Genomic DNA, 144,179 nt, shown 5'->3' with positions numbered 1-144,179 from the left:
ATGCAACGCCAGTGTATATTTGGCCTTGTGTTTTAGGTTACTGTCCTGCTGAAAGGTGAAATTATCGCCCAGTGTCTGGTGGAAAGCAGGCTGAACCAGGTTTTCCTTTAGGATTTTATCCTGTGCTTAGCTCCATTCAGTTGATTTATTTTTTATCCTGAAAAACTCCCAAGTTCTTGCCAATGACAAGCATACCCATAACATGATGCAGCCACTACCGTGCTTGAAAATATGAAGCGTGGTACTCACTGATGTGTTGTGTTGGATTTGCCCCAAACATAACACTTTGCAATCAAGACATAAAGTTAATTTCTTTGCAACATATTTAGGAGTTTTTCTTTAGTGCCTTGTTGCAAACAGGAAGCATGTTTTGGAATATTTCATTCTGTACAGGCTTCCTTCTTTTCACTCTGTCATTAAGGTTAGTATTGTGGAGTAACTACAATGTTGTTGATCCATCCTCAGTTTTCTCCACAGCCATTAAACTCTGGAACTGTTTTAAAGTCACCATTTGCTTCAGCTCTGTATCTCACACATACAATTATCATACAATTATCTGTAGGTTCCCTCAGTCTAGCAGTGAATTTCCATCACAGATTCAACCACAAAGACCAGGGAGGTTTTCCAATGCCTCGTAAAGAAGGGCACCTATTGGTAGCAAAAAAACGAATTTTAAAAAGCAAACACCTTTGAACATGGTGAAGTTATTAACTACTCTTTGGTTGGTGTATCAATACACCCAGTCACTACAAAGATACAGACGTCCTTCCTAACTGCCAGAGAGGAAGGAAACCGCTCAGGGAGTCCAATGGTGATTTTAAAACAGTTACAGAGTGTAATGGCTGTGATAGGAGGAAACTGATAATGTATGAACAACATTGTAGTTCCTCGACCACAATACTAACCTAATTGATAGAGTGAAAAGAAGAAAGCCTGTACAAAATAATATTCCAAAACATGCATCTTGTCTCTGTAATTCTTATCAAATTCGAATAAAAACAAAACAATTTTTTTTTTAAATAGGCTATGTCTAAATACAGTTACAGGTACCATCATTAATCCCTGTGGGCGTATAATACAGACAAGCCAACTTAGACTATGGATGGTTTTACGTACAGCTTAAGTCGGAAGTTTACATACACCTTAGCCAAATACATTTAAACTCAGTTTTTCACAATTCCTGACATTGAATCCCATTAAAATGTCCCTGTTTTAGGTCAGTTAGGATCACCACTTTATTTTCAGAATGTGAAGTGTCAAAATAATAGTAGAGAGAATGATTTATTTCAGCTTTTACTTTTATCACATTCCCAGTGGGTCAGAAGTTTACATACACTCAATTAGTATTTGGTAGCATTGCCTTTAAATTGTTTAACTTGGGTCAAACGTTTCGAGTAGCCTTCCACAAGCTTCCCAAAATAAGTTCGGTGAATTTTGGCCCATTCCTCCTGACAGAGCAGGTGTAACTGAGTCAGGTTTGTATGCCTCCTTGCTTGCACACGCTTTTTCAGTTCTGCCCACAAATTTTCTATATGATTGAGGTCAGGGCTTTGTGATGGCCACTCCAATACCTTGACTTTGTTGTCCTTAATTCATTTTGCCACAACTTTGGAAGGATACTTGGGGTCATTGTCCATTTGGAAGACCAATTTACGACCAAGCTTTAACTTCCTGACTGACGTCTTGAGATGTTGCTTCAATATATCCACATAATTTCCCTTCCTCAAGATGCCATCTGTTTTGTGAAGTGCACCAGCCCCTCCTGCAGCAAAGCACCCCCACAACATGATGCTGCCACCCCAATGCTTCACAGTTGGGATGGTGTTCTTCGACTTGCAAGCCTCCCCTTTTTCCTCCAAACATAACGATGGTCATTATGACCAAACAGTTCTATTTTTGTTTCATCAGACCAGAGGACGTTTCTCTAAAAAGTATGATCTTTGTCCCCATGTGCAGTTGCAAACCGTATTCTGGCTTTTTATGGCGGTTTTGGAGCAGTGGCCTTTCAGATTATGTGAAATAATCTGTCTGTAAACAATTGTTGGAAAAATTACTTGTGTCATGCACGAAAGTAGATGTCCTAACCGACTTGCCAAATCTATAGTTGTGGATAGGGTTGAAAAACTAGCTTTAATGACTCCAACCTAAGTGTATGTAAACTTCCAACTTCAACTCTACATCCAAACCTTTCACAGAAGCTGGATAAAGATCCAATATAAAGAGAAAGGGGGAATGTCTACTCACCGTTATACTGCTGGGAAATGTCATGTTTTTTAACCTTGATGGTACCATCTTACTGATCATATTTGCACTTCTCCAGAAATAACAGACGAAATTGCATTGAATTCAAGCTATGTTCGTTTTCAAAGGTTAACCCATGGACGATGAATCTCTAAGTTTGTTTTTTATCAAATTAAACAAAAAGGCGGGAAATCAATATATGAAAAAATATATATAATAATTATAGGAAACTCACTGGTACAAAAGGCATATCTCTCCTTCCATGAGCACTGTGCGTCATGGCTGGATAGCCTGCCCTTCCGATCTCAAAATCCATATCATTATCAACTGTGTAACTGTTAAGACCTGGTGTTTGTGAAGGACACACCTTAAATATTTCCACCATTCCCACCCACCTCAGTGCAAACGAGCTGATGATAGACAAGTAAATTGCCAAACCTGGCGTTAGGGCTGGGAAATGCCAGTGCACCAGATTTACATGACTAAATTGCACACTAACATGCGTTTGATACTTGCGTGACATAAGCACTAGCTGAAAATAGAGGCCATTATGTTATGTAAGTACTCTTAACACCAAACAATTCAAATAAAACAAGGCATCGGGAGTGAGAGATAAAAAAAACTTGGAATGTGGGACCATGGCAGAGATATAAATGACAAAGGCAAAGAGGAGCTAATCAAATCAAAATCAAATCAAGTTTATTTTATATAGCCCTTCGTACATCAGCTAATATCTCGAAGTGCTGTACAGAAACCCAGCCTAAAACCCCAAACAGCAAGCAATGCAGGTGTAGAAGCACGGTCAATAAAAACAAAAAGAGAGGGAGACAGAGACAGACAGACGTAAAGAGATTGAGAGAGAGAAAATGAGAAAACACCTACAGCGAGGTACATCAATCAATGGTGAATAGTAGACACGGGGACAGTCTGTGCACTTTCAATTTCCTGGGGATTTATAGAATGAGAGCGTTTTTTTTACTAATATCTTACAGAAGTGTGAAAGTAAAAGGTTATACCAGCAGAGCAGAGGGAAAAAATACACTTGCAGTGTTCTGTAACAAAAAAAAAGATTTACAGGAAAGAGAGCATTCAGCAACCTGTTTCATTCCTACAATTTAGCAGAGGAACAGAAATAAACAAATTGAGCGACAGAGAGGGAGAAAACGAGAGAGAGTCCCTCCATAACTATTTCAAATTTGAGAGAGAGAGAGAGAGAGAGAGAGAGAGAGAGAGAGAGAGAGAGAGAGAGAGAGAGAGAGAGAGAGAGAGAGAGAGAGAGAGAGAGAGAGAGAGAGAGAGAGAGAGAGAGAGAGAGAGAGAGAGAGAGAGAGAGAGAGAGAGAGAGAGAGAGAGAGAGAGAGAGAGAGAGAGAGAGAGAGAGAGAGAGAGAGAGAGAGAGAGAGAGAGAGAGAGAGAGAGAGAGAGAGAGAGAGAGAGAGAGAGAGAGAGAGATCCTAAGCAGGCAGAATGATAACAACTTCTTTGCGAATCAAGTAATCTGTAATTGAATCTCAACCAGAGTGAATCTGACACAGTTCTGTGATGGTGGAAATAATCATTTAATTTCTAATTTATTTTATATACAGCGTAACACATTGGCTGTGCTAACTTCGCCTCAGGCCCGGGAAGAGAAGACAAGCATTACCATCAAGCCCTATTACAGTGCAGTAGAAGTTGGAGTATCTGGCTTTAGAATAGGGAAGTGCTAGACTTCACAACTGGGCTAATGAAGATAACAAAGCCCCAAACAATCTATTTTTACCAGCGGGCAATTCAACACCTTTCCAAAATTATGTTGGTGAAATATTCATGCTGTCATGCAACACATGGTGACAATAGATTTGGGAAAATATTTGGCCTTTGTGGACAGACTACCAATCACTGAAATGTACAGAACCAGTCAAAAGTTTAGGCAGACCTACTAATTCCAGGGTTTTTCTTTATTTTTACTATTTTATACATTGTAGAATAATAGTGAAGACATCAAAACTATGAGATAACACACATGGAATCATGTAGTAACCAAAAAAGTGTTAAACAAATCAAAGTAAATGTAATATTTGAGATTCTTCAAAGTAGCCACCCTTTGCCTTGATGACAGCTTTGCACTCTCTTGGCATTCTCTCAACCAGCTTCACCTGGAATGATCTTCCAACAGTCTTGAAGAAGTTCCCACATATGCTGAGCACTTGTTAGCTGCTTTTCCTTCACTCTGCAGTCCAGCTCATCCCAAAGCATCTCAATTGGGTTGAGGTCGGGTGATTGTGGAGGCCAGGTCATCTGATGCAGCACTCCATCACTCTCCTTCTTGGTTGAATAGCCCTTACACAGCCTGGAGATGTGTTGGGTCATTGTCCTGTTGAAAAACAAATGATAGTCCTACTAAGCGCAAACCCGATGGGATGGCGGATCGCTGCAGAATGCTGTGGTAGCCATGCTGGTTAAGCGTGCCTTGAATTCTAAATAAATCACAGACAGTGTCACCAGCAAAGCACCCCCACACCATCACACCTCCTCCATGCTTCACAGTGGGAACCACACATGCAGAGATCATCCATTCACCTACTCACAAAGACACAGCGGTTGGAACCAAAAATCTCAAATCTGGACTAATCAGACCAAAGGACAGATTTCCACCTTGTCTAATGTCCATTGCTCATGTTTCTTGACCCAAGCAAGTATCTTCTTATTATTGGTGTCCTTTAGTAGTGATTTCTTTGCAGCAATTCAACCATGAAGGCCTGATTCACACAGTCTTCTGTGTGAATGATGTTGAGATGTGTCTGTTACTTGAACTCTATGAAGGATTTATTTGGACTGCAATTTCTGAGGCTGGTAACTCTAATGAACTTATCCTCTGCAGCAGAGGTAACTCTGGGTCTTCCTTCCCTGTGGGGAAGGAGAGACAATTTCATCATAGCGCTTGATGGTTTTTGCGAACGCGCTTGATGACACTTTCAAAGTTCTTGAAATATTCCGCATTGACTGACCTTCATGTCTTAAAGTAATGCTGGACTGTCGTTTCTCTTTGCTTATTTGAGCTGTTCTTGCCATAATATGGACTTGGTCTTTTACCAAATAGGGCTATCTTCTGTATACCACCCATACCTTGTCACAACACAAATGATTGCCTCAAACGCATTAAGAAGGAAAGAAATTCCACAAAATAACTTTAACAAGGCACACATGTTAAATGAAATGCCTTCCAGGTTACTACCTCATGAATCTGCCAAGAGTGTGCAAAGCTGTCATCAAGGGAAAGGGTGGCTACTTTGAAGAATCTGAAATATAACATGTTTTTATTTGTTTAACACTTTTTTTGGTTACTACATGATTCCATATGTGTTATTTCATAGTTTTGATGTCTTCACTATTATTCTACAATGTAGAAAATAGTAAAAAATAAAGAAAAACCTTGGAACGAGTAGGTGTGTCCAAACTTTTGACTGGTACTGTATGTCCTGTTCAGCACAGCATGTGTATGTTCAGGTTTTTGTACTGTATATCTGGACTTAGAGCATATATTATCTTAATCTTCTTCTACTTAATAGACACACTTGTCAATCTATATGTTCCCCCCACTGGATAGATGTCTAACTCTGTGGTTACTGGTAACAAAGCTTACATAACCTTCCCCAGTGTCTGTCCCTGTAAGGGATATAGGTTGGCCTGCCCAGAGGGGCAGGGGCTTCCTGAGAGAACCCTTCCTCTCCAGACAGGAAACAGTCTGATTTTAAAGTACCCAGGAGGCCTTGCTGACAGCCTGTACCAGAGACCAGGCAAGGAGTTATCAACAACATCTCAAACACCAGAGAGAGAGGGGTGGATAGGGAAGGAAAGAGAGAGGGAGATGGAGAAGGACAGGGAGGGGGAGGGAGACAGAGAGTCTGTTAAATCAGACACATGGCCATTCTGCCGGCCTAGGCAAGACAAACAAATTGCAGCCCCTACAAGAATAGCCCCAGTAAGCAAAATGATGTTGAAAATAATCTATAACACATATTTTTTCCAGACGTTGAAGTTAGGTTCAATTTAGGATCTGAATGAAAGGTGAAAATACGTATTTTCCGGATGCTGAAATCAGGTTAATTTTCCATTCTGAATGAAAGATGAAAATTGGTATTTTACAGATATTGAGAACACGTATTTTCCGGGCGTTCATTTTTGGTTCTGAATGAAAGTTGCAAATATGTCATTTATAGACGTCTATGTTTGGGCCAAATAAAGGCTATTCCAGACTGGACAACATCTGAAACAAACATAGACGTCTTTGATTAGTTCAGATTTGGTCCGGACCGGACAAAAAAACATTGTCCATGGACGTGGAAATCAATGCTGGTCCGGACTGCACCAAAAAAAGAATTCCAGTCTGGACAGGACCAAAACAATACGTCCAAAATGTGTTAGCGTCAAGTCCGTGCTTACTGAGGTATAGCCTACAAAAGGGATGGGCAATTCCAGTCCTTGGGGGCCGGAGTGGTGTCACACTTATTCCCCATCCCTAGTCAACACAACTGATGAAACGAATTGCATTCTAAACAGAAGATCATGATTAGATGATTATTGGTGTCAGATGTGTTAGCTGGGGCTGGGGCAAAAGTGTGACACCAATCAGGCCACAGAGGACTGGAGTTGCCCATTCCTGGCCTACAGTGTCACCTGAAATGTAATTTTAGTAATGCCCATCTATGTGGTAGGCCTACCGTTTGTTTTAAAAAAAACACAACCAAAAAAAGACGTCCAAAAGACGTCGGCCTTAGTCTGTGCTTAGTGGGGCGTAGCCTACCATGTCACCCGCGATTGAATATTATGAATGCCCATCCATGTGGTAGGTCGTTGCATGGGTTTTATCAGTGCTGATTCCTGTCTCTAATCAATGTGGCTATTTAAGCTCTGAATATCAGCTACCCAACTTTATAAAGAGGAGTTATCCTGAGCCCATTTGCAATGTGTTTGCACAGTGGGAAATGCAGAAGCATTTTCTTTTTCGCTATTATCAGCTCATGGAACAAGTACAGATACAAACTTGAAACCACTGATCATGACAATTTAGTCCACGGGATGAAACTCCTGGACAGCAGTTGTGAGTAGCGTGATTGTCCATTTCATAGTGTCCATTTTACTTTGACCTGTCCTGTTTTTTGTTAACATGTCAGCTAATCTTTTATTTGATTGGGCGCCATTTAGTTTAGGCTATTTGATCGGAGAAACCGGCATGATGTAAAATGTTTGTCTCATTACATTATCTCCAGCCTGTAGGCTACAGAAAATACCACATACTCTTTCTACCATATTTTATATCTGCTACATGATTTATGTTAGATAATTTTTGGGTCGGGGTGTTGGTGGAGCGCCACAGTAATGCGTCTCTCCAACAGCACCATGGAGAGTCACGCTGGGAATGGTAAATATTTTGTCTCCCTGCCAATGCTTATCACAGTTCCGCAGCAGCACTCACCTAAAAAAAACATATGCCACCGGTTGAGAGAAATCGTTTTTTGGGGGTGCAGAATTATGTGAGGTTTTATGTGTGGTGGGATGTCAATTTTGCTCAGAAAATGCCGCCTTCGTCAATCTGCCGCCATGGGCTGCCGCATATTCCTGCCCAATGAGCGGGCCAGCCCTGTTACTAAGTTAATACCCATTTCACTGACATCCTAAACTAATAGTTCAGAAACCGAACATCTTATATGGTTCCTTAATTAAACTGAACAACAAGCCACATAATATACGGTTTCAGTGCCAGACAGCTTATACAGCAGGTGTCGACTTCAACTGGTAAAACGGCAGGCATGCACCTATGGCCAATACTGTTTAAGCAGGGTTACTGTGTAAACAGTTATTGGCCTTTCTTCTACAAACAAGTAGGCTACTCATTGTCATAAAGAGTTATCACAACACTTCTTTCAATTACTAGTTCAGCATTGTGATGTCATAATTGTTAACAACAAACAATAGTCACTGTGATGTCATAATAGAGTTATTAACCAATAATTTGACTTTGTGATGTCATAAAAGTTTATCGCTGCAACCAGCGGCAAATTCAAAATTGGCTATATCATAAAAATCTGGCAAAAGGTTAGCAGTATGGTTAAGATTAAGGTTAACGTCTGCATGCACACACACAGGCTGTCTCAAAAATCAGAATTTGCTCTCCATGGTGCTGAAACGAGCAAACAATTAAAACAGAAAACACACACACAATTCCCTCCACACGAACGCGTAGCAGTCTAGCCTTCATCTTCATCTGCATTGTTCATTCGTTTAATTGTTGCATTGGGATTACCAATCTGTTTCCAATCAGACCTGCCTGGCCAGGGGAGTTGGCCCTAATGGACCACCGACCAAGGGACAGCTTCCTTATGAGAGTCTCATTCCTTTCCGTGATGAAAATCAATGGTTTTTGATACTGTAAGACCCAGCTCAGCTGATCGCATTGCAAGGGAGTCTAGCCACAGGGGAGAAAGATGAGAGCTGTAGACGGTTAAAAAAACGATGTCCTATCTAAAATTACTCAATAAATCATTATTTATTTATGGGCATTATGTATTCCAATGCGTAAAAGCGCTCCGCGCCTCCACAATCCGTGTCTCTCTCCATCACCTCCTGGGATTGCGGAGGCAGACAGGGGTTTCCCTAACTTTTCAGCGCAACCACAGGAGACGCGTCACCACATTGAGGGTTTACCTATCCACAGGCTCATACACCAAATCACATTGATCACATCGCAAACTCCTAGGCACTGCGCAATCAGTATGACTATTCCTATTGGGTAATAGAGAGAGAAAACATCCCGGACGAAGCATCTGTAGTGATAATAAAGTATTTGAGTTTGTTACCTCGAAATGTGACTTTGGCGATTCTGTCCCCCTTTCCACGAAGGTCCCGGATCGTCTTTAGGTGGACTAGAAGAGCCATGTCAACTTCGGTACAATACAGCACTTCAGGAAAAAAAATGAACTACAGTACTTTCCGTCACAGAGCAAAAAACTCGTATATTCTGTTGATAAGTCTATCAACCAAATGTTCAATGATCTCTGAACCTAGACCCTCTCATTGCGTCTTTGGTGAAACAAAATCCCCTTCCATTCCGCATGAAGCATCTGCTTTATCTCCTTTGACAGAAAGAAAGGAAGGATGGCCAATTACTCATAAGCTTTCGTTTAATCCCGCGCTATATGCTTCGTGACTGCTGCTCCAGGTGCCTGACTGGCGCGTGTGGTGAAGACAGGGGTCTGCGCTTCGACTCAACGTCATACCGAGGGAAGGGGCGGGAGAAAGGGTCTTGGACAGGGAGGGTTGCATTCTCAGAGAAAAAAATGTTTACCATTGTTGAGAAGAAATTCACTATACAGAATATTTTGTGTGTATGTATCGATATGTAGGATATGTGTGCCGTTTTTACATGTATGTAGTTCTGTCCTTGAGCTGTTCTTGTCTATTAATGTTCTGTATTATGTCATGTTTCATGTTCTGTGTGGACCCCAAGAAGAGTAGCTGAGGCTTTCGCAACATATCCTAATAAAATACCAAAATACAGGATGGGGTATCAATATTAAATGTCAGTTTGGGAATTCAATTTTATTTCATTTTGTTAATACCAAAAGAGCCACTAACAGTTTTGACATGCATCAATAGGCTAGGCCTACATGCCAATTGATTTGTGTGATTTGTGCTTATCTAATGCTATATGAAAATGATGTTGTGACTTCGCTACATTTATCTTGTAGGGTACATAGGCTAGGCATACCTTGTAAGAATGTGTATCTGTCAGTGGCAACCAGTCATTCAGGGCATGTCGATCCCCACCAGTTTTGAGCCCAATATTTTCTGGAAAAATAACTGTGCCCCACCTGCCCAACATGTGTGCATGTTGCTGTTTTAAATGTTTACTGTTGGCTATCTTTATCTTATCCAACTTGCCACAACTGAAGATCCTTTTAGAAAAATAAAGTAATTCTATTGCTGTAAAAATAGGCTGTCCTGCTCCTCTCCTCTCTACCTAACTAACCCGCACAGTCCATTCAGTTTCCATTAAGTCCCGTTAGTTTGGCTGCTCAGCCTACCTAAATTATCCCTCACCCATCATAGCCCTGCCATTCCCAACCAATCAGAGAGCTTGGAAATGCGCATCTGGACACTACACCGCCCGCTTAGGTCAGAGCATTATCGTAGTCCAAAGGGAGAAGACGCACATTTCAAAGGACTTTTTTATTGTCGACAGTAACACGAATGTCTGAATGTTGTGCTTGCATCGAAATAACCACAGCATTAACATTCCAAGTCATTCGAATTACCAAAATCATATTAACATCCTCAAATAGAAACAGCTGTACCTGGGTGTATGTGCATGTGGTGGTGATCAAGAGTACAGTCAATGGGCCTCAACATCATCTACTAACCGGACAGCACTATAGAGGCCAGAACCAAACCAATCAGTTATAAGTATATATCGGGTGAGGCCATTCACAGCCAACCACTCAGACGGGTGAGGGCATACCAGCCAACCGTTTTAACGTGGTTCTTCTAGACATATTTAGTGACCGTCATTTCTCCAGATTTAGCGACCAATAGTTTTTACATGGTCCTTCAGATCGCCGGATTCTGATCTGGTATAGTTGAGATGTTGAAGTACCCAGAAGAGGAGTTATTTCCGCGCCCCAGAATGCAGACGAGTTATCCTCCATCCCTAAGATGTATGGGGCTGCTGTCATCACCCTCCCCATGCGAAGCCATCAGTGGTAGTGGTCAGTGACCATACCCTCACCACTTGGGAACTGATGAGGGAATACGAGTACCTGCGTCACGAGCAGCAAGAGATCAGGAGGGTGTACTCTAGACCCTACCGGCCTGAGTCATAGCCACGGAGGAACAGGTACCGCTGCTACTCTTCTGACCACCACCGCTCTAGGCCTTCCCGGCAAGAGACATCGTCACTGCCACAGGAGCGCCACCACTGCCGGTACTCCCTGAGTTGGCCTGGCTACTCTCCTGAGAGACACTACACCAGGCCCTCCCGGCCTGAGTGTTCACCATCTGCACTGTACCATTGGGACCCCCACTACGTCCCGAGGTGTCCCAGCTACTCAACAGATCTTCGTGGCTCCAGGCCCCCCTGGCTGGTGTAGTGGACCACCTCCACCCAAGGTGGTCCAGCCCCTCTCCCGACCAACGACCCTCTAGGCCCCCCTGACCAGAGGCACGGGAGTGTCGGGTACACGCAAGAGAGGCCTAGCGTCCCAGCAGATGACAACTCCAGATTGTGCAGTCCAAGACATCAAGGTCTGCACCCTCCTCAGCCAGCTCTTCGACTAGCCACAGTTAAGGAGACACCCGCTCCAGCTGTGGAGCCACAGCCAGCCGCTGCAATGGGGCCTGTTCTAGTTGCTGTTGCCGAGTCGTCCTTTCCTCCCAGTGGGGATCCCCTGCTAGTCGAGACAGATGCTAGGGTGCCCGAGGTTCGACTGTCTGCTACCCTGGAACCTTCAGCATCAAAGACTCCATCTGCTCTCCCTCAGGAGCCCCTCATTAATCCTGGCCCAAAGCCCAAGCTCGCGCTGAAGTCATTGCCCGCTCCTTGGATGGAGCCACAGCCTGCAGCTACTGCAGAGGTCAAGTACATGCCAGACATTGGGGCCTCTCCAGTCACAGCCTGGCGGGACCTGCCGGTCCCAGGCCTGGAGTCCCTGCTGGCCCCATCTGATAGCACCATGCTAGTTCCCGGCCCAGAGGGTCCTGCTACCTCCAGACCTTGCCTCAGGGTTCCTGTCAGACATCAACCCGGGGGACCCACCAGATGTCACCCCTGATGTCTCCCCTGACCTAGTTGTCCAGTACCCTTCCCGGTATGGTCAGAGCTCCCTTCCCAGCCGGTAGGGTTAGAGTTACAGTTACATGTGTAAAGTGTCAATGCTTTGAGTGCCCTGCCCCTCAAGTAGGTCCAGTCTATCCTGCCTCCATGGTAAGGTCAGAGTTCTCTGCCTTTCCATTAGATCAAGTATGTTCTGACCCTCAAGTAGGTCTAGTGTATCCTGTCCTGCATGGGTATGCAGCATCCTAGCCTGCCAGGCTTAGAGCCCCCTGCCATGCTAGGCCATAATTTAGCTGCCTCATCTGCAGGTCTGCAGTCTCCTGACCTGCTCAGATCGCATCCCACTGCCTTATTTGTTAGGCTGTTGCCTATCCCACCAGGTTGAGAGCCTCCTGTCTTACAAGGCCCCAAGTTCATTGTACTAGGCTCGCAGTCTCCAGACATAGTCAGCACACAGCTCCTTAGCCCGCCTAGCTTAGAGCCTTCTGCCCTGCTAAGCCACAAGTTACCTGGGCTTGGTTCTCAGTCCTCAGCCCTCGTCTGCCATCGGTCTCTAGCTTTAGGTCATTGGTCTCCAGCTGCACTAGTTCTGTTGTCTCCAGCATTTGTCGTCCCTCAGTCCCTTGCCCAGGAAGGTCATCAGTCTCCTGCCCCGCTAGGCTGAAAGGTACCAGTTTCTCTAGTAGGCCCAGTACTCAACTCTTCTCCAAGTCCAGCATCAGTGTCCCTGGCAGGTCCAGCATCGTTCTCATTGTCAGGTTCAGAGTCATTTTCCCTGTCAGGTTCAGAGTCGTTTTCCCTGTCAGGTTCAGAGTCAGTTTTCCCTGTCTCCTCGTAGCACTCACCTCTGTCATCATGAAGTACTTTGAGAGACTAGTCATGGATAATATCACCTCTACCTTACCTGCCACCCTAGAACCACTTCAATTTGCTTACCGCCCCAATAGATCCACAGACGACGCAATCGACATCACTCTACGCACTGCCCTATCCCATATGGACAAGAGGAATACTATTATGTAAGAATGCTGTTTATTGACTATAGCTCAGCATTCAACACTATAGTACCCTCCAAGCTCATCATTAAGCTCGAGGCCCTTGGTCTGAACCCCGCCCTGTGCTACTGGGTCCTAGATTACCTGACGGGCCGCCCCCAGGTGGTGAAGGTAAGAAACATCACCTCCACTCCGCTGATCCTCAACACTTGGTCCCCACAAGGATGCGTGCTCAGCCCCCTCCTGTACTCCATGTTCACACATGACTGGGTGGCCAAGCATGTCTCCAACCCAATCATCAAGTTTGCAGATGACACAACAGTAGTAGGCTTGATAACCAACATTGACGAGACAGCCTACAGGGAGGAGGTGAGGGCTCTGGGAGTGTGGTGCCTGGAAAACAATCTCTCACTCAACTTCAAGAAAACAAAGGAGATGATCGTGGACTTCAGGAAACAGCAGAGGGAGCACCCCCCATCTACATCGACGGGACCGCAGTGGAGAAGGTGGAAAGCTTCAAGTTCCTTGGCGTAAACATTACTGACAAACTGAAATGGACCGCCCACACAGTGTGGTGAAGAAGGAGAAACAGAGCTTCTTCAACCTCAGGAGGCTGAAGAAATATGGCTTGTCACCTAAAACCCTCACAAACTTTTACAGATGTACAGTTGAAAGCATCCTGTCGGGCTGTATCACCGCCTGGTACGGCAACTGCACCGCCCACAACCGCAAGGCTCTACAGAGGGTGGTACGGTCTGCCCAACGCATTACGGGGTCAAACTACCGATCCTCCAGAACACCTACAGCACCCGATGTCACAGGATGGCCAAAAAGATCATCAAAGACATCAACCACCCGAGCCACTGCCTGTTCACGCCGCTATCATCCGGAAGGCGAGGTTAGTACAGGTGCATCAAAGCATGGACTGAGAGATTGTAAAACAATTCAAACCCCATCAGACTGTTAAACAGACATCACTAGCACATTAGAGGCATTTAGGAATAGACTAGGAATCACTGGCCACTTTAAGGAATGGAACACTAGTCACTTTAAAAGGATCGACCCCTTTTTTTCAATTTTCGCCTAAAATGACATACCCAAATCTAACTGACTGTAGCTCAGGCCCTGAAGCAAGGATATGCATATTCCTGGTACCATTTGAAAGGAAACACTTTGAAGGCTGTGGAGGTGTGAAAGGAATGTAGTAGAATATAACACATTAGATCTGGTAAAAGACAATACAAAGAAAAAAACAATCGTTTCTTTGTATTTTTTTTGTACCATCATCTTTGAAATGGAAGAGAAAGGCCATAATGTATTATTCCATCCAAGTGACATTACATTTTGGCCACTAGATGGCAGCAGTGTATGTGCAACGTTTTAGACTGATCCAATGAACCATTGCATTTCTATTCAAAATGTTGTATCAAGACTGCCCAAATGTGCCTAATCTGTTTGTTAATAACTTTTCTGTCTCTGCCTGGCCGGTTCCCCTCTCTCCACTGGGATTCTCTGCCTCTAACCCTATTACAGGGGCTGAGTCACTGGCTTACTGGTGCTCTTTCATGCCGTCCCTAGGAGGGGTGCGTCACTTGAGTGGGTTGAGTTACTGACGTGATCTTCCTTTCTGGGTTGGCGCCCCCCCTTGGTTTGTGCTGTGGTGGAGATCTTTGTGGGCTATACTCGTCTCAGGATGGTAAGTTGGTGGTTGAAGATATCCCTCTAGTGGTGTGGGGGCTGTGCTTTGGCAAAGTGGGTGGGGTTATATCCTTCCCGTTTGGCCCTGTCCGGGGGTATCATCGGATGGGGCCACAGTGTCTCCTGACCCCTCCTGTCTCAGCCTCCAGTATTTATGCTGCAATAGTTTATGTGTCGGGGGACTAGGGTCAGTTGGTTATATCTAGAGTACTTCTCCTGTCTTGTCCAGTGTCCTGTGTGAATTTAAGTATGCTCTCTCTAATTCTCTCCTTCTCTCTTTCTTTCTCTCTCTCGGAGGACCTGAGCCCTAGGACCATGCGTCAGGACTACCGGGCATGATGACTCCTTGCTGTCCCCAGTCCACCTGACCTTGCTGCTGTTCCAGTTTCAACTGTTCTGCCTGCGGCTATGGAACCCTGACCTGTCCACCGGACGTGCTACATGTCCCAGACCTGCTGTTTTCAACTCTCTAGAGACCGCAGGAGCGGTAGAGATACTCTTAATGATCGGCTATGAAAAGCCAACTGACATTTACTCCTGATTATTATTTGACCATGCTGGTCATTTATGAACATTTGAACATCTTGGCCATGTTCTGTTATAATCTCCACCCGTTACAGCCAGAAGAGGACTGGCCACCCCTCATAGCCTCGTTCCTCTCTAGGTTTCTTCCTAGGTTTTGGCCTTTCTAGGCAGTTTTTCCTAGCCGCCGTGCTTCTACACCTGCATTGCTTGCTGTTTGGGGTTTTAGGCTGGGTTTCTGTACAGCACTTCGAGATATTAGCTGATGTACGAAGGGCTATATAAAATAAACTTGATTTGATTTGATTGTCATGTTAAAAACGGTGCACTCTCCTCAAACAATAGCATGGCATTCTTTCACTGTAATAGCTACTGTAAATTGGACAGTGCAGTTAGGTTAACAAGAATTTAAGCTTCCTGCCAATATCATATATGTCTCTGTCCTGGGAAATGTTCTTGTTACTTACAACCTCATGCTAATCGCATTAGCGCACGTTAGCTCAACCGTACCGCAGGGGACCCACCAATCCTGAAGAAGTTTTTAACAATGTTTACATATCTGGCATTACTCATCTCATATGTATATACTGTATTCTATACTATTCTACAGTATCTTAATGTTTACATCTGGCATTACTCATTCATGTATATATACTGTTTTCTATACTATTCTACGGGATCTCATTCACTTAAAAAATGCTTAAATATCTTGTATTACTCATATGTAAATACTGTTTTTTTATAGTCTTCTACTGTATCTTAGTCCGTTCCGCTCTGACATCGTTCGTCCATAAGTGTATATAGTCTTAATTCATTCCTACTTAGATTTGTGTGTAATGGGTATATGTGTGTAATTTGCTAGATATTACTTGTTAGATATTACTGCACTGTCGGAGCTAGAAGCACAAGCATTTCGCTACACCCGCAATAACATCTGCTAATCACGTGTATGTGACCAATAAAATTTGATTTGATTTGATGCAATAACATCTGCTAATCATGTGTATGTGACCATTAAAATTTGATTTGATTTGATATGTCCAGAGTTGTTCTCCATGTCAGGTTCAGAGTCAGTTTCCCTGCCAGGTCCAGAGTCATTCTCCCTGTCAGGTCCAAAGTCGGTTTTCCTGTCAGGTCCAGATTCGGTTTCCCTATCAGGTCCAGAGACATTCTCCTTGTCAAAGTTAAAAGTTACCAGCACTAAGCTCCCAGCCTTCAGCCGTTCTCAACCTGTTGTCTCTAGTTCTGGGCAGCTGCCTGCCTCCTGCCGTGATGACCCTCAGCCCTTCCCACGTGGGAGACCATCTGACCTTGCTTCTACGGCCCAGCCGGCCCCTGCCTCCAGATCCCTGATGCCCATGGGAGTCATCGCTTTCAGCAGTGGTGACAGAGTCACCAGCCTCAGCTGCAGCAAGTGAGCAGCCAAGGACAGTTGTGACCAGAATGCCACATTCCTCCACCGAAGTAGGCGAGCCACCTGCTTCAGCCGTGGCTGGCATTGCACTCAGCATCTAAGGATGGGGCCCTGGTGCCCTACACCAACTGAGTTAGAGGGCCCTCCCCCTACCCGCGTGGCCCTGCCTATCCTGCCGGGTAGTTTTAAGCATGTTAGGAATAAGAATACCCTTGAGGCCTGTGGCTGTTCAGAGACTTTGTCCCTTTAAATAATGTGGCCCCCATTAGAGACTGTGCCACGTAGGTTCGAGGCCTTTTCATTGATGTTAATATCTCCATAAGAAATATTGGGGTGGCTGTAAAAAAGGCTTTCCTGCTCCTCTCCACTCTACCTAACTTCCCCTCACAGTCTATTCAGTTTCCCTTAACCTGTTGAGGCTGGGGGCGCTGTTGTCACTATTTATGCTAATCGTGTAATTTTTGAAACGGCTTCCCACAAAATTCTTGATCGTACAATATGCATATTATTATTATTATTGGATAGAAAACAGTCTATAGTTTCTATAGGAGTTGAAATTGTGTCTCTAAGTGGAACAGAACCCATTCTACAGCAATTTCCCTGACATGGAGTCAGATTTCAGAAATGTTGGCCCCTGATCTGGAGTCAGTTAAAAGGCCACAGTTATTGCTATGAGTATACGGACACTGCTTACGTCTTCCCCTGGATGCCTTTACGTGATGACGATTTGAATGGGGTCGATTGCGCGTTCACAGGCACTACAAATTAAAAAACCCTGTAGCTAGGAACTCTTTTCTTGCTGCGTTATGCGCCTGGAGGACATCGACCCGCACTTGTTCCAAGCATTAGTGGAGGGAGTAATATTACTCTGGTCATGTTTCTACTCGTTATAGGAGTTAAAAACATCATAAGGTAGTTAATTTAAAGTGTTTTATAGCAATTTATATCCGTTTAGTGCGATTTTGGGACATTTATTTCTGAAACGCTGTGAATTGCTGGGCACGCTTCCAGTTCATCCCGAACGCAGTTGGCATTTCCACATGGCAAGAGGACAGCTTTCCACCAAAAGACGATTAGACCCAAGAAAGGATCCTTTGCCCAAGATACTGATGGAAGAACAGCTCAAAGTAGGACATTTTTATTATGATAAATCGTGTTTCTGTCAAAAAATGTTAGTGGCTTAGGACGCCATGTTTTTTGACGTAGCTTCGCTTGGCGCAAACTGTATTGAAAAGTAAGGATAATTTAAAAAATGTAATTCCGCGATTGTATTAAGAATTAAATTGTCTATCAATCCCTGTCCACCCTATATTTTTTAGTCACGTTTATGAGTATTTATGTATAAGAGTAGATCACTGTCTAATATGGCGCACGGACATTTTCTCACCAGCTGGGCTACATTTCACATTGTCTAACCATGATTTTGGTGGCTAAATATAAACATTTTCGATCAAACTCTATATGGATTGTGTAATATGATGTTACAGGAGTGTCATCTGAAGAATTCTGAGAAGGTTAGTGAAAAAATTCATATATTTTGGCGATGTTGACGTTATCGCTCACTTTGGCTAGAATCAATGCTGGGCTGCTATGTGCTATGTGCTATGCTAATATAACGATTTATTGTGTTTTCGCTGTAAGACACTTAGAAAATCTGAAATATTGTCTGTATTCACAGGATCTGTGTCTTTCGATTAGTGTATGCTGTGTATTTTTACGAAATGTTTGATGATTAGTAAGTAGGTAAACACGTTGCTCTATGTAGTTATTCTAGTCCATTTGTGACGGTGGGTGCAAGTGTAACCTATGCCATCTACCTGAAATATGCACATTTTTCTAACAAAACCTATCCCATACCATAAATATGTTATCAGACTGTCATCTGATGAGTTTTTTTCTTGGTTAGGGGCTATAAATATCTTAGTTTAGCCGAATTGGTGATAGCTACTGGTGTTGGTGGACAAATAAAAGATGGTGGATTATGCTAATGTGTTTTTAGGTAATAGATTTACATCTTTACATATTGTGTCTTCCCTGTAAAACATTTTAAAAATCGGACATGTTGGCTGGATTCACAAGATCTGTGTCTTTCATTAGCTGTATTGGACTTTAATGTGTGAAAGTTAAATATTTAAAAAAAAAAAAAAAAAATGAATTTCGCGGCTCTGCCTTTTCAGTGGGGGTGGGGGGGGAGTGCCGCTAGCGGCACCCTCAGCCTAGACAGGTTAAGTCCCGTTAGTTTGGCTGCTCAGCCTACCTCAGTTACCCCTCACCCATCATAGCCCACTCAAGTCAGAGTGCTATCGTCGTCCGAACAGAGAAGACACACATTTCTGAGGACTTTTTATTGACCAAAGTAACACGAATGTCTGAATGTTGTGTGATTCCAAGTCATTCGGATTACCAACACATATAAACATCCTCAAATGGAAACAGCTGTGCCTGCGTGTGTGTGAGCGTGGTGGTGATCAAGAGTACAGTGATGGGCATCAACATCATGTTTTAACCGGACAGCACTATAGCGGGCAGAACCAAACCAATCAGTTAGTTATAAGTATATAGCGGGTGAGGGCATTCACAGTGTCGTGTCTTTAGTATCATTAAAGGTGAAGACTGTTATTTTATCAAATCAATTCTCTGTAATTATTATTACGTGATTAAACTAATCATGTAAATATAATTAACTAGGAAGTCGGGGCACCACGGAAAATGTTCAGATTACAAAAGTATAATTGTCATAAAATAACTCTTCAGATATTTTAATATCTGATAAATGAGTCTTCTATTAGTGAATTATTATTATTATCTTCATCAGTCTCATCTGAATGTCATAAATTGTTGGTTATTTGCACGAACCCAGCCTCTACTATGAATCATCCATACACCAATTGGCTCAATTATTTATTTACTAACTAAATAATCACAGAAATACATAAAACAAACTGTAGATGTTGGTTACTAACAATGATAGAAAAGTCCCTAGTGGGCTAAGCCGATATAACGGCTTGGTAGACAAAGGGAAGGGGGTGGGACTGAGAAAGAGGGGGAAAGACAAAATGGATTCAATACACACAGTCTATAATTATATACATTGAAATGCTAATCCTTCGCATTGAACGTCCGCTCATTCGAAAATAATTGCAAGTATATACTTAAGCCCGTATGTCATTGTTATCTTCTCTGTTGAAATCCGGTCCATCTGCTGGAGAGTTCATCAGAGTCTCTCTGGTGGCGTTTCCTCGAAGATCAAAGTATTTCATGGTTAGAATGGCTACTTCAGAGTACACTTCAGAGTACCATTCAGAAATGTTCTCATAGAATAGATGTTTCAGCGGTTGTCTGTATTCTCATCCTTGGTTTACGTAATTTCTTGCTGCAGACTAATTTGTGTCTAAGATTTGCTCTTATTCTGTAGGGATCGATAGTCTTAGAGTTTAAACATTTCCAGCTGTGTAGCCAATGCTCCACGTGGAATAATCTTGTCCTTTGGTGGAGTTGTAGTTTCAAGCACTTCACACACCAGCATCACCCAGCATGTTTTGGTCTCAGAAATTCAATCATTTGCAGCCTCAGCTCACGCTGGGGTTTGCTTAGTCTTAACTATTTGCCACCACAGCTCACACTGGGGTTTGCTTGGTCTTAACTACTCGCCACCACAGCTCACGCTGGACTTTGCTTTGTCTGAATTTAATTTCATCAGGAGTGGGTTCTATGCATTTCATTAAAAAAGGGACGGTTCCATGACGCCGACGTAATGTCTATGCTCACGTGGGCGTGGCCACTGACTAGTTAATCTTTATATGAAAAATCCGTACTCTCATTTAGAAGCTTAACATCACATTATATATTTTCACAAATAGTTTCATGTTTAATCACATACGTTTCACAATATTTAGATGCAAACCTGACAGTTGGGAAATGTACACTTTAAGAGAAACCGTTATGTGTGTTTCCTGTCTTTCATGAGATCACCAAATGAAACACACTTAACCTGACGCTTCGAACACACCGACTGCGTCATTGCGTTTCGATACACCAGAAATACATTCATTTCCAATGGAACGCTGCATTTGCCTTGCAGCATTGCGTTGCAGAGGCAGTTGCAGTGCGTTCTGTGTGGTGCATACGTTCGATCAAATTGTATGAGTGGACTTGACATGCTTCTACACCTGCATTCTAGCTGTTTGGGGTTTTAGGCTGGGTCTCTGTACAGCACTTCGAGATATTAGCTGATGTACGAAGGGCTATATAAAATAAACTTGATTGATTGATTGATTGACAGAAAGTAGCAAAATATGAATGTAGATTTTTTTTTTTGCACACATTCAGTAAAAATGTGGGATTACATAAAAACAGTTTGATTGCATAATTTCTTTACATTTTTTATTTATTTATTTGCCAAGTATATTATTTATTCGATGACATCCTCAAATTAATTGTGAGAGCCTATAATATAATTTCCCTCCAAAATGCAGTTTTGGAGCGAAATGCAATAATAAATAGTCAAGATAGGCAGAGTAGGCTCTTTCAACAATGAGACCAACGTTGAGGAAGGTGGTCTTGATCGCGCTGTTGGGCCGGGACCAGCCCCGCCGAAAGCGCAGGTCTGTGTGGGTTCAGAGATGGTTAAAGTCCCGAAAGCAGGCAGGGGAGTTCCACCGTCTAATTCAAGAGCTTCGACTGTTTGGAGAGGAATTCCGATGTTACTTTTGTCTGGACCGAAGCCAGTTCGATCACCTACTCCAGATGGTTGGAGCCAGGATCGCCCGGATGGATACCAACTACCGGGAGTCCATCAGCCCAGTTGAACGCCTGGGGATTTGTCTAGGTTAGCTAGCTAGCTAACGCTAACTATCCACATCTAGCACAAGCTCACTACTAAACTGACCTGGCAATCCTACTATCGTGGACACTTGTCTCCAAGCAGCATTTTTTGTGTTTATGTCCCTGTAGCTGTCAGCAGTTGTGTCAAAAAGACACGGTTTTGAGGATACTGCGAAAATGATTCTCTCCTCCATGTGTCCAACCGCATGCGACCATTTGCAAAAGGTACCTGCATCAGTATAATTGCCTAGCTGCGCAAAATGTTATGCAGCAGTGATGCAATGACTCAGTCGGTGTGTTCGAAGCGTAACTCTCCCTTAAGTGTTCATGGACCATTCCCACACTCTCAAAAGTAGACATATTGTTTAATTCTCCCATTTTGGGGATTTAGGAGTTTGCCCAAGTGAAGTCCTTTGTTCTCTCTCTGTGCTCTCTCTGCATGACTGGGGGAGAGAGTCTCCGCCAGGAATTTACAAACTGAGACAAAAAAAACTGAGTTTAGGAGAGAAATTGAGAGAGAGGGGGAAGCCACAATCTACACCCAGAAAAGGCACGTCATGACAACAGCCAACCGCTCAGTTTTTTACATGGTCCGTCATTTCTCTGGATTTAGCGACCAATAGTTTTTAGAATTCCACTTAGGCTACCATAATTCCATATATTTCCAGAGCATTTGCGATTTCTATATAGCTTAGATTTCAAGAGGATCAACATTTTTTTAAATAGTATTTTCCTAAATCTTAATTCAATAGTAATTTCAGTCTTATTAATAGTCTTAATAAGACTGTGTGATATCCTATTTTAGGCCACCCTAGAAAATGTCAGTGCAGGTATGTCAGTTTTATCCCATTCTATTTCTACAATTTTGTTATTATTTTGTGACCAGAAGGATCACTTTGTATAAAAGGGTAGTTGCTAGGCAACTCTTTGTTGCCCTTTGGTCGCCTGGTGTTAGTGCAGAAGTGTGGGTCAGGTAAGTCTCTGTCCGTGTTTGGGTCCGGTGCTGGGCAGCTGCTTGTCGTGCTCCTTGAGTGGTCCAAGGGATAATAACAGTAACATGACGCTCAGAGGGAATGGAATGCTTATCACGCACAACAACGGGCACCTGCTAAATGGCCCATATTGAATGGTTTGTCTAGACAAGCAGGCTAGGATAAAACATGATTCACAAAATGTTGTTTACTTTCTTTCACATTTTTTAAAGTACCCATTTTTACCGTGTTCTAAGCACTATGTACTCATACGGGGACATGTTTGGGAATGCCCAACCATGTCTCAGAGATTTTGTACTATTCTGTATATAAATCAGAGACACGCCATTTAGTAGGATATGTTACCTTCCTATGGTATGTATTCATTCGTGGATATCCATCACCCATTTCTTTTGATATGTTATGAATTTACAAAACGTACAATATGTTACAAATTTGCTAAATGTATGATATGTTACCAATTCTAGTTTGGTGGCTCAGTGGCTAACGTTAGCTAGCTGGTTAATGTTAGCTAGAAAAGGGGTTAGGGTTAAGGCTAGGTTTAAGTTTAAGTTTAAGAGTTAGGTTAAAGGGTTAAGGTTAGGGTTAGCTGACATGCTAAATAGTTGCAAGGTAGCTAAAAAGTAGTATGTAGTTAAAAAGTTGCTAATTAGCTCAAATTGAAAGTTGTCCGCGATGAGATTCAAACTTGCAACCTCTGGATATAAGCCCACCCATTCACCCCGACCACCCTACTTTTGTTTTTGCCTTAAGTAACCGTCGGTTTTATGTAGCCATACTAAACATAACATATCATACTAATTTTAGAGGCCTGGATTTATTTTTACTATTTTTACTATGTTATGTCTAGTCTATGAGACAAGGCTCGAATGCCACCATCAAATACTTTCAGGACTTCAGCAGCGGGGCATAGGCTATTTGAGAAGGTCCGGTCACACAAATTTCCTATGTGGCAAAGGTCAGGATGGATAATGTAATTTATCAGCGTAGTAACAAACCCCTACCTCGCAACCCATGTGACCTCAAACTGTTCACACCCCTCTTTTGCTGGAGAAAAAAAATTGTAGTTTGAAAGCTAATTTCCCGTAATTCTACACATTTTGAGTGGGGCAGATTTTTTTGTTGTTGCTCTTTTAAAGCTAATTTCCTGCAATTCTATGCATTCACCCATGTCTTATGTATGTTTATAGGATACCAGGGGTCAACATGTGGACCTGCGGTCCTTTCTGAGTAGTCCCCAGTAAGCCAGTTGAGTATGTAGGTACTACAGCCACGGTGGGATGTTCCCATCCATCTTCTCCAACAGCGGGCTCCTAGTGTCAGCCCAGCTGACTCGGAGCCACAACCGGACCATCAACGCCCTACTGGGCTCGCTTCAATGTGGACTTCGACCACCAGAAGATGCTCAAGAGCTTCAGACAGGTGAGACAGGGACAGGAGTTTTCTCTGAGGTGTATTCAACAGACCGATTTGATGGCTAATTTTACATAGACCTAATCATTTACACAACTGGTTCACAGCTCTCTCAGAAACATGGTGAGAACTGCAAGAACAAGACAGGAACACGACAGCCTGTTAAATACTTTGTCATCCCAGTGAAAGAGAGCGACAAATACTCATTCGAGCAGATGCAAGATCTAAATCTGGATAGTTAAGAAATAAATGAACAAACCTCCCTGTACTGGATGAATACATATATATATATACATACACACATAAAGATTATAAAGCACACATTATTATTACCCATCTCCTCTTATCTTTTTCTGAAATGCATTATAAGCCTGTCTCCATCTGAACCTGATACACAATTCCAACAACCACACATCTCAAATGACAAGCTCTTAGTTTCACACCTGTTTAAAGACAGACATTAAACATTCAGTACCATGATACAGCATAAAGCTAGACCTGACATAAATACTTTTAGGGCCTTACATCTAACAGGACAGGGAACCTTCTAGATCACCAGTTGTGAAACTCTATCTGAAGCGCAGGTGTGTGTGTGTGTGTGTGTGTGTGTGTGTGTGTGTGTGTGTGTGTGTGTGTGTGTGTGTGTGTGTGTGTGTGTGTGTGTGTGTGTGTGTGTGTGTGTGTGTGTGTGTGTGTGTGTGTGTGTGTGTGTGTGTGTGTGTGTGTGTGTGTGTGTGTGTGTGTGTGAGAGAGAGAGAGAGACCTCAGATCAGAAGTATTGAAAGAGAGATATAATTGATGCCAATACTTTCATAGCTACTTAGGTGGCATATTAAAAAAATGTTGAGGCCGGTGTTATAAAGCTTTTTATGCTGACTCCGGATTTAAAAGGTTGCTTTGTGTGTGTGTGTGTGTGTGTGTGTGTGTGTGTGTGTGTGTGTGTGTGTGTGTGTGTGTGTGTGTGTGTGTGTGTGTGTGTGTGTGTGTGTGTGTGTGTGTGTGTGTGTGTGTGTGTGTGTGTGTGTGTGAGGGGCAGAGTAATAGGCCCTAGGTAAAGAGTGAGATTGTTGAGACAGCACAGGGGATGAGTTTATATAGCACTAAAGCTATAAAAATGTGATTTTTGAAAATTAAGATATAAAACTCAACTGCAATTCAATAACAACCTAGGCCCTGGGGGACAGACTAGAGAGAGAATAATACTTCTCCCCATATTGATTTTGTGAAAACTTTGATGTCAAGGTAAGTTCTTTAAGTTGTTGGTTCACACTAGAAAAATTGCTGTATTGACTAGTCATCACTGACTTTGTTTAAAGGTCCAATGCAGCCGTTTTTATCTCAATATCAAATCATTTCTGGGTAACAATTATTTGGTCAGATTGTTTTCAATTAAAATGGTCCAAAAGTTTTCAAAGAAATTGCTTCATTGCAAATAACAATTTCTCAAGCAAGAATGTTGCTTAGGACGGCCTGAGAGTGGTTTAAGTGGGAAGGGGAAAACATAAAATTAGCTGTTATTGGCAGAGAGGTTAGGAACTCTCTTTCTTTTTGGTTTATTAACTAATTTACCGCATGGTCGTGTCACTATGGAAGGCCAGAACTCCCTCCTACCAAAACAGGCTGACATTTCCGGCAGTCTTAGAAAAAAATACTTGGAAGATGGAAACCCGTACAAAAAATTTAAAAAATGCTAAAGGAGTAAATGCAAAAAGAAAAAATATTTATTTGGTCATCATGATGCCAAATGAGTGCACAGTACAAAAAGGTGAAATACAAAATACAAACGTTTCGGCTGAAATCACGCCATCATCAGTGTAATAGGAAGGCACACACACCTGGCTTATATTTGAAGGATAATTACATACGTCACATGATCAAGAAAGAAAATGTCAAGAGTGTGCAAAGCTGTCATCAAGGCAGAGGGTGGCTACTGAAGAATCAAATATGTTTTGATTTGTTTAACACTTTTTTGGTTACTACATGATTCCATATGTGTTATTTCATAGTTTTGATGTCTTCACTAATATTCTACAATGTATAAAATGTATTACAAAAAACTTGAATGAGTAGATGCGTCAAAACTTTTGACTTGTACTGTACATATTATATACATCAGCGGACAGAGAAACATCATCAATTATTTTGTTACATATTTAATCAGAATAAAGAACACACGAAAGTAGTGGGTCAACAAGACCAGAATCCAGAAGTAGGAGCTATGGCGCTAGAAACGATAGGCATTGAGGGATAGCATCTAAAGAAGCAATACGCAATTTACAGAAAACAATTCAATACCAATTCTTCGTTTATACCTGATGGGTGGAGAGTTAAGATAATAGATCCGGGGGCCTCTCAAGGGATGCAGCCATCTAAGGCACTGCATCGCAGTGCTAGAGGCGTCACTACAGACCCGGGTTTGATACCGGAATGGATCACAACCGTGATCGGGAGTCCCATAGGGTGGCGCACAATTGGCCTAGTGTCGTTAGGGGAGGGTTTGGCCGGGGAGGCTTTACTTGGCTCATTGCGCACTAGCAACTCCTTGTGGCGGGCTGGGGCGCCTGCAGGCTGACCTTGGTTGTCAGTTTAACGGTATTTCCTCCGACACATTGGTGCGCTTCCGGGTTAAATCAAATTGTATTAGTCACATGCGCCGAACACAACAGGTGTAGACCTTACAGTGAAATGCTTACTTCACAAGCCCCTAACCAACAATGCGGTTGAAAAAAAATACAGATAGAATAGGAAATGAAAGTAACAAGTAATTAAAGAGCAGCAGTAAGATAACAATAGAGAGACTATATACAGGGGGGTACCGGTACAGAGTAAATGTGCGGGGGCGGTTAGTTGAGGTAATATGTACATGTAGGTAGAGTTATTAAAGTGGCTATGCATAGATGATAACAACAGAGAGTAGCAGTGGTGTAAAAGAGGGGGGGGGGGGGGTCAATGCAAATAGTCTGGGTAGCCATTTGATTAGGTGTTCAGGAGTCTTATGACTTGGGGGTAGAAGCTGTTTAGAAGCCTCTTGGACCTAGACTTGGCGCTCCGATACCGCTTGCCGTGCAGTAGCAGAAAGAACAGTCCATGACTAGGGTGGCTGGAGTCTTTGACAATTTTTAGGGCCTTCCTCTGACACCGCCTGATACAGAGGTCCTGGATGGCAAAAAGCTTGGCCCCAGTGATGTACTGGGCAGTTCACACTACCCTCTGTAGTGCCTTGCGGTCGGAGGCCAAGCAGCTGCCATACCAGGCAGTGATGCAACCAGTCAGGATGCTTTCGATGGTGCAGCTGTAGAACCTTTTGAGGATCTGAGGACCCATTTTAGTTTGTTGGTGATGTGCACACCAAGGTCTCTGACCTCCTCCCTATAGGCTGTCTCGTCATTGTTGGTGATCAGACTGTTGTGTCATCGGCAAACTTAATGATGGTGTTGGAGTCGTGCCTGGCCGTGCAGTCTTGAGTGAACAGGGAGTACAGGAGGGGACTCTGTGTTGGGGATCAGTGTGGTGGATGTGTTGTTACCTACTCTTACCACCTGGGGATGGACCGTCAGGAAGTCCAGGATCCAGTTGCAGAGGGAGGTGTTTAGTCCCAAGGTCCTTAGCTTATCGATGAGCTTTGAGGCCACTATGGTGTTGAACGCTGAGCCGTAGCCAATGAATAGCATTCTCACATAGGTGTTCCTTTTGTACAGGTTGGAAAGGGCAGTGTGGAGTGCAATAGAGATTGCATCATCTGTGGATTTGTTGGGGTGGTATGCAAATTGAAGTGGTGGTGTTGATGTGAGCCATGACCAGCCTTTCGAAACACTTCATGGCTACAGACGTGAGTGCTACGGGTCGGTAGTCATTTAGGCAGGTTACCTTAGTGTTCTTGGGCACAGGCACTATGGTGGTCTGTTTAAAACATGTTGGTATTACAGACTCAGATAGGGAGAGGTTGAAAATGTCAGTGAAGACACTTGCCAGTTGGTCAGCACATGCTCGCAGTACACGTCCTGGTAATCCATCTGGCCCTGCGGCATTGTGAATGTTGACCTGTTTAAAGGCTGCAGAGTGCGTAATTACACAGTCTTCCAGAACAGCTGGTGCTCTCATGCATGTTTCAGTGTTATTGCCTCGAAGCGAGCATAGAAGTAGTTTAGCTCGTCTGGTAGGCTCGTGTCACTGGGCAGCTCTCGGCTGTGCTTCCCTTTGTAGTCTGTAATGGTTTGCAAGCCGGGTTAACCGGGCGGGGGTTAAGAAGCGAGGTTAGGTGGGTCATGTTTTGGAGGACGCATGACTCGACCTTCGCCTCCAAAGCCCATTGGAGAGTTGCAGCAATGAGACAAGATCAAAATTGGGGAGAAAAATTTAAATACAGATTATAGATCTACCTACATTCTGTCTAGAGATAACTAAGGTAAAGATTGCCACCAATACGTCCACATTTAATCGTCCAGTCATCCATGATTCCTTTTCGGGGGAATATAAGTGTCAGCCCTAGCGATAAAGTCCCTTACACTGCTGGCGCTGTAGTGTGAGAAGAGAGGAGGGTCAGAGAAAATATATCATCAAACAGGATCAGCCATGAGGATATTCCTATGTTTCTTAATAGGTCCCTTAATGTCAACACTTAGAGGAGAATATATAGTATTACAGACACAAGAGTGAGATTTTTTACTCTCTATCCCTTCTGGTTGACCAGACCTTATTAAGAGACATAGTGTGGAAATATACATAAAACACAGGAACATCACATTTTTGACTGCACTGGGCCTTTAAGGCCTTACTTCTTACTTCTTCTCTGCCACAAATGGCACCCTATTCCCTACATAGTGGATTTCTTTTGGCCAGCCCTGTGGGTCATGTTCAAAAATAGTGCACCAAATAGGGAACCATTTGGAATGCAGCCTTATTTAATTATAACTGAACTGATTAAGAAAGCCTCCACTAAACATTTGCAAAATGTATGCACATACTGTAGCCTAGCAGTTAAGAGCGTTGGGCCAGTAACCGTAAAGGTCACTGGTTCGAATCCCCAATCCGACTAGGTGAAACATCTGCCAATGTACCCTTGAGCAAGGCACTTAACCCTATTTGTTCCTGTAAGTTGCTCTGGATAAGAGTGTCTGCTAAATGACTAAAATGTCAAATGTACAAGCTGAATAAGTATTGCTAGCATAGTTGCTGAACATTTCACCAACCCCCACCCCTAACAGAGAACTGCCCCCCATGAAGACTACCTTAGAATGAGTCCGCTGGTACCAGACCTTCCCATCAGGCAATCCGAACATCTCTGGACTAATGTGGGATGTGTTTTTCAAGTGCAGGTAGAGCCTGTGACCACCAGAGGGAGGTGTTGGCTAGGCTCAGAGATAGACTGACACTAGTGTGGGAGTCTGTGTCCAGGGCTGTTGTTGGTGCTACTGTTGGTTTGTTTACATAGCAGGTTAGAATAATTAATATAGCAGGTTAGGATAATTAACGTGGCAGGTTAGGAGAATGAGGTTAAGGTTAGGAAAGGGGTAAGATACTAAAATACTACTGTTTTGAACAACTGTTGTCCTTGACGTGACAACTAGACGGCGCTTTAGGCCTACTCCATCAAGCCACAACCATACACAACCATACCGTACTTTGGCAGATTGCATGACATTTTGTTATAAAATGTTATCTCCAACCCATGGCAAAATAAGTAGAATTGCATGAAATTAATTATATAATTGCAATAGTAAACAAACCATCAGTTAGTAAACAAACCATCAGTATTGTAACTCTCAGTCTGGTTCTCAACTTACTGTGGAGAGTTGGAATAGTAGAATACACAAGATGCAATTTCGAAATCTGGTTGTGCATAAGCTGTTTTTTTATTCTGTTATGTCAGTCACTGACATGATCACTCAATTAGCCCATGTCAGCTAGCATTTTTTAGTTTGGTAAGTTAGTCTAGCCAGTGATCTAAACCTGCAGTAATCATGGTCGAATTACCGAATGGGCACGCAGGGCACGTGCCCAGGGGCCCTGATTTCCAGGAGACCCCCATTGCTTTTGTTAGTCACTCTCAATCAGATATCATATTAACATGGCATGGCAAAATGTGTAGAATTGAAGGAAATGAGCTTTAAAACTAATAAAATGTCTCTCCACCCCATGTCAAAATGTGTATATTTTCAGGGAATGTTCTGTAAAACTGCTAAATGTTCCAAAATTTGTAGAATTGCATGACATTTTGTTATAAAATGTTATCTCCAACCCATGGCAAAATGAGTAGAATTGCATGAAATTAATTATATAATTGCAATATTTTCTCTCCACCCCATGGCAAAATGCGTAGAATTGCAGAGAACTTGCTTTAAAATAGCAACATTTTCTCTACGCCTCATGGCAAAATATATACAATTGCAGGAATTTAACTTTAAATGTGCACTAACATGTGCTAGGGCTGGCCCTGTATGGTATATATTTATATTTATTTAACTAGGCAAGTCAGTAAAGAACAAATTCTTATTTTCAGTGACGGCGTATGAACAGTGTGTTAACTGCCTTTTTCAGGGGCAGAACAACAGAATTTTACCTTGTCCGCCTGGGGATTCGATCTTGCAACCTTTCAGTTACTAGTCGCTCTAACCACTAGGCTATCTGCGCCCCATATAGCTCAGATACTGATATACTGAACAAAATATAAACGCAACATGCAAGATTTTACTAACGTCACGCTCGTCGTAATGAGTAGACCAAGGCGCAGCGTGCGTAGAGTTCCACATAATTTTAATATACCGAAACTCACTGAACAAAACAACCGACCGACCGACCGACCAACCAACCACCCAACCGAAACGTGCCGCTACTGTTGTGCACTCAGGCAACTAAATGTAGACAAGATCCCACAAATACCAATGGGGAAATGGCTACCTAAATATGATCCCCAATCAGAGATCGATAAACAGCTGCCTCTGATTGGGAACCATATCAGGCCACCATAGAAATACAAAAACACCTAGATGACCCACCCAAGTCACTATCACCCCCCAACCAACACAGAGAAAAAACAGCTTACTATGGTCAGGGCGTGACAACTGAGTACCAGTTCATATAAGGAAATCAGTCAAATGAAGTGAATTCATTAGGCCCTAATCTATGGATTTTACATGACTGGGCATGTGTGGGCCACGGAGAGCATAAGCCCACCAACTTGGGAGCCAGTCCCAGCCAATCAGAATGAGTTCAGAATGAGTTTTTCCCCTCAAAAAGGCTTTATTACAGACATAAATACTCTTTAGTTTCATTAGCTGTCTGGGTTGCTGGTTTCTGACGATCCCACCGGTGACAAAGCCAGATGTGGAGGTCCTGGGCTGGCATGGTTACACGTGGTCTGTGGTTGTGGTTGTGAGGCCGGTTGTACATACTGTCAAATTCTCTAAAATTATTCTCTAACGCGCAACAAAGGGAGATAGATCTGAAAGTACTTTGAAACCAGTCAGGCCATCCTATACCCTCAACAGGGTTTGATCTTGGTCGAAACAGCCAATGTATATATGTTGGATCTTGGTCTAGGAGGTGGATGTATATTTTTATCTGTTTAAGCGGATTGCCACTTTCCCAAAATGTCTGCAAGATATTTGGTCATGGCTCCTTCAAAGTGTTCTTGTGGGAAAAGCTCAGAAAGTGTACTTCGCTTTATTACTTGACCAGAGTTCAGATTATGACACTGTTAAAGCTGCTATCCTTCAGGCTTATGAGTTGATCCCAGAGGCATACAGACAACAGTTCCGTAAATGACAAAATACAGAATCACAAAGCCATGTTGAGTTCGTAAGGGAACAAGCATGTCTTTTTGATCAGTGGTGTGGTTCTTAAAAGGTCAAGAACCTTGAGGATTTAAAGAGACTCACACTTCTCGAGCAGTTCAAGAATTGCCTTAATGAAATGGTTGCCACCTGCATTTACGAGCACAAAGATCTCACTCTTGAGAAAGCAGCAGTTCTTGCAGATGAGCTTGTGTTGTTCCATAAAACTACCGTCACAAACAAAGCACCCAGTAGTTATCCCTACGCAAAAAGCAATCCAGAGATGTCACCCTCTACCGTGCCTGTGAGGTTTCAGCCAATTAAGTCTCTGGTTGGGACTGGTGTATCTCATAAACAAGATTTTGGATCAGATGTGTACGAACCCTTTGTTTCAGACAGATTTGTGTCTCTGCAGAGTGGTAATGCTGTTAAGGAGCCGGTGAAGATACTGTGAGATACTGGGGCAGCCCATCCTTGATTTTGGAGGGTGTTTGGACTTTTTCTGACACTTCAGCAAATGGTTAGGGTGGAGATGGGCTGCATGGAATTTCCTTTGTATAATTGGAACTCAAGTCTGATCTTATTTCTGGTTCCGTTGTTGTTGGAGTGAGGCCTAGCCTACCGGCGAAGGGGGTCTAATTCATTTGGGGAAACAATTTGGCTAGAGGGAAGGTTGTGCCAAATCCTGTCGTTTGTAAGGAACCCAGAGTAGAGGAACCTGCGTGTTCCCAGCGTGTGCCAATATATGTTCTACAGTGGCAAGAAAAAGTATGCGAACCCTTTGGAATTACCTGGATTTCTGCATAGTCACAACAATAGACAAACTCAGTGTGCATAAACTAATAACACACAAATTATTGTATTTTTCTTGTCTATATTGAATACATCATTTAAAGATTCTCAGTGTAGGTTGGAAATAGTATGTGAACCCCTTGGCTAATGACTTCTCCAAAAGCTACTTGAAGTCAAGAGTCACCTAACCCGGAGTCGAATCAATGAGACAAGATTGGAGATTTTGGTTAGAGCTGCCCTGCCCTATAAAAAACACTGACAAAATGTGAGTTTTTTATTCACAAGAAGCATTGCCTGATGTGAACCATGCCTCAAACAAAAGAGATCACAGAAGACCTAAGATTAAGAATTGTTGCCTTGCATGAAGCTGGAAAAGGTTACAAAAGTATCTCCAAAGGAAAGTCCATGGTAAGACAAATTGTCTATACATTTCAGTGAGGAATTTATGCAGAAATCCAGGTAATTCTAAAGGGTTTCGCTTACTTTTTCTTCCCACTGTATGTCTAAGAAAGTCGCCGGGAGCAAGTCTAGTGCTGAGGAGGATGTCAGCAATCCCACCATGGCTGATCTGTCTGAGACGTTTATGGGTGATCCTGGTTTCAGTAAACCTCCTGAATTGACCCCTATTTGAAAACCCCAAAGGTGAGCTACTTTGTAGGACCTCTGAAGGAAGAAAAGGTTCCTATAGTTGACATTTCGATGTCTAGGACGTAGCTGATTGCTGAACAGAGTAAAAATGTTTCCCTCTCCCCTCTTTTTGCTGGGATACACGAATCCCCAAGCTGACAAGGTAAAAATCTGTCGTTCTGCCCCTGAACAAGGCAGTTAACCAACTGTTCCTAGGCCGTCATTGTAAATAAGAAGTTGTTCGTAACTGACTTGCCTAGTTAAATAAAGTAAAATAATACTTTAAAAAAAAATGGTGTTCATGGGAGGACACCACAGAAGAAGCCACTGCTGCCCAAAAGTATGCGGACAACCCATCAAATTTGTGTATTTGGCTATTTCAGCCACATCTGTTACTGACAGGTGTATAAAATCGAGACCACGGCCATGCAATCTCCATAGACAAACATTGGCAGTAGAATGGCCTTACTGAAGAGCTCATAGACTTTCAACGTGGCACCGTCATATGATGCCACCTTTCCAACAAGTCAGTTCATCAAATTTCTGCCTTGCTAGAGCTGCCCCGGTCAACTGTAAGTGCTATTATTGTGAGGTAGAAACATTTAGGAGCAACAACGGCTCAGCCAAGAAGTGGTAGGCCAACCAAGCTCACAGAACGGCACCACAGAGTGCTGAAGCGCCTTGGTTTCAACACTCACTTCCGAGTTTCAAATTGCCTCTGGAAGCAACGTCAGCACAAGAACTGTTCATCGGGAGCTTCATGAAATGGGATTCCATGGCCGAACAGCCGCACACATGCCTAAGATCACCATGTGCAATGCCAAGCGTCGGCTCGAGTCGTGTAAAGCTCACCGCCATTAGACTCTGGAGCAGCGGAAACGCGTTCTCTGGAGTGATGAATCAGGCTTCACCATCTGGAAGTCCGATGGACGAATCTGGGTTTGATGGATGCCAGGAGAACGCTACTTGCCCCAATGCATAATGATCTGGGGCTGTTTTTCGTGCTTTGGGTTAGGCCTCTTACTTCCAGTGAAGGGAAACACTACAGCATACAACAACATTCTAGACTATTTTGTGCTTCCAACTTTGTGGCAGCAGTTTAGGGAAGGCCCTTTCCTGTTTCAACATGACAATGCCCCCGTGCACAAGGCAAGGTCCATACAGAAATGGTTAGTCGAGATCCATGTGGAAGAACTTGATGGGCCTGCACAGAGCCCTGACCTCACTACGGCGACTGTGAGCCAGGCCTAATCGCCTAACATCAGTGCCCGACTTCACTAATTCTGTTGTGGCTGAATGGAATTAAGTCTGTGCAGTAATGTTCCGACATCTAGTGGAACGCCTTCCCAGAAGAGTGGAGGCTGTTATAGAAGCAAAAAGGGGACCGACACCATATCAATGCCCATGATTTTGGAAAGAGATGTTTGATGAGCAGGTGACTGCATACTTTTGGTCATGTAGTGTACGTCCATATGAGGAGTTTGATGAAGATCTGGTGGGTGACTTTGACAGAGATGGTGTTCTAATGAGGAAATGTTGTTCTCGCTTCACTCCTGAGCAAGACGATTGGCCCAGATGGTAGTATGGCAGGCCATCTTGAGGTCAACAAGACATATGACTGTGTCTTGCATAACTTCTTCTGGCCTTCTGGAGAACGTAACATGTCCTTCACCGAGGGAACAATAAAACCATTTCAACTGAGAACCAAAAACCCAAGCATAGCCATGTGGGCCCAGAAGTCAAACGGCAGATGTTACGAGATAGGCCAGTCTATACTACTTTGAAGAGATTTATTTATTACCTCTACGCTGTTTCGGAGGGCAAGCATTCTCATCTCCACCCTCACAGGACACGGGGAACTAATGTGAATGTTTGTAAAATCGCCAATGACTTTTCCTTTTACCAAGGCTTAGATTCTCCTTGCAGTAACCACCATTTTGCAACCTCATTTTTTTTTAAATATCCAGCACAATAGCAGTGTCTACAGATGAGAAAAAAAGATATGGATGTATATAAAGTTAAAAAGTTCAACCCGAAGACATCATCAAAAGTTGATTTAAAAATAAAAATGTAAACAGTGATTTTTAAACACTATGAGATGCGCGGTGATGTGGGGAGTAAGAAAATACCCTCCCTCTGGCTAGGCAGGTTTTGAAAATCCAAATTGTTCTTACTTTTAATCCTACCCTGTGATATCACAGAGAAGCAGTTTTTAAAAACCTTTTGTCATACATTTTGAACAGCAGATCATAGAAACACGCTGTTTTAACATATGTAGACACAGGTTTGGTGATGGAGATAATGACTGTGAGGTTGAAAAGTAGCGGAATTGCCCTTTCAGGCTGTGGTTATTGGAGGCAAGGCGCAAACCTTCCGGACAAAGCAGTCATCTGAACGATAGCAACCCACCGGGCAAAAACTGGTTGAATCAATGTTTCCACATTATTTCAACCAAAAAAGTCAATGTGATGACATTGAATCAATGTGGGAAACTGATTGGATTTGAAAAAGTAATCAACGTAAGAGAATTTTATAATTTTTTTCACCTAAATCCAATGACATGGTGAATTTTTTGTTGTTGATTTCACGTTGAACTCACGTTAGTTGACAACTCAACCAAATGTAAATCATAAGGGGGTGCAAGTATAGCCCTATATATAATGTTTGATTTTATACATTCTACATGTTCCCCAATAATAATTGTCTCGTGGAAAAAACTATAAAAAAAACGTTGGTTCCTACTCTATTACATGCACATATTTTATTACTTCAAAAAGACAGGTTGACTGAGAATTTAGACATAGAATCACACAGCTTTTGACAATTTTATGTCTGCCAAATGGTAGGATACAGTTTTGAAAACTGATTTAGGCCTAATTTCCCTTGCTATAGACTCTAGCTCTGGAATAATTTGGGGTTAGTCCCATTCCTCCATCGCGGTGCGAAAGTGGAAGACAGACGTACAGTAGGGGGAACAGAGCGCCAATGATCTGTCTGTCCCACCGCTCTCATTTAACCTAACGTATCAGGCGTAAAAGAAACATCTGAGGGGCATTTCCTTCTTTAACTGTCGGGGGGAGGTTATTTTCTGCACTGTTCAACCAATCCAGTAAATGTGGAGAAGGAGTTAAGACGATGTATCGCCTCGTTAACTCAGAAATACCAGAGACACTTTTGAGGAGATGGGAAACTCCATTGGAATCATATTAATGCCCACTGCGTGCATTGCCTGTACGTTGTCAATGGGCCACGTGGTGCATTCTGGATACACTCCGACAAGGAGATCTCTCATTCAAGGAGTCAATGGCAGTCATTTGTGCACTAGCAGAAAAACCCAACATGAGCATGATTTACGTGAACAAGAAGCGTGCGAAATTAAGTACTTTTGAGGAAAATAGGCAGGTTTCTCGACTCTTATCCTGACTTTTGGAAGGGATTGTTTGATGATTAGCTTAGCAACGGCGTGACGCAGCCTAACAATGTGAATGCGATTGGTCGACAGGCTGCTGGGTGGGGCGTTATACGTTTCCCCATTCATTGGCCACTGAGATTCTTATCTCCTCTGAAGTATCTCTGGGAATACTGGTTAATATCCAAAAGCGGAAGTCATGTCACAGGCTCACTTCCATTTCCTCTATAGAGAATGATAGCGGCATCTAGTGGCCAAAAGGCTGTATTAACATTGGCAGCGCCATTAGAGACTTCCGCCATTTTAATGTAGTACTTCCAACTGCATTTGGTGACCCTGTTGGAGTCATGTCCAACGGGTTCATCAGGAGGGATCAACCAATCGTGAAGAAGAAAATGTGCTATTTCAAAATGAAGATTGCCTCAACGGCACTGCCCATACTGTCACAGACGCTATAATGGCACAGATACAAAGATGAGTACTCTATCTTACTCTATGGTTTCCCCTGAAAACCAGATGCATCCGGTTATTTCCTTCCCCGCTGAAGGTGCTCCCAGTCCAGCCAGACTTCTCTCTCCCTCCCCTTTCCCTCTGTTGCGCAGCACTGCGAGACTGGCGCACTATACTCACTATGGCATCCACCGCAGCACGGACTCTCTTAGTGCTTTTCGTCACCTTCTGTGCATCAAGTATTGGATTAACAGGTAAAATCAGCCTTTTAATTTATATTTTCAGAGCAGATGCATGGTTTCCGTTTTTCACTAGTGGGGTAGCACTTTATTGATTGATTTATGTCTGGGATATGTGGAACTGGGCTAATAGCCTAATCGATAATCAATGAATTATTTACCCCATAAATATAATATATCCAGTTCCCAATCCGCAATTGTTTTTCTTTGTTTGTTTTATATCATGTCAAGAGACCAATAGCTTCTAATTGAGCTGCTGCTGGGACATATATCATAATTACCACGTTGCATTGCAGGAAAAAGTGTTTGCGAGAGAGATTCATTTTAGCAGATCTTCTGGTTTGTGTGGCAAAAACAAACTATGCAAAATATGAGGGAAAGTATATTATTTTGGCGACAAATTATGAAAAGAAAAATGCTTAACAGTTTGCAGATGGGGAATGAACATACCAGTCAAAGTGAGCAATAATAATGAATTTGGGCCGTGCAACTAGGTCTTTCATCGTTTCTGGTCTGGAAGGAAAATGTGATGTAGCCTTTTGAGCGCAGGAGTCATGGAATATGCGCTTACCTCATTGGCGCACACTGAAGTAGCTTTGCTCTACAATTAAAATAAGATGACGAATATGAGATCATAAGCCATATGATTAGTATCAATCACCACACCAAAAAATATAAAGAAAAAACTGCTTTAATTGATAATGGGACGTCACAGTGCCAAAAGGGTATTCTAATTGGCGCCAGTAGCAACTTCATGATGGCCCGGCTTTCAACTCCAACCTCGCAGGGAGAAGGGGCAAGGAGGAAATGGTTCACTTTCTCATAAAGTTTCTGTCAATCTCGCTGCATATGCGTCCAGGTGTCACTATAGCTTCCACGTATTAGCAGTTTAACTTTTATTGGGATGATTCTTGTCCTGGAGGCAGAGGTGAAGGATTTCCTCTCGAAAGTCAAAATTGGCTATAGTTCCTTCAGAAAGTATTCAAACCCCTTGACTTATTCCACATTTTGTTATGTTACAGCCTGAAATCAAAATGGATTAAATATTTTTTTTGTCACACATCTACACACAATACCCATAATGACAAATTGAAAACATGATTTTTGAAATTGTGTCAAATTGATTGAATATTTAAAAATAGAAATATCTCATTTATATAAGTATTCACAGTCAATACCTGGTAGAAGCACTTTTGGCATTGATTACAGCTGTGACTTTTTCTGAGTTAATCTCTAAGAGCTTTCCACACCGTTTGCCCATTATTCTTTCCCAAATTCATCAAGCTCTGTCAAATTGGTTGTTGATCATTGCTGGACAACCATTTTCAGGTCTTGCCATATATTTTCAAATAGATTTACAGTACCAGTCAAAAGTTTGACTCATCTACTCATTCAAGGCATTTTCTGAAATGTTTGTACAATTTTCTACATTGTAGAATAATAGTGAAGACATCAAAACTATGAAATAACACATATGGAATCATGTAGTAACCAAAAAATGTGTCATATTTTATATTTGAGATTCTTCAAAGTAGTCACCCTTTGCCTTGATGACAGCTTTGCACACTCTTGACATTCTCTCAACCATGCATGAAGTAGTCACCTGGAATGCATTTCAATTAACAGGTGTGCCTTGTTAAAAATTAATTTGTGGAATTTCTTTCCTTCTTAATGTGTTTAAGCCAATCAGTTGTGTTGTGACAAGGTAGGGGTGGTATACAGACGATAGCTCTATTTGGTAAAAAGCAAATCCATATTATGGCAAGAACAGCTCAAATAAGCAAAGAGAAATGACAGTCCATCATTACTTTAAGACATGAAGGTAGGTCAATCTGGACAATTTCAAGATCTTTGAAAGTGTCATCAAGTGCAGTCGCAAAAACAATCAAGTGCTATGATGAAACTGGCTCTCATGAGGACCGCCACAGGAAAGGAAAACCCAGAGTTACCTCTGTTGCAAAGCAAAAGTTCATTAGAGTTACCAGCCTCAGACATTGCAGTCCAAATATATGCTTCACAGAGTTCAAGTAACAGAAACATCTCAACATCAACTGTTCAGAGAAGACTGCATGAATCAGGCCTTCATGGTCGAATTTCTGCAAACAAACCACTACTAAAGGACACAAATAAAAAGAAGGGACTTGCTTGGGCCAAGAAATGAGCAATGGACATTAGAATGGTGGAAATATGTCCTGTCCTTTGGTTTGTGAGACACAGAGTAGGTGAACGGATGCTCTCCGCATGTGTGGCCCCCACGTTGAAGCATGTTGACACTGTCTGTGATTTATTTAGAATTTAAGGCACACTTAACCAGCATGGTTACCACAGCATTCAGCAGCGATATGCCATCCCATCTGGTTTGCACTTAGTGGGACTATCATTTGTTTTTCAACAGGACAATGACCCAACACACCTCCAGGCTGTGTAAGGGCTATTTGTCCAAGAAGGAGAGTAATGTGGAGTGCTGCATCAGATGACCTGGCTTCCACAATCACCCAACTTCAACTAATTTTAGATGCTTTGGGATGTGTTGCACTGCGGAGTGAAGGAAAAGCCACCAACAAGTGCTCAGCATATATGGGAAATCCTTCAAGACTGTTTGAAAAGCATTCCAGGTGAAGCTGGTTGAGAGAATGCCAAGAGTTTGCAAAGCTGTCATCAAGGCATAGGGTGGCTACTTTGAAGAATCTAAAATATCAAATATATTTTGATTTGTTTAACACTTCTTTGGTTATTTCATTGTTTGGATGTCTTCACTATTGTTCTACAATGTAGAACATTTTTAAAAAATGAAGAAAAACCATTGAATAAGCAGGTGTGTTCAAACTTTTAACTGGTTCGTTAAGTCAAAACTGTAACTCAGCCACTCAGGAACATTCACTGTCTTCAGCACCGCCGACTTAGCTCCAATACGTTACATTTTTATCCTGAAACACTCCCCAGTCCTTAACGATTACAAGCATACCGATAACATGATGCAGCCACCACTTGGTACTCAGTAATGTGTTGTATTGGATTTGCCCCAAATGTAACACTTTGTATTCAGGACAAAAAGTGAATTGCTTTGCCATATATTTTGCAGTATTACTTGTTGCAAACAGGATGCATGTTTTTTTATATTTTTTATCTATACAGGGTTCTTTCATTTCACTCTATCAATTGGGTTAGTGTTGTGGGGTAACTGCAATGTTGTTGATCCATCCTCAGTTTTCTCCAATCACAGCCATTAAACTCTGTAACTGTTTCAAAGTCACCAAAGTCACCAATCCCTCTCCGGCAACTGAGTTATGAAAGACATTTGTATCTTTGTAGTGACTATTGTTATTTTTTACCCATCTACCTGCTCTTTGTGGTTGAATCTGTGTTTGACCTTCACTGCTCTACTGAGGGACCTAACAATTTTCTGTATTGGTGGTGTAGAGAGATGAGGTAGTCATTCAAAAATCATGTTAGTAAGAGTCTAATGACTCCCCCGTGCAACAATCTAAGTAACATAATAAAAAAATCCTCATCAAAATCTGTCAATTTAAGCTAGAGATATGACCACCGTCTCAATCCAACGCATGTCAGCCTTCAGCATCTGCGGTGGAAGGTCGGTGAGCTACAGCCGTGTTTGTCAGACTATGAGACATCCCAAAAATTGGTCTTCTCACAAAAACGTTTGTAGCGTGTCAATCACTCTATGGAAAGATGAGACTCTCACGAACAGGATGGTGTTTTCCGTTTTGCGCACGACCCCCCACAAACCCCATGGGACTCGGTACCGCTGATGTGCCAACTTCTATCGGTAGTGTCCGAACCGTTTGGGCTACAAACTAATATGACCCCGCTATGGAAAGGGGAGATTCTCCGTTTCGCTCTACTACCTCCACAAGTGTCACGGGACTCATCTGAAGGTAACCGGTACCGGTTTAAAAAATGAATGGAAGTATGGAGGTAGTTTTGTTCCCCCCTAAACAAGGGGGCTAAATATGTGTCCAAAAAACTAAAATATTTCCTAAACTTTCTAATATCTACTAGATATTATTTTTTGACTGTCTGTTTTGACATTTATGAACGTATGACAATATGTTTCTATGGGCTATAGTAGTAATGGCCGAATTCAACATTTAATCCAATATGTTTTTTGATACCTACAAGGGTCCTAATATTCAAAATCAGGTAGCTAATTTATCCATGGTATGACCACCTAAAAACAATTCCATATGATTACGTGACTTTTTAAGCAACATTTTACTCTTTAACTTATTTAGGCTTGACATAACAAAGGGGTTGAATACTTTTTATTTTTAATTCATTTATAAAAAATATAAAAAATAAAATAAAAATAACATAATTCTACTTTGACATTATGGGGTATTGTGTGTAGGCCAGTGAAAAAAAGTCAAGGAGTGTGAATACTTTCTGAAAGCACTGTAAAAATCCATGAAAACAAAAATGTGATTTTTGATCTTAATTTAAGGTTCATTTAAGGTTAGGGTCAGGCATAAGGTTAGCTGTGTGGTTAATGTTAAGATTAGTGTTAGGTTTAAAATCCGATACCTGCCACTTATTATCGTGTCCACGGGTCTTGTTGTGCGTGCTGTGAAGACTAGCTCCTCTGTATCAGAGCGCGCTCCCCTCCAAAATATCCTCACCACCGGTGTAAGAGGTGAGGGCCTTCTATGTCTTCAGATAATCCCTAAGGAGTTGATCAAATCATTGTTTTAGTATTAAAATATACATTTCATTTCTATTTCCTCTTTTCAAAAATATTTCAATGGTATTTGACTTTTTTTTTTACCCTTTTTTTCGTGATATCCAATTGGTAGTTACAGTCTTGTCCCATTGCTGCAACTCCCGTACGGACTCGGGAGAGGAAAAAGTTGAGAGCCGTGCGTCCTCCGAAACACAACCCTGCCTAGCCGCACTGCTTCTTGACACACTTCTTGCTTAATCAGGAAGCCAGTCGCACCAATGTGTCGGAGGAAACGCCGTACAACTGACAACCGAGGAAGGCGTGCATGCGCCCGGCCCGCCACAGGGAGTCGCTAGAGCGCGATGGGACATCCCGGCCGGCCAAACCCTCCCCTAACCCAGAAGACGCTGGGCCAATTGAGCGCCACCTCATTGGTCTCCCGGTCGCGGCCGGCTGCCTGGGATCGAACCCGGGTCTGTAGTGACACCTCAAGCACTGTAATGGAGTGCTGCGCCACTCATGAGGCCCCTTATATGATTATTTTCAACAAAATTCTGATTTAATCTCTTCCGTTTGTGATGGAAAGGGATAAGACAACACATAAATCCAATCAGGATTTATTTTTGGTTGTCTCGGGGGAGACAAATCTAGCTACCTAATTCAGCCATTGGCTAGGCCCTCAGAAGCTAAATAGAAGGCATCTGCCATTCACCTGTATTAGCGCCAGGGTTGGGGTCAATTCCATTTACATTACAGTCAAATTCCAATTCTCTTTCCCTTTCCAATTAGGAAAATGTGGAATTGGAATTAGAATTTGGGTTACTTTATACAATTACTTGAATTAAAATTAATTGAACCCAACCCTGATTATGGCAGAATTTTGGAGTGACAGTGGAATCAACCAATCACATTTAGACTTGTAATGGGTGGGACAATTTTTACAAAAACGTATGGAAACTTCTGCCTTCTCTAAGGCCGACAAGTCATTGCGCAATAGTGAGCAGTAGTTTTCCCACGGTCTAAATAACTACTTTGTTGTAGGTTAGTTAAAAGCATGTAGCGGCTGCAGCAGGTGTTATCGAAGAGGATGTTGTTGCTAATTTGTTAGTTTTGCCCTTTTCAAGATGAACTTTCAACAAGAACTTAAGTTTCAAATGATCATTATAAAACAGGTTGTTTGGATCCTGGATGCTTATTGGTTGATACAGTGGGGCAAAAAAAGTATTTAGTCAGCCACCAATTGTGCATGTTCTCCCACTTAAAAAGATGAGAGAGGCCTGTAATTTTCATTATAGGTACACTTCACCTATGACAGACAAAATGAGAAGAAAAAAATTCTGAAAATCACATTGTAGGATTTTTAATGAATTTATTTGCAAATTATGGTGGAAAATAAGTATTTGGTCACCTACAAACAAGCAAGATTTCTGGCTCTCACAGACCTGTAACTTCTTCTTTAAGAGGCTCCTCTGTCCTCCACTCGTTACCTGTATTAATGGCACCTGTTTGAACTTGTTATCAGTATAAAAGACACCTGTCCACAACCTCAAACAGTCACATTCCAAACTCCACTATGGCCAAGACCAAAGAGCTGTCCGTATTACGGACACTGTCCTTTCAGCATCACACGCCTGTTACACTCACATCCTTTGATGTGTCACTGTTGTCGCTTTTGGTGATAGTGGGATAGTGATGGCGTTAGGCTGTGTCAGCAGTTGCTGTTGCTATGTCTGTGTGAGTGGCAGCATGAAGCGTGGCTTAGCCTCAGGTCTGTTAGATTCAGTCGGGCACATTAAGTGATGCTATGTTATTTTTCTGTTTTGAGTTTGGTACGACGTGTTGGAAGATTTTTTTTACCCACTGAAGGCCTAGGTCCAATAGCCATGGTTCGCCACTGGAAACAGGTGTCTCTCAGTTTCCTCTGTTACCATAGGGATAGGAGAATAGGTAAACACATGCTTCTAACTAATTGGAATGATGAACATCGGGGTGGACAGAGGCATGGAATATCCATCTCAAAAGACCTCCCTGAGCACATCACCTAACCATCATTCTTGTCAGTAGAAGCCCATTGGGCACACACAGGTTGAATCAACGCTGTTCCCACGCCGTGTCAAATTAAATCGCGTTGAATCAACGTAGGATAGACGTTGAATTGACGTCTGTGCCCAGTGGGAGGGTTATTCAGTGTGACAGGGAGGTGTAAAATATGCTAAAACGATGACGACAACAACAAGACACGTTGAAGCCAAACCACTTGGCAGACTGACCAATGATCCAGCACTTTGATCGGTCAGATAGGAAGTTCTCCCTGAGCAGGTTGAGGGGCAGAGGCAGGTGACCTTGTGTCTCACTGGGGTCTCATTTATCACTCTCCATTCCATGTTAGCAGGTGAAGTGTAAAATGGAGATAGCACAGGCAGACAGAGATTTCCGATCCACAGAGAGTACAGATGTTTTAGAAGTGCCTAGAGCGCACGGTTTGTGAAATAAATTTGGGAGCCACGCTCACACTTGCTGTGAGAGTACCTGTTGCACACCAGAGGGAAAAAAAGGCCTGAGTGAAAAAATTCAAAAGGCTGGAGTTTTGGAGAAGATTAGCCAGCTAATCCCTGTTGATCTGATTTAGCTGCCACGTTACAATAGCCCTCTCTTCTCCCTTACCCTTTCTCCCCTATCGCCTCTCTCTATCTCTCTCCGTTTCCCATTAAATCTTTCTGAACCCTCTTTGTCTGACTTCCTTATTTCTAATTCCTGTCTTTACTCACTTTCTCTATTCCCTCTCTCTCCGGCTCTCTCACTCTCACTCTTTCTCCCAGACATGCATGCTCAGTGAGTGAGGTCATCCAATTAAACGTAGATGCTGTTTGTTGTGGTTTTGTCCTTTTCTTGTCCACTGCTCCCCCTTCATCTTTTACTCCTCCAGACTTCCACACAGTACTGAGGGCTATTCATTTCTTACAATAAGCACTTAGTAAAAGCAGAAAAGGCCTAAAATCCCCAAAAGCCTCGCCAAGTATGACACTACAGTAGCATTGTGATGAACAAAATAAGAGGAGTTCTGGGGAGGGACCAGGCTATTGAACAGAGTCGACAGGAGGTCACTGGTTGGGTGACAGAGAGACAGAGAGAGATTCAAGTTAGAGAAAGGCAGAAGGGGAAAAGAGGGATTCGTGTCCTCACAAGCCACAAGAATTTCTCCATTCCACCTCACCAAGAGGAATTCTACAGGAGCACTTCTACAGGATTGGCAGATCTCCGATTTAAGCTTTGGGTTTGTACTGTAACACAGGGGGAAAGTCCGGGTAGAGAGAAACATCGATTGAGACAGACTGACAGACAGGGAGCGAAAACATGTAGCTAATACCTTCCAGCGTGTCGACTGCAAGCGCGTTTGATCACCTGACGTGGGGCCGACCCAGGCTCTCTCACCTGTCACTCAGGTGTCCATCAACCCTGCCGCTGATGGGTCTCACCTCAGGATGTCATCTCTGGGCGCGGTTATGTTTGGTTAAACAGGTAGCACCTGGGCTAGTGAACATCCGTCACAGAGAGAATAGAGAGAGAGAGAGTGTGTGTGTAGAGAGTGTGTGTGTTGGACAGAATGCGTGTGTAAAAAGAGAAAGTGTGAACTCCTAATTCACAGGATTCGCATTCCTCTTGGTGAGTAGGTAGCATTGCAGTGTAGTCTACTCATACCCTGTGCTGGTTACAGAGAACCATGATGTCATGATGGTTTGGGGTTGGTGTGTTGATTATGTGAAGGAATGAGTATATTGGGCCATGGTTTCACTGGTTTGCTGAATTTGTGGAGAGTTGTATGAGGGTTAGTGTGTGAATGTGTGTGTGTCTCTTGTGGGGAAAAAGGCGTTGGTAGGCAGTAGAAATCAGATCTGCAGAGAAGCGCAGGTGCATGACCCAGAGGGTTTCTAAGACAATTTTTGGACGTTGCTACGACTTCACCTTAGGGCTTAATGCTGCACATGCTGCTTGCTCTGTTGCATACAAACACACACACACACACTTTCCAAAAAACCAGGGACACACACACACACACTTTCACACATGTCCCCTTACACAACACTAAAACTATCCTCTGTAACAGTCCTGACCTGTTTTATGTTGTTTTTTATGTGTTTATGGTCAGGGCATGTGTTTTGGGTGGGCAGTCTATGTTATCTGTTTCTATGTTGGTTTCGGTGTGCCTGGTATGGCTCTTGATTAGAGGCAGGTGGTTTGCATTTTCCTCTAATCAAGAGTCATATTTAGGTAGGGCATTATCACTGTGTGTTTGTGGGTGATTGTCTCCTGTGATGTCTTCGTGTCGTTATCGATGTATATTCACAAACGGGACTGTTTGGCTGTTCGTTTTGTTTCGATGTCGTCTGTTGCCTGTTCGTGAGTTTACGTTTCAGTTATGTAAGTTTATGTTCAGGTTTTCGTTCTACGTCGTTTTGTTATTTTGTAGTTTGAAAGTGTTTTGTTTAGTTTTCGTGTTGCCATCTGCATCATTGTAATTTATAATAAAGATGGCATATTTCCCAGACTCCGCATTTTGGTCAGAAGATCCTTCTCTCCTCACCTCATCTGAGGATGAGGAGAGCGACAGCTCTTACAGAATCACCCACCAAAATACAGAGACCAAGCGGTATGGGAATGCTCGACGGAGCAATAAGGATTTCTGGACTTGGGAGGAGATATTGGACGGTAGAGGACCTTGGGCTCAACCAGGGGAATATCGCCGTCCTAAGGAGGAGAAGAGGGCAGCCACAGCCCAGGAGCGCTGGTATGAGGAGGCAGCGCGACGACGCGGTTGGGAGCCCGTGAGTAAGACCCAAAAATTTCTTGGGGGGGGGGCACACGAGGAGTGTGGCAAAGCCGGGTAGGATACCCGAGCCAACTCCCCGTGCTTACCGTGGAGGTAGAAGGCGTCGTACTGGTAAGACACCGTGTTATGCGGTAAAGCGCACGGTGTCCCCAGTACGCGTGCTTAGCCCAGTGCGGGCTATTCCACCTTGCCGCACTGGGAGGGCTAGGTTGGGCATCGAGCCGGGTGCCATGAAGCCGGCCCAACGTAGCTGGTCTCCAGTACGTCTCCTCGGGCCGGTGTACATGGCACCAGCCTTACAGGTGGTGTCCCCGGTTCGCCTGCATAGCCCAGTGCGGGCTATTCCACCTCGCCGCACTGGCAGGGCTACGGGGTTCATTCAACCTGGTAGGGTTGGGGAGGCTCGGTGCTCAAGAGCACGTGTCCTCCTTCACGGTCCGGTATATCCGGTGCCACCTCCATGTACCAGTCCTCCGGTGGCAGCCCCCCGTACCAGGCTGTCTCTCCGGGTTCTCTCTCCTGCTGTTTCCTCCTCTCCAGCGCAGCCGGTGCCTAGACCACGCACCAGGCTGTCTCTCCTTCTCCTCCCTACAGAGCTATCTGTCTCCCCAGCGCCATCTGAGCCATCCGTCTCCCCAGCGCCATCTGAGCCATCCGTCTCCCCAGCGCCATCTGAGCCATCCGTCTCCCCAGCGCCATCTGAGCCATCCGTCTCTCCAGCGCCATCTGAGCCATCCGTCTCCCCAGCGCCGTCTGAGCCATCCGTCTGCCATGAGCCTGCAAAGCCGCCCGTCTGCCATGAGCCTGCAAAGCCGCCCGTCTGCCATGAGCCTACAGAGCCATCCGCCAGACAGGAGCCGCTAGAGCCGTCAGCCAGACAGGAGCCGCTAGAGCCGTCAGCCAGACAGGATCTGCCAGAGCCGCCAACCAGACAGGATCTGCCAGAGCCGCCAACCAGACAGGATCTGCCAGAGCCGCCAACCAGACAGGATCTGCCAGAGCCGCCAACCAGACAGGATCTGCCAGAGCCGCCAACCAGACAGGATCTGCCAGAGCCGCCAGCGAGCCATGAGCAGCCAGAGCCGTCAGAGAGCCATGAGCAGCCAGAGCCGTCAAAGAGCCATGAGCAGCCAGAGCCGTCAAAGAGCCATGAGCAGCCAGAGCCGTCAGTGAGCCATGAGCAGCCAGAGCCGTCAGAGAGCCATGAGCAGCCAGAGCCGTCAGAGCGCCATGAGCGTCGAGAGCCGTCAGCCTGCCATGAGCGTCGAGAGCCGTCAGCCTGCCATGAGCGTCGAGAGCCGTCAGCCTGCCATGAGCGTCGAGAGCCGTCAGCCTGCCATGAGCGTCGAGAGCCGTCAGCCTGCCATGAGCGTCAAGAGCCGTCAGCCTGCCATGAGCGTAGAGAGCCGTCAGCCAGCATGGACCTGCCAGAGCCGTCCAAACAGGACCTGCCAGAGTCCTTCAGCCGGGATCTGCCCCTTGTCCCGGTGTTGCCCCTTGTCCCGGTGCTGCCCCTTGTCCCGGTGCTGCCCCTTGTCCCGGTGCTGCCCCTTGTCCCGGTGCTGCCCCTTGTCCCGGTGCTGCCCCTTGTCCCGGTGCTGCCCCTTGTCCCGGTGCTGCCCCTTGTCCCAGTGATGGTCCTTATCCTGGTGCTGCCCCTTGTTCTGGTGCTGCCCCTTGTCCCGGTGCTACCCCTTGTCCCGGTGCTGCCCCTTGTCCTGGTGCTAGCTGTTTATTTAGGGGAAGGTAGTGTTAGGGTGGGCATTAGAAGGGGTAGAAAGAAGAGGGGAGTGACTATGGTGGTATGGGGACAGCGTCCTGAGCCGGAACCACCACCGTGGTCAACTGCCCACCCGGACCCTCCCCTGGACTTTGTGCTTGTGCGCCCGGCGTGCGCATCTTGAGGGGGGGGTACTGTAACAGTCCTGACCTGTTTTATGTTGTTTTTTATGTGTTTATGGTCAGGGCATGTGTTTTGGGTGGGCAGTCTATGTTATCTGTTTCTATGTTGGTTTCGGTGTGCCTGGTATGGCTCTTGATTAGAGGCAGGTGGTTTGCATTTTCCTCTAATCAAGAGTCATATTTAGGTAGGGCATTATCACTGTGTGTTTGTGGGTGATTGTCTCCTGTGATGTCTTCGTGTCGTTATCGATGTATATTCACAAACGGGACTGTTTGGCTGTTCGTTTTGTTTCGATGTCGTCTGTTGCCTGTTCGTGAGTTTACGTTTCAGTTATGTAAGTTTATGTTCAGGTTTTCGTTCTACGTCGTTTTGTTATTTTGTAGTTTGAAAGTGTTTTGTTTAGTTTTCGTGTTGCCATCTGCATCATTGTAATTTATAATAAAGATGGCATATTTCCCAGACTCCGCATTTTGGTCAGAAGATCCTTCTCTCCTCACCTCATCTGAGGATGAGGAGAGCGACAGCTCTTACATCCTCATTCCTTACATAGTCAAACTATCGCAACTATCACACCCAACACACATGCACAGTATCTTAGGGTTTTCTTGGGGGGAAAAACAACAAAAGCCAAATTAGTATGACACTATTAAACAACGTAAATATAATATAAATATACCACAGTTACACTGCAACCTCTTTGACTTCAGCCAGACTGTCTAAATGATGATATTAGCCTCAAAGTCAACTTTCTTCCTTCATAAATGGTTTATTATTAGACACACACACACACACACACACACACACACACACACACACACACACACACACACACACACACACACACACACACACACACACACACACTAACAGTATCTCCAGTTATTGTGTTTGGCTGTGTTCCTGGGCTAGGCGCCAGAGTGGTTGCGTCATACAGTAAGCAGACATAGTGATGAGAAGCGCTATATAGAGGAAGGCAGAGAAAACAGATCAGTCCAATAAAGAGTTGGGAGAGCCTGCTTACTGCAGTATGATTGACAGGAGTTACTAGTGGCTTCCACAAACTGTTTCGGGATGATTTCCATTTGGAAATGATGAGCGAGGAGGATTCTGACTGGATTGACACCTGGAAACTACTGCCGGAGACTTCTACAGACAGTTAGTGAGCGTGATAGAGGAAGGCACCCTGTAGACTGTTGGAGAGGTTGCACACTGATCATGGGCATCAGACGGGGATTTTCTTCACACAGTTCAGGACTTCATCAATTTTTCATATTCACCTAGCAGATACTTAAATAGTGTAACCACGACTCCTGTGCATCCCTTTGACTATGTGTAATAATTGTCTTTTGGCATTACAGAAGATAAGAATCAGCTGAAGTTGTGTTATCCGAGCAAACGATAGACTCCTTACAGGCGTTGTTTGTGATTGTCATGAATTCAGTTATGTGGTCTTCTGTGTGGGCGTCACAGCTGGAGTGTTGTCAATGCCGAATCATTATCGACTGCTGGAGATTTATCAACTGCACGCTCGCACGCGCCGTTCACACGAGTTAGATTGGGAGTTTTATATTCATGTGTTAATACTCCACTAAATGCTTTATTGCATTTGCTCGGTCTGATGTTGGATTCTGCTGTCGTCTCAATAACACGTGCATTTTCAATGGCATCAAAGGAAAGGGTACATGAAGAGATCTCAAATGTTATCTTTCCGCATGTATTTTGTTAAAAAAAAAATGTGTTATACTGGTATTTGCTTTGCTTTGTTTGCAATAAATGCAGACAAAAAGAAGACAGACAAATAGCCCTCACTCTCACCATTCCTCATCTGGTTTTAATTTCATTGATCAGCCCCTCCCCCTCATTCTTTGGAATATTTACCAACATTTAGTATTCTATAATGCTTTCATTTACTGAAGATTTTATGTTTTTGTGATGTTTGTGTGTGTGTGTGTGTGTGTGTGTGTGGTGTGTGTTAGCCGACAAGCCCCTGCGGCCGCGGAACGTGCAGCTGACGTTGGTGGACAAGGGCCTGAGGGTAAGCTGGGAACCTCCCAACGAGCTGGACGGTCGGCCGGTGGACCGCTACACCATTGGCTATGGCAAGTCCATGAGGACACTCCGCTTCATCAAGGTGGACAAGGACAGACGGTCCGAGGTACTGGAGGATGTAGGTAAGAGATGACAGAGAGAGTGGGAAGGGAGAGAGTGAGGAAGTGGGAGTGGGAAAGATGTAGAAAGAGAAAGTGGGAAAGAAGGAGAGAGTGGGAGAGATAAAGAAAGAGAGGAATAAGAAAGTTAAGGTGTGAGGGAGAGAGAGAGGGAGAGGGAGAGGGAGAGAGAGAAAGGACAATCAAAATCCATTGGACTCCCCAATTACTGACCAGGAGCTCTATAAGAAACTTCAGGCTCTCAAATTTAAAAAAGCATGCGGACCTGATGGCATCCTAAATGAGATTCTCAAACTCACTAGTGCAAAATGTCAATTGGCTATATTAAAACAGTTTAATTTGATCCTGAGTGTAGGTTATTTCCCTGACATCTGGAATCAAGGACTCATAACCCCAATCTTTAAAAACAGACAAATTGTAACGTTCGTCTTTCGGGGAGAGAGTGGACCAAGACGCAGCGGGTGATAAATACATGATGATTTAATTAGACAAGACAAACACTGACACGAAAGACACTTGAACAATTTTCAAAACAACAAATGACGTTAAACAGACCTGAACATGAGAACTACAATATCACGAAGAACGCACGAACCGGAAAAACGAATGAACGAACGAGACAGTACCGTGTGGTGCAACAAAACACAGACACAGCAACAATCACCCACAAACAAACAGTGAGAACAGCCTACCTTAATATGGTTCTCAATCAGAGGAAACGTGAAACACCTGCCTCTAATTGAGAACCATATCAGGCAACACATTTGACCCAAGATAGAAACACATAACATAGAATGCCCACCCCAACTCACGCCCTGACCAACTAAACACATACAAAAACAACAGAAAACAGGTCAGGAACGTGACACAAATTTGACCCTAACAATTACAGAGGCATTTGTGTGAACAGTAACCCGGGGAAGGTTTTCTGTAGTATTATAAATGTAAAAGTTCTAAACTTCCTTAATAAGCACAATGTCTTGAGTAAAAGCCAAATTGGATTTATACCAAAACATCGCACAACTGATCATATTTACACCCTACACACCCTGATAGATAAACATGTCCACCAAAATAATACCAAAATATACGCTTGCTTTATCGACTTCCAAAAAGCATTTGATTCTATTTGGCATACAGGACTGTTCTACAAAGTTATTGAAAGTGGTCTAGGGGGTAAAACATATGACATAATTAAACCAATGTATACTGGCAATACGTGCAGCATTAAAATTGGCAAGAAAATAACATAATTCTTTAACCAGGGGCGGGGCCTTCGTCAGGGTTGTAATCTGAGCCCTCCACTCTTCAGTATTTAAATCAAGGAATTGGCCGCTATTCTAGAAAAATCCTCAGCCCCTAAATGCCTACTCTTCGCAGATGACCTATGCCTGCTGTCACCCACAGCACATGGCCTACAGCAGAGCCTGGATCTGCTAGAGCAGTACTGCCAGACCGGGGCCTTGGAGTAAACCCCAAAAATACTAAAATAATGATTTTCCAGAGAAGATCCAGATCTCAGGGAATTAGACCAAAGTTCTCAATTGGTACAAAATATATAGAGTACTGCACACACTACAATTACTTAGGTTTAAAAATAAGCTCAACTGGACACCTTAATGAGGCATTGAATGAACTGAGAGAGAAAGCACGCAGGGCATTCTACGCCATTAAAAAGCAAATTCAAATGGGAATACCTATTAAAATTTGGCTAAAACTAATTGAATATGTCATTGAACCAATTGCACTTTAAGGCAGCGAGGTGTTGGGTCCACTTGCAAAACAAGATTTCATCAAATGGGACAAACACCCTATCGAAAACCCTGCATGCAGAGTTCTGTAAGATTATCCTACATGTCCAGAGGAAAACTACAAACAATGCATGCAGGGCAGAATTAGGCCAATATCCACTAATAATAAAAACTCAAAAAAGAGAAATTAAGTTTTGGAAACATCTAAAATACAGTGACCCCCTCTCATATCACTACCAAGCCCTGCAATGTCATGAGCTGAGCAAAGAAAATAGTTCACAAACCTGTTCTACTAACACACTGAAGCCTCAGGACCAGAACATCATCAGGATAAACCAAATTACAACACATTCAAAACAAAACTATATTGCTTAGTGGGAAACACAAGCACAAACACAAAGCAAAATGCAGTGCTATCTGGCCCTAAATCGACAGTACACTGTGGCTAAATATTTGACCATGGTTACTGATCAAAACCTTAGAAAAACCTTGACAAAGTACAGCCTCAGTGAGCACAGCCTTGCCATTGAGAAGGGTAGACACAGGAAAACCTGGCTCCCTGGCTCCTGTAGAGGAAAGGCTGTGCAACCACTGCACAACAGCAGAACCTGAGACGGAGCTGCATTTCCTGACAAAATGTCAAAAATATAAAACAATTAGAGAGTGTCATTTCCCCAAATTTGAAACCCTTATTCAAGGTGTCCTGTTGGGGGAGGACGCAGAGAGCTGTGGGTTGGCAGCGCACTACATTGCTGCCTGGCATAAGTTGAGGGATAGTGTCTGACAAACCAATCAACCTGCACATGTACTCTACTGTATGCTTATTGTTATTGTTGAATGTATGGTTATTTTGACACTTGGTAATTGTTGAGAGAGAGAGAGAGAGAGAGAGAGAGAGAGAGAGAGAGAGAGAGAGAGAGAGAGAGAGAGAGAGAGAGAGAGAGAGAGAGAGAGAGAGAGAGAGAGAGAGAGAGAGAGAGAGAGAGAGAGAGAGAGAGAGAGAGAGAGAGAGAGAGAGAGAGAGAGAGAGAGAGAGAGAGAGAGAGAGAGAGAGGAGAGAGAGAGAGAGAGAGAGAGAGAGAGAGAGAGAGAGAGAGAGAGAGAGAGAGAGAGAGAGAGAGAGAGAGAGAGAGAGAGAGAGAGAGAGAGAGAGAGAGAGCATGTGACTAAACTACGGAGTGTGTTTCAGAGCCCGGAGTTCTGCACTTTCTCAAGATGAGTGCCGAGAACAAGGAGGGGATAAGCAAACCTGTGTACAGAGCAGAGACGCCAGGAGGTGAGGTGTGTGTGCGTGCGTGCGCGTGTGCGTGCGAGCAGTATGTGTTCCACTGTAAACCAGAAGATGGGAGATGCATTTCAACGCATGTAGTTAAACGTGTACTTTGGGCTAACAGTGCATTTACAGTCACAACAAACCCCAACTGAAACATAAGCACTGAGAGGCAACATCAGCATAGTTATTTTAGATTTTTACTGGGCATTATTTTTAGGGCTTTACGGGTTTCTCTGGTTATTCTTAATATCACCTTATAAAACCCAATTCAAGACATTAAGTTTTTATACACACAGGCAGCAGCAGTTGCTGCAGTATAAAACCTACCAAGCCTGCTTTTGTCATTATTTCATTTTCCTCTGAGCTCGGCGCTTGGCATCACAGGGCTATACTTCATCAGCAGCCAACCCTAGTTTTCCACTTCCAAACTCAGCCTCGGTCCAATAACCCAAACCCCTGTGTTGTGGTCAATCTCTGTCTGTCTGTCTGTCTGTCTGTCTGTCTGTCTGTCTGTCTGTCTGTCTGTCTGTCTGTCTGTCTGTCTGTCTGTCTGTCTGTCTGTCTGTCTGTCTGTCTCTGTCTGTCTCTGTCTGTCTGTCTGTCTCTGTCTGTCTGTCTGTCCATTAAAAGAACATCAAATTGATCAAAAATAAAGTGTAGACATTGTTCATGTTGTAAATGAGCTACAGTTACAGCTGAAAACTGTTGTGCTGATTAAAGATGCAATTAAACTGGCCTTCTTTAGACTAGTTGAGTATCAGAATAGAAAGAGGAGATGCAAAGAAAACGCAATATCTCAAAAAGGGCAAATAAAAACTGGCCAATAAAAAAAAAATATTAAGATGGGCAAAAGAACACAGACACTGGACGGGGGAACTCTGCCCAGAAGGCCAGCATCCCGGAGTTGCCTCTTCACTGGTACTATTTAATGAAGCTGCCAGTTGAGGACTTGTGAGGTGTCTATTTCTCAAACTAGACACTCTAATGTACTTGTCCTCTTGCTCAGTTGTGTACCGGGGCCTCCCACTCCTCTTAATATTCTGGTCAGAGCCAGTTTGCTCTGTTCCGTGAAGGGAGTAGTACACAGCGTTGTACGAGATCTTCAGTTTCTTGGCAATTTCTCGCATGGAATAGCCTTCATTTCTCAGAACAAGAATAGACTGACGAGTTTCAGAAGAAAGTACTCTGTTTCTGGCCATTTTGAGCCTGTAATCGAACCCACAAATGCTGATGCTCCAGATACTCAACTAGTCTAAAGAAGGCCAGTTTTTTTGCTTCTTTAATCAGAAAAACAATTTTCAGCTGTGCTAAGATAATTGCAAAAGGATTTTCTAATGATCAATTATCCTTTTAAAATGATAAACTTGTATTAGCTAAAACAACGTGCCATTGGAACACAGGAGTGATGTTTGCTGATAATGGGCCTCAATACGCCTATGTAGATATTCCATAAAAAATCAGCCGTTTCCAGCGACAATAGCCATTTACAACATTAGCAATGTCTACACTGTATTTCTGATCAATTTTATGTTATTTTAATGGACAAAAAATTTGCTTTTCTTTCAAAAACAAGGACATTTCTAAGTGACCCCAAACTTTTGAACGGTAGTGTATGTCTGGATGTGTGTGTGTGTGTGTGTGTGTGTGTCGTGTTGTGGTCCCAGCGGTCTATCCAACACCATTCACCATAAATCAGTGCAAACACTTGTGTGTGTGCGCACGTGCACACGCGCGCGTGTGTGAGACGATGTGCTCCTTGCAAATCGATCTGTTCCCACAGCATGCCAGCAGCATTAATCATCGTAAATAACACCACATTGCTTCTGCATCATTAATGTGTCTGGCCAGACTTAGCGCTCTATTATAGCAACATGTCCATAATATCACTTACGGATGGAGAGGAAGAGAGACAGAGAGAGAGGGAGAGTTAGAGAGCGAGACAGGAGTGAGATGGAGATGGGGAGAAACAGAGAGAGAGCGAGACAGTGTGACAACTTGACTGAAATGTCTGTAACAATAGCATCATACTTTCCAGCACTAATAGAAAGCATATTTTATCACATCTTTGCACTCCCTGATGAAGGCCATGTAGCCGAAACGCATCAGAGTTTTTCAACTTTGCTTCCATTGAACATGCCATACAAGTAAAGGCATTTCAATTCATTATATGAAGGACCTTCTTTCCTTTAGCTCACCTGTATTTGTTCGACCTGTGTGAAGTCTACAGTACTTGTATGGATGTTTACTTGTTCAATGTTGACCCTGTGGTTTACCTGTGTTTGATTACCTGTTCCCCAGGTGGTGAATGGGTCAAACTGGACGGCTTTGCAGTGGTGGGCGGAGCACCTGTCAACGCATCCTCTCCAGGTAACACCAAAATGGATGTTGTTCCTTCGCATTTTAGTCTTAGAAGTTAAACAATCCTAAGCAGTTCCATTACAAAGGCAAGTGTAAAATTGCAGCTGGCATCGCAGAGTTAAAAATATATCCCTTCTCTGTGATGATCAATCCTAATGTTATGACTCTGGTAGACAAAGAAACAGCCCAGTGGGTCTATCTAACCGAACCAATGGTATGTCTGTCCTGGCCTGGCCCGTAGCACATTGAATCCCCAGGCTTCAGGAAACACAGAGGCTGATATCTGGCGATCGGACGATTGTTGAGTCGATGCTCCAGACATCTGCAGGCTGTAGCCCAAGCCAAATTATGCGCAGGACCACTTTCGAGAGAGATAGAGAGAGCGAAAGAGAGACAGACGGACAGATAAAAGGAACGAAAAATCAGCTGGTTGAAACCAAATTGGGACATCTCTTAGTCTGCTCTCTGCAGGAGCGCTTTCTCTCTATGTACAGACAGACAGAGTGGTGCAGAGAGAGATATAGAAGTAGACAAGATAGGATTACTCGTTTCAATGCTCCAACAGTGAAGAGGCGACTCCGGGATGCTGACCTTCTAGGCGTAGTTGCAAAGAAAAGGGTGGCTAATTTGAAGAATCTCACATTTTTTATACTTTTTTGGTTACTGCATGATTCCATATGTGTTGTTTCATAGTTTTGATGTCTTCACTATTATTCTACAATGTAGACAATAGTAAAAATAAAGACAAACCCTTGAATGAGTAGGTGTGTCGAAACTTTTGACTGGTACTGTACAGAAATAACTATCAATAGAAAACAGGTCAAATTAAACGAAGTGCAGCTAGTTTGCTGTCTTTCCAGGTTTAGTGATTATGTACAAAGTGATTATGTTAGCTGTGTTGTTGGCTAGCTACTCTGAACAAGAGAGCACAATTTTCCACGCCAGGCGAAATTGCGTATCATTAGCTTATTGTTATGGATGTGTCCAAATAAATGTCACTAAAAAACAAACGCAAATGCAGCTACTGTTGCTGTTATTCTGGCTGCACTGTTTGACCTGACTGTAAGTTAGCTGTAGTTGGCTAGCTAGCAGGCAAGGGATAAGAACGTTGCCAGCCAGTAGGACAATGGAACATTTAGAATGAACGACTGGTTCGCGTCCATAGATACAGAACATAAAGACTGAATGCCCGGGTCGCATCTCTTGCAACCGAAACGATCAGGCGGCTGGGTAGCAACCTTACGTGACTATATCTTGTGGATGGATGAAATAGTATGAAGAAATGAATCAAAATAAGTTAACGGAAATATGTTAATCATTTTTTGAATATGTTGGTAACCCTTTGTATAAAAGTGATAATGTCCTCGAAGCCGGTGTTTGAAGGATATATTGGTACGGATTCCGGCCTTCGACTTCTTTTCGGGCCTAACAACAATGTGCCAACATGTCCTCCAAACACCAACTTCGAGGGCATTATCACATTATCACTTAAAATGTCTCTTGTAGAATTTACTTACTTGCTGGAACTTGATGTGCACCAGATTAGCCTAGAACACACTGAAAGAGTTTGATGTTAGTGGAGGAGTGATGGAGGGAGTTTTGTGTGTTTTCTGCCCAAGGCAGAAACACAGCCCACTCCCCTGGCCGATCCTGACAGTATCTACAAAGGTACCTACCCAGTTCCTGATTTACTCTTTCCACTTGCCAATTTGATTGGGGACGGTACCCAGAAGTGAGGCTGACCGTGACCCCCAGTCGTTCCATGAAGGCCTTTCAGACACAGGAGGTGAACTGAGGACCACGGTCAGACACAATGTCCGCCGGGATCCCGTAGTGCTGGAAGACGTGAGAGAAGAGAGCCTCCATTGTCTGCATGGCCGGAGGGAGACCTAGCAGAGGAATCAAATCAAATGAAATGTATTTATATAGCCCTTCTTACATCAGCTGATATCTCAAAGTGCTGTACAGAAATCCAGCCTAAAACCCCAAACAGCAAGCAATGCAGCTGTAGAAGCACGGTGGCTAGGAAAAACTCCCTAGAAAGGCCCAAACCTAGAAAGAAACCTAGAGAGGAACCAGATTATGAGGGGTGGCCAGTCCTCTTCTGGCTGTGCCGGGTGGAGATTATAGCAGAACATGGCCAAGATGTTCAAATGTTCATAAATGACCAGCATGGTCAAATAATAATAATCACAGTGGTTGTCGAGTGAAAGTTAACCTGTCTAGGATCAGCGTGGCGCTAGCGGCACACCCCCCCCCCCCCCACTGAAAAACCAGTGCCGCGAAATTCAAAAAAAATATTTTTTTAAAATATTTAACTTTCACACATTAAAGTCCAATACAGCTAATGAAAGACACAGATCTTATGAATCCAGTCAACATTTCCGATTTTTAAAATGTTTTACAGGGAAGACACAATATGTAAAGATGTACATCTATTACCTAAAAACACATTAGCATAATCCACCATCTTTTATTTGTCCACCAACACCAGTAGCCATCACCAATTCGGCTAAACTAAGATATTTATAGCCCCTAACCAACAAAAAAACTCATTAGATGACAGTCTGATAACATATTTATGGTATGGGATAGGTTTTGTTAGAAAAAAGTGCATATTTCAGGTATATGGCATAGTTTACAATTGCACCCACCATCACAAATGGACTAGAATAATTACAATGAGCAACGTGTTTACCTAACTACTAATCATCAAACATTTCGTAAAAATACACAGCATACACGAATCGAAAGACACAGATCCTGTGAATACAGACAATATTTCAGATTTTCTAAGTGTCTTACAGCGAAAACACAATAAATCGTTATATTAGCTTAGCACATAGCAATTAGCAGCCCAGCATTGATTCTAGCCAAAGTGAGCGATAAAAGTCAACATCGCCAAAAGATATTAATTTTTTCACTAACCTTCTCAGAATTCTTCCGATGACACTCCTGTAACATCACATTACAACATGCATATACAGTTTGATCGAAAATGTTTATATTTAGCCACCAAAATCATGGTTAGACAATGTGAAATGTAGACAAGCTGGTAAAGAAAACGTCCTTGCGCCACTTAGACAGTGATCTACTCTTATACATAAATACTCATAAACGTGACTAAAAAATATAGGGTGGACAGGGATTGATAGACAATTTAATTCTTAATACAATTGCGTTATTACATTTTTTAATTTATCCTTACTTTTCAATACAGTTTGCGCCAAGCGAAGCTACGTCAAAAAACATGGCGTCCTAAGCCACTAAAATGTTTCGACAGAAACACGATTTATCATAATAAAAATGTCCTACCTTGAGCTGTTCTTCCATCAGTATCTTGGGCAAAGGATCCTTTCTTGGGAGAAATCGTCTTTTGGTGGAAAGCTGTCCTCTTGCCATGTGGAAATGTCAACTACGTTCGGGATGAACTGAAAAGCGTGCCCAACTTTTCACATCGTTGCAAAAATAAATGTCCCAAAATCGCACTAAACGGATATAAATTGCTATAAAACGCTTTAAATTAACTACTTTGTGATGTTTGTAACTCCTATAACGAGTGAAAAGATGACCGGAGAAATATAACAGGCTAAACTAACGCTTGGAACAGGAGAGGGTCGGTGTCTTCCACGCGCGTTACGCAGCAAGAAAAGACTTGCTAGCTAAAGGTTTTTTTCATTTGTAGGGCCTGTGAACGAGCAATCGAGCCCGTTGGAATCGTCATCACGTAAAGGCATCCAGGGGAAGACGTAAGAAGTGTCCGTATAGTCATAGCAACGACAGTGCCCTTTTAAATGACTTCAGAAAAGTGGCCAACGTTTCTCAAATCTGACTCCATGTCAGGGAAATTGCTGTAGAATGGGCTCTGTTCCACTTAGAGACAAAATTTCAACTCCTATAGAAACTATAGACTGTTTTCTATCCAATAATAATAATAATATGCATATTGTACGATCAAGGATTTTGTGGGAAGCCGTTTAAAAAATTAGCCACATTAGCATAAATAGTCTAAACAGCGCCCCCATCCCCAACAGGTTAACATTATGTTTTCGAATGACATCCCCAAGAGGTAAAATATATAGTGAAAACAATAGTGGTCTCAAAACGGAACCTTGAGGAACACCGAAATTTACAGTTGATTTGTCAGAGGACAAACCATTCAAGGAGACAAACTGATATCTGTCCGACAGATAAGATCTAAACCAGGCCAGAACTTGTCCGTGTAGACCAATTTGGGTTTCCAATCTCTCCAAAAGAATGTGGTGATCGATGGTATCAAAAGCAGCACTAAGGTCTAGGAGCACGAGGACAGATGCAGAGCCTCGATCTGACGCCATTAAAATGTAATTTACCACCTTCACAAGTGCAGTCTCAGTGCTATGATGGAGTCTAAAACCAGACTGAAGCATTTCGTATACATTGTTTATCTTCAGGAAAGCAGTGAGTTGCTGCGCAACAACTTTTTCAAACGTTTTTGAGAGGAATGGGAGATTCGATATAGGCCGATAGTTTTATATATTTTCTGGGTCAAGGTTTGGCTTTTTCAAGAGAGGCTTTATTACTGCCACTTTTAGTGAGTTTGGTACACACCTGGTGGATAGAGAGCCGTTTATTATGTTCAACATAGGAGGGCCAAGCACAGGAAGCAGCTCTTTCAGTAGTTTAGTTGGAATAGGGTCCAGTATGCAGCTTGAAGGTTTAGATGCCATGATTATTTTCATCATTAATATAGTACTCAAACACTTGAGTGTCTCCCTTGATCCTAGGTCCTGGCAGAGTTGTGCAGACTCAGGACAACTGAACTTTGTAGGAATACGCAGGTTTAAAGAGGAGTCCATAATTTCCTTTCTAATGATCATGATCATTTCCTCAAAGCTGTTCATGAATTTATTACTGCTGAAGTGAAAGCCATCCTCTCTTGGGGAATGCTGCTTTTTAGTTAGCTTTGCGACAGTATCAAAAATACATTTCGGATTGTTCTTATTTTCCAGCAGTGAGGGCTTTTCGATACTGCACGGTACTGTCTTTCCAAGCTAGTCGGAAGACTTCCAGTTTGATGTGGCGCCATTTCCGTTCCAATTTTCTGGAAGCTTGCTTCAGAGCTCGAGTATTTTCTGTATACCAGGGAACCTAGTTTCTTCTGAAAATGTTTTTAGTTTTTAGGGGTGCAACTGCATCTAGGGTATTGCACAAGTTTAAATTTAGTTCCTCAAGTGATTAACAGATTTTTGTCCTCTGACGTCCTTGGGTAGGCAGAGGGAGTCTGTAAGGAATCAAACGACAGGCTTTGGAGAACCGGTCCAAAACGACAAGGATTGTGGTGTGTCCCTCAGAGGGGGGAAGGTCTGTGACAATGTCCAGATGGGACCAGGGTCGTTGTGGAACCGGCAGCATGTGGAGTTTGCCATAGGTGGAGGTGTCTCGGTGTCTTGCTTTGTGTGTAGGTGGAGCAGGTAGATACGCAAACCCGGATGTTCTGGGCCAAGGTGGGCCACCAGACAGTCGATAGTACGGGCTATACCTGGGTGCCCCGACACAGGTACTGTGTGTGCCCAGGCGAGGAGACGGTCCCGCATATTACAGGGCATGTAGGTACGCCATTCAGGACAGTGGGCAGGTGAGCCACAATGCGGGACAGAGGAATAATAGGTGTCACTTTCTCCCTCCGATCCTCTGTGTCATGCACCCGGGACAACGCATCTGCCTTGATGTTCTTAGATTCTGGCCGGTAGGAGAGGGTAAAGTCAAACCTGGCGAAGAATAGGGCCCACCTGGCCTGATACGGGTTCAGCCGCTGCTCGAATATACTCGAGGTTCCGGTGGTCCGTCCAAACAAGGAATGGGTGTTGAGCACCCTCCAGACAGTGCCGCCATGTATTCAGCGTCTTCTTGACGGCCAGCAACTCACGATCCCCCACGATCCCCCATATCCTGGGGTTATGCAACTGTAACCAGGGGAAACCTAAAACTACGGTGTGTGCAGGAGAGTCTAAGATGAGGAAAGTGATGCGTTCATGGTGGTTGTGAGCAACTGTTATGGAAATGGGAATCGTGGTCTGGCACACCAGTCTTGTTCCTAGGGGACGGTTGTTTAGGGCATGGACTGGGATAGGGGGTTGAGGAGGGACAAGAAGACAAGAGGAATGCATAAGAATGAGGCCACAGACCGGTCTAGGAAATTTCCTGCAGAACCCAGAGTCCACTAGGGCAAGACTCAGTGGAGGGCCAGGTTAGTCCGGGAAAGTGTCAGGAAGGAGGACGGGCTGGGGAGACAGAGAGGAGCTAGCCACATCCACGCCTACTTGGGAAGGTGTAGGAGCGTTCCTCGGCCTGTCGCTTCCTCGTCTGGTTCTTTTTCTAGGACAGGTGTTCCAGGGGTGGTCCGACTCCCCACAGTAGGAGCAGAGACCCTGTTGACGGTGGCGTTGACGTTCCTCTGGGGGAAGGTGCGTTGTGCCCACCTCCATTGGCTCGCTGGAGGTTCCTGGGAGAGACCCGAATCCCCGGGATGGGCGCTGACGGGCACGCAGAAGATTATCCAGGCAGATGGCAATGGCGATGAGCTGATCCAGCATGAGGTCCTCATCGCGACGAGCCAGCTCGGTCTGGATGTCTGCCTGTAGCCCGCTGTGAAAAACCGTCAACAGGGCCTGGTCGTTCCAGCCAGTGGACGCAGCCACCGTCCGGAAATCCAGAGTGTACTCAGACGCTGTCCTGGACCCCTGGCGTAGAAGGAGGAGATGCTCACCTCCCTCTCGGCCCTCTGTAGGGTGGTCAAAAACATCACGGAAGAGTTGAGTGAAGCGCTCATATGACTGCACTTCTGGACCGTCCCTCTCCCAGACAACGTGCACCCACTCCAGAGCCCTGCCTGTCAGCATCGAGATCACCAAGGCCACCTTGGCCCTCTCCGGGGCTGTCCCGGCATGACGGAAAAAGTGGAGGTCACACTGCAGGAGAAACCCCCTACAGTGAGCTGGGGTGCCGTCAAACCGCTCCGGGAGGGGTAGGAGGACGTTGCTGATCAGACCAGGTGATGTAGATGGTGGTGGGGTGGCTGGATTGACCGGGGCGGCTGGGAAGTTGGTGGTGTAGCCTGCAGCTGGCTTATGGTCCGGAGCACCTAGTCCATGGCAGTCCCGAGGTGCTCCAGGCACGAGTCGTGGTATTCGCTCCTATAGCGGAGAGGTTGGGATGTCCTGCTGCTTTCTGTTCTGTTGGGTCGGTCATTCTGTCACAAGTGTAGAGAGGAGTAGGAAGGAAGCAGTCGCAGGTTTAGAACTACTGAGTTTATTAAAGCACTAATATGTTAAAGCGGGACGAAACCCAAAGTGCTAAATAATAAAGTATTCAGGACCGACAAATACAAATGACAGAGGGAGTTTTATACAGTGATAGAGTGGGGATTGGAACCAGGTGTGCGTAATGAGGACGAGACAAGTCCGGAGTTGATGAGTGAAGGGCGTTTGCCAGCAGCAGGTTCGGTAGCAGCTAGAAGGCCGGCGATGCCAAACACCTGAGCGAAGGCTGGTGTGACAGTTGTTTAGCTGGCGGATGAACAAGAAACAGATGGGAACACAAAGCGCCCTACTGAAATGGCCACTATACCATTGTAAATTGTAAATAAAACGTTTGAATGTAAAGAAGTGCTTTTTTATTTAGTAGTTAGGACGAATGCAACTCAAAGAACTAGAATTGACACACTTGTTTAATTTGGGAGGAACTTGTTCTAATTGATTTGAAACATGATTACCTGGATACATCTTGTCAATTTCTAATGGTTATTTCTCAATTAAGTTGTGTTTCAATAACACAATTTAATTAAGTAGATCTGTATTAATATTTTCATGTAAAAATAATATGTTTTCATTAGCTGTAACTACTCACAAAAATGGAATTAATCAGATCCAAATATCTTTTTTGTGTGTAGTAAACTTGCATAGTGCCAGACAGAGCTCCACTTAGCTGTGCTGCCAGGGCCAAGGAGGAAAAGAGAGTGGAAAGGTGAATAGAGCAGGGAGGGCTAGGAGATAAAGGAGAGAGAAGAAGAGAGAGAATGAGAGAGATCTCTCCAGGTCAGCAAACCCTCTGACATACAGACTTTGTCGTGTCAGGACCTCTTGTCCTATCCTCCTTTAATCCCAACTCCTATTACCTCTTATTTGATTCACTTCTCCTCTTCTCATCTCTCCCTCACTGATCCAGCAAGTAATAATTCATGCAAGTCCACTGACTGACCCTATCTTATGCCCACATCTACTCTGTCTGACTTGTCAGGACTGTATTAACCACTGCTGCATAGGAATACATTTACGCTGAGGGAAAGAAGACAGAGAGCCTTTCATATGATAATGATTATAAGAGACAGAGGGATGAGAGATGAGGAGAAGGCAGGGAAATGTTTTTCATTATGTTGTCCGTGCTATCACTCGGCAAGCCAGCAAAGCAAGGGAGGGGAGGTGAAAACGGATGGGGGGATTGTCTGCCTGTCTGTCGGAGATGGCTGTCCAGGCTGGAGACAGACATCATGTGATTACACCAGGAAGTAAGAAGCAGGAAGTGGGAGCATTGGGGGACTACGTGGTCCCTGGTCCCTGTCTGTGTCCACGTTGTGACATCTCCCATGATTATAGTGTCTCAGAAACTTTAACGTGTTTAGATTATTGGAGAGGAAAGGCTTTTGGCAAAGTAGGACATATGGGGAGTTTCCCTGAGTTCTCCATTTCATTTGAAACATTTCAAAACATAATTATGAGATGGAAAACTCATAGAAGTGAAAATATATTTTCTTAAGACTTGGTACTACTTTTTTAACCTCACACAGTTATCTCAGCATGTCAACCTGAGATACTGTACCTTATGGTCTTATCAGGGTCAGGTGAACCATGCTATATTTTTCTCTCTCTTCCAGCTCGTCCATCTCCTACTCCAGACATGTGGCCCAGGGCTAACTCCCCTGTCAGGATCCCTGTGAGCACAGGAAGAGGATCAGTGGTTGATGGGGTGGTGCACCCGTCAGGCCTGACCTCCTCCAGGGGGCAGCGGATCCAGAGACCCCCCCAATCATCCTCCGGCCCTCGTCAGCCAGATAGGGCCAGGGCAGGGACACCCCTGCTGGACCAGAGGTCCCAACACCACCACCACCACCACCACACCCAGCCACAGGCTGACCAGAGAAACAGACACAACCCCAAACTAGGTAAGAGCGCCTGGATCTCTCTCACACCGAGTTTGCTCCTCATTTAGAATATTCTGGTGTGAACAGTATGTAGAGTGTGTGTAGTGTGTCCATCCATAATGTGTCCTAGTGTGTAAACGCTGGCCTATGTGTCTGGTATGTCCCTCTATTCGTAGCGTCTGAGTCCATCTATGTGGTATCACTGCAGGCAAAGAGAGCCACGGGGCGGAGCGTGCCAAGCAACAGGGCCACCCTCACCAAAAAAACTCCCCCAGGTAGGCCTTATTACCACCTTATGACCACCTTATGAGCTTATATTTACGAGCCTTTATAACATCCTTAGAAGCCATTAAAATCACGCAAATGTCACGTTCTGACCTTCCTTTTCCTATTTTATGTCTTTATTTTAGTTTGGTCGAGGCGTGAGTTGGGGTGGGCATTCTATGTTGTTTTTGTATGTTTTGTTCTGTATTTATATTTCTATGTGTTTGGCCTAGTATGGTTCTCAATCAGAGGCAGGTGTCAGTCGTTGTCTCTGATTGGGAGCCACATTTAGGTAGCCTGTTTTCTATTGTGTTTTGTGGGTGATTGTTTCCTGTGTTAGTGTTTGCACCATATGGTACTGTTTCGGTTTTCATTTATTCTCTTGTTCTTTTGTATTCATTCTCGATTAAATTATATTATGGATACGTACCACGCTGCATTTTGGTCCTCCTCTCCTTCCACCAACGAAAGCCGTTACAGCATAACTATGCCCAGTAGCGAGGAACTCATCTTCAGACAACACTCACGCCACACGTTTTAGAGTTTTAAACCGTGTCAACCGCTCGACTGGCTGGGAATATACAGTAGCAATGTAAAAACACACCTCATATTTTTTGGTCAATTCTCAATATGATAGAGTCCCTTCGGAAAGTATTCATACCCCTTGAGTTTTTCAAAAGGTTGTTACATTACAGCCTTATTATAAGTGGATTAAATAAATAAATATCCTCAGCAGTCTATACACAAAAACCCATAATGACATTGCAAAAACAGGTTTGTAGAAATGTTAGCAAATGTATAAAAAAATTGAAAACAGAAATACGTTATTTATATAATTATTCAGACCCTTTGCTATGACACTCGAAATTTCTCAGCTACATCCTGTTTCCACGGATCATCCTTGAGATGTTTCTACAACTTGACTGGAGTCCACCTGAAGTAATTTCAATTGATTGGACATGATTTGGAAAGACACACACCTGTCTATATACAGTAAGGTCCCACAGCAAAAACCAAGCCACGAGGTGGAATTAATTGTCCATAGAGCTCAGAGACAGCATTCTTGTAACGGGCGTCTTTCGGACAGTTAGTAGACCAAGGCGCAGCGGGTGATGAATACATAATACTTTATTGTAAGACGAAGACAGACACGAAATACACTTGACTAAATATACAAAATAACAAAACGAACTAGACAGACCTAAACTACGAACTTACATGAAACGAAGAACACATGAACAGGAACGACCGAAAGAACGAGACGAGACAGTACCGTGTGGTGCAACGAACACAGACACAGCGACAATCACCCACAAACAAACAGTGAGAACAACCTACCTTAATATGACTCTCAATTAGAGGAAAACGCAAAACACCTGCCTCTAATTAAGAGCCATACCAGGCAACCCAAAACCAACATAGAAACAGAAAACATAGACTGCCCACCCAAAACTCACGCCCTGACCATCACACACATACAAAACAACAGAAAACAGGTCAGGAACGTGACAGAACCCCCCCCCCCCTCAAGGTGCGAACGCCGGGCGCACCAGCACAAAGTCCAGGGGAGGGTCTGGGTGGGCATCTGACCACGGTGGTGGCTCAGGCTCCGGACGCTGTCCCCACACCACCATAGTCACTCCCCACTTCTGTATCCCCCTCCCAATGACCACCCTCCCACTAAAACCACCTAAATGAAGGGCCAGCACCGGGATAAGGGTCAGCACCGGGATAAGGGCCAGCACCGGGATAAGGGGCAGCACCGGGATAAGGGGCAGCACCGGGATAAGGGGCGGCAGGTCCTGGCTGAGGGACTCTGGCAGGTCCGGGCTGAGGGACTCTGGCAGGTCCGGGCTGAGGGACTCTGGCAGGTCCGGGCTGAGGGACTCTGGCAGGTCCGGGCTGAGTGGCAGCTCCGGACTGGGTGGCAGCTCCGGACTGAGTGGCAGCTCCGGACTGTAGGGCAGCTCCGGACTGTAGGGCAGCTCCTGACTGTAGGGCAGCTCCTGACTGTAGGGCAGCTCATGACTGTAGGGCAGCTCATGACTGTAGGGCAGCTCATGACTGTAGGGCAGCTCATGGCTGTAGGGCATCTCCTGACTGTAGGGCATCTCCTGACTGTAGGGCAGCTCCTGACTGGCTGGCGGCTCTAGCAGCTCCTGACTGGCTGGCGGCTCTGGCAGCTCCTGACTGGCTGGCGGCTCTGGCAGCTCCTGACTGGCTGGCGGCTCTGGCAGCTCCTGACTGGCTGACGGCTCTGGCAGCTCCTGACTGGCTGGCGGCTCTGGCAGCTCCTGACTGACGGACGGCTCTAATGGCTCGGGACAGACAGGTGGCTCTAATGGCTCGTGGCAGACGGATGGCTCAGAAGGCGCTGGGCAGACGGATGGCTCAGAAGGCGCTGGGCAGACGGATGGCTCAGAAGGCGCTGGGCAGACGGATGGCTCAGAAGGCGCTGGGCAGACGGATGGCTCAGACGGCGCTGGGCAGACGGATGGCTCAGACGGCGCTGGGCAGACGGATGGCTCAGACGGCGCTGGGCAGACAGATGGCTCAGACGGTGCTGGGCAGACAGATGGCTCAGACGGCGCTGGGCAGACAGATGGCTCAGACGGCGCTGGGCAGACAGATGGCTCAGACGGCGCTGGGCAGACAGATGGCTCAGACGGCGCTGGGCAGACAGGCAGTGCAGAAGGCGTTGGGCAGACGGCCGACTCTGCCCTGCTGAGGCGCACAGTAGGCCTGGTGCGTGGTGCCGGAACTGGAGGTACCGGGATGACGGCACGCACTTCAGGGCTAGTGCGGGGAGCAGGGACAGGGCACACTGACCTCTCGAAGCGCACTATAGGCCTGGTGCGTGGTACCGGAACTGGAGGTACCAGGCTAAGGGCACGCACCTCAGGGCGAGTGCGGGGAGAAGGAACAGTGCGTACAGGGCTCTGGAGACGCACAGATGGCTTAGTGCGTGGTGCCGGAACTGGAGGCACTGGACTGGAGACACGCACCATAGGGAGAGTGCGTGGAGGAGGAACAGGGCTCTTAAAACGCACTGGAAGCCTGGTGCGTGGTGTAGGCACTGGTGGTACTGGGCTGGGGCGAGGAGGTAGCTCCGGAAATACCGGACCGTGTAGGCGTACTGGCTCCCTTGAGCACTGAGCCTGCCCAACCTTACCTGGTTGCATGCTCCCCGTAGCCCGTCCAGTGCGGGGAGGTGGAATAACCCGCACTGGGCTGTGTTGGCGAACCGGGGACACCATGCGTAAGGCTGGTGCCATGTAAGCCGGCCCAAGGAGACGTACTGGTGGCCAGATATGTAGGGCCTGCCTCATGACATTTGGCTCAATGCCCAATCTAGCCCTACCAGTGCGGGGAGGTGGAATAACCCGCACTGGGCTATGCACCCGTACAGGAGACACCGTGCGCTCTACTGCGTAACATGGTGTCTGCCCGTACTCCCGCTCTCCACGGTTAGCCTGGGAAGTGGGCGCAGGTCTCCTACCTGCCCTCGGCCCACTACCTATAGCCCCCCCCCCCCCAAGAAATTTTTGGGTAGTACTTGCGGGCTTCCAGCCTTGCTTCCGTGCTGCCTCCTCATAACGTCGCCTCTCCGCTTTAGATGCCTACAGCTCCGCCTTGGAACGGCGACACTCCTCTGGCTGTGCCCAGGGTCCTTTACCGTCCAGGATCTCTTCCCATGTCCAATCCTCCTTTTCCCACTGCTGCTGTCGTTGCTGTCCGTTAACCCGCTGCTTGATCTGGGTTTGGTGGGTGATTCTGTAACGGGCGTCTTTCGGACAGTTAGTAGACCAAGGCGCAGCGGGTGATGAATACATAATACTTTATTGTAAGACAAAGACAGACACGAAATACACTTGACTAAATATACAAAATAACAAAACGAACTAGACAGACCTAAACTACGAACTTACATGAAACGAAGAACACATGAACAGGAACGACCGAAAGAACGAGACGAGACAGTACCGTGTGGTGCAACGAACACAGACACAGCGACAGTCACCCACAAACAAACAGTGAGAACAACCTACCTTAATATGACTCTCAATTAGAGGAAAACGCAAAACACCTGCCTCTAATTAAGAGCCATACCAGGCAACCCAAAACCAACATAGAAACAGAAAACATAGACTGCCCACCCAAAACTCACGCCCTGACCATCACACACATACAAAACAACAGAAAACAGGTCAGGAACGTGACAATTCTGTCGAGGCACAGATCTGGGGAAGGGTACCAACACATTTCTGCAGCATTGAAGGTCCCCAAGAACACAGTAGCCTCCATCATTCTTAAATAGAAGAAGTTTGGAACCACCAAGACTCTTCCTAAAGCTGAACGCCAGGCCAAACTGAGCAATCGGGGGAGAAGGGCCTTGGTCAGGGAGGTGATCAAGAACCCGATGGTCAATGTGACAGTGCTCTGGAGTTCCTCTGTGGAGATGGAAGAACCTTCCAGAAGGACAACCATCTCTGCAGCACTCCACCAATCAGGTCTTTATGGTAGAGTGGCAAGACTGAAGCCACTCCTCATTAAAAGGCACATCACAGCTTGCTTGGAGTTTGCCAAAAGGCACCTAAAGACTCTCAGACCATGAGAAACAAGATTCTCTGGTCTGATGAAACCAAGATTGAACTCTTTGGCCTGAATGCCAAGCATCACATCTGGAGGAAACCTGGCACCATCCCTACGGTGAAGCATGGTGATGGCAGAATCATGCTGTGGGGATGTTTTTCATCGGTAGAGACTGGGAGTTTAGTCAGGATTCAGGCAAAGATGAACGGAGCAAAGTACAGAGAGATCCTTGATGGACCTAAGACTGGGGCGAATGTTCACCTTCCAAAAAGACAACGACTCTAAGCACACAGCCAGGACAATGCAGGAGTGGCTTTGGGACAAGTGAATGTTCTTGAGTGGCCCAGCCAGAGCCCGGACTTGAACACGATCTAACATCTCTGGAGAGAGCTGTGCAGCAACACTCCCCTTCCAACCAGACAGAGCTTGAGAGGATCTGCAGAGAAGAATGGGAGAAACTCCCAAAATACAGGTTTGCCAAGCTTGTAGCGTCATACCCAAGAAGACCTGAGGCTGTAATCACTGCCAAAGGTTCTGAGAAACTGAGTAAAGGGTTTGAATACTGATGTAAATGTAATATTTCAGTTTTTAATTTCTAATAATTTAGCAAACATTTCTAAAAACCTGTGTATGCTTTGTCATTATGGGGTATTGTCTGTAGATTGATGAGGGGGGAAACAATTTAATACATTTTAGAATAAGGCTGTAACCTAACAAAATGTGGAAAAAGTCAAGGGGTCTGAATACTTTCAGAAGGCACTATATCATAGGAAAACATCCTAACACGTTTTGGTAAAAATGTAAAATGTCACTAACTTACTTTTTTTTCAGTACATTGCAGTCAATGGGGAAAGATATATGGCACAGGGTTGATGTTTTTCTCAATACATTGCAGTCAATGTGAAAAGATGAGTGTAAAAAGGTTGACGTTTTTCTCGTTTATCTCATGTCTGTCGTCTCTCACTCTCTACTGCCTTTTAATCCCTCCTCATTTTCTTCTCTCTCCTTTCCCCTTTCACCTCCTCCACCCTCTCTCACCCTCTCCATCACTCTCCCCCTTCTCTTTCTCCCTCCTCCCCCCTCCATTATCTCTCCCTGCTTCTTTCCCTGCCTCCACTTCCTCTCACCTGTCTCTCTCCCTCCTCTTTCCCACCTCTGTCTGTCTGTCTGTTGACTCTTTCTCTCCCCTCCCTCCACTCTCTCCCACAGACAGGCAGACAGACAGATACAGACAGGCTGACAGGCAAGCAGACAGACAGGCAAGCAGACAGACAGACAGGCAGGCAGTTTGACAGACAGACAGACACAGACAGACAGACAGACAGACAGACAGGCAGGCAGGCAGGCAGGCAGGCAGGCAGGAAGAAAGAAAGACACAGAGAGTTTCAAGTAAAAAAAAAGACCAATAGCCCCTTCAGAATTCCTTCAAGAATGCATAACAAGGCTCTTAGCTTCTTGAACTATAAAACCATTTCGTCCAATAGACTTCAAATTTCCTATGCCGGGTCATGACGGTCCCCCTGTCACAAATATGTAACATTTGTGAAGATTATTCCTTTTTAACTCTTCGAAACTGCCCCTATGACCCATAATAATGTGACTTCTTGTAATCAGACAGACAGACAGAGAAACAGACAGGCAGACACAGACAGACATACAGACACAGACAGAAAGAAAGGCAGACAAACAGACACAGACAGACAGACAGACAGACAGACAGACAGACAGACAGGCAGGCAGACTGGCAGGCAGGCAGGCAGGCAGGCAGGCAGACTGGCAGGCAGGCAGGCAAGCAGTTAGTCAGACAGACATATAGCTCTTGGTTCAGTCCAGACCTGACTGCCCTTGACCAGCACAAAAACATCCCGTGGCGTACTGCATTAGCATTGAATAGCCCCTGTGATATGCAACTTTTCAGGGAAGTTAGGAACCAATATACACAGCCAGTTAGGAAAGCAAAGGCTAGCTTTTTCAAACAGAAATTTTCATCACGTAGCACTAACGTCAAAAAGTTCTGGGACACTGTAAAGTCCATGGAGAATAAGAGCACCTCCTCCCAGCTGCCCACTGCACTAAGGCTAAGAAACACTGTCACCACCGATAAATCCGCGATAATTGAGCATTTCAATATGCATTTTTCTACGGCTGGCCATGCTTTCCACCTGGCTACCCCTACCCCGGTCAACAGCCCTGCACCCCTCACTGCAACTTGCCCAAGCCTCCCCCATTTCTCCTTCACCCAAATCCAGATAGCTGATGTTCTGAAAGAGCTGCAAAATCTGGACCCCTACAAATCCGCTGGGCTAGACAATCTGGACCCTCTCTTTCTAAAATGACCCGCCGAAATTGTTGCAACCCCTATTACTAGCTTGTTCAACCTCTCTTTCGCATCGTCTGAGATCCCCAAAGATTGGAAAGCTGCCTCTTCAAAGGGGGAGACACTCTAGACCCAAACTGCTACAGACATATATCTATCCTACCCTGCCCTTTCTAAGGTCTTCGAAAGCCAAGTTAACAAACAGATACCGACCATTTCGAATCACACCGTACCTTCTCCGCTATGCAATCTGATTCCCGAGCTGGTCATGGGTGCACCTCAGCCACGCTCAAGGTCCTAAATGACATCATAACCGCCATCGATAAGAGACAATACTGTGCAGCTGTATTCATCGACCTGGCCAAGGCTTTCGACTCTGTCAATCACCACATTCTTATCGGCAGACTCAACAGCCTTGGTTTCTCAAATGACTGCCTCGCCTGGTTCACCAACTACTTCTCTGACAGAGTTCAGTGTGTCAAATCGGAGGGCCTGTTGTCCGGACCTCTGGCAGTCTCTATGGGGGTGCCACAGGGTTCAGTCCTCGGGCCGACTCTTTTCTCTGTATACATCAATGATGTCGCTCTTGCTACTGGTGATTCTCTGATCCACCTCTGCGCAGATGACACCATTCTGTATACTTCTGGCCCTTCTTTGGACACTGTGTTAACTAACCTCCAGATGAGCTTCAATGCCATACAACTCTCCTTCCGTGGCCTCCAACTGCGCTTAAATGCAAGCAAAACTAAATGCATGCTCTTCAACCGATCACTGCCCACACCTACCCACCCGTCCAGCATCAATACTTCTGACTTAGAATATGTGGACAACTACAAATACCTAGGTGTCTGGTTAGACTGTAAACTCTCCTTCCAGACTCACATTAATTAAGCATCTCCAATCCAAAATTACATCTAGAATCGGCTTCCTGTTTCGCAACAAAGCATCCTTCACTCATGCTGCCAAACATACCCTAGTAAAACTGACTATCCTACCGATCCTTGACTTCGGCGATGTCATCTACAAAATAGCTCAAACACTCTACTCAGCAAATTGGATGCAGTCTATCACAGTGCCATCCGTTTTGTCACCAAAGCCTCATATACTACCCACCACTGCATCCGGTATGCTCTCGTTGGCTGGCCCTCGCTTCATATCCATCGCCAAATCCACTGGCTCCAGGTCATCTATACGTCGTTGCTAGGTAAAGCCCCACCTTATCTCAGCTCACTGGTCATCATGGCAGCACCCACCCGCAGCACGCACTCCAGCAGGTATATTTCACTGGTCACCCCCAAAGCCAATTCCTGCTTTGGCCACCTTTCCTTCTAGCTCTCTACTGCTAATGACTGGAACGAACTGCAAAAGTCACTGAAGCTGGAGACTCATGTCTCCCTCACTAGCTTTAAGCACCAGCTGCCTGTCACTCCCTGACCCGAGATATCTCTGTTTTCTTTATATTTTGGTTAGGCCAGGGTGTGACTAAGGTGGGTAAGTTAGTTTTTGTATTGTCTAGGGTTTAGGTGGGTAAGTTAGTTTTTGTATAGTCTAGGGTTTTTGTAGGTCTAGGTATTTGTATGTCTATGGTGGCCTGATATGGTTCCCAATCAGAGGCAGCTGTTTATCGTTGTCTCTGATTGGGGATCATATTTAGGTAGACATTTTCCTTTTGGTGTTCGTGGGTTTTGTTCTATGTTTAGTTGCCTGTATGCACTACTCAAATTAGCTTCACGGTTCGTTTTGGTATTTTGTTCGTTTGTTCAGTGTTCATTCTTAAATAAAGAATAATGTATGCATACCACGCTGCACCTTGGTTCGATTCATACGACGAACGTGACACTGTCAGAGCAGCTCACAGATCACTGCACCTGTACATAGCCAATCTTTAAATAGCCCATCCACCTGCACATAGTCAATCTTTAAATAGCCCATCCAACTACCTCCAACTACCTCACCATATTGCTATTTATTTTATTTATTTTGTTCCTTTGCACCCCAGTATCTCTACTTGCACATTCATCTTCTGCACATCTATCACCACACTGTTTAATTTGCCATACTGTAATAATTTCGCCACTATGGCCTATTTATTGCCTCACCCCCCTTGTCCTACCTCCTTTGCACACACTGTATATAGACTTTCTCTATTGTATTATTGACTGTATGTTTGTTTATTCCATGTGTAACTCTGTGTTGTTGTTTGTGTCGCACTGGTTTGCTTTTCTTCAGTCTGTCTGTCTGCCTTTCTCCCTCTCTGTCTGTCTGTGAGTGGATCTGGCTGTCTTTCTGTCTGTCTGAGTGTTTCACCAATTTACCCATTGCAGCTCTATCACCAACCTTTTTACCTTGAAGGCAATGTATTGACTTGTGTGCCAATACCCTTGAAGCATATATATATGTGTCAATATCCTGTCTGTGGAGGTGGGAGAATGGAGAGAGAGGTGGAGGTGGGAGAGAGAGGATGGAGAGGGAGAAAAAGATTAGAGGGAGGTGGGAAAGAAGGCGGGAGATAGAATGGAGGGGGGAGGAGGGAGAGAGAACGAGAAAAACGGGAAGGAGAGGGTGAAGGAGGGAGAGGATAAAGAGAGAGAACGAGAGAAAGGAGGGAGGAAAAGATAGAACAGAGAGAGGGAGAGAGAGGAAGGTGTCATGTCTGTGATGCCTTTCTCCATTTGTCCATATTGTGATGCAAATCATGCCAGATTGAATGCAATTTATTTACTTAGGCATCAACCCTGTGACACTCATCTTGTCCCATTGACTGCAATGTATTGAGATAAACGTCAACCCTGTGACACTCATTCTTTCCCATTCTCTGAATTGTATTGAGAAAAACAACAGCTGCTGTAATATTTGACCTTTTCAGGCTGATAATTGGCTGCAATTCTACTTAGACCTGCAGCCCTCTAGACCATGTTTATTGTTATTTGTTCCCCATGCAGAGCCTGAGGAGTATGAGGCCAAAGACATCGGTGTGAGGGTCATGTCCCCTCAGTCTGTCCTCATCAGCTGGGTGGACCCGGCCATCGAGATGGAGAAGGTCCTACCTGGTGGCTCCAGGTGAGAGTGGGAGTGGGCGTGTGCGTGTGCGAGAGAGAGAGAGAGAGAGAGAGAGAGAGAGAGAGAGAGAGAGAGAGAGAGAGAGAGAGAGAGAGAGAGAGAAGAAAAAATAAATAAAATATATGTAATGTCTCTTCCTCTCTCCAGACACTACACAGTGAAGTACAGGGAAAAGGGTGAGTCTGCTCGATGGGAGTACAAGGAGACCAACCAGAGGAGGCTGCTGATAGATACCCTGTCAGCTGATGGGATGTACGAGTTCTCCGTCCGAATCTCCCAGGGAGACAACCACAGCAAGTGGAGCGTGTCCGTGTTCCAGAGGACCCCAGAATCTGGTAGGTTGTCTGACTGCCTGTCTGAAAATATAAGATAAACCCAAGTCTTACATGTAAATTCCCATTTTTTAAGAGAGTAAATGGCATCCTACAGTGTCATAAAAACGAAAGATTTCGGGATTAAATCATAGTTCTAACCGGTTTTGGCGTTCATTCATATTTCATTCAGATTGTTCCCTTCAATCGATCCTTCATGGAAACCTCTGCCATTTAGCACAGTTAACGTCTCACTCTCATCCTCCCCTTACTGTTCCTGTATACCGGAGTCATACAGTATATTTGACTGCTCTGTCATGAGTGTAGCATTTGTATTGTGCCATAGCTGCTTCTGGCTGAATAAGTCAAGGTTCAGGGAGATGTCAGCGTTTTCAGCCTGGCTGGCTCCGACTTGGAGCTCTAATCTAAATTTCCTTAGAGGATCGCTGGGTTTTATTCTCTGGAAATCTATAACAGGATGTGAATTTTTCCCTATTTGAACCCCATTGGCAGGAGAAACACTACTGTTGCTGTTACAGCGTCTTTCCTTCTGTTCTCCTTGCTCCTGTTTTCTCTCTCGGGACTCATTATTTCTCCTCCTTTTTTCCATCCCTTTTTTCCTATGTGTTCTTAAGCTCCCTCTGGTCCTCCGGAGAACTTTGATGTGAAGCCACTGAGAGGGAAGGGAACCGCTGTCACGGCGACCTGGGACCCACCTGAGGAACCCAACGGGAGGATACGAGGTCAGAACATGAGAACATTCGGAGATTGCTTCACTGTAGCTCTCTTATTAATCGACCACATAATATATAGTATATGTGTAAAAGACAAATAAACATTGCCCTTTTTTTTCTTCTTGGCCCAGCAAATCAAGCATGCTAATCTCGGAGTTGAATTAGATGACACCACTTTGGGGATATTATTGTATGCAGATGATAGTGTCCTCCTTGGAGAGAGTGAGTTTGATTTGCAATGTATGTTGAACACTGTCAATCTCTGGTGTACCAAATGGAGATGAATGATTAACCAAGATAAAACCCAGATAATGCACTTTTTTAAAAAAGGGTACAGTAAGCGCTATTCATGGCTTCTTTTTTGGAACGATGCCCCTGAACTACACAAGCTTATATAAATACCTTGGTTTCCTTTTTGATGAATGTATGACCTTTGAAGAGGGTATAAAGTCTGTATCAGATTATGCTGGGAGAGCATTGGTGTCTGTTGTAAGTAAACTGAAAATCTGTAAAGACCATGACTGTGGTATCTATTCACAGCTCTATAATTCATGTGTGTGTCCTATACTGAACCATGCTGCTGGAATCTGGGGTTTTACAAAATCCAAAACAGCAAACACTATTCAGAATAAAGCCCAAAAATATTTTTGGGGAGTGCATAAGTTTGCCCCAAGCCTTGCTATTCAAAGTGACATGGGTTGGAACCCAGTGAAATAAGACAGAGTGGTGAAATGATTAGGTTATGGAGTATACCAGAGGACAGAATAACAAACAGCTTTTTTAACTAGGATAAAACACACAACTACCCCTGGAGAAAGGAACTCAATTCCACATTTAAGGAAGCTGATCTACAACACATATTTCGAAACAAGTTACTATGCAATGTCAATATGATCAAACACAAGTTAACCCTAACCTACAAAGACAAATAGTCAACTGACATATGGCTAAAACCAAAACTCAGAACTCAGAACAACCAGATCAAAAACAGCCACAATCCAGAACCTTATATCACCTTTCACTTAACCAGAAATCAATGGTCCTTGTGTGCTCAGCTGAGAACCGGGATAGTGCCTCTGGCAATTGAAGTAGGTAGGTTCAATGCCATAGATGAAGAAGAGTGACTATGTACAGTCTGTGATTTAGGAGAGGTAGAGAATGAACTGCACTTTTTATTTTATAGTACTATATAATTTGAGAGCTATACTGTTTGATACAATTTTTCTGGATTAGAGATGAAGAAAAACTTGAATGGCTATTTTAGCAAAGATGGTTGTAAATTTTAGCTCCAAAGCTTGGAAGATGCAACAAGACATATTATATACTTAAAGGGTTTTTGTTTTGTTTTCTGAATTGTCTGTCATTGCCGTATGAAAGTATGTTTCTACTGTATATACACTGAGTATACAAAACATTAAGAACACCTGCAGCTTCATTAACCTGTCTAGCGGCACCCCCCCCCCACCCCCACTGAAAAGGCAGAGCCGCGAAATTCAAAAATATATATTTTTTTTAATATTTAACTTTCACACATTAAAGTCCAATACAGCTAATGAAAGACACAGATCTTGTGAATCCAGCCAACATGTCCGATTTTTAAAATGTTTTACAGGGAAGACACAATATGTAAAGATATAAATCTATTAGCTAAACACATTAGCATAATCCACCATCTTTTCTTTGTCCACCAACACCAGTAGCTATCACCAATTCGGCTAAACTAAGATATTGATAGCCACTAACCAAGAAAAAAGCTCATCAGATGACAGTCTGATAACATATTTATGGTATAGGATAGGTTTTGTTAGAAAAATGTGCATATTTCAGGTAGATGTCATAGTTTACAATTGCACCCACCGTCACAAATGGACTAGAATAAATACAATGAGCAACGTGTTTACCTAACTACTAATCATCAAACATTTTGTAAAAATACACAGCATACACTAATCGAAAGACACAGATCCTGTGAATACAGACAATATTTCAGATTTTCTAAGTGTCTTACAGCGAAAACACAATAAATCGTTATATTAGCATAGCACATGTGCAAACATTACACCAGCATTGATTCTAGCCAAAGAGAGCGATAACGTAAACATCGCCAAAATATATTAATTTTTTCACTAACCTTCTCAGAATTCTTCAGATGACACTCCTGTAACATCACATTACAACATACATATACAGTTTGTTCGAAAATGTGCATATTTAGCCACCAAAATCATGGTTAGACAATGAGAAAAGTAGCCCAGCTGGTCAGAAAATGTCCTGCGCCACATTAGACAGTAATCTAGTCGTATACATAAATACTAATAAACGTGACTAAAAACTATAGGGTGGACAGCGATTGATAGACAATTTAATTCTTAATACAATCGCGGATTTACATTTTTTAAATTATCCTTACTTTTCAATACAGTTTGCGCCAAGCGAAGCTACGTCAAAAAAAGATGGCGTCCTAAGCCATTAACATTTTGACAGAAACACGATTTATCATAATAAATTGTTCCTACTTTGAGCTGTTCTTCCATCAGAATCTTGGTCAAAGAATCCTTTCTTGGGTCTAATCGTCTTTTGGTCGAAAGCTGTCCTCTTGCCATGTAGAAATGCACATTGCGTTCGGCATGAACTGGAACGGTGCCCGGCTCTTCAAAAAGTCTCAGAAATAAATGTCCCAAAATCGCACTAAACGGATATAAATTGCTATAAAACGCTTTAAATTAACTACCTTATGATGTTTTTAACTCCTATAACGAGTAGAAACATGACCTGAGAAATATAACTGGCTACACTAATGCTTGGAAAAACAGTAGGTCGGTGGTCTCCGCGCGCCTTACGCACCTAGAAAAGAGTTCCTACCTACACGTGTTTTTGTTTTATAGGGGCTGTGATTGGGCAATCGATACCATTCAAAGCGTCATCACGTAAAGGCATCCAGGGGAAGACGTAAGCAGTGTCCGTATACTCATAGCAATAACAGTGGCCTTAAAACTGACTCCAGAACAGGGGCCAAAATGTGTGAAATCTAACTTCATGTCAGGGAAATTGCTGTAGAATGAGTTCTGTTCCACTCAGAGACAAAATTTCAACGGCTATAGAAACTATAGACTGTTTTCTATCCAATAATAATAATAATATGCATATTGTACGATCAAGAATTTAGTAGGAAGCCGTTTCAAAAATTACACGATTTCCATAAATAGTGACAACAGCACCCCCTAGCCTTAACAGGTTTTAAATAGTACCCGCAAAACACCAGTCTCATCATCAACAGTGAAGAGGCGACTCTGGGATGCTAGGCAGAGCTGAAAAGAAAAAGCCATATCTCAGACTGGCCAATAAAAAGAAAAGATTAACACAGAATAACACAGACACTGGACAGAGGAACTCTGCCTAGAAGGCCAGCATCCCGTATTCGCCTCTTCCATGTTGACGTTGAGACTGGTGTTTTGCGGGTACTATTTAATGAAGCTGCCAGTTGAGGGATTGTGAGGCATCTGTTTCTCAAACTAGACACTCTAATGTACTTGTCCTCTTGCTAAGTGTGCACCGGGGCCTCCCATCCTCTTTCTATTCTGGTTAGAGCCAGTTTGCGCTGTTCTGTGAAGGGAGTAGTACACAGAATTATACGAGATCTTCAGTTTCTTGGCAATTTCTCGCATGGAATAGCCTTCATTTCTCAGAACAAGAAAAGACTGACAAGTTTCAGAAGAAAGTCTTTGTTTCTGGCCATTTTGAGCCTGTAATTGAACCCACAAATGCTGATGCTCCAGATACTCAACTAGTGTAAAGAAGGTCAGTTTTATTGCTTCTTTAATCAGAACAACAGTTTTCAGCTGTGCTAACATAATTGCAAAAGTGTTTTCTAATGATCAATTAGCCTTTTAAAATTATAAACTTGGATTAGCTAACACAACGTGCCATTGGAACACAGGAGTGATGGTTGCCGATAATGGGCCTCTGTACGCCTATGTAGATATTCCATAAAAAATCTGCCGTTTCCAGCTACAATAGTCATTTACAACATTAACAATGTCTACACTGTATTTCTGATCAATTTGATATTATTTTAATGGACGAAATAATCGCTTTTCTTTCAAAAACAAGGACATTTCTAAGTGACCCCAAACTTTTGAACGGTAGTGTACTTTGTGTCCCTCATTTACTCAAGTGTTTTCAGTTGGTGCTAATATGTAATGATCCTGGTCCTCCTCCCCTCAGAGTACATAATGTCCTATGCTCCTGCCATGAAACCCTTTGGGATGAAGTCAGTGACATACCGCGGCAGCACCACCTCAGCCATCATAGACGGCTTCCAGCCTGGGGACCTCTACATCTTCAAGATCAGAGCCACCAACAGGAGGGGCCAGGGCCCCCAGACCAAAGCCTTTAGAGTAGCCATGCCTGGAGGCACCGGTAAGCATATCTACTGTGTCATTGTTTGTGATTGTGTGTGATTGTGTGTGTGTGTGTGTGTGTGTGTGTGTGTGTGTGTGTGTGTGTGTGTGTGTGTGTGTGTGTGTGTGTGTGTGTGTGTGTGCGTGTGCGTGTGCGCATGTGTGTGCCTGCATACGTGATGTTAGTTACATTTCTAATGTCCTAATGGTGTGTACACTTAACTAATACTCCATCTTACTTGCCAGCCAGCAGTGCTGCCTCCTCGCCAACTCAAGGTGGCCGTAGAACCAGCTACACCCCCTCTCAGACGTCCAAACAGGACAGTTACCATGACCATGACCATGACGATGACGTCAACCTCCAATTAGAAGACGTGACCAAGGAGCCGACCACACCCACTCAGACCACATCTGCCCCGCCCACCACCAGACGGACACGCCCCCTCACCAAGACACGCTCCCATCACAGCATCTCCTCAGATGTGAGGGGCACGGTCAGGAACAGGGCGACCAATCAGCGACTAGGAGCCGGTACCTCTTCAGCCAGAGACAAGGGGAGAAAGACAGAAACAGCGGATGAACAGGAGGAGGGGAACAAAACAACAGAAACCACCCGAGAAGAAGAGGAGGAGAAGCTCACTAACGAAGACGTGGAGGAGAAGAAAGAAGCAGTGACTCAGAACAATGTTGTTCCTTCTACACCTGAGGACAAGGGCTATGTCAGAGGGAGAGGTAAAGGGAAGGATGTAGATGAGCCCTCCAGACCCAGCCTCAAAACAGAAGTTCCCTCATCAGAGGGCTCCTCATCATCATCTAAACCCTCCTCCCCTCTCCGCAAACCTCTCTCTGGCAGACGCATCAATTCTGGTCGGAGACCATTCTCCCGGACATCAGTCTCAGGGTCAGTGTCCCAGTCAAAGACACAGGATGCAGAAAAGGACAGCACCTCCTCATCCTCCTCATCTTCTTCGTCCTCCAGCCCATCCCCCAACGAGGAGTCTGCAGCCATCAGGAAGGACGACACTGTCACCAACTACTCCCAGGGCAAAAACACCTACGACCAGCCAAGTGTCACAGCGGCCAAACCCTCCACCTCAACCCCTACCCCAAACCAGGCCGTCTCAGAGCCCAAGACCGAGGCACCATCTGTGGGAAGAGGATCTGCTCTCCCGGGCCGTGGATATGGTTATGGCAGGCGGAAACCCGGGATCCTGTCTCGGGGGAATCCAAATGGCCGAGTTCTGACTGTACTCAGCAAACCTGGGTCAGACTCGACTTCCACCGGCATGTCCCAGTCCACTCTACCAACCGAAGGCAAGATCTCAGAAACATCACACACTCACGGCTCACACACTCCTAACACACAGCACTTAACACACCACCAGGACAATAATGACTACAACGACTACAAAGTCACAGAGGCAGAGGCCACCAAAGAAGAAGAACCCACTTCCAGTTCCCGGACCATTTCCACTACACATTCTTCTGAGGACAGGAGACAGGACAAGAGAAAGGAGGGAGGGAGGGGAGACAGGAGAGAGGAGGGAGAGAGGGGAGACAGGAGAGAGGAGCGAGGGAGTTTAGACAGGAGAGGGGATCGGGGGAGGGGAGACAGAAGAGAACAGGAAAGGAGGGGAGACAGGGGAGAGGATGGAGGGAGTGAAGACAGGAGAGAGGAGCGAGGGAGGGGAGACAGGAAAGTAGAGCGAGAGAGGGGAGACAAGGGAGAGGAAGAAGGGAGGGGAGACAGGAGAGAGGATGGAGGGAGGGGAGACAGGAGAGAGAATGGGGGGAGGGGAGACAGGAAAGAAGATGGAGGGAGGGGAGACAAGAGAGAGGAGGGACAGAGAGTAGACAAGAGAGAGGAGGGAGAGAGAGAAAACAGGAAAGAGGAGGGAGGAAGGGGAGACAGAAGAGAAGAGGGAGGGAGGCGGGAGAACAACTACAACACCCCAGCTCCCCCTCCTTCCAAGACACCTGCTCCCCCTGCCTCCAGGATGAACCCCTTTGTGAAACGGCCGCAGAGCAGGTTCGGAACAGGGATGGGGAGCGGTAGCAGGGTGTCTTCCCCCCGGGCAGACGGGAGGGTTCCCTGGAGCAGGACAGGCTCCTCATCCTCTGTTGGGGCAGGAAGACCCATCCTGAGAGGATTCCCCTCTAGGACAGCTGCCTCGGGGGCAGCATCTGCCTCGGGGGCATCAAGGACCTCAGCAGTGCAGGAGACCAGTGAGGATGCTAAACAACCCTCCACCCTCTACCCGTTAAAGAACGGGGTGGGGGCTGGGGCACTTAAACCCTCTCTGCCCAACAGGAATACCGTTCGAGGTGAATCTAGGAATCCCATCACCTCCTCTTCCTCTTCTTTCTCCTCATCCTCCTTCAACTCCTCCTCTAGTAGTCGTAGAGACTCCAGTGAGCCCATCCACAGAGGAAGCAGCACCAGGAAGGACAGCAGTAATGACCATAAGGAGGACTATCTCTACAAGGGGAGTAAGGAGATGTATGAGTGGAATGAAAAAGTCACAGACCCAACCACCGCCCCCAAAACTACTGCCACCACTACCACTGCCACCACTACCACTACCTCAGCCCCAACTACCGCCCGCAGGGTGCCCCAGAGTGGGGCCAACGAGAGTGTGGACAGGGAACCCACTCCTGGTAGAACCAGGCCCGGTTTCGTCCCTGGTTCTATGCTCCCCCGCCGTACCATTATAGGTCCCAACGGGAGGGTGCGATCTCCCCTGCTCACAAACGGTCAGACAAGATCTAGGTTCCCCATTAGAGCACAACCAGCACAGAGCACACGGTTAGGTTCCTCTAACACAAACACATCATCTTCCTCTTCTTCCTCTCCCTCCTCTAGTCTGTCGCAGCCAGATCACGGGGTTAGCGGGGCTGCTAGTGTTAGCACTGGAGGCTCCACCCCTTCCCTCTCTCGCCCCTCCCTCAGACAGACCTCCATTGGCGGCAGCCAGGGATCTCAAGGCTCCTCTTCCTCCTCGTCATTCTCATCCAGAGACACTGTGGTGGGCCAGGGTACAAGGACGCGCTACCCCAGCCGGTCAGACCCCCATCTCAGGAGTAAAACCCCCAGCGGAGGCCTCAAGCCCGGCTACGGAAATGGTAAAAATGGCCGCCCCAATCTCACAGCGACCAGTGACAAAGAGTCCAGCACATCCAATGACAACACCAAACCTAATGGAAGAAGGTACATCACTGGGCCCGATGGAGCCAAATGGGTATGTGTGTCTGTGTCTCGATACATTTTATTGCAAAGTTAAAGGGATCGAAAGGAGCCATTTCATCGGCAACGTTAACCATTATGCAGACTCTCCTTAATATGTTTCCCTATGACGTGTCTCCAACCCTGGGATGTGTTCTATTCTCCAGGTGGTGGACTTGGATAAGGGGGTTCTGATGAACGAGAATGGCATGGTTCTCCAGGACTCTCAGGGCCAACCCAAGAGGGTGGTTCTGGGAGAGGACGGACGCACCATCTTCGGTGAGATACTGTAAACTAATACCGTCTCTTATATTGAACACTGTTTCTAGGAGTATTAAAGGTCGACATTCCTAAGAGCTTTGTACTGTGTTGGTAGATCAAGACGCTTCATCCGCCCTATTTATTTCTCCTTACGAGAAAGGGAGATATCACACTTCCAACTCACAACCGTACTGTTTTGTTTACACAGATAGATAACTGATTGATTTTTCTCCCCGGCTAGACCACCAGGGCAGCCCATTAGTGAACCAGGAGGGCCAGGCTCTGTTTGGTCACGGCCGGGAAAGCCAACCGGTGGTCAACCCCAAAGACAAGTTCCTGACCGTGGGTGGCAAACCCATCATTGGCCTGGACCGGGCTCAACCAAGGACCACAACCACAACCAGACCTCCTACTACGACCACACCTGAACCGACAACGCTACCAAGCACCACTGAAATGTCCACAGAGGAGACTATAACCATGCCGGTGTTCCCGACCTGTCCTCCCGGCACATTTTTGATCAGGGATGAGGAGGGATTCCCAATGCTGGATGCTGATGGCATCCTGGACTGTTATCCTGAAGGCAAGTCTGACTAACGCTGACTAACGCTTCTGTATGTACTGTCAGATTACTAGTTGTGTTATAGTAATCCAACTAGGACTATCAGAGTAGTAGTACTAGTAGTAGTTGTTGCTGTTGTAGGGCCAGTTTCCCAGACCCAGATTAAGCCTAATCCAGAGGGGTGTACTACGACGCTAGCTCGATCTACTCAGGTTTTTACGAAGCTAGCCAGCTTCAGTTAGCTTCACATTCCAGTTCAGGCTTCATCCATGTTACGAAGGAGGATATTTATCCTCTATCTTCCGTTAACTCCAGCCAGGCTTGTGACTGCGCTTGCATGTCGCAAGTGGATAATGCCAGCGAGTCAAACGACGAACTCTTCATTTGACAACGCTGAAACACCAATCCATGTCAGAGCCACATTTAAATTTTTGCAAAAATCAGCATGAAAGAGAAGTTACCTCGCACATTCAGCAGGCTATTGTCACGTATTGTAGTCATTCAAAACTTTTACTATCTGTGAAGTTTCAAATGCATCCTGTCGTTACTAAATGTGTAAGGTGATAGCTATTTTTATATATTTTTAAATGTACACAAAAAAAACATTTGATTAATGAATTATTTAATCAGTCGTCTTCCTCAAATGAAGGGGATGATGATGCAATCTTAGTGAGAGGGAGGGAATCTGATTTAATTGGCCCTCAACTCGTGGCTCAGACAATTAGCTGTGAGTTAGCCTTCCCCGGAAGTTAGAGCTGAAGAATTCATTGCCTGAAGGATTCAATATTGACCTGGCTAAAATGTGGGCTACCTTCGTGTCAACAGTTATCCTAAGATGAACTCAGAATTAACCAAAGTTAGCTCACTAAATAATGTAACCCGCTTCTTAGTATACCTCTCTGGATTTATGCACTTTCAATTGAGAATGATTTTCAGTCCAGGACTAGGCTTAATCTGGGTTTGTACTATCTATTACATCTTATGCAGGCTAAAAGCAGTGGATCAGAGTCTGTCATCAGTTAGTCTGTGAGCTGTTGTTGTTTACCATCTCCATAACATCCTGACCATAATAACTAGGTTCTGTTTATGGCCACAGAGCCCTGCGAGATCTGGCCGGGCACAGTCGAGACCAATGGAACCTGATCAGAACCTGGGTCCAAATATACTGTTTGAAATCTTTCAAACACTTTGAGCATTTTCCTTAGCCTGGCTGGAGTTGGCAGGCTAAAGGCTGGTTTGTCTGTAGACAGTTGTCACAATGACATCATGAACATTCTACTGTTGCCCGAAATCAAACTTGTCGAGGTGGTTATGAGAAAGTGTGAACACAAAAAACGACAGGCTGTATGACATCAGCAGCCTGGTGGTCCAAAATAGCATAACTGGAGTATTTTTAACACCAGGAAACCCATCTGTTTAAAAATGTATTTGCTACGGTGCATTCGGAAAGTGTTCAGACCTCTTGACTTTTTCCACATTTTGTTACGTTACAGGCTTATTCTAAAATGTATGGAATATTTGTTTTCTCATCAATCTACACACAATACCCCCTAATGAAAAGCAAAACAGTTTTTTTGAAATTTTAGCAAATGTATAAAAAAAAAAAGAAATTTACATTTCCATAAGTATTCAGACCCTTTACTCAGTACTTTGTTGAAGCACCTTAGGCAGCGATTACAACCTCGAGTCTTCTTGGGTATGACGCTACAGGCTTGTAGTGGCGGAAAAAGTACTCAATTGTCATACTTGAGTAAAAGTAAAGATGCCTTAATAGAAAATGACTCAAGTAAAAGTGAAAGTCCCCCAGTAAAATACTACTTGAGTAAAAGTCAAAAAGTGTTTAGTTTTAAATATACTTAAGTATCAAAAGTAAATGTAATCGCTAAAATATACCTAAGTGTCAAAAGTAAAAGTATAATTCAATTCAAAATCCTTATATTAAGCAAACCAGGTGGCACGATTTCTGGTTTTTCATTTATGGATAGCCAGGGGCACAATCCAACACTCAGGCGCCATTTACAAATAAAGCATTTGTGTTTAGTGAGTCTGCCAGATCAGGAGACAGTAGAGATGACCAGGGATGTTCTCTTGATAAGTATGTGAATTAGACAATTTTCCTGTCCTGCTAAGCATTCAAAACATAACGAGTACTTTTGGGTGTCAGGGAAAATGTATGGAGTAAAAACGACATAATTTTTTTTTAGGAATGTAGTGAAGTAAAAGTAAAAGTAGTCAAAAATATGAATAATAAAGTTAACTACAGATAGTAAAAAAAAACTACTTAAGTAGTACTTTAAAGTATTCTCACTTAAGTACTTTACACCACTGCAAGCTTGGCACACCTGTATTTGGGGAGTTTTTCCCATTCTTCTCTGCAGATCCTCTCAAGCTCTGTCAGGTTAGATGGGGAGTGTCGCTGCAGAGCTTTTTTCAGGTATCTTCAGAGATGTTTGATAGCGTTCAAGTCCAGCCTCTGGCTGGGCCACTCAAGGACATGCAGAGACTTGTCCCGAAGTCACTCCTGCTTTGTCTTGGCTGTGTGCTTAGGGTCGTTGTCCTGTTGGAAGGTGAACCTTCACCCCAGTCTGGCGCTCTGGAGCAGGTTTTCATCAAAGATCTCTCTGTATTTTGCTCTGTTCATTTTTCCCTGGATCATAGCCAGTCTCCCAGTCCCTGCCGCTATAAAACATCTCCCCAACAGGATGCTAACACCACCAGGCTTCAACGTAGAGATGGTGCCAGGTTTCCTCCAGACGTTATGCTTGGCATTCAGGCCAAGGAGTTCAATCTTGTTTTCATCAGACCAGAGAATCTTGTTTCTCATGGTCTGAGAGTCTTTAGGTGCCTTTTGGCAAACTCAAACCAGGCTTTCATGTGCCTTTTACTGAGGAGTGGCTTTCATCTGGCCACTACCATAAAGGCATGATTGGTGCTGCAGAGATGGTTGTCCTTCTGGAAGGTTCTCCCATCTCCACAGAAGAACTCTGGAGCTCTGTCAGAGTGACCATTAGGTTATTGATCACCTCCCTGACCAAGGCCTTCTCCCCCGATTGTTCAGTTTGGCCAGGCAGCAAGCTCTAGGAAGAGTCTTGGTGGTTCCAAACTTCTTCCATTTAAGAATGATGGAGGCCACTGTGTTTTTGTGGACCTTCAATGCTGCAGACATTTTTTGGTACCCTTCTCCAGATCTGTGCCTCGACACAATCCCGTCTCTGACTTCTACGGACAATTCCTTCAACCTCAAGGCCTAGTTTTTGCTCTAACATGCACTGTCAACTGTCGGAACTTATATAGACAGGTGTGTGTCTTTCCAAATCATGTTCAATCAGTTGAAGAAACGGGATGCATCTGAGCTCAATTTCGAGTCTCATAGCAAAGGGTCTGAATACTTATGTTAATAAGGTATTTCTGTTTGTTTTTTAAATAAATTTGCAAAATATTTTTAAAAACAGTTTTCTGCTTTGTAATTATGGGGCAGTGTGTGTAGATTGATTTATTTGATTTTATCCATTTTAGAATAAGGCTGTAACGTAACAAAATGTGTCAAGTGGTCTGAAAACTTTCCCGCACCGTATATGTCAATCTAACAAGCCAGGTAACTAAAATCAACTTTCTAAACAATGTTTTGGTTTAGTTTTAGCTTGTTAGCTAGCTAGCTATATAGCTTCTTAAATTTAGCAAATGTTTATTCATTATTATAGGCAAATAAATTCACAACGAGATCATTATTTACAAGTTAATGGCGAGCTAATTACACAAAATAGTGTGCGATGACTGTGACGAAATAAAAGCATGGCATTTTACCTGAGAATTCTAGAACTTCTGCACTCATTGCTGTCTCAGTCAGGTAACCATGGCAACGGACCCAGCAACAGGGTGGAAGTTGAACTTTTTTCATCCGTCTGCAACAAGGAATTTGACAGTATAGCGACAGTCTACAGACATTCCACAGGAGTATAAATTAAATGTTGTTTTGAACAGTGAGACTTGTCACATTCTAATTGTCTACAGACATGTCAATAGACAAAGTATAAACCAGCCTTAAGATGGGCAGGGTTTGCAGTTTGGGGACTATTCTATTGGTGCCATCAGTCAGGCACAGATGAAGTATTTTTTAATTATTTTTAATAGTATTTGAACCCAGATCTGATGGGAACCACATCAGGGCCAGCCACATCTGGGGCTGACGATGGTCAGGATACCGCTGGGTAAAAACCCTAACCCATTCTTTGAGCTAAGCAGTCAGTCTCACTACACAATTATCTTTACCACACGACACACAAATAACACACACTTGTTAGCAATTTATGTTATTCTTCTATAACAGACCCCAAAGCAAATCAAGTGGAGAAAAATATATTTATTCAAAGAGAACAAATCATAGTTGTTATGCTGGAAAGTAGATGGTAGATGGTCCTTCTTCCCTGGCCTCAATGTTTCTCCACTGAACAAAGAGACAGGATGTGGTTTATTCCCAAGCCTAGCCTGTGGTTGATCTATTCGAATTCCTTGCAGTAAAATTGGGCCAATGGCCAAATACCAAGTGTTCAGTGTCAGGCTCAACGTATAGACAATTCAAACCAATGAGAACTTGCCACATGTAGGTATGAATCCCAGACTGGAATTCCACCCGTGTCCCTGACCCATTCATCTTCAGTTCCCCATTACAAATGAACTATTTTCATTGATCAGAAATTCGCTATTACAGAAAAATAACTATTTCCATTAGTTAATTCCCTCTTGACCTTTAGTCCTCTGCGTTGTGTATTTATCTTTGAATATTCTTACACATCCAAGCACACTTTTATGGCTAGACCTAAGTGTTCCGTGGGGATTCACACAATACAGACACAAAGCCCACATTCAGACACATACATATTATTAGGCTCTTATAGGGGTTATTGTAACAAACATACACCCAAAGACAGACAGCCATAAGTAATATGTTTTCCAATGTAATTCTCCTTTTTGCAAGTTTAAGGGAATAATCATGCCCAGTTGTTTTGAGTTTACTACAAGGCAATTGAGATGACTAAGAACAAATAATGGAGGAAATACTTAATTCTTAACTCAAAACAGTGCACCATTTTTTTCCACCGTTAACTTGAAACTTTATACTGAAGCTAGAAAGACAAGTGAGCGTTGTGGCATGTTTATATGTTTGCATATATTTGTGCCTTTCCTCTGTGTGTGTGTGTGTGTGTGTGTGTGTGTGTGTGTGTGTGTGTGTGTGTGTGTGTGTGTGTGTGTGTATAGTGATTTTTGGTCATGCTACAGCCTGTCTCACTTCTCCTACAGAGGAATCCTCGGGAATGGAAACGGACTCTATGGGTATGGTTGCCATGTTGTCTGATGCAGGCCTGCCTTTTTTCTTTCAATGTTAATCTATCAGTTCATCTGTTTGTTGACTGTTTCCTCTATTTTGTGTTTCCTTGCCTGTGGTCTTTTCTATGGTCGGTTGTGTGTTTGTTTGGGTTGGGTTTGGGCTCCTTCCATCATCGGCTGTGTTTCTGATGTTTTATCCGGCCAACTCAACCTCTACAGTGTCTGTGAACGGCATTACTAACCCAGAGAGAATGCCCTGGCATGCTCCACTGTACTGTTCTGCTCTGTGATGTCACTGCATGTGATGATGACTTGTGCTGTTATACACTACATAACCAAAAGTATGTGGACACCTGCTCGTCGAACATCTCCATCCAAAATCGTCAAGATTGACACCACTCCAGCCGACGCTTGGCATCGTGCATGGTGATCTTAGGCCTGTGTGTTGCTGCTCGGCCATGGAAACACATTTCATGAAGCTCGCAAAGAACAGTTCTTGTGCTGACGTTACTTCCAGAGACAGTTTGGAACTCGGTAGCGAGTGTTGCAACCGAGGACAGACTATACGCGTTTAAGCACTTGGCAGTCCCATTCTGTGAGCTTGTGTGGCTTACCACTTCTTGGCTGAGCCGTTGTTGCTCCTAGACGTTTCACTTCACAGTAACACCCCTTACTGTTGACCAGGGCAGCTCTAGCAGGGCAGAAATTTGACAAACTGACTTGTTGGAAATGTGGCATCCAGTGACGGTGCCACATTAAAAGTTACTGAGCTCTTCAGTACGGGCTATTCTACTGCCAATGTTTGTCTATGGAGATTGCATGGCTGTATGCTCGATTTTATACACCTGTCAGCAACGGGTGTTGCCGAAATAGCCGAATCCACAAACATGAAGGGGTGTCCACATACTTTTGTATAGAGTATATAAAGTGTATCATGTCATGTTATGGTATACTGGTAATGCATGGTCATTCATGGTTTCAGTGAATGGAGGAACTGTGATTAGGTTATGTTTGGTAAGCATACACCATGATGTTATAGTTTGATTAGTGCCATGAGAAAACTATTGCTGGTATATGCACCACTCGACAAATTGCATCCCAATATATTCATAGTGTTTCCCTGCAAGGCTGTGTGTGAGGCACATGATGGTGTCATGCAGAGGTCCGTTGGCACTCCACAGGCCAGAATGCCTGGTGCTGCTGGAAGTAACCAATTGATTTCAATGACCTCACTGACTTAATCCTTACACATTTGTTAGGCTCAGAACCATGAACATTACAGTAATCTACTGCGAAACGGGCATGATGTTCAAAAGCCGGTGCCTCGGGAATGGAAAAATATTGGCAGCAAAACATTACACATGAAGAACTTGCCTTTTAAAAGGGAAAAAAACATCAAGGTCATTTCCAATGATATCACACTCATTTCAAGAGCTATGGCATGCTTATTTATATACCAATTACAAAGGTCTAGTTCTACATACAAAATGTCACACAGACTAAATTCAATGGTATTTGGATTTAGTTTGTGATGGTCATGCCTTCACTTGCCCCTTTTTTTTCTAGATGAGTTGTTGTGGCAGACCACCCTGCCCCCCACGCTGCCCCCCACCACCACCACGACAGACCACCCCGCCCCTGAACCAGACACCAGGCCCTTCAACAATAGCCCCTCCAATGAGTTCGACCTCGCCGGGAAGAAACGCTTCACAGGTAGGCTACGGTATGGAGGAAAAGGGATAACTGTAGCGTGTGCAATGTGTGTGAGCATGCTTGCTTGCATGTATGTGTGCCTGACTGGGTGAGTGCACCTCACATGCACGTGGGTGTGTGCTCGTCAGTGTGTTTGAGCTGTTTGTGTTTGAGTTTTGACAAACGATCTACCTCTCCCCTACGCTGATGAAACACACCGTTATTTCAGCATCACCGTCTAAGAGCTTAACCTTGTCATCTGTGGATTTAGACTTTCCTGTTTAGAGCTTAACCCTGTCAACACACAGGTCTTGCTTTATACCGCATTGCCATTATCTACATGATGGCTCTCGATTTGAACAGAGCTTAACCTCTTCAATCATACAGTATATCTCACTCCTGTCTTTCTGCAGTGTTCTCAGTAGTGAGTGATTACATTTTCTGTTGTTGTTGTGGGGAAGCTTCTGTGAAGTCCCTCTAGATGCCAAAGAGAAAGGCTGTTTTTTCGTAACATGAATAATGTTCATCCAGGCATCCAGCTGAAACACGTGCATGTTTTTGTGTTTGATTTAGTGAGCGTGCTTGCATTTTGTGTGTGTGTGTGTGTGTGTGTGTGTGTGTGTGTGTGTGTGTGTGTGTGTGTGTGTGTGTGTGTGTGTGTGTGTGTGTGTGTGTGTGTGTGTGTGTGTGTGTGTGTGTGTGTGTGCGCTTGTGTGCAACACGTGTGTCTCAGCCTTATAAATAATTATAGTCCATTTGGTGTGTGTTCAGTTTTCTTTCACGGAGGAGAAATTAACTCTGGCTCTCTGTATCTTGGCTCGTTCAGTCGCACATCATAAATACATTCACAGTTCTTGACTAGCTCATATATTTACATGATTACCCCTGGGCCAAGGAAAACCCCTTTAGGTGAGGGAGTGCCATCTTTGCATTGGTCTGGCAGAACCATCAGAGTTGTGTCTTCTTTCAGCTAACAGATGATATCCTGAAAGGACCTCTAATGTTGTTTCACCCCTCTGTGACCCTCTCTTGCAGAGATTGAGGGTCAACCATGGTCCTGGAGAGCTGTCTGCATTGTTTGCTGGGTTTTGTTCCAGCCCAATACTAACACAGCTGATTTAACTCATCCAGGTCCCTGGTCTAGATTGAAGAGCATGATTAGTGTTAGTGCTGGGCTGGAACAAAGGCACACTAGGGTTGCTAAACTTGCATCTGCATGGAGGAACCCCCCTCTCTGGTCATGGTGTACATAATACACGAGACTGGGTCTGTGTGTAAAGTGTCACTATGACAGGTTAGAGATTTGGGGACAACAGAGTTAGTTGAGAATGTTGTTGGTAGAACTAATGGTCATACTGTAGACCTTTGTACTTCCCAATGCCACTCGCATTGTAAGGGCCAGGGTCTTGACAGTTCAGGGTTAACATGACATGGGCGACAGTGGCAAAGTTGGATTGGCTTTGCATAGCCTAACTGTGGGGCTAGTTAGAGAACATCAATGCATTTCACAACGTAAATGAGACATATTTTCACGTGGTACACCTTTTAGCTGTCTCATTAAATGCGTTCAACGTTTTTATACGCATTTCTACAAGTTATAGTTGGTTTAAGGTTTTTAGGTCATTGACATTTCCAAATATTTTCCCATGTGCATTGTGTAATTTACTGATGGTCCCTGAGCATTACGATCGGGTCGCATGCAGCTGTGTACCATTTTAATGATTACTTGGGTACTGCCAGCTGTGGGCATGTGGGCAGGATTGAAATAAACCCAACCCAAAGAAAGCTATTGCGGTACCTATCATTCCGTGACATGCCATTTTTTCCTAAATATCTCGCAAATCTGTTTTGGACGACACTGACTGTATGACCGAAATTGCCCTATTTGCACTTTGTAGTCAATTTTGAAACTAGAATAAATGTCTCTGACTCATATCAATGCTACGTGGGCCGTTTTCAAAAGGAGAAGTTGCTTACTACGTTCAGTTGCTCTTGAAGCGTCCTGCTGTCTCTTTACTGCCCTAAAGTGCTTGCTTTGGCCTCGTCTGTCTCCCTCTCTGTCTGCTTTATCCACATCCACTCCTATTGCTGGAAAAACACACTGACCCCCCCCCCCCACACACACACACGCACTGAACAGGAATAAAACCATCTCTGATTCCCCATCACCCTCTCTCTCCTTCCCTCCCTCCTACTGTCGCTCATGAAGGAGCCTCTCGGTGGTTGTTGGGCTCCTAATGATGATGTGTACATTCCTGCTGAGTCATCAGGGAGCGCCACTCACATCTCCCATGTGAATGTGTTTGCGTGGCATAGTTGGACAGTACCCTAACCGACGGGTCTTGGTAACAGCAGTGTTAGCTGGTATTGTTCACTATGAGGACCTCAATTCGAAATGTGTCAGTGGCATTGGACAGCCTTCGAAGCAAGGCTACCGGTTAGACCGGCGGATCTGGCCCGCGAGCCCAAACGGATCTGGCCCGCGAGCCCAAACGGATCTGGCCCGCGAGCCCAAACGGATCTGGCCCGCGAGCCCAAACGGATCTGGCCCGCGAGCCCAAACGGATCTGGCCCGCGAGCCCAAACGGAACCTGGCCCGCGAGCCCAAACGGAACTGGCCCGCGAGCCCATTCAATCTGGCCTGGGGGAGGTTTGAGTAAAAACATTATTACAAACAGGTCACTCTTCAACGTTTCAAATATATAGAAATGATGTTTAAATTATAATGGACCTATACGTTTTCAAATAACTGCCCTTTTTCTGGCCCGCAAATTGCTTTTGACAAATCGGTCCGCATAAAAATCTGTGGAACCCTCTGCTTAATTTTGCAATCCTGATGTGGCCCTCGAGACGGAATTATTGCCCACCCCTGAGTTGGGCAGTACCACCAATTGGAACAATTCCAATTGTTTTTGTTGGTGCACGATGCTTGAAACACCAGAGCCATGTGTACTGAATATGGTGTAGGCTTATATGTTGACAGCTTTGGGTGAAAGTCTTCTTAATTACCATATTATTACAATGTTATTACAACATTGGCCCCTGAACCAGGTCATAATCCAGCTAAACTATCCCGTGAGCCGAGGCCGGCGGACGCACAGCAAACACATCTGTAGCTCATTACATCTATTAAAGGAATCCTAAGACAGAATGAAATAGAATAAGAAAAACAGTGAAATAATGAAATAATATGAAACCCGCTGATATCAGCAGTGAGAGGAGAGGTCCCTGACGGCCAAACAAGGAGACCTACTCTCTCATATTTATGAGTTTAATATATCAGATCCAACACAGCAGCCAGCTTTCTGACACGTCCTCCAGTCCTCTATCTGGAGGGGGTTTTGACCATGCTAACTCAATTGACCAATCGTGTCAGTCAACTGTACTGGCGCCAGCCAAAGGGTATTGGGTTCCTCTTTACAGGCAGACACATGTTATCTGAAGACTCATATAGAGCTTATGATGTAAGTCAATGGAGTGTTACAAAAGGGAAGAAGAGTATAAAGTTATCCTTTCCCCTATGTTCGATTTGGCCTACACCGTTTATGTTCCGGGTCAATTTCATAAATATATGATTTTAACCTCTCAAAATGTATTTTCCAGTAGCTGAGAATGTCCTCTTTCATATGTTTCCCCCCCTGAGTTGATAGACCCAACTGTAAAAAATGTTGAGTCAAATGTTTGAATACTGCACCAAATTCGTAAATCCATCAAATTACTACATTTTATGACATTTATGAAATGTTTTGCTAGAATTCAGATCAGTGTCCCTCGGCCTCTGAACGTCCCAGGGAAAACAAACGTATATCCTTGTGATCATCATGGATAGATCTTTACTGCACAGAATAACAATTGTCTCTAGAACAAAGGTCAAGGTCAAATTTTCTTGAAGGGGTAGTGTTGATCAGCCTCTCATTATCATAGGGGGTCAAATTGAACCAGAACATTATGGATGTCGCTACCAGGTCAACCTTTTTAGTTTTCTTTTAAATTACATATTTTGCAAGTTTGAGACCCATACTTAGGAAAGTAGATGAAGGGTCATGGTGGAAAATTAAATGAAATAGTATTTCAGTGATTCCAAACTGTTCCGGAACATAAAGGAAAGGGTTAAAAGCCCCACATCTACTTCCTCAGAATGTAGTAGATCAAAAGATATATATAGAAAGACCATAGAAGACACAAGATCTCAAAAGTAAGATATCATGTGGAAACAGACACATGTACACATCTAGAAAAGCACATACATCAGTGTCCTGATGTGTAGCTGTAAGGACATTATTAGATGTAGTTGAAACATTCTCAAATCTATTGTATTCTTTAAAAAAAAGGAGAGTAGAAACATTGTAGCCCTGTTGGAATGTGCCTGTTGGCTACAGTTGCCTATCCTGAGTCGTGTGGGACTGAGTCCAGCCAAATTCCCATTCCCATCCCAATCATACTGAGAATTCTGGGAGTTCTGGAAGTGTTCACAGCTGTGTATGGATCCAACTGGCACTACAGTAGCTCCCACGGACACGAAGAACGACAGAAATACAGACAGACAGAGAATCACCCGATGGGGAACAGGGATGGGACCAGGGGTCTCACACGACCTGTTATGCGACGCAAGATCACCCACTCCGACTTCTCCTGAACTCCTGACAGAGGAGCCTACCCTAGTAGACTGAGTTATAAACGGAATAGATTGTAATATGAGACTTTCTTGTCCACCAGCAGATGTTAAAACATTGCCTTGTATTAAAACCCTCTATGCAGTCTTTTTAATGAAATCCTTTGAAATCATCACTTTGTCTAATAAATCATCATGTCATAAAAAATAACTCCAAATTTAAGTTATTTTTTTCCTGAGTGTCCTTTTGCCATGGAAATGCTGTCTGATCGTGTGGGCGTGTCGATGCAAATTTGAAGAAGGTATATTTATATACACAACCCTTATTGGCGAATAGGGTCATCTCGAATCTAGAGCCTACCCAGCCTACCCCTTCAAAGTAGTAGGATACATAAGCAAATAAAATATGACTGGTCATTGGTCAGAATAATCACATCAGATTGTGATGTCATGATCTGGGACAAAAACTCCATCCCACCTGAACAGATTGGGCATGTGTAACGGCGGCCTTCCCACTCTTCACTAGAAGAGGGGGTGAAACAGGGATCGGACCAACACGCAGCGTAGCCAGTGCTCAACATGTTTAATTAACAAAAACTACAGTGAACACTAAACAAATACAAAATAACAAAAGTGGCAAACCGATACAGCCCTATCTGGTGCAGAACACAAACACAGAGACAGGAAACAACCACCCACAATCCCCAACACAAAACAATCCACCTATATATGATTCTCAATCAGGGACAACGATTGACAGCTGTCTCTGATTGAGAACCATATTAGGCTGGACACAGAAACAGACAAACTAGACACACTGTAAGGGCTGTTGTCCTCCTCTTCCTCAGATGAAGAGAGGAGAGAAGGATCAGTGGACCAATACGCAGCAGTAGGAAAATAAGCCATCTTTTATTGAATACGACGGCAAAACGAAAACAAAACACTTACAAAATTACAAAATAAGAAAACGACGTAGACGAAACCTGAACATGAACTTACATAACTAAACGTAGAACTCGGACAGGAACAGACTACATCAAACGAACGAACAGCCAAACAGTCCCGTATGGTACAGACATGGACGACACAGGAGACAATCACCCACAAACAAACAGTGAGAACACCCTACCTAAATATGACTCTCAATTAGAGGAAAACACAAAACACCTGCCTCTAATTAAGAGCCATACCAGGCAACCCAAAACCAACATAGAAACAGAAAACATAGACTGCCCACCCAAAACTCACGCCCTGACCATTATACACATACAAAAACAGGTCAGGAACGTAACAGAACCCCCCCCCCTCAAGGTGCGAACGCCGGGCGCACCAGCACAAAGTCCAGGGGAGGGTCTGGGTGGGCAGTTGACCACGGTGGTGGCTCAGGCTCCGGACGCTGTCCCCACACCACCATAGTCACTCCCCGCTTCTGTATTCCCCTCCCAATGACCACCCTCAAACTAAACCCCCCTAAATGAACGGCCAGCACCGGGACAAGGGGCAGCACCGGGACAAGGGGCAGCACCGGGACAAGGGGCAGCACCGGGACAAGGGGCAGCACCGGGACAAGGGGCAGCACCGGGACAAGGGGCAGCACCGGGACAAGGGGCAGCACCGAGATAAGGGGCAGCACCGAGATAAGGGGCAGCACCGAGATAAGGGGCAGCACCGAGATAAGGGGCAGCACCGAGATAAGGGCCAGCACCGGGATAAGGGCCAGCACCGGGATAAGGGCCAGCACCGGGATAAGGGCCAGCACCGGGATAAGGGCCAGCACCGGGATAAGGGCCAGCACCGGGATAAGGGCCAGCACCGGGACAAGGGGCAGGTCCCGGCTGAGGGGCTCTGGCAGGTCCCGGCTGAGGGGCTCTGGCAGGTCCCGGCTGAGGGGCTCTGGCAGGTCCCGGCTGAGGGGCTCTGGCAGGTCCCGGCTGAGGGGCTCTGGCAGGTCCCGGCTGAGGGGCTCTGGCAGGTCCCGGCTGAGGGGCTCTGGCAGGTCTCGGCTGAGGGGCTCTGGCAGGTCCCGGCTGAGGGGCTCTGGCAGGTCCCGGCTGAGGGGCTCTGGCAGGTCCCGGCTGAGGGGCTCTGGCAGGTCCCGGCTGAGGGGCTCTGGCTGGTCATGGCAGGACGGCTCTGGCCCGACGGGCAGCTCAGTAGGGAGGAGACGGAGAGACAGCCTGGTGCGTGGTATAGGCACTGGCTGCGCTGGAGAGGAGGAAACAGCTGGAGAGAGAACCCGGAGAGACAGCCTGGTACGGGGGGCTGCCACCGGAGGACTGGTACATGGAGGTGGCACCGGGTATACCGGACCGTGAAGGAGGACACGTGCTCTTGAGCACCGAGCCTGCCCAACCTTACCAGGTTGAATGGTGCCCGTAGCCCTGCCAGTGCGGCAAGGTGGAATAGCCCGCACTGGCCTATGCTGGCGAACCGGGCACACCATTCGTAAGGCTGGTGCCATGTATGCCGGCCCGAGGAGACGCACTGGTGGCCAGATGCGTTGGGCCGGCTTCATGACATCCGGCTCGATGCCCAACTTAGCCCTCCCAGTGCGGCAAGGTGGAATAGCCCGCACTGGGCTAAGCACGCGTACTGGGGACACCGTGCGCTTTACCGCATAACACGGTGTCTTACCAGTACGACGCCCTCTCACTCCACGGTAAGCACGGGGAGTTGGCTCAGGTATCCTACCCGGCTTTGCCATACTCCTCGTGTGCCCCCCCCCAAGAAATTTTTGGGTCTGACTCACGGGCTCCCAACCGCGTCGCCGCGCTGCCTCCTCATACCAGCGCCTCTCTGCCTTAGCTGCTTCCAACTCCGCCTTGGGACGGCGATATTCCCCTGGCTGAGCCCAGGGTCCTTTACCGTCCAGGATCTCCTCCCAAGTCCAGAAGTCCTGGTTGCTCTGTTGAGCTTTCCCTTGCCTCTTGGTCCTAGTTTGGTGGGTGATTCTGTAAGGGCTGTTGTCCTCCTCTTCCTCAGATGAGGAGAGGAGAGAAGGATCAGTGGACCAATACGCAGCAGTAGGAAAATAAGCCATCTTTTATTGAATACGACGGCAAAACGAAAACAAAACACTTACAAAATTACAAAATAAGAAAACGACGTAGACGAAACCTGAACATGAACTTACATAACTAAACGTAGAACTCACGGACAGGAACAGACTACATCAAACGAACGAACAGCCAAACAGTCCCGTATGGTACAGACATGGACGACACAGGAGACAATCACCCACAAACAAACAGTGAGAACACCCTACCTAAATATGACTCTCAATTAGAGGAAAACGCAAAACACCTGCCTCTAATTAAGAGCCATACCAGGCAACCCAAAACCAACATAGAAACAGAAAACATAGACTGCCCACCCAAAACTCACGCCCTGACCATTATACACATACAAAAACAACAGAAAACAGGTCAGGAACGTAACACACACAACATAGAATTCCCACCCAGCTCACGTCCTGACCAACACTAAACAAGCAAAACACATAAGAACTATGGTCAGGACGTGACAGCATGATCATAATTTTCACAATTTCAACCTCATAGTGTGGAAATATAAATGTTAAATGCACTGCCTCTTCAACATAATTATTTTAGTGTTCAGTAAAAATGTAGACCAAAGAAAACATTGTGCTCTCCCAAGGGGTTTCTTAGTTGGTGTGTAAAACCAGCAAAAATGTAAGATTATTGATCAACCATCTTGCTGCTTTCCCATCCCTCCCTGCCATCCCTCTCTCCAGCTCCGTATGTGAACTTCATCCAGAAGGATCCGGGAGCTCCGTGCTCGCTGACGGAGGCTCTGGAATACCTACAGGTGGACGTCCTGGAAAACCTGTTCAAGAAAGACAGCCTGGCTTCTAATCAGAAACAGCCGCCCAAAAACAAGCCCCACAACATCACGGTGGTCGCCATGGAAGGCTGTCACTCATTCGTCATCCTGGACTGGGCCATCCCACTGAAGGATGACATGGTGTCAGGTGAGTGGACCACAATGTCAAGCAGGGTGACTAGCAAGCTTGGCCACATAGTGGGGTGTACTGCAGATACAATGTGAGAGGTGTGAAGAGTATTCTGTCAGTGCCTCAAGCAGTTAGTGTGCACTTATGCTGCAATTATTCAGATCTTTTTTCAAGAATTAGTCTTTTGACAAATCAGATCAGCTCTGATGTGAAAATATCTGATGTGATTGATCAAAAGACATATTAGTGGAAAATATATCAGAAATGGGATGCCTCTTTAAACGTAGCCTGTGTCTGGCTTTAATTTTTATATCCTGACCCATTTGTTATGCTTTTCAAAGGATCATAGCAGGTCACCAGACATAATCTAACTATCACGTTTTAAGGTAAGACACAGGTGCAGACAGTGTCGAAATAACGAAGTGTAGTATTCGAACAGGGGCAGGCGAAAGGACAGGTCAAGGGCAGGCAGAGGTCAGTAATCTAGATTGGTGGGGCAAAGGTACAGGGTGGCAGGCAGGCTCAGTGTCAGGGCAGGCAGCATGGACGACACCGGGGAAACTAGGAAACAGGAACACTCGAGAGACAGGAGCAGAGGGAAAACTGCTGGTAGGCTTGACGACACAAAACAAGCTGGCAACAGACAAACAGAGAACACAGGTATAAATACACAGGGGATAACGGGGAAGCTGGCCGACACCTGGAGGGGAGTGGAGACAATCACAAAGGGGAAACAGATCAGGGTGTGACACTAACTAGTCAGCTCCTAGTTAGATTTTAGGGAGTCACCCAACCCCCAATGTTTTAGATGTCAGTAACTGAGTTGAGTACTGTAAAACTATATTTGATAGATAGAGGGATCCAGTGTGTAGTGAGTGTGACTTGTGAACAGCGCTTCAGAGACATGGGTTCAGTCATCCAGAGAGAAGCTGTGTGTTGTTGAGTGGGCTGGGCCATTCTCTGATGTCTAAACCATATAGTATCGCAGACACGCACCACTTTCTCTCTCTTTCCCAGTATTGCGATCTCTCTCTCATTTCAATATACTGTATTTAACGTCTTTGCTAAAATGCATGGAGTGCCTTAAAATATATTCCAGAGATACATGTACATACATTTTCTGAAATGCATGTACTGTTATGCCTGACAATATTCCAGAAATGCATGGCTATGACATCTAGTCTACAGGGTGGCCAATGGGGTTCCTAATTCAGCTTCTTAAATTACTCTTTACGTATTGATCAATGGAGACAATTTTTTGGGCCACCAAGCCAAAACTTTGCCAGTGATATAAGTAATTTAAATTGTGATGGTGAGTGAAAATAAATATGTTGGACGTCACCTAATTTTAACATTCTGTCATAAAGAGCACAAGTTCAACTTGATAAAAAACACATTTTCTCCTCTTAAAAAATGTAGTAAAAAGTGTGACTAGTAAGTGCCTCTAGTATCACAGGCACTAGGCTGTAAAAAAAATAAAATGTATTGTTGTTTTTATCGATTTAAACAAACCATACATTGTACAATGCTCCACAATATGTCAACATGTAGGTCTAGGCTTTGTCCTTCCAATGAGTGGTATTATATGGCTCTACAGTGTATGGTTAGCGGTGTTATGGTGCGTTCATAACCAAGTGGGAATTTACCACATCTGGGAAAAATTTAACGGTAATTACTAGTTAAATCAGCCATGAATCCTCTTGTGACAGAGGGGATGGAAGCTTGTTGTGTGCAACAGGGAGGGGCAATTGAATACAAGATTCAAAATAATAAAGTCAATTGCTAAAACATTTCTAGCCTGTCTATCTATGGGTAACAGGGTTGATGTGTTATGCTCAACACGCTCACCACAAAACACCAGAAAATTGCCAAATAGAGTAGAACCAGCTCACCTGCTTTTACACTATGATTTGACTATTAGATGTTCAATGTTTCTTTCCCAAAATGTTTTTTAACTTTGTTTATTGAATTTTCAACACCAGCATTTACAAAATAATTGCACTTGTAAGTTATTTGGTAGTAATATAAAACAACACAACACATCAAAGACAACAATGCAGCAAAACAGAGAGAGAGAGAGACAGACATAAAAAAATACAAATACGAAAAAATAAAAAGACGAGAAAAATAAATAATATATATATATATATATATGTATTGACACAGTTGTTATAGGTCAACAAGCACAGATAATACAATTCTTAACATCCGAGATGTCATGTATACACATACCAGGCCTCTTACATCACCAAAATATAAATATACATCACTCTGGAACTGCAGGGAAATGTAGTCGTTTAACATAAGAAAAGAAGGGAGCCCACATTGCATAGAATTTGTCTACAGATGTAACGATACTCTAAATCCTCCTCCTCAGACGAGGAGAGGAGAGAGGGATCTGAAGACCAATATGCAGCGAGGTATGATGACATGATTTATTGATTTAAATAAGACACGACATAGACAGAAAACGAACTATACTTGAATAACTACAAAACAACAAACGACGTAGACGCACCTGAACATAAGAACTTACGTATAACGAAGAACGCATGAAAACAGGAACAGACTACATAAACCGAACAAACAAAACCGAAACAGTCCCATGTGGCGTAACATCACACAGACACAGGAGACAACCACCCACAAACAAACAGTGTGAAAACACCTACCTTAATATGGCTCTCAATCAGAGGAAATGAAAACCACCTGCCTCTAATTGAGAGCCATATCAGGTCACCCTTAAACCAACATAGAAACAGAAAACATAGACTGCCCACCCAAACTCACGTCCTGACCAGCTAACACATACACAAACTAACAGAAAACAGGTCAGGAACGTGACAACAGACCAATTGTGTGTGTTTAAATTTTTCCAACTATATGCAATTCAAAATGGATTTAATCCAAAGAGCATGAGAAGGGGGTGCAGAGGATTTCCATCTAAGTAAAATTAATCGTCTCGCTAACAAAGTGACAAAGGCAATAGCATCCTTATTAGTTTTGGTCAATTGTATTGTGGGTAAGGAAACCCCAAATAGTGCAATAAAAGGGTCTGGCTCGATCTGTGTGCCGCTTAATTCTGAGAGAATGTTGAAGATGTCTTTCCAGAAACCAACAAGAGATGGGCAACACCAAAACATGTGTGCATGATTAGCAGGAGACTGATTACATCGTACACAATTAGGGATCACATCCTTGTAAATTTTGGATAATCTTGCTTTGGTCCAGTGGGCCCTATGAAAGAGTTTGCATTGAATGAGACTGTGTCAAGCGCAAATAGAAGACGTATGTACCCTTTTGAGTGCCCCTTCCCATAGTTCATCAGATATTTCCTCACCCAGTTCCACCTCCCATGACGATTTCATATTGTTTAATGAGATGGTTTGTAGTGGGCAAATTTGACTATAGATTATTGACAAGGTCCCTTTCAGAGTAGAAAGTGTGATAAGAAATGTTGAACTGTGTTACACCAGGAAGGGTGGGGAATCCTGGATCTATGCTGTGGACGTAACTCTGGACTTGTAAGAACCTAAAGAAATGATGTCTGGGGAGACAACATTTTGCTGATAATTGTTCAAACGTACTAAATATGTTGTTAATATACAGATCCCTGAATATTTTAATACCGAGACTAGACCATGTTGAGAAATCACCATCAGCCATAGATGGGGGAAAGCTGGGTTTGAGGCTACCGGAGCCAAAGAAGAGGTTGTCTAAAACCCAAAGTGGTGCCTAAATTAATTCCAGATCTTCAATGTTGTTTTGACACATATTATTTTGTTGAAGGGGGAGTAAGGGTCTGTAACGGAGGAGTGAGCGAGGGAAGACAAATGATGCCCGTATAGGTGAGACGACCTCCATCTCTAGCCAAATTGGGGGTGGGAATATCTCTCTGCTCTCCAACCAGTACTGAATGATCCTCAGGTTAGCGGCCCAATAATAGAATCTGAAATCCGGTAGAGCTAGACCGCCGTCGTGTTTGGGCCTCTGCAAAAGCTGTTTTCGTATCCTGGGGGGCTTTTTGTCCCATATAAAGGGTAGTATTAGGCCGTCGATCTTTTTGAAAAATGTATTGGGAAGAAATATTGGAAGGCATTGATAGAGATATAAGAATTTGGGGAGAGTATTCATTTTAATATAATTAATTATTGCGACTAAGGAGAGGTGTAGCAAAGACCAGCGTTCCAAATCGTCCTTAGTATGGGTTAAAAGAAGAGCAAAGTTGTCATGAAAAAGGTTTTCAAATCTGATTGTGACATGTACCCCGAGATAAATGCAACTATTGTGAGCTATTTTAAATAGCAAGTTATGTAAAGGGGAATTTTTATGCGGCATATTAAGCGGCATCAATTCGATTTTACTGAGATTCAGTTTATACCCTGCTAAGTGACCGAAGGATGTGAAAGTGGCAAGGTCAGCAGGAACAGAGACAGAAAGGTTGGATGTGTATAATAATAAATAATCTGCATATAAAGACAGTTTTTGTTTGTGTCCGTATCTGACTATACCTTTGATGAGGGGGTTGGAGCGAAGTGCTATTGCAAGTGGTTCTATGGCGAGGGCAAACAGTAAGGGACTTAAAGGGCAACCCTGGCGTGTGGATCGTTGCAAAGGGAGCAATCTGATTGAGTGTCATTAGTCCTGACAGAGGCTTGAGGGGATGAGTACAGAAATCTTATCCAAGTCATGAATTTGGAGCCAAAGCCAAAATTATTTAGAGTATAAAAAAGGTATTTCCATTCCATCCAGTCAAACGCTTTCTCCGCATCCAGGGATATAATGACTTCAGAGGTATTGGCGACAGAAGGGTTATATATAATATTAAATAATTGTTGAAGATTGAAGAATGAGTGTCTATTTTTAATAAATCCTGTTTGTTCCGGATAAATAATTGATGGGTGGACTGTTTCCAGACGCGTTTCCAGAAGTTTGGCTCGAATTTTATAGTCAAAATTTATCAGGCTAATTGGACGGTATGATACACAGTCAAGAGGGTCTTTGTTTTTTTAAGAATAAGACAAATGGCTGCCTGAGTGAGAGTCTGTGGGAGAGCACCATTTACAAATGCTTCATTGTACATTTCAATTAGAATAGGGGCTATTTTGGAGAAACTTCTTATAAAACTCTGCTGAGTAGCTGTCAGGCTCTGAGCTTCTCCCGGATTGAAGGGATTTGACAGTATTAGACAATTCTTCAACAGTGATCGGCTGGTCTAATTTTTTTTTAACCAAATCCCGTCTGACCGAAGGCACAGCAAGTGAGTGGAAGAAATCTCCAATTCCAATGTATCCGCATTACTTTCAGAAGTATATAGAGACTGGTAAAATCTCTTGAACTCATCATTGATCCCTCTAGGGTCTAATGATATCCCAGACGATGTATGAATTTTAGGAATCTGAAATGATGATGATAGTTGACGTAACTTGTGAGCTAATAATTTACTGGCTTTATCTCCTTGTTCATAGTAAGTGCACCTAGACTTGACAAGCAGTTCAGTAACCTGGTCTGGTAATAATGTGTCAAATTCTGCTTGCAAAGTTAAACATTCCTTGTAAATAGCCGGAGATGGTGAAACGTCATAAATGTCATCTAATTGGGCAATACAGCTTGTTAACATAGATAGCCTATCACTTTTCAGTTTGTTCTCATGTGCGGTGTAGGAAATCATTTCACCTCTGATATAAGCTTTCAACGTTTCCCAAAGAGTAGACGCAGAGATGTTTGGGGCTCTAATTGTGATCATGAAAAAGTCGATTTGACTCAAAACAAAATGGACAAACGTGTTCTTTACCGAGTAGTTGCCTGCTCTTGCAGACTCTGTTTTGGGCTGGGTATTTTATTTTTATTTATTTTTATTTATTTCACCTTTATTTAACCAGGTAGGCTAGTTGAGAACAAGTTCTCATTTGCAACTGCGACCTGGCCAAGATAAAGCATAGCAGTGTGAACAGACAACAACACAGAGTTACACATGGAGTACACAATAAACAAGTCAATAACATGGTAGAAAAAAGAGAATCTATATACAATGTGTGCAAAAGGCATGAGGTAGGCAATAAATCGAATAATTACAATTTAGCAGATTAACACTGGAGTGATAAATCATCAGATGATCATGTACAAGAAGAGATACTGGTGTGCAAAAGAGCAGAAAAGTAAATAAATAAAAGCAGTATGGGGGTGAGGTAGGTAAATTGGGTGGGTAGTTTACAGATGGACTATGTACAGCTGCAGCGATCGGTTAGCTGCTCGGATAGCAGATTTTTAAAGTTGTTGAGGGAAATAAAAGTCTCCAACTTCAGAGATTTTTGCAATTCGTTCCAGTCGCAGGCAGCAGAGAACTGGAAGGAAAGGCGGCCAAATGAGGTTTTGGCTTTAGGGATGATCAGTGAGATACACCTGCTGGAGCGCGTGCTACGGGTGGGTGTTGCCATCGTGACCAGTGAACTGAGATAAGGCGGCGCTTTACCTAGCATAGCCTTGTAGATGACCTGGAGCCAGTGGGTCTGACGACGAACATGTAGCGAGGGCTAGCCGACTAGAGCATACAGGTCGCAGTGGTGGGTGGTATAAGGTGCTTTAGTAACAAAACGGATGGCACGGAAACGGAAAGCCGACTCTAGATTTGTTTTTGGATTGGAGATGTTTGATATGAGTCTGGAAGTAGAGTTTGCAGTCTAGCCAGACACCTAGGTACTTATAGATGTCCACATATTCTAGGTCGGAACCATCCAGGGTGGTGATGCTAGTCGGGTGTGTGGGTGCAGGCAGCGAACGGTTGAAAAGCATGCATTTGGTTTTACTAGCGTTTAAGAGCAGTTGGAGGCCACGGAAGGAGTGTTGTATGGCATTGAAGCACGTTTGGAGGTTAGATAGCACAGTGTCCAGGGAAGGGCCGGAAGTGTACAGAATGGTGTCGTCTGCGTAGAGGTGGATCAGGGAATCGCCCGCAGCAAGAGCAACATCATTGATGTATACAGAGAAAAGAGTCGGCCCGAGAATTGAACCCTGTGGCACATCCATAGAGTCTGCCAGAGGTCCGGACAACAGGCCCTCCGATTTGACACACTGAACTCTATCAAAGAAGTAGTTGGTAAACCAAGCGAGGCAATCATTTGAGAAACCAAGGCTGTCGATTCTGCCAATAAGAATGTGGTGATTGACAGAGTCAAAAGCAGAGTCGGACTCGACAGAGTCGAAATCAAGTAGTAACCAAAAAAGTGTTAAACAAATCAAAATATATTTGAAATTTGAGATTCTTAAAAGTAGCCACACTTTGCCTTGATGACAGCTTTGCACACTCTTGGGTTTCTCTCAACCATCTTCATGAGGTAGTCACCTGGAATGCTTTTCCAACAGTCTTGAAGGAATCCCCACATATGCTGAGTACTTGTTGGCTGCTTTTCCTTCACTCTGCGGTCCAATTCAACCCAAACCATCTCAATTGGGGCGAGGTCGGGTGATTGTGGAGGCCAGGTCATCTGATGCAGCACTCCATCACTCTCCTTCTTGGTCAAATAGCCCTTACACAGCCTGGAGGTGTGCTGGGTCAGTGTCCTGTTGAAAAACAAATGATAGTCCCACTAAGCGCAAACCAGATGGGATGGCGTATCACTGCAGAATGCTGTGGTAGCCATGCTGGTAAAGCGTGCCTTGAATTCTAAATAAATTACTGACAGTCACCAGCAAAGCACCCACAACACCATCACACCTGCAAAAACTTCCCGGTGCAAAACTTCACGGTGGGAACCGCACATGCAGAGATCATCCATTCACCTACTCTGCGTCTCACAAAGACACGGCAGTTGGAACCAAAAATCTAACATTTGGACTCATCAGACCAAGGACAGATTTCCACCAGTCTAATGTCCATTGCTTGTGTTTTTTGGGCCTTGCAAGTTTCTTATTATTATTGGTGTACTTTAGTAGTGGTTTCTTTGCAGCAATTCAAACATGAAGGTCTGATTCACGCAGTCTTCTCTGAACAGTTGATGTTGAGATGTGTCTGTTACTTGAACTCTGTGATGCATTTATTTGGGCTGCAATTCAAGGTGCTGTAATTTCTTATCCTCTCCAGCAGAGGTAACTGGTTCTTCCTTTCCTGTGGCGGTCCTCATGAGAGCCAGTTTCATCATAGAGCTTGATAGCTTTTGCGGCTGCACTTGAAGAAACTTTAAAAGTTCTTGACATTTTCCGGATTGACTTGCCTTCATGTCTTAAAGTAATGATGGACTGTCGTTTCTCTTTCCTTATTTGAGCTATTCTTGCCATAAAATGGACTTGTTTTTTTACCAAATAGGGCTATCTTCTGTATACCAACCCTACCTGGTCATAACATAACTAATTGGCTCAAACGCATTAAGAAGGAAAGAAATTCCACAAATGTACTTTTAACAAGGCACACCTGTTAACTGAAATGCATTCCAGGTGACTACCTCATGAAGCTGGTTGAGAGAATGGCAAGAGTGTGCAAAGCTGTCATCAAGGCAAAGGGTGGCTACTTTGAAGAATCTAAAATGTAAAATGCATTTTTATTTGTTTAACACTTTTTTGGTTACTACATGATTCCATATGTTATTTCATAGTTTAAAGTCTTCACTATTATTCTACAATTTAGAAAATAGTAGTAATATAGAAAAACCCAACAAAACCTTTCTAAAGGTGTTTAAAAATATTTTTACCAAATATATTGATAAATACATGTGAAAATGTATCTGAAAATATATTCTAAAATACATTTTCATTTTCCTTCAGATTGTATTTTGAAATACATTAAACACATTTCCCGATGCATTTAACATATATTGTGACATACATTTTACATGGATTTATATATACATTGTAAATACATTTTGTAATATATGTTGGAATGTATTTTTTTAACACATATATTAAATATTTCACCTTTCCTCATTTTTAGTCCCTTATTGGCTGCGTTGTCAGAAAGATGAGCAAAGGAAAGACGAAAGAAAGAGGGAGAGAGAGGCAGCAGGGTTGAGAGAGAATGAAAGAGTGAGGAGAGAAGGACAAGTGAGTGACAGGCTGCAACAGTGCTTCTGTTTTCACACTTCTGATTACAAAATATAGTGCTAGAGAAAAAAATAAAAGAGAGGGAGAGAAAGAGGGAACAACACAATCAGAGAGAAAGACTGGTGCCTGTGGTAGTGGTTCCCTCCTCCTCCTTCCCTCCACCTTGAGCCAGCTATGTTGGCAGGGCTCCAGAGAAAATATGAACACATAGGAGCTAGATGTGGCGGGGAGCACCGCCCTTGTAGAGTTTCCACTCGCTGAGTGGCATGATCTGAGCATTCCATGACCTCAGCACTCACGTACTGAAATGAGGCTTTATGGAGGTTTACCATTATGTGTGTGTGAGAGGAGAGGCAAGACAAGAGGTGAGAAACAGAGAAACAGATTGTCTCTGTATGTGTAGTGGTTGGCAGATCCACAATGTGCCGTGACTGCGGCTGTCTCTAGTTTAAAACCACTGATACCTCAAATTAGTTGGGATCGTTCTTCTGCCTCCAATCGCTCTCCTCTCAAAGTAAATATTTCCTCTCTAACATCAGACCACCCTTACCTTTGGCTACACATCAAAACCAACATGGACACATTCTATTTATCCTTCTCAAACTTTAAAATGGATCAATGTTCGATCCCTCCCCTCTCTAACCTCTGGTGACCTTTGGCCCCTGACTCGCGCCTTGTGTGTGACCCCTGCAGGCTACATGGTCCACAGTGCCTCATACGATGACGTCCTCAACAACAGGTGGTCCTCCAGTGCATCCAGCGGCTCACATCTGGCTGTAGAAAACCTCAAACCTAACTCCAGGTGAGAATACTGTATTTGTGTGTTTAATGTCTTACACAATGGGCTGGTTATACAAACTAAAGGATATGCGAGATGTTACGGCTCGTATACTCTTCACCCATGTGTGTGCGTCTGTGGAGGTGTTTGCCTACGCGTTTGCGTCTGTGTGTAAGTATTTCTAACTATAAATCAAATCAAATTCTATTCATCACATGCGCAGAATACAGCTCGTGTAGGCTTTACAGTGAATTGCTTGCTTATGAAGCTTTCCCGACGATGCAGCGTTTAAAAATAATAATACAAAATAAAATAGTAACTAACATGAAATTAATCAAATAAAATACACAAGAATGGAGCTACGGTATATACAGGGAGTACCAGTACCAGATCAATGTGCAGAGATACAAGGTACTTGAGGTAGATATGTACATGAATGCAAGGTAATGTGACTAGGCACCCGGGATAGGTAAAAGTTAGAGTAAAATAAAGAAGAGAGTAGCAGCAGCAAATGACGAGTGTAAAAGTGTGTGTGTGTGAGGGTGTGCTTCTGTGTTTGTATTTGTGTTTGTGTCATGTCGGTATGTGTATATGTCAGCAGAGGCTCCTCAAAGGAGGAAAGGGAGGACCATTCTCCTTAGTGAATTTCTGAAAAAAAACTTTTCAGATAAAACGGCACTAAATATATTCACGTCACCAAATATTTGGTTAAAACACACTGCTTTGCAATGAAGGTCAATGGGTAATGTCGTGACGTGACTATCATTAATGTGATGATGGCTATTTTATCAAATCAATTAACTATGTTTAATTATTAAATGAATCATGTAACAATTAACTCATTAGTAACTTTGGGCACAATGGAAGAAGTTTGTTTAATGAGTTACTGTTTCCCGAATTAACTCAAGAATATATCAGAATATATCGTTATCATATTAGTCATCCATTAATTATTATTACCTCATATCAGTCTCGTTCTGAACGGCTGTGACTTCAAATCTGCATGAACCCTAGTCTAAATGACGATTCAGCAATACACAAATTGGCTTAATTATTTATTTACTAACTAACTAAATAATCACACAGAATTACATAAACACACACACAGGATAGATTATACGTTGATTACTGACATAATGCAATGGAAAGTCCCTAGTGGACTAACCCGATATGATGGCTTGGTACACAATGAAAAGGGAGGGGCATGTAAGGAGAGGGAGAGACAGAGAGAGTCAACTTATTGTACATACATGTGGAAACTATGCTCATGGTGTTGGGTTCGACATTTTGAACATTGAGAAATTGAATATCTGTATAAGGAGAGATAGCTGTGGAATGTGTTGGGGGATGGGAGCAGAGCACCGTGTTGATACAGGGGAGACAGATGGACATCTGTGGATTAGATGAAGGAGGGGTTGAGGTCGGGAGGTGAGGTCAGTTCCCCTTAAGGGAGTAATCAGGGTTTCGTATCTGATTAACCTTTTCCTGTTGGGCATAAACTGTAAGGATTGCAGCGAGGGAGTGTCTTAAGTGGGATATAAATATCTGGATGGGACAAATGTTGGGTTGTCCTGATTACAGCTGTACAGAACCTTTGGGAAGAATTCAACTTGGTTAAAGCTTCTCTAGTGTCCGTGAGTTATTTACTTTGTTTGTCAACCAGAGACTCTTTTGTAGTTGTAGCTTCTAGGTCTAACAGTGTCTGTTAGAACGGTTCCTCCAGAGGTGTACAACACGGTGTTCAGAGAGGCTTGTTAGAATAGATCCTTTAGAGGTATCTATGGTGGTGAAAGGAAATCTTCGGCCGAGTCTTCGGTTGATTATTCAGGGTACAGTTGGATCACTTTCTACACCGGCAGCGACCCGGCATTTTTTGGTCTGTGGTAAATTTCGTTAGCAGTCCTTTTATGCACTCTGGAAAAATGGGGCATTCCATCCTGTTGACATAATGTCTGTGCTCACGTGGATGTGGTTACTGACTGGGTAAAACTTTCTATGACAACAATTATCTCATTTAGAAGGCTAAAATCATCTTGCTATCTTTTCAAAAATAGTTTCATATGTAATCATATAAGTTGAACAATATTTAGATGTAAACCTGACCCCTTGAATGCGTACACTTTCAGAGATAGTTATTTCGTTATACCATCCTTAATGATATCACAAAACAACAACTGATTTGACATGATTATTGTTTGGAGTCCCAACAACCATTTCCCACATTATTTATGTTAGAAATATTGTTTCAATGTCCCATATTTTGATGTTAAAATACTGCAAAGCTTCTGTCTGTTGTAACACTCAGACATTCCACTCTCAAGAGAGAGAGGGGGGCTCTCTTTGATCCTCACCCAGGAGGGAAAGTCATGACAGTAGCCTTAACTAGCTTCCGTCCTCCTCGGGGCACATTGACTTCAATACAAAACATAGGAGGCTCAGGGTTCTCACCCCCTTCCATAGATTTACACAGTAATTATGACAACGTCCGGAGGACGTCCTCCAACCTCTTAGAGAATTTTTACTAGGATTAAATGTCAGGAATTGTACAATTAATTCACTATTTAGCAGTCTGGCTATTTATCAGTCTTATGGCTTGGGGGTAGAAGCTGTCTCGGCGCCTTTTGGTCCAAGAGCCGATGCTCCGGTACCTTTTGCCAGACGGTAGAAAAGTGAACAGTCTATGGCTTGGGGTGGCTGGAGTCTTTGGCAATTTTTTGGGCCTACCTATAGGATATTGGAATGTGAGTTTTATATGATTTTTGTTGCCGGTAGGTCTCAGGGATGTTAAACACATAACATGTGTTCACTGTGTCTGTTTCTGTGTGTGTAATTCTATGCATGTCTGTGTGATGTCAGCCCCAGTCAGAGACCAGCACAGTGTGGTATTGTAATGCTTATATACAGTAAGTTATTAAGAAGCCATCAGAGTGATGTAAATCAGAGCTAACTGGGTAAAGGCAGGTTTGAAAACACGTTTAAATCATCGTGAAAACATGATGTGCTGAGATACTCCACCAAGATGCAGGAAACACACAGAAACGTAGAGAGAGAGAGAGAGAGATGTTCTCATATACAGTACCAGCCAAAAGTTTGGACACACCTACTCATTCAAGGGTTTTTATTTATTTTTACCATGTTCTACATTGTAGAAGAGAGTTAATGCAGAGCAGGTGTGTCGATAAATCACGAGCAGGAAACCTGACAGCTCGGTAACAGGCAGACACGCAAATGCACACACAAACACAGCTCTGGGTGTTAAACAGAGCAGGTTGTCTAAGGGAGACACAGGGTCTGGCAGGGGGCGGTGTGCGTTTGTTAGCTCTTCCAAGTAACCATAAAGCTTTCCCTCCATGGTGCCAGATCCAAGTCAACGATTCAGACCCGAGCCAATGGTTCACGCTCAAGTGTTAGCCATGCACATATCTAGGCCTACACAAATCAGCACACTTTGTTTCTGTCACACCCACACCCACTCACACACAAACACACAAACACACACACACACACACACACACACACACACACACACACACACACACGCACACGCACACGCACACGCGCACACACACACACACACACACACAATCTCACACTTGATGAACTGTCCCACGAACATCACACATACTCGCTCAAACACTCATCCACTGTCACTGCGGGAACACACACAGACACGCACACACGCACAGACAGATGTTGCTAAATTCCCAACTTTGGAATGTAGAAGCCTACTGTGCATGCATTTGCTCTTGCTCTGTGGTTTGTGTGTCTGTCTGTTTGTGCATGCCTGCATATGACTTGTGTATGCGTGGATGTGTGTGTACATTCATGAGTAAAAACGGGTAGAGTGATTGACAGTTTATAATTGTTCATGGAAGGTTCACCTGAGTCTGGGTGTGGCTGTCTGTAACGATCCATCTAAAGGCATGTATACATTATAGTCGCAACACTACCCCTCGTCTCCACATACACACAGGCGCCCTCGCGCACGCAAGCACACACCCTACTTCAAGCAGTCACACACATATATATATACCAGTGCACCAATTCTACACCTCCTCGACAGCTGTCTCCGTAATAAGCCCAGGATGGAGAATGCTGCTCACTAAACAACTGAAAGGCATGAAACTGTCCTACATGATGAGATTGGCTTGGGTTTTAATTAAAGGAATAATTCACAAAAAAACGATATTTTGGTCTTGTTTCATTAGTCCACTGTTGATGCAGTCCCAAAATGTTTTGCATGTCAGCGATCATGTTTTAAAGATATAGAACTTTCAAAAAGCAAATTGTAACTTGCCATATCATGATGATGATGTAAAATGCATCATATGATGCCAAACGCATCATCATCATGATGTGGCAGGCATAGGAGGCTAATGGGGAGAGGACAGCTCATAATAAAAGTCCAGAACTGAGCGAATGGAATGGCATCAAACATATTTGATACCATTCCGCTGATTCCGCTCCAGCCATGACCACAAGCCCGTCCTACCCAATTAAGATTAAGTTACAATTTGCTTTTGAAAGCCCTATATCTTGAAAAATATACCAAATTATTGTTTTTGAGTGAGTTTTTATTTAAATCAAGATCTGAAGTCAATGGATATAGAGAAAATGTACAGTACCTGTCAAACGTTTGGACTCACCTACTCATTCCAGTGTTTTTCTTTATTTGGACTATTTTCTACATTGTAGAATAATAGTGAAGAAATCAAAACTATGAAATAACACATATGGAATCATGTAGTAACCAAAAAAGTGTTAAACAAATCAACAAATGTTTTGTATTTGAGATTCTTCAAAGTAGCCACCCTTTGCCTTGATGACAGCTTTGCACACTCTTGGCATTCTCTCAACCAGCTTCATGAGGTAGTCACCTGGAATGCATTTAAATGATCAGGTGTTCCTTGGTGAAAGTCAATTTGTGGAATTTCTTTCCTTCTTAATGCGTTTGAGCCAATCAGTTGTGTTGTGACAAGGTAGGGGTGGTATACAGAAGAAAGCCCTACTGGGTAAAATACCAAGTCCATATTATGGCAAGAACAGTTCAAATAAGCAAAGAGAAACGACAGTCCATCATTACTTTAAGACATGAAGGCAAGTGAATCCGGAAAGTTTCAAGTACTTTGAACGTTTCTTGAAGTGCAGTCTCATAAACCATCAAGTGCTATGCTGAAACTGACTCTCATGAGGACCGCCACAGGAAAGGAAGAGCTCTCTCTCTCTCTCTCTCTCTCTCTCTCTCTCTCTCTCTCTCTCTCTCTCTCTCTCTCTCTCTCTCTCTCTCTCTCTCTCTGTCTCTGTCTCTGTCTCTGTCTCTGTCTCTGTCTCTCTGTGTGTGTGATTTTCTTACTTTTCTGATATTTTGGTCAGTTTCCACATGGCTCCAGTAATTGGATCCAGACCGGCAGACTTTACGTTGTTAAAGGGTTTGGGTGGAAATTCGCGGACCGTGAAATTACTGTACGTAACCCTACAGCAGGGGGAGAACACACACAGACACACATTGTTCACTATATGGACAGATTGCAAAACCTCCAAGCCTTGTCTCACGGTGTTGTTTTGAACCTGAGGGTATTAAATAATTCCTCCCCTGCACAGTATGTATTTAAAACACACTGAGACTAAAGTGAAGTGAGCATGTGGTTTCCGGACGCGTGTTAACAGATCACGTGAATTTGTATTTATTTTTGTATGTGTTTTTCCCTCATGTGAAAAGAAAAATTCCCCACATTACATTTTTTTCTTCACAACTTCCAGCTACATCTGGTCTCCCATCCAGGGACTGAGCCTGCTTTGCTTCAGAGGTAAACCAGCAGTGTGATGCAGGTTGCCATGTTGCTAGAATGAATGTGTCAAACCTTGCAACTGGAAAAAAGGCAGTGAAAACAAAGGCCAGGGTAACAAAACCAAAGATAGGGAATATTGCAGAAAAGAGGGAGTTGTTTAATATAATTGTGTTATCATACGTATTTTTTTCATCAGAAAACTTTTTTTTGTATCTATTTACAATTAATTTGTTCAAAATGATTTCCATAAAATATTTGGTTTTGCTATCAATACTTTTGGGTTTTTCTCTGAAATACTATTCATTTTGTTCTCAACTTTAGAAGTTTTGCTTGATATTAATGGCACAAAAGTATCTCACTAACTAGAGTATTGCACCATATAATAACACTATTCCTCCATTGAAGGTGTTTTTTTGTTGTTGCCAAAAATGACATACCCAAATCTAACTGCCTGTAGCTCAGGCCCTGAAGCAAGGATATGCATTTTCTTGGTACCATTTGAAAGGAAACACTTTGAAGTTTGTGGAAATGTGAAAGGAATGTAGGAGAATATAACACAATATACAATTGAAGTCAGAAGTTTACATACACCTTAGCCAAATACATTTAAACTCAGTTTTTCACAATTCCTGACATTTAATCCTAGTAGAAATTCCCTGTCTTAGGTCAGTTAGGATCACCACTTTGTTTTAAGAATGTGAAATGTCAGAATAATAGGAAAGAGAATGATTTATTTCAGCTTTTATTTCTTTCATCACATTCCCAGTGGGTCAGAAGTTTACATACACTCAATTAGTATTTGGTAGCATTGGCTTTAAATTGTTTAACTTGGGTCAAATGCTTCAAGTAGCCTTTCACAAGCTTCCCACAATAAGGTGGGTGAATTTTGACCCATTCCTACCGACAGAGCTGGTATAACTGGGTCAGGTTTGTAGGTCTCCTTGCTCGCACAAGCTTTTTCAGTTCTGCCTACAAATTTTCTATAGGGTTGAGGTCAGGGCTTTGTGATGGCCACTCCAATACCTTGACTTTGTTGTCATTTTGACCCAACTTTGGAAGTATGCTTGGAGTCATTGTCCATTTGGAAGACCCATTTGCGACCAAGCTTTATCTTCCTGACATGTCTTGAGATGTTGCTTCAATATATCCACATCATTTTCCTTCTTATGGTGCCATCTATTTTGTGAAGTGCACCAGTCCCTCCTGCAGTAAAGCACCCCACAACATGATGCTGCCATCCCTGTGCTTCACGGTTGGGTTGGTGTTCTTCGGCTTGCAAGCCTCCCCCTTTATCCTCCAAACATAACAATGGTCATAATTGCCAAACAGTTCTATTTTTGTTTCATCAGACCAGAGGACATTTCTCCAAAAAGTAAGATCTTTTTAGGTTATGTCGATATAGGACTTGTTTTACTGTGGATATAGATACTTTTGTACCCGTTTCCTCCAGCATCTTCACAAGGTCCTTTGCTATTGTTCTTGGATTGATTTGCACTTTTCACACCAAAGTACGTTCATCTCTAGGAGACAGAACGCGTCTCCTTCCTGAGCAGAATGACGGCTGCGTGGTCCCATGGTGTTTATACTTGCGTACTATTGTTTGTACAGTTGAACGTGGTACCTTCAGGCATTTGGAAATTGCTCCCAAGGATGAACCAGACTTGTGGAGGTCTACAATTTCTTTTCTGAGGTCTTGACTGATTTCTTTTGATTTTCCCATGCTGTCAAGCAAAGAGGCACTGAGTTTGAAGGTAGGCCTTGAAATACATCCACAGGTACACCTCCAATTGACTCAAATTATGTCAATTAGCCTATCAGAAGCTTCTAAAGCCATGATATAATTATCTGGAATTTTCCAAGCTGTTTAAAGGCATAGTCAACTTGGTGTATTTAAACTTCTGAACCACTGGAATTGTGATACAATGAATTATAAGTGAAATAATCTGTCTGTAAACAATTGTTGGAAAAATTCTTGAGTCATGCACAAAGTAGATGTCCTAACCGACTTATAGCCAAAACTATAGTTTGTCAACAAGAAATGTGTGAGTGGTTGAAAAACGAGTTGTAATGACTCCAACCTAAGTGTATGTAAACTTCCTACCTCAACTGTATCTGGTAAAAGATAATACAAAGAAAAAACAACTGTACTTTTGTATTTTTTTTCATACCATCATCTTTGAAATGCAAGAGAAAGGCCATAATGTATTATTCCAGCCCAGGTACAATTCAGGTTTTGTCCACTAGATGGCAGCAGTGTATGTGCAAAGTTTTAGACTGATCCAAAGAACCATTGGGTTTCTGTTCAAAATGTTGTATCAAGACTTCCCAAATGTGCCTATTTTGTTTATTAATACCTTTTCATATTCAAAATGGTGCACTCTCCTCAAACAATACCATGGTATTCTTTCACTGTAATAGCTACTGTAAATTGGACAGTGCAGTTAGATTAACAATAACTTAAACTTTCTGCCAATATCAGATATGTCTATGTCCTGGGAAATGTTATTGTTACTTACAATCTCATGCTAATCGCATTAGCCTACCGTCCAGTGGACGGGACACCGATCCCGAAGAAGTTTTAATTGAAACATTAACAAAGTGTTCTCCCTACCAAAGTTTCAGTAAGAAGCTCAGGAATGGGGCTGGAGAAATGCAACCTATTTCAAATCCATAGACTAAGCTAAGGACTGACCATCCATGATATAAAAATAGGTTTAACCATGTTTTTAGGTTGTTTACTTGACTTGTTTAATTGACTTTGTGTACAAACATTGCAATAAAACAAGCTTATATTTTGGGTTCTGTTGGGGTATGACAGTTGAACTAAAGTAATGATGCAAAATACATTATATTCTTCAAGAATCAATGGGCACATTTACATTTATAAATCCAAAAATTGATGTAGGATTGAATTGCCCCTTTAACAGGCAGTGACCTTCATACAGCAGAACTATGTCGCCATTTGAATGTTTTTTTCAAATTATTATTAATATTTTAATTTTTTATTTTATTTCACCTTTATTTAACCGGGTAGGCTAGTTGAGAACAAGTTCTCATTTACAACTGCGACCTGGCCAAGATAAAGCATAGCAGTGTGAACAGACAACAACACAGAGTTACACATGGAGTACACAATAAACAAGTCAATAACACAGTAGGGAGAAAAATTAGTCTATATACATTGTGTGCAAAATGCATGAGGAGGTAGGCAATAAATAGGCCATAGGAGCGAATAATTACAATTTAGCAGATTAACACTGGAGTGATAAATCATCAGATGATCATGTGCAAGTAGAGATACTGGTGGGCAATAGAGCAGAAAAGTAAATAAATAAAAACAGTAAGGGGATGAGGTAGGTAAATTGGGTGGGCTGTTTACAGATGGACTATGTACAGCTGCAGCGATCGGTTAGCTGCTCAGATAGCAGATGTTTAAAGTTGGTGAGGGAAATAAAAGTCTCCAGCTTCAGCGATTTTTGCAATTCGTTCCAGTCACAGGCAGCAGAGAACTGGAAGGAAAGGCGGCCAAATGAGGTGTTGGCTTTTGGGATGATCAGTGAGATATACCTGCTGGAGCGCGTGCTACGGGTGGGTGTTGTTATCGTGACCAGTGAACTGAGATAAGGCGGAGCTTTACCTAGCATGGACTTATAGATGACCTGTTCATTAACCTGTCCCCCAAAAGAGTAAGCTGTCCACACTTCTGCGAATGTCCCGTAAAATCATTCCCTGGTCCTGCATTTGGGATTTTTAGTTGTGGTCACTTTAGTTCCACCAGGGGAATCATTACTACTGCAACATGTTAACACCATCTTTCACATGTGGGGAGAATAACATTATTTCAACCCCACATGTGAACTTGCAATTCAATATGTGAAAAATGTATTTTCGCATGTGAAGTTTTCTTACATGTGTAACTGCACATTTTATTTTCATTTTCAGCTGTGGAATTGCAAGTTTGCATGTGAAATAGAATCACATGTAAAAACATTTAACTTGATTAAATGTGATTTTCAAATGTGAAACTACAAAAGTGACATGTCATTTTTTTGTAAGTGCAGAGCTCAGTCAGTCAGGAGGGACCTTGTGTCTCCATTCCCCTTCTTTCTTTCTCTCTCTCTCTCTCTCCCTCCTTCCGTCACTCCCTTTATCCCTCTTCAACACATGCCAAATTACCATTTTACTGCGTTCTGCTCACTTCATATTCATAAGAACATAAAAAACAGTCTTCTCTTAATTCTACGAGTGCTGCCTCCCTTCCGGCCATCTGTTCTAGTCATTGGGGTATAAATACCTTTCATGTGGCAACAGAGACCTGTCTAAATGACTCTTTAACGCCTAGAATAATGACTATACACACACTCTGTTTTGTCTCGGTTTGTTTTTACCTCAGGTACTACTTCAAAGTCCAGGCGAAGAATGTCTTTGGGCTGGGACCGGTCAGCGATACATTCACCTATGTCACTGAGTCAGGTCTGTATGAGTATTAGGTCAGGTTGCTAGGGTCAGTTTTACTTTGTGCCTGCGGTAAGGCCACGTCTACCTGAGTTGTCTGCATCCTCCCGTTTTTTGTTTATGTATAAATTCCGACCCAGTTCATGTCTCTCATTTAAACACATTTTTTTAATCTTTTTCAGACGACCCTCTTCTTATTGAACGACCACCTGGTGAGTGGTATCAATAGTTCTCATATATTACTCTGATATTATTGACGAAACGTGTTGGCTTATACTCTAGTCCAGGCCAACATTGCTTCAGATCATTTTAAAGAAACCCAAAATGACAGCTGGAGTGAGCTTGTGAGGAGTTAACAGTCTGTGGAGAGACGTGCATACGGTTGCATACACCTACACTTGCATATACTGGACTTGGCAGACAGCCATAGTGGTAAAACGATGTCAAAGTAGAGTTGTGGTAGTCATTGTTTTTAATTGAGAGAGTCAGTCAGGTATTTCGAAGAGGAGGGACAAGGGGACAGGCACTGGTTCCCTCCTCAACCCTCTCTCACCCCTTCCCCCACCCCCGGGTGCTATGCACAATGAGTGGAGGTGATTTACTGTGTATCTGAATAGGAGAGACTGGCATAGTGCGCACTGTCAGTAAAGGGGTTGTAAAGGAGTTGAGTGTAGTTAGTCATGACTAGCGTTGTGAGAACTGACAGGTTGAGTTGTAGGTATTAATGACTTGCTTTGTGAGTGTAGCATTGTCAAGCACTCTGTCAGATAGAGGAACTGTCATTAAAGACATGCTGAACGCTTAACCTCAACCGTTTTGTAGTATTGTAATATATGCCACTTTTATCCAGTGACTTTCTGTAAATTGAATGTATACATTTTAGTATATGTGACCCCAATAGGGATCAAACCCACGACCCTGGCCTTGCTAGAGACACAGTCTTACCAAATTAGCTACACAAGACAGTCTCCTGTTAATTGTCCGCCCCCCCCCCCCCCCCCCCCCCCCACAGGTGGAGAGCCTATCTGGATTCCCTTTTCCTTCCGATACAACCCCCAGCACAGTGCCTGTAAGGGCAGCCAGTACGTCAAGAGGACATGGTACAGAAAGTTTGTAGGTGTGGTCCTGTGCAACTCACTGAGATACAAGATCTTCATGGGAGATGGGCTGAAAGGTACTACTGCTGTAACCTCCCCCTCTCCTCTCTCTCTGTATCTACACTGAATACAAAATATCAACGCAGCATGTCAAGTTTTGGTCCCATGGTTCATGAGCTGAAATAAGAGATCCCAGAAATGTTCCATACGCACAAAAAGCGTATTTCTCTACATCCCTGTTAGTGAGCATTTTTCCTTTGCCAAGATACTCCATCCACCTGACAAGTGTGGCATATCGATTAAACAGCATGATCATTACATAGGTGCACCTTGAGCCGAGGGACAATAAAAGGCCACTCTACAATGTGCAGGAATGTCCACCAGAGCTGTTGCCAGAGAATGAATTGTTCATTTCTCTACCATGAACCTTCTCTAACGTTGTTTTAGAGAATTTGGCAGTACTTCCATCCAGCCTCACAATCGTGTATGGCGTCGTGTGGGCAAGTGTTTGCTGATGTCAGCCTTGTGAACAGAGTGCCATTGTGGCGGCGGGGTTATGGTATGGTCAGGCATAAGCTACGAACACAATTGCATGTTATCGATAGCAATTTGAATGCACAGATATACCGCGGCAAGATCCAGAGGCCCGTTGTTGTGCCATTCATCCGCCGCCAACACCTCATGCTTCAGCATGATAATGGACGGCCCCATGTCGCAAGGATCTGTACACAATTCCTGTAAACTGAACATGTCCCAGGTCTTCCATGGCCTGCATACTCACCAGACATGTCACCAGTTGAGCCTGTTTTGGATGCTCTGGATTGACATGTTGGTCAGTGTGTTCCAGTTCCCGCCAATATCCAGCAACTTCGCACATCTATTGAAGAGGAGTAGGACAACATTCACCAGGTCAACCAATAGCCTGATCAACTCTATGCGAAGGAGATGTGTCACGCTGAATGGCGCAAATGGTGGTCACACCAGATACTGACTGGTTTTCTGATCCACGCCCCTACCTTTTTTTAAGGTATCTGTGGCCAACAGATGCATATCTGTATTCCCAGTCAGGTGAAATCCATAGATTATATGAACTGTAACTCAGTTATTGTTTCTGTGAAATTGTTTCATGTTGTGTTTATATTTCTGTTCGGTATACTTCTCTCTTTCTCTCTCAGCTCAAGTCTTTTCTCAATTTAAGTAGCTTTACAATTACTCCTAATATTCCTCCTTCCATTAATAACCTCTCAACCACCGTCTCTCCCCCTTCTGCTTTCCCTTCCTTCACTAACACCCCTTTTTCTCTCTCTCTCTCTCTCTCTCTCTCTCTCTCTCTCTCTCTCTCTCTCTCTATACATTTCTCTTAATCACACTTTCTCTCCCTTTTTCTCTTCTACATATTGTGTTTTATTCTTTTTTGGAATATGTGGTAGCCGACCAGGCTCTGTCTCATTACGTAATAGAATATTGTTTGAGAGTGTGTTCTGTTGCTAAGCATCGACTGCTCTTTCTCGCCCTCCAGAAACATTCTACAGTATAGCAGACACATTCGGTCATGGGGAGGACCACTGCCAGTTTGTAGACTCTTACCTAGATGGGAGGACAGGCTCCCCCAACCTCTCACTGCATCTGCCAACAGCACAGGGTACATTTGTTTTATAATAATCAAACTTAAAGAATTCATCACTCGACTCCAGCATTTTGTAGGATTGTTTCACCGCATTCAGTAAAAATTCTCACAGATTAAGTTCCAGAGTCTTGATTATATACAACCTCAATATCCATGCTCCATGCTGGATAGAAACAGTCAGAATCATCTAACGAAGCATTATAAAGGTTGTGGTACGTCCATTCATAATGCATTAAAATAATTTGTCCTGTCTGCCCCTGTGCAGGTTACTATCGCTCATACAGGCAGGAGCCAGTGAACTTTGGACCTATCGGCCGGCGTACGCCACATCTCTTCGGTGGATGGTATGAGTGCGGGGTGCCTATCCCTGGCAAGTGGTAACACAGGGGGTCACAAAGAGGTCGTCATCGAGGGCAACCCGACTCCATCCTGCTGCAGCCTTTCTCGTGCTGTTACTGACCCCACCCCCTGGAGATAAACTTTTGCTAACCACAGCAGAAAGACAACAACATTCCAAATTTATACTACTTCAGATTGAAGAGAATATAATACTTTAAACAACAACTAATATTTCCATGTATTCATTAACATGCACTTTTATAAAAGCAGTCTGTATATGAGGGAGGAAAAGCATGTACAGCGGCTTGCGAAAGTATTCACCCCCTTGGCATTTTTCCCATTTTGTTGCCTGACAACCTGGAATTAAAATGTATTTTTGGGGGGTTTGTATCATTTGATTTACACAACATGCCTACCACTTTGAAGATGCAAAACAAGAAATAAGAAATAAGACAAAAAAATGGAAAACTTGAAAATGTGCATAACAATTCAGAACCCCCCCCCCCCCCCAAAATCAATATTTTGTAGAGCCACATTTTGCTGCAATTACAGCTGCAAGTCTCTTGGGGTATGTCTCTATAAGCTTGGCAGATCTAGCCACTGGGATTTTTGCCCATTCTTCAAGGCAAAACTGCTCCAGCTCCTTCATTTTGGGTGGGTTTCGCTGGTGTACAGCAATCTTTAAGTCATACCACAGATTCTCAATTGGATTGAGGTCTGGGCTTTGACTAGGCCATTCCAAGATATTTAAATGTTTCCCCTTAAACTACTCGTGTTTCTTTAGCAGTATGCCCTAGGGTCATTGTCCTGCTGGAAGGTGAACCTCTGTCCCAGTCTCAAATCTCTGGAAGACCGAAACAGAGTTTCCTCAAGAATTTCCCTGTATTTAGCACCATCCATCATTCCTTCAATTCTGACCAGTTTCCCAGTCCCTGGAGATGAAAACATCCCCACAGCATGATGCTGCCACCACCATGCTTCGCTGTGGGGTTGGTGTTCTCGGGGTGATGAGAGGTGTGAGGTTTGCGCCAGACATAGCGTTTTCCTTGATCGCCAAAAAAGCAAAATTTTTGTCTCATCTGATCAAAGCACCTCCTTCCATATGTTTGGGGAGTCTCTCACATGCCTTTTGGTGAACAAGCAATGGCTTTTTTCTGGTCACTCTTCCGTAAAGCCCAGCTCTGTGGAGTGTACGGCTTAAAGTGGTCCTATGGACAGATACTCCAATCTCCACTGTGGAGCTTTGCAGCTCTTTCAGGGTTATCTTTGGTCTCTTTGTTGCCTCTCTGATTAATGCCCTCCATGCCTGGTCTGTGAGTTTTGGTGAGCGGCCCTCTCTTGGCAGGTTTGTTGTGGTGCCATATTCTTTCCATTTTGTTATAATGTATTTAATGGTGCTCCGTGGGATGTTCAAAGTTCCGGATACCCAACACTGATCTGTACTTCTCCACAACTTTGTCCCTGACCTGTTTGGAGAGCTCCTTGGTCTTCATGGTGCCGCTTGCTTGGTGGTGCCCCCTTGCTTAGTGGTGTTGCAGACTCTGGGGCCTTTCAGAACAGGTGTATATGTGACAAATCATGTGACACTTAGATTGCACACAGGTGGACTTTATTTAACTAATTATGAGACTTCTGAAGGTAATTGGTTGCACCAGATCTTATTTATAGTATAGTCTAAAAAATATAATAATTTCTTTAAACAAGTAATTGTTTTCATTTCACTTTACCAATTTGGACTATTTTGTGCATGTCAATTACATGAAATCCAAATAAAAAAGCAATTTAAATTACAGGTTGTAATGCAACAAAATAGGACAAATTCTAAAGGGGATGGATACTTTTGCAAGGTACTGTATTGCTATTGCTTAGTTTAACTTTTGTCTTCCGGATCAGAAAGTGTCCTGGTTTATTCCCGACTATTCCCAACTATTGCCGAGTCGGCCCCTGGCATTATCTATCTCATCAAAGTGCACCTGTGATTACGATATCACTAATGAAATGGAGAACATGTAAAAGACCAAAGCACATACTTAACAGGATTTGTATGTGTGTTTATTATCAATCAAGATATTTGGTTCATAACAGTAGTATGATAGAGCAATGGCTTTTGACAACTGCTTTTGGTGTCAGTTGTTTTCTGGTCAGTGTTGTTATACTCTTTGGTATTTGCGAGACGATATGAGAAGTTGGTGTGGAAGTGTTGTATGTATACGGACATTGAAAAAAATATACCTAATATTTGCTCAGGAATGGTTGGACATTGAATAAAGGTGCTATGGAAACCAAGGACCCCCTAAACAGTTCATTTGTTCAGAGAGGATATCTGAATGGCCAGATTTAATGTCACATACAGAATATTGTTTCCATGTGTAGGGAAACTCAAACTGTTCAAACCTGAGCAAATATATTCAGTTTCAGTTTTACTTGTTCAATTTAGTTTCATAACTTGTCAAAACTATGTATTACACATTAAGGGACATACAGTACCTTCAAAAAGTATTCAGATCTCCTGACTCTTTCCACATTTTGTTACAGCCTTATTCTAAGATGGATTTTAAAAAATCCTCAGCAATCTACACACAATACCCCATAATGATCAAGTGAAAACAGGTTTTAAGAAATTTTAGCAAGAAAAAAAAAAAAAAAACTTATAAACATAACTATTCAGACCCTTTGCTATGAGACTCGAAATTGAGCTCAGGTACATATTGTTTCCATTGATAATCCATGAACTGTTTCTACAACTTCATTGGAGTCCACCTGTGGTAAATTCAATTGATTGGACATGATTTGGAAAGGCACACACCTGTCTATAAAAGGTCCCTCAGCTGACAGTGCATGTCAGAGCAAAAACAAAGCCATGAGGTCGAAGGAATTGTCCGTAGAGCTCTAAGACAGGATTGTGTCGAGGCCCGGTAATGGGGAAGGATACCAAAAAATGTCTGCAGAATTGAAGGTCCCCAAGAACACAGTGGCCTCCATCATTCTTAAATAGAAGAAGTTTGGAACCGCCAACACTCTTCCTGGCCAAACTGAGCAATCGGGGGAGAAGGGCCTTGATCAAGGAGGTGACCAAGAAACCGATAGTCACTCTGACAGAGCTCTAGAGTTCCTCTGTGGAGATGGGAGAACCTTCCAGAAGGACAACCATCTCTGTAGCACTCCACCAATCAGGCCCTTGTGGTAGAATGGCCAGACTGAAGCCACTCCTCAGTAAAAGGCACATGACAGCCCGCTTGGAGTTTGCCAAAAAGCCCCTAAAGACTCTCAGACCCTGAGAAACAAGATTCTCTGGTCTGATTTAACCAAGATTGAACTCTTTGGCCTGAATGCCAAGCATCACGTCTGGAGGAAACCTGGCATGCTCCATCCCTATGAAGCAGGATGGTGGCAGCATCATGCTGTGGGGATGTTTTTCAGCGGCAGGGACTGGGAGACTAGTCAGGATCGAGGCAAAGATGAACGGAGCAAAGTACAGAGAGATCCTTGATGAAAACCTAGTCCAGAGCTCAGGACCTCAGACTGGGGTGAAGGTTCTTCCAACAGGACAACGACCCTAAGCACACATTCAAGACAACGCAGGAGTGGCTTCGGGACAAGTCTCTGAATGTCCTTGAGTGGCCCAGCCAGAGCCTGGACTTGAACCCAATCAAACATCTCTGGAGAGACCTGAATATAGCTGTGCAGAAACGCTCCCAAATCCAACCTGACAGAGCTTGAGAGGATCTGCAGAGAAGAATAGAAGAAACTCCCCAAATGCACTTGTGCCCAGCTTGTAGCATCATACCCAAAAAGACTTGATGCTGTAATCTCTGCCAAAGGTGCTTCAATGAAGAACTGAGTAAAGGGTCTGAATGTACATGTAAATGTGATATTTCATTTTTATTTTCAGAAAAATATCTAAAACCCTGTTCTTGCTTTGTCATTATGGGCTATAGTGTGTAGATTGATGAGGATTTTTGTATTTATTATTATCAATTTTATAATAAAGCTGAATACTTTCCGAAGGCACTATATGTCCACAAAATCACTTAGAAATGGTTGAAATTGCCAGCATGGCCAACAATATAATTTTTAAGCGGATGGGAGGATGAGAGAGAGGGAGAGCGAGAGACAGAGGAGAGACTGAGCGGAAGGAAAACTTTAATAATAATAAGCCAGATCAGGTGACGGGTACAGTGCTTGCACAGCCACGTGTGTTACGATGCACCTAGCCAGAGAGAGAGAGAGGGAAAGAGAGAGAGAGCATCTGTTAGTTAAATTTTCCAGCAGAAGTGAGTGGCAGGGCCCAATAACTTTCAGTGAACGACAGGTTTCTATGTATGAAGTGTGATTGAGCTACTTGTACACTGTCACTTTCATGCGATAACAACATAGTGACTTGTCATATATTGAAGAATTGAGGAGTTAGCTGGAGGAGGAGAGATGTTCTTTGGAGGGGAAGAGAGGCACTTTCTGGAAACAGTTTTGCCATTTTTATGGTTGAATGTTTTAATTTGCTTTACTGCTTTTCTCTGCTGAACAATCTCAGTCTATGCAATGTGCAGTTTTTCTGGAAACTGTATTTCATTCTTGAAAGGTAACTACACTATTTAGTTTCCACATTACCTCCCTAAAAGTCAAAAGATATTCCTACTAAATTGTAACAACTCATTTTTCAGGAGAATTAATTCTCATTGTCAGTCTTTCTGGTTCTAGCTTACTTGTATGCGCACTATTTGTGTCCTTCTGACTATGAGATTGAGATTTAAAGGCCCAATAAAAAAGACATTCTTTCTAGGAATCACAGAGGCACTGGCGATAAGAGAGTGAAATAGTGGTGAGGTTTCATTTGCTTTAGTTTGCTACATGAACATGACACACTCTCACTCTAAAGGTCCATTCATCTTTTTTATTCCATAGTCTGTCTGATTGATGACTTCAATAACTCTGAACAGTAAGACCAGCAGGCTAGTCTGGCCTCTGCTACATACGTCTGGAACGTCTTGAGTTTATTAAAAAGGTTGTCCTATGAGAGTAATTTCTCTTATTTACCAGGGTTTTCATAATGTGCTTTCCTCTGTTTTCTGTGCCCTCAATAGGTCCCCACAGCAAGCTAAATCAGAGAAAGAAATAGGCCATACCCCACACAGCTGCACCCAAAGATAAATGTATCATCACTATAACTAATTAAATATCTTGCCTAAAACGAAGTATGTCCCCCATGACCCATAACAGAGAAGAGTTTTTATTTTCCATTGTGGCATCCATCACTGGGAGAGTTAGTCTCCATCACCATGCTGGCTTCACCATTAGGAAAGTATGGTGAAGCCAGCAGTCTTATCAGAGTGAACCCATTCCTTCTCTGCTGCATTTAAACAACGTTGTGTTTGGGTTGGCTGATAGTCGGTCGGGTCCCATTTAGAATGCATCGCAGCAGAGTAAACAGGGAGAAATCTCTAATAGGGCAAGATAATGGTTGTTTTTGGGTTGTCAACACGTTACTGCACGTCTGTCAGATTTATAAAAAAAATGACAGACAGGGTTGTGGGTGATGGCTGCTTCTTCTCTACTTCTGGGTTTGACTTCTCTACGCAAAAAATATTTTTATTGGCTCCTCACTGTCTTAGAGTGCAGCTATTCTGAGCTGAAGATGGAACAGTGGCGTATTGGTCAGTGTTCTTAACAGCATGGGGTGGCCCCAGAGTTGATACACATTCAAAGACTATACTATAAGCCTGGGTACGTATCTTTCTTTTGACATTGGGGACGAGAGGGCGAGAGAATGTGAAGGAAGGAGACAGGGGGAAGAGAAACGCACTGCAAAAGCACAAGCTATGGGACAACTACATCTGCTACAGATGTTAGATTGTATGTGTGTGTGAGAGAGTCAGAGAGAGAGAGAGAGAGAGAGAGAGAGAGGGGCAGAGAATGGGAGAGGGAAAAAAAGAGAGAGCATCAACAGAAAGGATAAGAGCAGGTCAGGAATAATGAGAGAGTGGAAAAGAAAAGAAGAATAGATGGGCAGATCACTGACGCAGTAGGTATCCCTTTGGAACAGCAGCTTAGCTGGTTCTAAAGACGAAGAAAAAACATCAAAGTTACTTAAAATATGTTTGATGTGATCCACAAGCACAAGAAGCTGAGCATATCCCAGATAATGCACTACTTTTGACCAAATTAGGTCATTCTATAGGGAATAGAATTCCGTTTCAGATGCACCAGAGAGAACGCTTTGGCTGCTCTCATAATGGCTTATGTCTGTTGTTCTTCAGTTTCCTGTTGTTGGATAGCAAATAAAAGCAAATTGACTTTCCCCTTTCCTTGGCAGTAAACATTTAGTTTAGTTGGATTGGCTATGGCAGCATTTGCTTTAGTCTAGCGTCGGGGCCAACGATGAGCTCACTCGTCTGATGAGAGCAGGAGAGGAGAGAAGGATAGACGGCCTAGTCAAATGGTGCAGGGAGCTCAGCACAGGTAACCTGAAATCAACAAGTTGGTACAGTCCACAGCCTGAGGTTCAGGAAATCAATACTTTCTATCTTCTCAACGTTCATCTGCACTATCCTCTCCTCTCCTCTCCATTGACTCGCGTTCATTTCCGTGTATTACACTGCCAGCCTATACATTTGTTCTATGCAGCGGGACCAAAAACCGTACATGTAAGACATTTTAATGTCTGTGTCATATCCTCCATGATATGTTTCATGCAATTAAGGGAAAGTCAAGGTCTGGATACTGTGCAAGCAGTATATATTAAAGAGGGCCAAAAGGCCATGCTGGCTTGATAGTCCAGGCACAAGTCCTTTTCCACACGTGGACCTCATATTATCAAACTCTGCATCTTTCTCAGAACAGCTCCCAGATACCAGGAGATTTTAAAAAAACACAATGATATTGGTTACACCATGCTCATCAAGAGTGTCCAATTTCCATATATTTGAATGACGGACATAACAACGCTTAATTACAAGGTTATTAAAACGTAAATTACAACAATTTGCGTGCGCGGTAAAATGATGCAGGTCTTTTAACTGTTTTCCCCTTGCTGATTCTTTTGTGTGTGTGTGTGTGTGTGTGTGTGTGTGTGTGTGTGTGTGTGTGTGTGTGTGTGTGTGTGTGTGTGTGTGTGTTGTTTTGAATAAGTAGGTCATGCGCTGTTTGGGCTGGAAAATGTTAGTCCTCATTCTGGAGAGATTAAATCATTGCTATAGGAACCGGTAGAAGGTCTGAGAGGATCGAGAGCGAGAGAGGGAGAGCGAGAGCGAAAGAGGGAGAGCGAGGCTGTGCGTGAGTTAGAAAGAGAAATGACCTTTTTGCCAATCACCACAGTCACTAAGGGTCTCTATTCAATCTGTAATGCTTCAGCGTTGCAGATTCCAAGATAGAAATGTAAAGGTCATTTTCGATTGAGCAGACATACGCAGCGTTTTCCCGGGAATGCAGTTTCCACTAAAGCAGGAACATTGCCTTAACATTTCAATCACGCTGTAAAGCTGCACTTCCATGATACAGATTGAATAGAGGTGTCTATCGTTGTCTCTGATTGGGAGCCATATTTAGTCTATGTGTAAGTTGCCAGTGTCTGCACTTATTGTTTGTATAGCTTCACGGTCGTCTGTTTGTTGTTTTGTTTAGTTTGTATAGTGTTCGTTTCGTTTTCGTCTTCATTAAAGAAGGTATTGTTATCACGCTGCGCCTTGGTCCTCCTCACTTAAATGTTACGACAAACGTGACAGAATCACCCACCACACTCGGACCAAGCAGCGTGGTAAGCGGCAGCAGCAGCAGGAGCAGCAATCGCAGGACTTATGGAATTGGGAGGAAATTCTGGACAGCGGAGGACCCTGGGCACAACCGGGAGAATATCGCCGCCCTCGTGAAGAGCTGGAGGCAGCTAAAGCCGAGAGGCGGTGGTATGAGGAGGCAGCACGGAAGCGAGGCTGGAAGCCTGAGAGTCAGCCCCAAAAATGTATGGGGGGGGGGGGGCTAAAAGGGAGTGTGGCGAAGTCAGGTAGGAGACCTGCGCCAACTCCCCGTGCTTACCGTGGAGAGCGAGAGTACGGGCAGACACTGTGTTATGCGGAAGAGCGCACGGTGTCTCCTGTACGTGTGCTCAGCCCGGTGCGGTACATTCCAGCTCCACGTATCGGCCGGGCTAGAGTGGGCATCGAGCCAGGTGCCATGAAGCCGGCTCAACGTATCTGGCCTCCAGTACGTCTCCTCGGGCCGGTGTACATGGCACCAGCCTTACGCATGGTGTCCCCGCTTCGCCAGCACAGCCCAGTGCGGGCTATTCCACCTCGCCGCATTGGCCTGGCTACGGAGAGCATTAAACCAGGTAAGGTTGGGCAGGCTCGGTGCTTAAGAGCTCCTGTACGCCTTCACGGTCCGGTATATCCGGCGCCACCTCCTCGCCCCAGCCCAGTACCACCAGTGCCTACACCACGCACCAGGCTTCCAGTGCGTCTCCAGAGCCCTGTTCCTCCTCCACGCACTCGCCCTGTGGTGCGTGTCTCCAGCCCGGTACCACCAGTTCCGGCACCACGCACCAAGCCTCCTGTGCGTCTCCAGAGCCCTGTGCGCCCTGTTGCTGCTCCCTGCACTAGCCTTGAGGTGCGTGTCCTTAGCCCGGTACTACCAGTTCCGGCACCACGCACCAGGCCTACTGTGCGCCTCAACCGGCCAGAGTCTGCCGTCTGCCCAGCGCCGTCTGCGCTGTCCGTCTGCCCAGCTACGTTTGAGCTGCCTGCCTGCCCAGCGCCATCTGAGCTGCCTGCCTGCCCAGCGCCATCTGAGGTGCCTGCCTGCCCAGCGCCATCTGAGCCGTCCGTCTGTCCCGAGCCGTCAGAGCCGCCCGTCTGTCCCGAGCCGCTAGAGCCGTCCGTCAGTCAGGAGCTGCCAGAGCCGCCCGCCAGACAGGAGCCGCCAGAGCCGCCCGCCAGTCAGGAGCTGCCAGAGCCGCCCGCCAGTCATGAGTCGCCCTCCAGTCATGAGCCGCCCTCCAGTCATGAGCCGCCCTCCAGTCATGAGCCGCCCTCCAGTCATGAGCCGCCCTCCAGTCATGAGCCGCCCTCCAGTCATGAGCCGCCCCTCAGTCCGGAGCCGCCCCTCAGTCCGGAGCCGCCCCTCAGTCCGGAGCCGCCCCTCAGTCCGGAGCCGCCCCTCAGTCCGGAGCTACCACTCAGTCCGGAGCTGCCCCTCCGTCCAGTGGCGCCCTCTACGATGGTCTTCAGTCCGGGACTCGCTGCAAGGGTCCTCGTTCCTGGGAGGCCACCTAAGCGGGTATTGACTATGGTGGAGTGGGGTCCACGTCCCGCACCCGAGCCGCCGCCGTAGGAAGGCCCACCCGGACCCTCCCCTTCTGTGTCAGGTTTTGCGGCCGGAGTCCGCACCTTTGGGGGGTACTGTCACGCCCTGGCCTTAGTTATATATGTTTTCTTTATTATTTTAGTTAGGTCAGGGTGTGACATGGGGGATGTTTGTGTGTTTTTGTCTCGTCTAGGGTGTTTGTATTGTCTAGGGGGTGTTTGTAGAATTCATGGGGTTGTGTTCATTGTAGGTGTTTATGTAAGTCTATGGTTGCCTAGATTGGTTCTCAATTAGAGACAGCTGTCTATCGTTGTCTCTGATTGGGAGCCATATTTAGGCAGCCATAGTCATTAGGTAGGTTGTGGGTGATTGTCTATGTGTAAGTTGCCAGTGTCTGCACTTATTGTTTGTATAGCTTCACGGTTGTTGTTTTGTTTAGTTTGTATAGTGTTCGTTTCGTTTTCGTCTTCATTGAAGAAGAATGTATTGTTATCACGCTGCGCCTTGGTCCTCCTCACTTAAATGTTACGACGAACGTGACAAGAGGCCTAGGACTGCTTACGTTTGTTGTGATTTCCAGAGGTTTGGTTTCACGCACCGGATCCAATCGAGATTGATACGATTTCAATACAATTTCTCTGTTCTCTGTTTCCACCTGCTGTGTGGGATATTGTTTTGAAGTTAGTGTATGTAGCACCTCTGATGGCACGGTTCGTTGTTTGTTTCTTTTTGTTTGGAAGTTTCGTGTAAATAAATGATGTGGAACTTTAATCACGCTGCGCCTTGGTCCGTCTCTCCACACAATCGTGACAGTTACTTGTAACACTGGTTCTTTGATAATATGAGCGAGTAATGTCATGTTTGCCAGGACCGCCTTCTCTGTCAGAAGTACCTACTAAAAGCATCTGTTGGAGACAGACAGGTAGAGTGGCGAATGGTGCAAGACCCTCACTTCCATAAAAGGAGCCACTCTCCCGCCCTCAGGTTATTCTCAAGCATGCTTCTCTTCCTCACGCTCTGGTGAGCAGTGGAATGTGGTGAAACATCTCACTCATTATCAGAGAACTGGGGTTGAGCAAGTAAGTTCTCTGTCAAATACTCAATTCGATGTATCACGTGAGAATATGGCCAACTACAGTATTTCAAAAGTTCCAACGTCAGCAACCCTCAGAGGTCCCGAAAACAATGGAGGGTAGATAGAGAAGGTGCAGAGACAACCCAGCGGGAAAAACCTCACAACAAAGTGGGGGAAAGCCCTATATATGGTGCACAAAATCTCAGTATAATGAGAGATGTCACAAAAACAGTGCCCAAGAGGTAAACTCCTCTGTAGGAAAGGGCCTTTCCAAGCCCCTCCATCACCTTTGCATTATATACTAAACAAAAATATGAACGCAACATGTAAAGTATTGGTTTCATGAGCAGAAATAAAAAATCCCAGAAAAGTTCCATACGTACAAAAAGCTTATTTCTCACAAATGTTGTGCACAAATTTGTTTACATCCCTGTTAGTGAGCGTTTCTCCTTTGCTAAAATAATCCATCCACATGACAAGTGTGGCATATCAAGAAGCTGATTAAACAGCATGATCATTACACAGGTGCACCTTGTGTTGGGGACAATAAAATGCAACTCTAAAATGTGCAGTTGTGTCACACAACGCCACAGATGTCTCAAGTTTTGAGGGGAGCGTGCAATTGGTATCTGACTGCAGGAATGTCCACCAGAGCTGTTGCCAGATAATTGAATGTTAATTTATCTACCATAAGCCGCCTCCAACGTCGTTTTAGAGAATGTGGCCGTACGCCCAACTGGCCTCACAACCACAGACCAGGACCTCCACATCCGGCTTCTTCCCCTTCGGGATCGTCTGAGACGAGCCACCCAGACAGCTGATGAAACTGACAAGTATTTCTGTCTGCCCTTTTGAGGTGAAAAACTAATTCTGATTGGCAGGTCCTGGCTCCCCAGTTGTCCTCATGATCCGGCAGGATATAGTAAAAAAAAAAGAGGGACCCACCCTTGCCCGAGCTCTCCTACATTCCAAGTAGATGCGAACCGCACATACCAGACAACGACAAGGATGCCCTTCTAGAGAAGGTGACAGAGGAAAGCCATAAGCTCCAAGGTGCGACAATGGGAAAAAGTTGAACAGGGCCAAATGTGGGGTTAGAAACCCCTGGGCAGACTATGGGCATGGACAGTGGCTGGTAGAGCACAGCCCACACATACGCTTAGAGACGCCAAGGGCAGTAGTAAAGTGAAAGAAGAATGAATATGACATCTCCTTGCTTTTCAGGGGTTAATAGCTGCTGTGAAAGGACTTTAAGCACACTAGTCACATCCCTGGATGATCTAGAAGCTTAGAGACTGGGTGTAAGCGGCGTGCCCCCCTTATGGATAAACTGTATCACTATAGGGGCCTTGGCTGGCCGAGAAAGCGGCAAAGGACATTAACAAGATGAACCTTCTCCCTGTCCAAAAGATCATAGGAGCATAGGACAGTGGACAACAGAGTATAGGGAGGAACACACAGTAGTAAAGCCACTTCTCCATGACAAAAGCACACCAACTGTAAAAATAGAGAGCGTGTATAAGGGGCTGGCACTCTTTTCCAAGAGTCGCAGGTGTGTCTCTTTCCCCTTTTTTCTCCTTTCTCACCAGCTTGAATATATTTGTTTGCTAGGGTATAAGCCCTGCATGACGATGGCTGACAGGACTGGTCGTAAGCAGGGTTGTAACTACAGACTGGAAAATCACTGGTCAGAGGGGTTCGAAGTTGAGGAGGGAAAGCATATGGCATCACCAACTTTTACTGGGTGTGTCAGCCCTTCCACCCCAAACAGCGTGGTCACTGTGTTATGGGATGGGGTCTCCCCGGGCCCTATAGGATCGTCTCTTCTACGATGGTTGCAGTAAGTCAGTCTGGATAGATGCAGGAAGTGGACTCTCTTAGGACAGAGCAGCCAGCGTCATGACGTAAGGCGTCAGACAATATAACCAAAGCACAATATATATAAAACACAGGAAAATCACGCTGTTTGACTCCACTGGGCCTTTCATTTGAATAAAATGCCACAGAAATCAAGAGCAAGCGAGCAAATAGAATGCTGGATAGGAAAACAATGAAAACTAAAGCAAATAAATAACAGGGATGGATAGCCAAATGACGAGCTGAAAATACACATTTTTCTCAAATAAAAAAACAAAAAAAACTGTTGTTTCTAGGGCCAAATTATTCATGCTCTCCACAATCTGTTGAATGATTTTGGCATCGTGGACGCCATCTCTCCATATCTGAGTACCATTTACATAATGTGGTATCCAGTGGTGGAAAAAGTACCCAAATGTCACACTTGAGTAAAAGGAAAGATACACTACGTGACCAAAAGTACGTACACACCTGCTTGTCAAACATCTCATTCCAAAATCATGTGCATTAATATGGAGTTGGTCCCCCCTTTGCTGCTACAACAGCCTCCACTCTTCTGGGAAGGCTTTCCACTAGATGTTGGAACATTGCTGCGGGGACTTGATTCCATTCAGCCACAAGAGCATTAGTGAGGTCGGGCACTGATGTTGAGCAATTAGGCCTGGCTCATAGTTGGCGTTCCAATTCATCCCAAAGGTGTTTGATGGGGTTGAGGTCCGGGCTCTGTGCAGGCCAGTCAAGTTCTTCCACACCGATCTCGACAAACCATTTCTGTATGGACCTCACTTTGTGCACGGGGCATTGTCATGCTGAAACAGGAAAGGGCCTTCCCCAAACTGTTGCCACAAATTTGGAAGCACAGAAATGTCTAGAATGTTATTGTATGCTGTAGCGTTAAGATTTCCATTCACTGGAACTAAGGGGCCTGGCTCAAACCATGAAAAACAGCCCCACACCATTATTCGTCCTCCACCAAACTTTACAGTTGGCAATATGCATTGGGGCAGGGAACATTCTCCTGGCATCCACCAAACCCAGATTCGTCCATCGGACTGCCAGATGGTGAAGCGTGATTCATCATTCCAGAGAACGCTTTTCAATGGCGGCAAGCTTTACACCACTCCAGCCGACGCCTTGCATTACGCATGGTGTTCTTAGGCTCGTGTGCAGATGCTCGGTCATGAAAATCCATTTCTTTAAACTCCCGATGAACAGTTGTTGTGCTGAAGTTGCTTCTAGGGGAAGTTTGGAACTCAGTAGTGAGTGTTGCAACCGAGGACAGACACATTTTTTCAGCACTCAGCGTTTTTTCACACGTGCTCCTAGACATTTCCACTTCACTTCCACTTAAGTATCGAAAGTACATGTAATTGCTCAAATATACTTAAGTATCAAAAGTAGTATCAAAGTATCAAATTCCTTATCTCAAGCAAACCAGACGGCACCATAGACATTTTTTTTAAATAATATTTTATTTAATATACGAAACATACAATATACTTGCAGTGAAGCCGCTCAACAACTACATCATCCCAGTCATCCAACAGACTCCCATTCAGAGCGACACACAGACGCATCCAGGGTCAATGCCCTGCTCAAGGGCACATTGACAGATCTCCCACCAGGACAAAAAACATCAACCCGAACCCTCCAAGATCCCCCCCCCCAGTTCCCCAATAGCTGTCCCTCAACCATTCGAGATGCCTCCCACAGTTCCCCCCAAGAAGAAAAATAAAAAATACAATGAGTTCCATTCTCCACCCCCAAGAACCCCCCAATGCACCAACAACCAAAATAATGAATTAAAGAGAAAAAAGAAAAAGACAGAAGAAAATAGCAAACAACAATGCAACATTTTTAATTTAAAAATTAAACATCAAGGACAACAAAAATTATAACAGCAATGCCAAATGTATATGTTTGTGTGCATGTCTGGCACTATTACATGTATGTGTGTGTTCTTGTATGCGTTTATTTTAATGAGTGTGTGTATATGCATGTGTACAAACCCCTGGACGGCATCAGCCTCAGACAAACCGATATTAGTTGTAAAAACAATGCCACTTAGTGTCAGTCAAATGTACTTTTAATTATGTTTTATTTTGACTTTTATCTTTGACCATCATTCTATCTCCCGCACAGCAACTAAATTTTAGATCAATGCTATGCATTTTCAGCCATTCCTGAACCTGAGACCAGAAACAGGCTACCTGAGGGCAAAACCAAAATAAATGGTCTATTGATTCTCTATCCTCACAACAAAATCTGCAGCCCTTCGATGATTTTATGCCACAAATATTCAACATTTTTACCTGAAAAGCACGAAGTCTTGAATCTTGCGTTGCTTTATATATCAACTCATCCATGGAATCGGTACATCAAAAATCTCTTCCCAACTATTTTGAAATCTGTATGGCACAGTTGTCAACATCCTGGTCCTCAAATGAAACTGGTATACTTTCCTATTTATGCTATTTTATTCATCCGGCGGTTTTAATCCTTTATATTGGGCAGAGAGACCAGTTCCCTACCTCCTCCTAACATTTTTTTACTGATAGCCAGAGGCACACTCCAACACTCAGACATAATTTACAAACTAAGCATTTGTGTTTAGTGAGTCCGCCAGATCAGAGGCAGAAGGGAAGACCAGGGATGTTATCTTGATAACTGAGTGAATTGGAAAATGTTCCTTTCCTGCTAAGCATTCAAAATGTAATGAGCACTTTGGGTGTCAGGGAAATTGTATGGAGTAAAAAGTACATTATTTTCTTTAGGAATGTAGTGAAGTAACAATACAAGTTGTCAAAAATATAAATAGTAAAGTACAGATACCACCACCCCCCCCCCACCCCCCCCCCCCCCCCCCCCACCCCCAATTTAATTTTTGCTTAAATTGTTCACATCACTGGTGGTACCGTATTAGTGAGTTATGTGCCCTCCTGGAGTAGGTGTGTCGGTGCATCCACACAAAACCCCAGACCAGACGTAGAGAAAGGCAGCCAAACAACTTAATTAGTATTTACAGTTGAAGTCAGAAGTTTACATACACCTTAGCCAAATACATTTAAACTCAGTTTTTCACAATTCCTTACATTTAATACTAGTAAAAAAATCCCTGTCTTAGGTCAGTTAGGATCACCACTTTTACTTTAAGAATGTGAAATGTCAGAATAATAGTAGAGAGAATGATTTATTACATTTTATTACATTTATCACATTCCCAGTGTGTGAGAAGTTTACATAGACTCAATTAGTATTTGGTAGCATTGCCTTTAAATTGTTTAATCTTCGGGCTAGGGGGCAGTGTTTGGAAGTTCGGATGACTGACGTGCCCAAAGTAAACTGCCTGTTACTCAAGCCCAGAAGCTAGGATATGCATATAATTTCTAGCATTGGATAGTAAACACTCTGGTGTTTCTGAAACTGTTAAAATAATGTCTGTGAGTATAACAGAACTGATATGCCAGGCGGAAACACGAGGAAAATCAATCCAGAATAAAAAAAAATTGAGGTCACAGGCCATTTCAATGCTAGCCTATGGGATATACAAATAAAAAGGACCCAGACTGCAGTTCCTATGGCTTCCACTTGATATCAGCAGTCTTTATAAAGGGTTTCAGGCGTGTTTCTTGAAAAATGTAAAAGTAGTTGTAGTTTTTCCAAGGTGTCCATCATCAGAAAAGTAGTCTTGTTGCACGCATGAATGAGGTGCGCGCTCTTCGTTATTTATCTTCCCAATTGAACATATTATTCTCCGCCTTAAATTTGATAGTTTATTTAGATATTAGAGTACCTGCGGATTAATTAGAAACATAGTTTGACTTGTTTGGACAAACTTTAATGGTATCTTTTTGGATTTGTTTGTAATCAAGTTGAACGAGTGGATTACTGAAATCAATGGCACCAACTAAACTGATTTTTTGGGATATAAAGAAGGACTTTATCGAACAAAACGACCATTCAATGGTGTAGCTGGGACCCTTGGGATTGCAAACAGAGGAAGATCTTCAAAGGTAAGTGATTTATTTAATCGCTATATGTGATTTTCAGGAAATTAAAGTATCCGTAATGGTCGTAGAAACATGTAAAATATTTTTTATAATCAATCCTCAGGTTGTTTTTAACAAACATAATCGATAATATTCCAACCGGACCATAACCTATTCAATAAGAGACAAATGGAAAATGGTGAGCTCCTCCCGCGCGCGCAGGAAATATTCGGAGGACACTTGACTAGTTTTGAAAAAACTCATTCATTTTTCAAAATAAAAGCCTGAAACTATGTCTAAAGCCTGGTCACAGCCTGAGGAAGCCATTTGAAAAGGAATCTGGTTGATACCCCTTTAAATGGAGGATAGACGGGCCAAAAAACAATGTCACTTCCGGGTTAGATTTTCTCAGGTTTTCACCTGCAGGATAAGTATTGTTATAATCACAGACAATATTTTGACAGTTTTGGAAACTTTAGAGTGTTTTCTATCCTAATCTGTAAATTATATGCATATTCTAATATCTGGGCCAGAGAAAATGTCAGTTTACGTTGGGCACGTTATTTAAAATAATAATAATCTGACCCCTAGCGCTAAGAAGTTAACACCCTGGCACAGCATAATGCCTTAAGCATCTAAAGACCATCTGTAGGTCTATCCTATTGGCACTATCCAATTTAAGTGGGACCAAATGTAGGGACAAAGTCTATACTAGCTGTTAGCTCCATGTAGTGTTATTGAACAACATTCCTGTTGGAGTACTTTATCAGTACACTGACTGGAGTTGCAGTAGAAAAGGGAAGAGCAGAGAGCCAATGAGGTTTTGTATCGTTGGCGACAAAATACTCTGGAATGGAAGGACTGACCATGTCACAAGGCAGCGAACAGGAGCCGCAAACCACGTGCTGAGGAAAACACATCCCTCGCCAAACGTATGACTACATTTCATGAGAGATGTAAAATGGAAACGTAAGACCTGGGGATTGTCAACTACCAAGAGGTATAATATTTACTGAACTCCACAGATGATATAATAGCCATCATTATAGACTCGACTCAGGTCACCTCAGGAGATATTTTTCCTGCCAGCTTTATTCGTTGTCATGAGGTTTTGGAGGTCTTTAGACTCAGCTTTGGTTTCTGTGGAAATCCTGCTTACATTCCATCTTGCCATTAAAAAGCGAGCCCGTTGTAATACAACAAGACGTGTTGTCTTGAGTTTAACATTATAAGGCTATGAAACTCAAAAATACCACAAACATGCACGCACGCACGCACACACTCCATACCACTATCTGGGCTACAAAAGAGGGAATAGCTGTTGAATATTTTAGTGTCAAACTGATTTCCAGGCAAGTAGGTCACCTAAGAGACGTTTCGCCACATATCCCATTTCTGTCACCAATTAAAACCATCTAGTGATGCAACTGTCTAACATTCCCGTCTGAAATGGAGAAGAAAAAAATCCTGGAAAAATAAAGGTCGGACTTGCCATTTTAATTGAGTAGAGAAGAGAGGGGATGAGGAAAGGAGAGTGTATTTTCTTTCTCAGCCTCTTAACTGTATAAATACTGTGACTGATCGATTGTTAATAACTTACCTCTTTGACTGCCTGTGGAATCTGAAGCCAATAAAACTCTCATCGGTCGTTAAGACATACAAACACACACACACACACACACACAGGCCTCAGTCATGATTTTTTTTACACATAATCAGTAAACATAAAATAAGATAGATTTATGACATTACGTATATGTAATATACATTCTGAGGTCACTGGAGGAAAATCTTTCCAAGTCGACAGAGCAAACCCAAGGGTTACTAGGTAACAAATTAGACCATAAATTACATGGATAAACTGGAGGATTATGGGTAATGGCTCTCTGCCTCTCTGTTATATTGTCTTAGCAGAATCTATATTTAACATCTGATAGAGATGTATGAAGTGATCTTGACATTGACACAGATACAGTATCTTTACTGTCTCTGTAAAATCACTAATGAAGTCGGGTTTGAAACACTATGATGGATTAATGAGACACCAGTCCACTTGGACATCTCCTTCACAGCCAAGTCAGAGCTGAGAGCTGCGTTCAGAGTCATTACTTTCAACTGGGATACTTTGGTGAACTCTTTAATAGCATGACGTGATTTTCTATTTTTGTCCCTAACAGCTGCAGAGGGGTTAGTAGTGTTGGGGAAGTTACTCTAAAAATATAGCATACCAGGCTACCAATTACTTCAGAAGTTAAGCTATACTAAAGCTACCCTTAAATATAGTTTACTTAACTAAAGTTACTTTGAAACAGTACTTCACTACATCCAAACTACTCAAATTATCATATGTAAATCTGAAATGACAAAAACAGATCACTTTGGGGTCTGTTCACAGAAAGTTTAATTTAGCATATTAAACACAAGAGTGATGTTTCAAGTGAGAAAAAGGCAGGTCTGATGCCCGAAAAAGGAAACATATATTTTGTTTTTGCAAGAAAAGTAGTGTGTAGTTCCAGTAGTTAGCTACTCCACAACATGGCAAAAAAAAGTAATTAACTACTGTTTAGTTGGCGCCATTGATTTCAACACTACCTAGATTATAATTTAATTCAACTACCATCAAGCTAATGCAAAATGTAGTTAAATTACTAGTCGAACTACATGTAGTTAACTACTCCCAACACTGAATGTTAGTGCTTTTTATCTATTATCGAAATATGCATTTGTTCTTCCTCATTTTCCTCTTCCCTGTCCACTCTCCCTTTCCTTTAATCAGCTGATCAGAAGGAGAGATTTAAGACTGGTTTAATGAGCATTATAACTCAATGCAACGGGCATTAGCAAGAGGCTAACGATGTTAACCAGGCTCTTAGAAAGAATTGTGCTATCTAGAACCTAAAAGGGTTCTTCGGCTGTCCCCATAGGAGAACCCTTTGAATAACTATTTTTGGTTCCAGGTAGCACCCTTTTCAGTTCCATGTAGAACCCTTTCCACAGAGGGTTCTACATGGAACCCAAAAGGGATCTACCTGTAACCAAAAATGATTCTACCTGGAACCAAAAAGGGTTCGTCAAAGGCTTCTCTCATGGGGACAGGCGAGGAACCCTTTTGAACCCTTTTTTCTAAGAGTGTAGAAGTCTATGGTTCCCAGGGAGAGGGGATGATGGTGAGGGAGGAGGGAGAAGGAAAAACAGAGAGAGGGATGAGGGAGACAGATACGTGGAGAGAAAAGAAAGATGCTGAGGAAGAGAGAATGGGGGAGAAATGTGTCCTTAAAGAGAATGTTTAAATGACCACAGAACTGATCATGGAAGTGAGACACCATTCCCTACATGAGGCCATTCGGCCCAGAGCGCAATTATCCACACAGTACTGCTTTGAACTCGCAGCTGCTTTAGTGTTGTATTTAATGTAATGTAATGAGTGTAGCAGACAGTCACAGCAAATGGCATTTAATAGCCAATAGCCTGGGCCTTCTGTCACCAACTAGGCATCTAATCTGGGTAGTCTGTTTAACTCGAGAACTGCCATAGGCCAACGGCCACTGACATTTGATTTTATAAATAAAAGAAATCACCCAAAAAAAGCAACTTCCTGTTCCTTCCTGTTCCTTCCCTGACTTTTCCTAAATGTTTGTATCTTACGTTGCTAATTTGTCGGAATTTTGAAATCACAAACAGATAATCAAATGTATTTATAAAGCCCTTTTTACATAACCCAATGTCACAAAGCGCTATACAGAAACCCAGCCTAAAATCCCAAACAGCAAGCAATGCAGATGTAGAAGCATGGTGACTAGGAAAAACTCCCTAGAAAGGAAGGAACCTAGGAAGAAACCTAGAGAGGAACAAGGCTCTGAGGGGTGACCAGTCCTCTTCTGGCTGTGCCGGGTGGAGATTATAACAGTACATTGCCAAGATGTTCAAACGTTCATAGATGACCAGCAGCGTCGAATAATAATAATCACAGTGTGTCACGCCCTGACCTTAGAGAGCCTTGTTATTCTCTATTTTGGTTCGGTCAGGGTGTGACTAGGGTGGGTACTCTAGTTTTTTTATTTCTATGTTGGCCTGGTATGGTTCCCAATCAGAGGCAGCTGTCTATCGTTGTCTTTGATTGGGGATCATATTTAGGCAGCCTTTTCCCACCTGTTGTTTGTGGGTTCTTGTTTTTGTGTATTGCCTG

At 43.9% G+C, this 144,179-nt stretch overlaps 2 protein-coding genes across 11 annotated transcripts in view; one reads left to right on the top strand and one right to left on the bottom strand.

Moving 5' to 3' along the window:
- The window catches only part of LOC129817175 (otoferlin), a 127,236-nt gene extending 117,761 nt beyond the window's left edge, over positions 1 to 9,475 (bottom strand). For all 10 annotated transcript variants that reach the window (XM_055872158.1, XM_055872166.1, XM_055872167.1 and 7 more), the window contains exon 1: positions 9,081 to 9,475. In XM_055872158.1, coding sequence (XP_055728133.1) covers positions 9,081 to 9,159 — 79 coding nt within the window. In that variant the 5' untranslated portion in view covers positions 9,160 to 9,475. The remainder of the gene's footprint in view (positions 1 to 9,080) is intronic.
- A 27,587-nt stretch (positions 9,476 to 37,062) lies between these two features.
- On the top strand, positions 37,063 to 127,792 carry LOC129817174 (fibronectin type III domain-containing protein 1-like). Its single transcript, XM_055872156.1, has 23 exons — positions 37,063 to 37,214; positions 50,585 to 50,779; positions 53,717 to 53,803; positions 56,099 to 56,167; positions 65,070 to 65,357; positions 65,513 to 65,611; positions 75,453 to 75,570; positions 75,718 to 75,905; positions 76,517 to 76,624; positions 80,840 to 81,034; positions 81,262 to 82,528; positions 82,982 to 84,254; positions 84,406 to 84,517; positions 84,741 to 85,082; positions 90,360 to 90,392; positions 91,953 to 92,099; positions 100,445 to 100,681; positions 110,390 to 110,498; positions 120,657 to 120,736; positions 120,901 to 120,930; positions 121,731 to 121,892; positions 123,335 to 123,457; positions 123,708 to 127,792. Exons 1-23 carry the CDS (start codon positions 37,142 to 37,144, stop codon positions 123,821 to 123,823), a joined length of 5,451 nt encoding a protein of 1,816 aa, XP_055728131.1. The 5' UTR covers positions 37,063 to 37,141; the 3' UTR covers positions 123,824 to 127,792.
- The last annotated feature ends 16,387 nt before the right edge of the window (positions 127,793 to 144,179 follow it).

This window comes from Salvelinus fontinalis, chromosome 20 (assembly GCF_029448725.1).
Source record: "Salvelinus fontinalis isolate EN_2023a chromosome 20, ASM2944872v1, whole genome shotgun sequence".
Classification (NCBI taxonomy): Eukaryota; Metazoa; Chordata; class Actinopteri; order Salmoniformes; family Salmonidae; genus Salvelinus; species Salvelinus fontinalis.
Note: the sequence above shows the minus strand (reverse complement) of the source record. Positions and strands in the feature narration are given on the sequence as shown.

Coding starts and splice junctions, on each gene's coding strand:
- LOC129817174 (XM_055872156.1), top strand. CDS start 37,142: ATGGCATCCACCGCAGCACGGACTCTCTTAGTGCTTTTCGTCACCTTC. Junction 50,780..53,716: donor CGAGGTACTGGAGGATGTAG/GTAAGAGATGAC, acceptor AGTGTGTTTCAG/AGCCCGGAGTTCTGCACTTT. Junction 100,682..110,389: donor GAAGGATGACATGGTGTCAG/GTGAGTGGACCA, acceptor TGACCCCTGCAG/GCTACATGGTCCACAGTGCC.